This window comes from Sphaerodactylus townsendi, linkage group LG05, assembly GCF_021028975.2.
Source record: "Sphaerodactylus townsendi isolate TG3544 linkage group LG05, MPM_Stown_v2.3, whole genome shotgun sequence".
NCBI lineage: Eukaryota > Metazoa > Chordata > Lepidosauria > Squamata > Sphaerodactylidae > Sphaerodactylus > Sphaerodactylus townsendi.
The window spans coordinates 130,225,405-130,368,719 of NC_059429.1; the positions used below are offsets into that span (position 1 = coordinate 130,225,405).

General features: G+C 48.8%; 2 protein-coding genes across 3 annotated transcripts; one reads left to right on the plus strand and one right to left on the minus strand.

The window, feature by feature from the left end:
• Window positions 1-29,540: 29,540 nt before the first annotated feature.
• Window positions 29,541-77,608, minus strand: EEF1A2 (eukaryotic translation elongation factor 1 alpha 2). 2 transcript variants are annotated; one of them, XM_048497249.1, is made up of 8 exons: window positions 77,482-77,608; window positions 74,821-75,030; window positions 56,327-56,506; window positions 50,785-51,081; window positions 36,495-36,645; window positions 34,203-34,459; window positions 33,167-33,401; window positions 29,541-29,900 (listed from the first exon to the last, which is right to left on the minus strand). In XM_048497249.1, the coding sequence occupies exons 2-8, from the start codon at window positions 74,962-74,964 to the stop codon at window positions 29,773-29,775; spliced, it is 1,392 nt and encodes a 463-aa protein (XP_048353206.1). In that variant the 5' UTR covers window positions 74,965-75,030; window positions 77,482-77,608; the 3' UTR covers window positions 29,541-29,772. The 2 variants fall into 2 exon arrangements, with proteins under 2 accessions (XP_048353206.1, XP_048353208.1); XM_048497251.1 differs by having other exon boundaries at window positions 74,821-75,027; window positions 77,482-77,605.
• Window positions 77,609-118,530: 40,922 nt separating this feature from the next.
• Window positions 118,531-137,306, plus strand: PPDPF (pancreatic progenitor cell differentiation and proliferation factor). Its single transcript, XM_048498030.1, has 5 exons — window positions 118,531-118,706; window positions 130,392-130,480; window positions 133,468-133,542; window positions 134,436-134,532; window positions 136,891-137,306. Exons 2-5 carry the CDS (start codon window positions 130,426-130,428, stop codon window positions 137,003-137,005), a joined length of 342 nt encoding a protein of 113 aa, XP_048353987.1. The 5' UTR covers window positions 118,531-118,706; window positions 130,392-130,425; the 3' UTR covers window positions 137,006-137,306.
• The last annotated feature ends 6,009 nt before the right edge of the window (window positions 137,307-143,315 follow it).

Here is a 143,315-nt window from a genome sequence, read left to right on the forward strand (position 1 = left end):
CAAGTGCCAACCCGGCAATTTAACCTGAATACTGAGGTTTCAGTTTAGGAAAAGCGGTTGGCTCTGAGGTGCGCGTTACTTGGGAGTAAGCTTGGTGAAGCAACCATGCAACACTTTGCACAGGTTGTGCCCAGTGCCCCAGGCCAGCCTATATGTGTGTGTGTGGGGGGGTGGTGGTAATTTTCTGGCCCCCCACATGACGAACTCTGTGCGCGCGTGCCCACAGAGAGGGCTCTGAGTGCCACCTCTGGCACCGGTGCCATAGGTTCGCCACCACTGTCCTAGGGAAAAGCCCAGTGGTGGGATCCAAAAATTTTAGTAACAGGTTCCCTTGCCAGCCCCCCCACCCTCAGCAAAGGGGGCAGAGGCATACCTAGGCAAACCTGAGCCCTGGGCAAAACCTGAGTTGGATGCCCCCCCCCCATGGGCAGCCACCCCACCACGACCCCCAAAAAATTTTTTGCACCAGGTCATTTCTAAATCATCATCACGTTATAGAAAATGCCCCAACTCACCAATCTGAACACAGCAATGGTGAAACACACAGGTTCTTTGATAGAGACTGGTGAGATAAAAGGTACGAAAGGCTGAGAATCCATGAATTGCAGTACCTGGAAGGGATTCACCCAGTTCAGGGAGTGACATTATTAGTCGCAATTGCTATATGGAACCTTCACGTTCAAAGGCAGGATGCCTCTCGGGGAGGCGAGGGCGTGGAGGTGGAAAAGCGGACCCAATTAGGAACCCCCTCTCGGCACACACAAATAATTAGTAACCCCCTCTCGGGAACTGGTGAGAACCTGCTGGACCCCACCTTTGGAAAAGCCCCCCTTGAGCCTTCCTTTGCAGTCAGCCCCGTTTGAGCTGACCCTCTTGGGAGGGCTCTCTGAAGAGGCCCTCGGGAGCATGGTAAAAGTGCTTTCCAAGTCCGACTCATGGCGACCCTACAGATCCATGTGTGAGGTCTCGTCCTTGAATCAATAAATGGATTCCAGATTGCTGATCAGCAGCGTTTATTGGAAAGGTAACGAAGCACCCAGCTTGCAAGAAGCCAGGTTTGGGACACCCTTTATGCAGATATAATCCCCCCCTCCCATTTTCCCAAGGAATGTGAGAAAGAGTTACTTGGGAGCCTCAGCAACAGAGAGAGATAAAGCCACCTAGTCTCCTATCCTGTAGTAATGCACTGCTGACCCAGCAGCGCCGTGGTAGAACGTTGGGACGCCAACGGACCTACGGCCTTCTGGTCGCACCGCACCCCCACTCCTCATCCCCCTATGAGTCACGGGTCATGAACTGTCTGGCTCAGTCACCGGGCGCAGGGACAATGGTCTTGCCCCCAGGTGAGGATTAGGCTCAGACGCTTACGCTCTCCTCCGTACGTAGCCAGGTGAGATTATGCATGACATGATGTTCTACACGTCTTCAGGTCTCCCGCTCATCTCCCTCCCCCCCTCCCTTACACGCCCACAATGAAACCCTAATACAAGGGGCCAGAGACCAGCATTGAGGGAGAGTTGTCAGGATCACCAAATCCCAAGCTGGCTTCCTGTTAAGCTGGACGCTCTCCACCAGATGAAAACCTCCTGCCTTCCTCTCGCTTCTATTCCTTAGCTTAATTTACCCTGCGGGGATGACTACACTATCCCCGCGGAACAGCGGAAACATCCCGTTTCCCGCAGGAGTAGAAAGTGTCAGGGATAAGCCTAGTTATCTACCAAGCATGTGAAACCATAAAAGAAAGATCGAGGAAAGAATGTTCCATTACAGCGGTGGTAACATATAGCAGGCTAAGTACATATATCTAGAAGCAGTTACATTGGCAAGGGTGCATCTCAATCACCCAGATACAATCACTGCCCATATATTATGTAGCCATTACATGGAGTTAGGAATGCATTTCATCCCTGACACCATGCCCTCTACAATCGTTCCCAGCCTTTCTCGTGGTTTGCGATCCATGTTGAGGCTTCCTCCTTTCCAGCTGCCTTCCACTTTTCCTAGTATTATTGGCCTTTCCATTGAGTCCTCGCTTGTCCTATTGTGGCCCAAGTCCAAGAGTCTCCATTCAGTCATTTTTACATTCTAGGGCAGGGGTCTGCAACCTGTGGCTCTCCAGATGTTCGTGGACTACAATTCCCATCAGCCCCTGCCAGCATGGCCAATTTACAGCACCCCTGTAAATAATACAATCACATATTTGGGGAGACGTCATTGTTTCGAGAGAGAGGAACGAGGATTGTCTCCTAATTCTAAAGCTTTGATTTTTGCCACCTTTATTCAATACGGATTAAAGTCCAGTGACATCTTAAAGCCCAACAAAATTTCCAGGGTATCAACCCTGATTCTATAAAGCTTCTATCCTGGCAACCGTGTTGCTATTTAAGGTGTGACATCTTGAATTTGGATTGGAATCTTGTTCTGCTGCAGACCGGCAAGGCTACCCCCCTGAAAGTATCCAAGATAGTTCTTCAGATAGCTCCTCCGAAAGAATGGCTGGGGAATTAACACATATCCAATTCTTTCCACAGTGAATGGAAAGGGGGGGGGGGAATCACATAATGTTATCTAGATCATAGAATCACAGAGTTGGAGGAGACCCCAAGGGCCATCCAGTCCAACCCCCTGCAATGCAGGAACACACAATCAAAGCACTCCCCACATATGCTGATCCAGCCTTTGTTAAAAAACCTCCAAAGAAGGAGACTCCACCACTCTCCGAGGCTGTGTGTCTTGCATCTATTAGGAGCAGCAGTGGCGTAAGAGGTTAAGAGCTCATGTATCTAATCTGGAGGAACCGGGTTTGATTCCCAGCTCTGCCGCCTGAGCTGTGGAGGCTTATCTGGGGAATTCAGATTAGCCTGTGCACTCCAACACACGCCAGCTGGGTGACCTTGGGCGAGTCACAGCTTCTCGGAGCTCTCTCAGGCCCACCTACCTCACAGGGTGTTTGTTGTGAGAGGGGATGGACAAGGAGATTGTGATCCCCTTTGAGTCTCCTGCAGGAGAGAAAGGGGGAATATAAATCCAAACTGCTACTCCTACTCCTACTCCTCCTCCTCCTCCTCCTCCTCCTCCTCTTCTTCTTCTTCTTCTTCTTCTTCTTCTTCTTCTTCTTCTTCTTCTTCTTGTTCTTCTAGAGTGTTCATAACTGAAGAAAGAGTGGTGCTCAGATTTGAAATTCCACACCTCTCAGAATATCTTCATGCAATCCTTTACCTGTCAGATTTGGCTATCAGCGCCTCACAAGCATCCATCCTTTATTTTATTTTTGTAACATCAAAGTGTTATAAATCTGCTCCTGTCATGAAATGAGAACATTTCTCAATTACTGGAATAAGCTTCCAACTTTATTGCTGCGGGGGAAAATGTATGGTTACTCTCTCAGTTTTATGTTTCTTGGCTGAAGGAATCCAGTTTACTTCAAACCAACATTTGTTTACAAAAAAAGAACAAAAGACAAGCCAGCATTACCCATGGCAACGCTCTGTCCTGTGCCGTAACAGCTAGCGTAGCATCGTGAATCGGGTCATCAAATTGCAGTTCAGCGAAAATGATCCTGAAATCACACATTGATTGTGATGCATGCGTGGGTTGGGATACAACTGGAAATTAACCTTCCTACGTGGCACGTAGAGTTGGAAGAGACCCCAAGGGCCATTAAGTCCAACTCCCATGTAGGAACACACAATCAAAGCACTCCTGACCAGAGGTGGGATCCAGCAGGTTCTCACCAGTTCCCGAGAGTGGGTTACTAATTATTTGTGTGTGCCGAGAGGGGGTTACTAATTGGGTCCGCTTTTCCGTTAGAAATTCCATTAGGTCCAAAAATCATGACGTCCTGTTGTTTCCTATGTGGCTGGTTAGCGAAGGTAGAAAACGGGATCATTCTCCCTGTTGGGCTGTTTTAAAAACATGTTTTAGAAACATGGTAAAGTTCCTCGTTTCAGGAAAGTCTCCTTCTTTTGATTTCTAGAAACAGAATTAAGTATTTGAAAGTATTAAGTATTTGACAGGCAGTCAATTAGAGGAGAAGTGGTTGTTTCTGTTGGCAGTAGACGATAGGACTTGCTATCATGAGTTTAAATTACAGACAGAAAGATACCAGCTGGAAATTAGGAACTTTTTTTTTACAGTAAGAGTTTTTTACAGTAAGAGAGAAATTATTAATGCCCCGCCCCCGGAATGCCCGGCCACGCCCCCATCGTGCCCCACCCAGCCCCATTGGCGCTACGCCACTGTTTGAATCCCACCACCATGGGAACCTGTTACTAAAATTTTTGGATCCCACCACTGCTCCTGACAGATGTTCATCCAGCCTCTCTTTAAAAACCTCCAAAGGAGACTCCACCACTCTCTGAGGCAGTGAATTCCACGGTCAAACAGGCCTGACGGTCAGGAAGTTCTTCCTAATGTTAAGGTGGAATCTCTTTTCCTGCACCTTGAACCCATGACTCCTGGTCCTAGTCTCTGAAGCAGAAAACAAGCTTGCTTCCTCACTGACATGACATCCCTTCAAAAACTAAACATGGCTATCATGTCACAACCTTCTCCTCCCAAACTGAATATCCCCAGCTCCCTACGTCTCTCCTCGCAGAAAGGGCTTTTGTGTTTTTCACACACGAAAACCAGGGAGTCGAGTGTTGAGAACTAACTTTCATAGGCAAGTGTTTTTAGAAAGTGGGTGAGGCCACATGGGGCTTTGGCCCAGCGAAGAACTGACTGAATAGTACAGATTGTTTTTTAAAAACAACAACATTGTTTGGGCAGCAGCTACCACCACACCTCAAGGATGCAGGACTTGATGCAAATCTACAGGTCTTGTAAGATGGAGCTGTTCCATCTGGCCTATGGTCGAGGCAGCAGCAGTTTACCGTCCAGTGGTCTTCCTTTCCCTCCTTTATTTTTCTATTTATGATGCTTGGAAACTTACTGTTATTTTAACTTAGGAGAGTCGTTAACCACCATCTGGATGTATTTTATTGATAAAGGTAGATTGCTGGATATATTATGTTTAGTTTTATTGTACTTATCACATCAGACACCGCCTGAGCCCATAAGGAGAAGGGCGATAGATAGATAGATAGATAGATAGATAGATAGATAGATAGATAGATAGATAGATAGATAGATAGATAGATAGATAGATAGAGAGAGAGAGAGAGAGAGAGAGAGAGAGAGAGAGAGAGAGAGAGAGAGAGAGAGAGAGAGATGTTCACTGTGTGATAAAAGTTAAGGTGTGGCAGCCATTTTGTGGTTGGCTCTGCATTTTATAACAGCCATTTTGTGACTACCCACCAGAATTCCAAAGAGAAAGGTTGGAGACACCTACTGTAGGGTTTCCAAGATGAGAGACAAACAGAGGTGGTTTTGGCTTTGCCCACCTCTGTGTAGCAACCCTCAGAAACTGAGGGGGGATAAAACGACTGAGGGGGGATATGATTGAAGTCTATAAAATTATGCATGGGGTAGAAAATGTTGACAGAGAGAAATTTTTCTCTTTCTCACAATACTAGAACCATTGAAAATGCTGGGGGGAAGAATTAGGACTAATAAAAGGAAACACTTCTTCACGCAAGGTGTGATTGGTGTTTGGAATATGCTGCCACGGGAGGTGGTGATGGCCACTAACCTGGATAGCTTTAAAAAGGGCTTGGACAGATTTATGGAGGAGAAGTCGATCTATGGCTACCAATCTTGATCCTCTTGGATCTGAGATTGCAAATGCCTTAGCAGACCAGGTGCTCAGGAGCAGCAGCAGCAGAAGGCCATTGCCTTCACATCCTGCAGGTGAGCTCCCAAAGGCACCTGGTGGGCCACTGTGAGTAGCAGAGTGCTGGACTAGATGGACTCTGGTCTGATCCAGCAGGCTCGTTCTTATGTTCTTATGGAATTCCTTGGTGGTCTCCCATCCAAGGACTAACCACAGCCAACCTGAGATCTCACAAAATCTGGCTAGATTGTACCTTTCAAGTTAGGGTGAATTCCACCATAGGCATACTTAAGGACAACTCATATCTGGCAGGCAAACTCTCGGCCCTGTTGACTCCAATAGGATACAAACCCTCTGAGTTGCACCCATACTTTGGAAAACAATACATTTTCTTGAGACCGATTTGGGGTATACAAAATCTGTTTATTAAATAAAACCCAAATGCATGCCTGGGACACCTCTAGCTGTCATTCCAAGACCTCACCATATTATCCCTTCGGTAATATCCACCTCCACACAAGATGAATCAGCCCTCCTGAAAAAAATAATCTCTGGGGTTTTGCAGAGAAAGTCTTTCCCCCCTTCAAATGTCAAACATCAACTTCTCCTTCTAGCAGCTTCTTCTCAGCCTCCCTTCCTCTGGGACCTCGCAGAGCTTCCAAACTTCGTTTACATTGTTACCTTGAAGGTATTTTTAGACTGATCATGTTCATCCCTGAGTTTTCCTTTCTCCGGGCCACATATAAATTTAGATCCTTTAGTCACTCTTGACTGACGAACATCTAAGCAGACCTTTGGGTGACCTCCGTCTTCTCACTTCTGTTGACAAAGAAAGCTGTCCCTTCCGTGAAGCACCGGTGACTTTGCAGTTTTCACAGCACACTCCTTCACACAAACCCAACTTTTCCCGGGACCAAGGGGCCACGGGCCAGTGGCACTGTGGCAGGGCATTTGTTTTGCACGCAAAAGGTCTCATGTTCAATCTTTGTGTCAGCAGCAGTGGCGTAGGAGGTTAAGAGCTCGTGTATCTAATCTGGAGGAACCGGGTTTGATTCCCAGCTCTGCCGCCTGAGCTGTGGAGGCTTCTCTGGGGAATTCAGGTTAGCCTGTGCACTCCCACACACGCCAGTTGGGTGACCTTGGGCTAGTCACAGCTTCTCGGAGCTCTCTCAGCCCCACCTACCTCACAGGGTGTTTGTTGTGAGGGAGGGGAAGGGCAAGGAGATTGTAAGCCCCTTTGAGTCTCCTGCAGGAGAGAAAGGGGGGATATAAATCCAAGCTCTTCTTCTTCTTCTTCTTTACATGAGGCTGCGAAGCATAGAAGCACCGATTTGGGGGGAAAACTGGGAAAAACAGAAAAAATGGCAGCCAAGAATTGTTTCCAGGGGTGAGTGTGAACAATGTTACATGCTGCAACTAGAACTTAAGCGTACTGAATAGCAATTAACAATAAACAAAAAAAAAACACCACCAGTCCTGCTGCTTAAGAATACAAACACAAAAACTTTGATACTTACTACTAATTTACTAAGTGAATTGGAAAAATGAAAATAAGTGCACAACTGCCTAAAACAGCTACGAACTTACATAAATACAAAAGTTACAAAAATACAAACCATTAACAGAAGCTAACAGTATACAGAAAATACAGTTGTATACATAGAAACAATTATGATATGTGAATTCTTTTTGTTTTGCTGTGAATTGAAACACAGTTTGAATGTAAAGATACAGTCCTTTACGGTCAGCATACATGAAGGACTTAGTGGTTACAAGAGCTGTCCACCTTCTTTAGGAGTGCAAAAATATCCAGAATAAGGCATTCTAAAATGCCATTTGCGATGAGACGTTTTTGTGAGCTCTTCTTCAGTAGAATGCTGTGACCATTAGGTACAGTAGTAGTTCATTAGTACAGTAGTAGTGAGTGTAAACAATCCCAGGCAGTGGCGTAGCACCCACGGGACCGGAGGGGGCATTCCGGGACAGGGGCGCGTGCGTGCCCCAGGCACAGTTCTCCCTTGCTCCACTCTGATCCTGGGCATCTCTAGTTTAAAGGATCAGGCGTTGACATGCAAGGCCTCGGCCTCAGACTCTGGACAGCGATTGCCAGTCTGAGTAGGCAATACTGCCCTTGATACACAACAAATACTGCCCTTTCTGCACATACCCTTTGAACGTTTTGAGGCAGGAAATAAAAGATTTCCTGCCAGGAGTTCCACACTGTTTCTATCTCAAAACGTTTTGTTTATTTGAAGCCACAAAACGTTGTAAATAAATGCCCTTTTAAAACAATTTTCTGGCTGAAATGTTTTTAAAATGGCTTCCCTTGCCTGTGCTGCCCCTTCAAGACGTTTCCCACGCCTCTCTGCCTTCCCTGCTCTTCCTCATGGGTGAAATTTTGCGAGTTCACTCTTTGCCCTGGGAGCCCTTGTTTGGCGAGCATTTCAGAGCATTTTTGTGATTTAAGGAGGGCTTAATCTTCACTGCATCATCTACAGGAAATTTAGGGAATTGCAGCAGGAGGGTGCAAAGTATAAAAGAAATGATTTGTGGGGGAAAACAGGGGAAGAGAAAATGGCAGCCAGGAATAGTTTCAAGGGTTGAGTGCAGAGGTGGGATCCAGCAGGTTCCCACAGGTTCCTGAGAGTAGGTTACTAATCATTTGTGTGTGCCGAGAGGGGGTTACTAATGGGTGATTTTGCCACGTGATTTTTGCCTTAGTGACGCCCCTCCTCTCAGCAGTAGCGCGCAGAACTTGAAGCAGTCTAGCAGGAGGTGCACCGGTGTGCGTGGCAGCCTGCGCCTGCGTGCATTCGTTTCCCGCCCAAGAACCGGCGCAATGGCTGCGTCCTTGCCACAGTCCCACCCAGGAATGCCCCGCCCCCAGAATGCCTGGCCACGCCCCTGTCGTGCCCCGTCACGCCCCATTGGCGCTACGCCACAGTTTGAATCCCACCACCATGGGAACCTGTTACTAAAAATTTTGGATCCCACCACTGGCTGAGTGTGAACAAAAATTGTGTTATTTGGCAGGATCTAAAACATTTTAAAGATGTTTGCAGGTGACTTGAGCAGAAGTCCCAAGTTCAGTCTTTAACATCTCAGGTTAAAAGGACCAGGTAACAGGTGATGCAAAAGACCCTGAGCAGCAGATGCCAGTTTGAGTAGACAGTACTGACCTTGATGGACCGGTGGTCTGATTCCTTTAGCAAAAAACATGGATCACTGATGCTGAGGTCAGCACTTTTGTATAAGACGGAAGTTGCATGTAGGGGACAGTAGGAGCCGCACTGGGAGGGGAGGCAGCGTGGTATAGTCCCATCTTGTCAGATTTCAGAAGCTAACATGGTCAGTACTTCTATGGAAGACCACCAAGGAAGACTCTGCTTCTCACTTGCTGTGAAAGCCCCTTGCGGGCGTGGCCATAAGTCAGTTGTGACTTAATGGAACTTCTGTACGTACAAGAGACTTTGCTATGCTGCTAAGTTCACCCCTAACAGCTAAAGTGCTGGAAGGGCAAATAGCCCTGTGTTTTGGGTTTGTTTTTTTGTTTGTTTGTTTTTGCCATATTTAGAGCATGTGCAGTGCTCCCAATTGGGCAGATAGCCCCCTCGGTGTATTACGAGCTCAGGGAAATTCTCTAAAGGAAATATTTGTGATTGTGTGTGAATGTGTGTAGTTCTTCCTCTTTTTTTTTCTTTGCAAAATATTGTCTTTCCGGTTATGAGACCCTGAAAGTTTTGAGACTGTGCCTTCAGAAATGTGCCTCCTCTTCAGGTGCTTCTGTAATCCCTCATTGATTATGTAGAATCTTCAATGCAGAACAAATGATAAGGGCAAATTTCTAGGATGTTCCAGCAGGGGTGCATTTTGGATGTATCGGCACCAAAAATGTCAGGGTATCGTCTGGAAACTGTTCTTAGTACTCTCTACAAAGTTTGGTGTCAGTTTAGTTCAGTCTAACCAGTTATGGACTCCTCAGCAAGGCCCCATCCCACATCTCCTTGCTAAGGAGATGGGGCACCCCCTTCTTGAGGGCTGGTCCATAACTTTGGGACCCCTGAACCAAACTGCACCAAATCCTTGGGGTGCCATCATCCTCCAGGATGATACCCCTGAAATTGTGGTGCCGATACATCCAAAATGCACTCCCCTTGCAGGAACATCCTAGAAATTTGGCCCAAGTATCTTTGTTCTGCATTGAGTTTTCTTGCATTGCTGTCAATGGGGTTGTGGTGGCTGGGGCACATTTCTGAAGCTGGCACAGTCTCAAAACTTTCAGGGAGTTCATCAGGAGACTGCCCTAATGATACTTCTTCAGCGTTTATGCAGTTTGGTTCAGGGGGGCCAAAAGTTATGGACCCTTTCAAAAACTGTAGCCCCCTAGACCTCCTATTAGCTCCCATTGGAAACAATGGGGGGATAGGGGCACCCCCTTTGGGAATCCATAACTTTGGACTCCTTGAACCAAACCTCACCAAACCTGGGTAGTAGCATAAGGACAGTCTCCTGATGATACGCTGAAATTTTGGTGCCGCTAGCCTAAAAACTGCGCCCCCTGCAGGCCAAAAATGGAAAACCACTAAAATACCCAAAAACGAACCCTGCATTTTGAAGCCCCCCCACAAGGTGATGCCCTGGGCAGCTGCCCACCTTGCCCTATGGGCATTACGCCAGTGCCTTTTCCTCTCCAATCCCCCTGCCTCATCCCAACTGCCGTCTGTTCTGATTCCCCTGCTCAGCTTCAGCTGGGACTAGGCGAGCCCGGCCAGGCTCAGAGCCCCGCCCCTTCACTCCTTCGTCCTGGCACGTTCATGCCGGCGGGCCGGTGAATTGATCCGTCGACGGATCAGGAGATCGGCTTCCCGGTAGGTCTCCGGGTCGGTGCATCGACGCGGCAGGGAGGTGGCGTCCTGCCCGCAAGGAGCGGTGGCGGATCGCCAAGTGCCATCTCCTCCAGGAGAGCGTCCTCCGGTGGCTTTACAAGTCCGGGCGCCGCACAGGGGCTCGCGCCCGGACATCTGGTGAGCCAGATTGGTTTCCTCGCACCTCCACATGAGCAATGGACTCTAATAAGGAGATCAAGTTTGATTCCCCGCTCCTCTACTTGCAACCTGCTGGGTGACCTTGGGCCAATCACAGTCCTGTTAGAACTCTTTCAGTCCCACCTACCTCACCGTCCCACCTACCTGTCTTTTGTGGGTAAGGAAAGGTGATTATAAGCCACTTTGAGACTTCCTATAGGGGAGAAAGCAGGGTATAAAAACCAACTCTTCTTCTAAATGAAAATGTCTGCATCCCCTTGTCTTCCTGCAGTCTAACGTGATCTAGTTCCCTGTATCACCTCAAATTTTTGCTACCTAATTTATTTATATTTTTATTTTTATTTATTTATTAAACTTTTATACCGCCCCATCCTCCAGGGGCTCTTAATTAAATGAAGACCTATCCTGGAAGGTGACTTTCAAACCTTGGCTTAAATCTGTACATGCACATGTTTACTTTGCCTCCTTCAGTCAAGGTGCCCAAATTAGCTCACCTGAGCACATCATTTGAATTTGATCTTGCACATAGTGCGTAGATGGCTCCCTGGAAATGTCAAAGGCAGTTATCCCCGGTGAATTTCCCAGGGACATCATACCTGCCAATGTGATTCCCACTGGTCTTCTAGAGTCAAAAGGATAAAATTAAATGTGAAGAGGAAAAAGGGAAACAAGCATTGGCCTATTATGCATGAAACACTTACCTCAGGACTTGCTTCGGCACAGTGGGCTTGCAGAGGGTTCTCCTCCTTTTTCTCTGTTTACATGTGAGGAAGCACTCCCTCCTTTCCCTGTAGTTTTCTGCAGAGAGTTCTCCAGGCCTGATTCTCTTAACTCTGCCAGCCAAGTGATTCTTAAAGGCACAGATCTCATCATACTCAGTAGTCAAGACTGCCAGTTTAGCCCTTTAAGCTGCATTTATGTTGATGTTACCATTCCAAAAGTAATCCTCCCCCCGCCTCAAAATGAAAGAGGAAAAGCAGTTCCCTGAACCACAGGCTGCAAAAGAAGGGGACTGTCCTAGAGGAGATATTATCTCTCCTTCCCTCCCTTCCCCTTCCCTTCACACAACACTTCATGCTGCTGCTGCTGCTGCTACCAGAGGAAAGAGGCTTGTTATTTCCAAGCTCTCTTTATGTTGATATCTCAATATATCAAGAGAATTAGAGGTCAGTGTTGTGGGAGTGAACTTCTTTTCTGGTACTTGAAACAGCTGGCAACGTGGAAGGGGGGCTGAGAGGCAAGTGGTGAAAGGCAGTGCAGGGGAGTGGGGAGGCTGGTCATTGGCAAAAAGAAGATCTCTGGGGCAAAGCTGTGCTTACTGGCAAATTTCCTCACTCTGGTGGCTAAGCAATTTAAAAGTCATGCTAAAAGTGGTCTCTCTTGCTGTGGAGAGAACAAAAAGTGAAAGTGGGCCTCCAAGAAATAGGTCTGTGCAAGAATTCTTGCTGCGACTGACATTTTCGCCCCCATCATGCAGCAAGGACATTGTGCGTCATTGGCCGGTGAGTCACTCTACCAGATTACAGATGGTTGAAGCTGGGAGCTTATTCCAGACAGCCAAGTAGAACGTATGTGAGTTAGGATAAGGGAAGGAAAGACATAGTGTATTGTGGTTGGAGTCTGCTGCAGACCTCCTGACCAGGGTGAGGAGGTGGATGCTGCTGCTGAGAGCCAGCATAAGTGGGGAGGGTAGGGAGACCTATACTCCAGATGTCTATGGATCTCTCTGTCAGCTCCTTCCAGCATAGCCAATTGGCCATGCTGGAAGGGGCTGATGGGAATTGTGGTCCATAACATCTGGAGTGCCAAAGGTTCGCCAACACTGGTGTAGTATAACAGCAGGTGGACTCTAATCTGGAGAACCTGGTTTGATTCCCCACTCTTCCAGCTGAGTGGCAGAGGCTTATCTGGTGAACTAGATGTGTTTCTGCACTCCTACACTCCTGCTGGGTGACCTTGGATTAGTTGCAGTTCTCTCTCAGCCCCACCTACTTCACAAGGTGTCTGTTGTGATGAGAGGAAGGGGAAGGAGCTTGTAAGCCACCTTGAGTCTCCTTGTAGGAGAGAAAGGTGGGCTATAAATCCAAATTCTTCTTCTTCTCCCCCTCCTTGAACAATTTGACAGGTTATCCAAACAACAGTGGTGTAGTGGCTAAGAGCAGTGGCTAAGAGCAGGTGCACTCTGATCTGGAGGAACCGTGTTTGATTCCCAACTCTGCCGCTTGAGTTGTGGAGGCTTATCTGGGGAATTCAGATTAGCCTGTACACTCCCACACACGCCAGCTGGGTGACCTTGGGCTAGCCACAGCTTCTCGGAGCTCTCTCAGCCCCACCCACCTCACAGGGTGTTGGTTGTGAGGGGGGAAGGGCAAGGAGATGGCCAGCCCCTTTGAGTCTCCTACAGGAGAGAAAGCGGGGATATAAATCCAAACTCCTCCTCCTCCACCTGGTTGTTGAGGGTGACTTCAACTTCCCCGATGTGTGTTATGAGGAGCAAACACAAGATAAAGGAGGGGGAAAGCCACTGTTGGTGAAAATGGAGAAAATCTGACAGAGGACAGGGAGAAAGCAGAAAGTCTCGATGCCTATTTTGCCTCAGTTTTTTTCCTCTTAAGAAGAGAACAGGCTCATGTCAAGATGGCAGTAGGAGAAGAAGAGTTTGGATTTATACTCCCCCTTTCTCTCCTGTTAGGAAACTCGAGGTAGCTTACAAGCTCCTTTCCCTTCCTCTCCCCACAACAGACACCTTGTCGGTGGGGCTGAGAGCGTTCTGAGAGAACTGTGACTAGCCCAAGGTCACCCAGGAGGAATGGAGGAGTGCGGGAAACACATCTGGTTCACCAGAGAAGCCTCTGCCACTCAGGTGGAGGCGTGGGGAATCAAACCCTGTTCTCCAGATTAGAATCCACCTGGCCAGGCAAGGCACCCAGACTGCTGGCTAACATGAACAAAGGGATAGTTGAGAAGCACTTGGCTGTACTGGATGAGTATCAATCCCTCAGGCTAGATGGCATGCACCCAAGAGTGCTGAAAGAATTATCTCGAGAACTATTTGCGCCTTTGTCCATCATCTTCCAGACTTCTTGGCAGATGGGAAATGCAGACACGTATCCAGGGGGGTGGAAGAAGAAGAAGAAGAAGAAGAAGAAGAAGAAGAAGAAGAAGAAGAAGAAGAAGAAGAAGAAGAAGAAGAAGAAGAAGAAGAAGAAGAAGAACAAGAAGAAGAAGAAGAAGAAGAAGAAGAAGAGGAGGAGGAGGAGGAGGAGTTTGATTTATATCCCCCCTCTCCTGCAGACTCAAAGGCTAACAATCTCCTTACCCCTCACAACAAACACCCTGTGAGGTGGGTGGGGCTGAGAGAGCTCAGAAGAGCTGTGACTAGCCCAAGGTCACCCAGCTGGTGTGTGTGGGAGTGCACAGGCTAATCTGAATTCCCCAGATAAGCCTCCACAGCTCAGGTGGCAGAGCTGGGAATCAAACCCGGTTCCTCCAGTTTAGATACACGAGCTCTTAACCTCCTACGCCACTGCTGCTCCTACACCGGAGAATCAAACCCGGTTCCCGGGAGGGGGCAGAAGCCCCAGGTGCAACTTAAGTGGTTCACGTGGAGGCACTTTTGGCTGCCTTCCTACAGCCTCGGCCTTTAAGGCCGCTCTGCTGAGCAGAAGCATAGCTGGGCCAGAGAGCACCCGGTGCACAATCTGTGTTTTCCGCACCCCCGCTCCGCCCCCTCCCTCCATGGTGCCTTGCCCCCCTTACCTTACCTTAGTTGAGCCTGGAAAAGTGGCCTGTTCCCTTCAGGCTGAAAACGGCCTGGTGGGAACTATGCTTCCCATAAGACTCTGGGGCTTGCAAGGTCTCCTGGGAAGTGTAGTTCCCATCTGGCCATTTTTAGCCTGAAGGGAACAGGCCACTTCTCCATCCTGCACTGTTTCACTAAGGTAAGTGTGTGAAGGGGGCGCCGTGGGAAGGGGGCAATTTTCTGCCCCCCAGGCACGCACCAGGTGCAATGCGCACACCCCGGGCCCCTGGTAGCTCCGCCTCTGCTCCTGAGAACTGGGTTATTACATCTCAACCAGGCAGCACCTCTTTTTGGTGAGGCATGTGCCGGGCACTGCAGAGGGAGGCAATCCAATTCTTTGGATTAAGGTATCCTGACAGGCCCTGCTCAGGTCAGGGCAGATGCACAGAGGTGGCCATTGCCATTGCCTGCCTCTGCATAGCAACTGTGGACTTCCTTGGTGGTCTGCCATCCAAATATGAACCAGGGATGACCCTATTTAGCATCTGAGATCTGATCAGAGTTAGAACATACTTAAATAAATAATTTTTAGGGCGAGTTTCCACAAAATAGTTAACTTGCGGAGCACCAGTGGCGTAGGAGGTTAAGAGCTCATGTATCTAATCTGGAGGAACCGGGTTTGATTCCCAGCTCTGCCGCCTGAGCTGTGGAGGCTTATCTGGGGAATTCAGATTAGCCTGTGCACTCCAACACACGCCAGCTGGGTGACCTTGGGCTAGTCACAGCTTCTCGGAGCTCTCTCAGCCCCACCTACCTCACAGGGTGTTTGTTGTGAGGGGGGAAGGGCAAGGAGATTGTCAGCCCCTTTGAGTCTCCTACAGGAGAGAAAGGGGGGATATAAATCCAAACTCCTCCTCCTCCTCCTCTTCTTTCTTCTTTCTCTCTTTCTCTTTCTTCTTTCTCCTCCTCCTCCTCCTCCTCCTCCTCCTCCTCCTTCTCCTCCTCCTCCTCCTCCTCCTCCTCCTCCTCCTTGGTTGTATGTAGCCAAAGGGGTCAGAAATGGATTTAGGTTGAAGCCACCTGAAGATGGAAAACGCCCCCCAAATGTGATTTAAAGGGAATTTTGTACACAAATACGAATAAGAGAACATTAGCTGGGAGGAATAAAATAATAAAACTATACCAAAGAGGACTATCTAAACAGTATTAACACAAACCATCTCTGCCCAGAGTCCACTCCACCCAGAACAAAGTTTCAAGGTGTCGGCCATAGATTCCAGCACCAAAACTACATTTGTTAAGATCCACAACAGTGAATCTGGGAACCAGCTGTAAGGTACCCAAGGAAGCACAATATGCGAGGTCAGATAGTCACAGGGTCATTCCGCACATGCAGAATAATGCACTTTCAAACTGCTTTCAGTGCTCTTTGCAAACAGTTGTGAAAGTGGTTTGAAAACGCATTATTTTGCGTGTGCGGTAGGGGCCCCACTTTCCGGCAAAGGATTGGGAATGGTCAGGTTCCCTCGTCCAATCAAATGCAGGCCTGATGATGGCAGGCATCATGCAAGCCTCTTGCTGACCAAGGAAGGCGGAAGTTGCTTCACGGTCATAAACCTTTCCCGGTCATGATGACATTGCAAATAATTCTTCCAACTCAATTACTCGGGAGCGGTGCCAGAATTCTGTAGCTAACCTGGGGAGCTGAGCGTGAGAATGTGTTTTAATCTTGAGCATCTGGTTTTCTAATCTGAATGGAAAACTCCTGGTGTCCTTTTACCGCTGTGCTATAGAGAGTGTCTTAACCTACTGCATCTGTGTATGGTTCTCCAGTTGCACAGTGGCAGATAGGAAGGCGCTCCAAAGGGTGATCACTACTGCACAGAGGATTATCGGCTGCCCTCTCCCCTCCTTGGAAGACCTCTATAATTCCCGAAGCCTAAAGAAAGCCCAAAATATTCTGAGAGACCCGTCTCATCCAGCACACTCTCTTTTTGAACTGTTACCATCCGCAGACGAGTACAGGGTGGACAGGTCTATCAAAACTAGGACAAAGAGGCTTAGAGACAGCTTCTACTCTAGAGCTGTGGCTATGCTGAACTCCGTGGCTTCGTGTTGATGTGTTTGGGGCTGTGTAGGGATGGATGGAGGAAGGGGAAAGTGAGGATGGGGTATGAGTATGAAATTGTGTGCATTGAGGAACGCTGCTGTAAATTTCTTTGTGCGTGCACAATGACAATAAAATGCTTGTGCTTATAAAGCTCAGAGCTCTACTGAAGTACTAGCCCACAGCAGCGTATGCTGTTTTCCCCTACTCCATTTTATCCTCACAACAATGCTGCGAGGGAAGTTAGGCTGAGAGAAAATGACCGGACGAAGGTCAACCAATTTTATAGCTGAGGTGGGATTCGAACCTGTGGCCTCCAAGGTCCTCATACAACCTTCTGACCACTTCACCACACAGAGAACTGTGATTTGGAATCCCTGATTCCATTGCGAGCTTGCCAATACCCTACATTTGGCGTTTGCTCCTTGTGGCAGCCATTTTGTGACGTTGGCCACTCCCCATTGGAGACTTGCCAATTACTCACCACCTGCAGGGGATCTCCTCTCTGTCCTCTGCTTCCTCTCAGTGATTGATGAGAAGAAAAGACATCTATGGTTTTACTATCAGGATTTATACAGTGGTGGGATCCAAAATTTTTAGTAACAGGTTCCCATGGTGGTGGGATTCAAACTGTGGCGTAGCGCCAATGGGGCTGGGCGGGGCACGACGGGGGCATGGCTGGGCATTCTGGGGGTGGGGCATTCCTGGGCGGGGCTGTAGGTGAAACGAATGCACGCAGGCGCAGGCTGCCACGCACGCCGGTGCACCTCCTGCTAGACTGCTTCAAGTTCTGTGCGCTACTGCTGAGAGGAGGGGCGTAACTTAGGCAAAAATCACGTGGCAAAATCACCAATTAGTAACCCCCTCTCGGAACACACAAATAATTAGTAACCTACTCTCGGGAACCTGTGAGAACCTGCTGGATCCCACCTCTGGATTTATACCATTCCTAGAGTGTCGCCTTGACGCAGTGATGTCCTGAGTCTTTGCCCAGAAGAGATGTTGACACGATGCGGGCTTGCCCACCCCCAAAATTCCTGAGGGATGCCAGCAGAGGCCAGCTTGGTGTGGTGGTTAAGAGCAGGTGGGCTCTAATCTGGAGAACTGGGTTCGATTCCCCGCTCCTCCACATGAGTGGCGGCCTCTTATCTGGTGAACTGGATTTGTTTCCCCGCTCCTGCGCATAAAGCCTGCTGGATGACCTTGGACTCCCAAAACTCTCTTAGCCACACCTACCCCACAAGGTATCTGTCGTGGAAAGGAAAGAGGAAAGAAAAGGAGTTCATCAGACCCTTTGGGTCTCCTTACAAGAGAGAAAGGGGGGTATGAATCCAAACTTTTCTTCCTCTTCTATCCCATTCTCAAAATACCCAAATTAGCCACAAAGTCAGCAAGACTAAGGATTGATAGTCAAACTGGGGTGCTGTGTGGTTTCCGGGCTGTATGGCCGTGTTCTAGCAGCATTCTCTCCTGACGTTTCGCCTGCATCTGAGGCTGGCATCTTCAAAGGATCTGATAGGAGGAATGGAAAGCAAGTGGAGTGTATATACTGTGAGGTCAAAAGGTGAGGACCTCTGAATAGAGTAGCCTGGTACGTGAGTCACAAAGAAGTCTGTAGCCTGGGAGTAACAATGAAGATAGCAAAGTCAATAGGTGAATGCCTCTGATAGTCAAACTCTTTGCAGCTTCTAGACTAAGGATTGATAGTCAAACTCTTTGCAGCTTCTAGATCATGCTGGCAGGGGATGATGGGAATTGTAGTCCATAACATCTGGAGGGCCACAAGTTTGACACCTATGGTCTAGAAGCTGCAAAGACGGGTGTAGAAACTGAATATTGTGGTGCCGTAGTATCAGCATTCATGTACAGCGTCAAATAAGTTTGGTGTATCCATCTGAATTTCCAAACATAAACAAGTTCACATCATGCATGCCCAGGGAAAAAAATGTATTTCTCTCTGCAGCTCAACAGTTTTGATCTGAAATTTAAAACCGGCAGCACAAAAAGAACGAATCCCATCCTTTTGGGTGTGATGTGAGTAGGGCAGGTTCTCATCTTGCAGACACAACATCACGGTTTCCTTCATTTCTGGCAATTCAATATTCTCCGTGTTCGTTTCCCAGGGAACCACCCTTCTGAGTAATGCATGAAGGGGCCTTCCCGAGGAATTACTGCAGGCGTTTGCTGCAGGAGGGTATGGGCCCAGACCGCGCAGTCTGCCTTCACCAATGGAAGGGCAGAATGTGGATCAGATTGCCCCGACTCAGCACTGGCAACAAATAGATTCCCCCTTTCAGAGGCCTCATGAATTTTTTAGCGGAAGCTCCGAGTGCCTTGCCGAGTCAGCCAATCGAGAGCAGCGAGAGACGTGTCGTCAATTATTCAGGAAGCCCAGACAGACGTGAGGTTGAGCCAGAGAGATGGAGAAGCCGGTTGCTCTTCCTCGCTCCGATCTGAAAGGGAGCTGGGCTGATGGGGACACTGGATTTGCCCTGGTTGGCTTGGAAAGAGCGGAGGAAGAAGTTCTAGATCGCAGATCAAGCCATGGGTGACTGAGATCGTCTCCCTACCTGCACAGTTGGATTCAAGTCCAGTAGCACCTTAGAGGTTCATGAGTTTCAGCTTTTGAGAGTCACAGCTCCTCTCCTCAGATATGAAGAAGAGTTGGATTTAAATCCCCCCTTTCTCTCCTGTAAGGAGACTCAAAGGGGCTGACGAACTCCTTTTCCTCCCCCCCCACAACAAACACCCTGTGAGGTAGGTGGGGCTGAGAGAGCTCCGAAGAACTGTGACTAGCCTAAGGTCACTCAGCTGGCATGTGTGGGAGTGCACAGGCTAATCTGAATTCCCCAGATCAGCCTCCACAGCTCAGGCGGCAGAGCTGGGAATCAAACCCGGTTCCTCCAGATTAGATACACGAGCTCTTAACCTCCTACGCCACTGCGTAGAAGGTTAAGGAGAAGGAGAAGAAGGAGAAGAAGGAGAAGAAGAAGGAGAAGAAGGAGGAGAAGAAGAGGAGGAGGAAGAAGAAGAAGGAGAAGGAGAAGGAGAAGGAGAAGAAGAAGGAGAAGGAGAAGAAGAAGGAGAAGAAGAAGAGGAGGAAGAAGAAGAAGCAGAAGAAGAAGAAGAAGAAGAAGAAGAAGAAGAAGAAGAAGAAGGAGGAGGAGGAGGAGGAGGAGGAGGAGGAGGAGGGGGGGGATCTATACCAGCCAACGGCACCATGTGATCAGACATCCAGGAGAAAGCAAATGTCTACAAGGTTATGCAGTCACTGGAAGGTTCATTACTCCATGGCAACCTGCTCTACTCAGTTACATGATGCAAAGTGAAACACAGATGGCCCCCTGACATCTTGAAGCACTCTTGTTATTGAAACGTCCCCGTTGATGCGTGCACAACTCCATTACAGCAAGGGCCGTGGAGGAATGAGCTGCAGCGGGTGCCATGGGCGTCCAGTGAAGAGAAAAGAAGCAACCTGGCTCAGCTGGTATTTTGCCCAGCTTGTCTGGCCTCTTTTGTGTAAAGAGCAGCCTTTGGGAGCTGGCTTGCCAGATCCAGGTACTTTGGGTCAAATAGAGATTTCCGCTTGTTGTGCGCATGGTTATATCCGACCCATGCACGTTGACAGTGAAAGATACACTTTTTTGAAATCTCCGTCTTCACAGCAATTAGAGATGTCATCAGTTTCAGACCGCTGGAGCCAGCATGAGATCCCAGCGCTCGGAAGCCAACGAGATTTGAAGAGATCCAACTGAGGGCTGTCGCCGTCACTTTGAGCCTTCAAATATTTTTGTCACGTGGCCCATGAAGCTGCCTAGTCCTGGATCAGACTGTTGGGCCACCAGTCATAGGAAACGCATGCAAAAGTCCCTTTTGCAGAATCAGACCTTTGGCCCTTCAAAGTTCGTATTTCCTACTCGGATTGGCAGCAGCTCTACAGGGTCCCATGAGAGCCAGCGTGGGGTAGTGATGAAGAGCAGCTGAACTCGAATCTGGAGAATCAGGTTTGATTCCCCACTTCTACAGTCCTGCTGGCTGTCCTTGGCCTAGTCACAGTTCTCTCAGGACTCTCTCAGCCCCTCCGACCTCACAAGGCGTCCGTTGTGGGGAGAGGAAGGGAAAGGAGTTTGTAAGCCTCCTTGAGTCCATATACATGAGAGAAAGGGGTGTCTAAATCCATACTCCTCCTCCTCCTCCTTCTCCTCCTACGTCTTTAGCGGAATGGAACAGCCTGGGAAGGGCACCTTTTATCAAGCAACAGGATTGCAAACTGCTGCAATGGTTACTACAAACATCACCTAGAGTGGCGTAGGAGGTTAAGAGCTCGTGTATCTAATCCGGAGGAACCGGGTTTGATTCCCAGCTCTGCCGCCTGAGCTGTGGAGGCTTATCTGGGGAATTCAGATTAGCCTGGGCACTCCCACACATGCCAGCTGGGTGACCTTGGGCTAGTCACAGCTCTTCGGAGCTCTCTCAGCCCCACCTACCTCACCGGGTGTTTGTTGTGAGGGGGGAAGGGCAAGGAGATTGTCAGCCCCTTTGAGTTTCCTACAGGAGAGAAGGGGGGGATATAAATCCAAACTCTTCTTCTTCTTTTTAGTGCATCGTCTTATACCTTGGAAATACACTTTTGAAAATTTTAAAATACTACATCTTTGCCTTGTTTTGTGGTTTACAGGCTTGTTTGTTTGTTTGTTTGTTTGTTTGTTTGTTTGTTTGTTTGTTTGTCCACCCCCATAATGGTAGTCCAACAGCATTGTTTATTGGTCATTTATATGCTGTGGAACCTGAGCGAAAAAGGTGGAATAGAAATAAAACAAAACCAAAAAATAGGTAAACATCCAGCAGTTTTGGACACTGTCAGTCCATGCTCAACTGGTGATCAAGCAGAAGCAGGACAACCAAATGGGGGCTGGGGGGGTACAGTAATCACTACCACTGAACTATGACATTACTTCTGGTAAAACCCGGAAGTGCCAGCATTGTACTGGGGTGACGCTCTAGCACTTGCCCCAAAACTCTATGGTTTCCATTAAATTTTGGGGTGAGTGCTAGAGCCTCACCATGGAGTGATACGGACACCTGACAGCTTGTACTGGAAGTGACATCGTTGAGTGACATTATAGAAGAAGGAGGAGGAGGAGGAGGAGGAGTTTGGATTTATATCCCCCATTCTTCTTCTTCTTCTTCCTTATATCCCCCATTTATATCTCCCACAGGTGGCATGTGTTGGAGTGCACAAGCTAATCTGGTTCACCAGATAAGCCTCCACAGCTCAGCTCAAGTGGCAGAGCGGGTAACCAAACTCGGTTCTCCAGATTAGAGTGCATCTGCTCTTAATCACTATGCCACTGCTGCTCTGGAGGTGACATCATTGGTGATGACTACCAACATGATAAGTATTCACCACCTCCCAACTCCTGCCAATTGCTAAGGGAAAATTGCACCTTCTTGCTTCCTTTAAAGCATCGAGGGGCCCTTTTTGGGTATAGCAGAGTGTGCTATTCTGTGCCATTTTTTCCATAGAAAACAAGACCATCACTTGAAGACTCCTGTTACACACACACCCCCCCCGATTATTATAACCCCCCCCCAATGGAATCGTGGGAGTTGTCGTCTGATCAGATTACTGAGCATTGTTAGAGATTTTCACAGACATATGGATATATTCCCAATCCCCAAACTGCTGCTCCTGAACTTTCCTTGGGGAGGATGCCGTGGCTATTGAATCAGTTTACAAGAGGTAATGAAAACATAATTTTCAAGGGAAATTATGAGAGGAGGCCTCCCTCCTACACACACGCAGAAAACCACATGGGGAATTGTTAATTTCTGTTCACTACTGCGGCTCCAGCAGCACAGCCCTGTAAACAACATATAAACGCTGATTCTTCATCCCAGCGTCCCCTATGAAAAATGTTAAAAAACAGTCAGCCAACTGCAGCGGCGGGGAAAGGGATTTACTTGCTTTGTTTTGCAGATTTGTTAACTGCCGAAATAGACCGCAAAAGCCATAATGGCTTTTAATTCTGCTCTCTGTGGCAGGAGGCCCAAAGCACATCAGATGACGCGCATGACGGTTTTGTGCTAGCTGATGTTGTTGTGTTCGGGCAGGAATTGTGTCGTGAAAGGGGTAAGTTTGGAAACGAATAAGGGCCACCCATGTGGCCAAATCCGCACACTGCTCAGCCACTGCAACAAGACCTGTGGAAATGGTTACAGAAGACACACGTGCGTAAAAGATGGTGTTAAGAACATAAGAACATAAGAACTAGCCTGCTGGATCAGACCAGAGTCCATCTAGTCCAGCACTCTGCTACTCGCAGTGGCCCACCAGGTGCCTTTGGGAGCTCACAGGCAGGAGGTGAAAGCAATGGCCTTCTGCTGCTGCTGCTGCTGCTCCCGAGCACCTGGTCTGCTAAGGCATTTGCAATCTGAGATCAAGGAGGATCAAGATTGGTAGCCAGAGATCGACTTCTCCTCCATCAATCTGTCCAAGCCCTTTTTAAAGCTATCCAGGTTAGTGGCCATCACCACCTCCTGTGGCAGCATATTCCAAACACCAATCACACGTTGTGTGAAGAAGTGTTTCCTTTTATTAGTCCTAATTCTTCCCCCCAGCATTTTCAATGAATGCCCCCTGGTTCTAGTATTGTGAGAAAGAGAGAAAAATGTCTCTCTGGCTCCTTCCACACATGCAGAATAATGCACTTTCAAACTGCTTTCAGTGCTCTTTGAAGCTTTGCGGAATAGCAAAATCCACTTGCAAACAGTTGTGAAAGTGGTTTGAAAACGCATTATTCTGCTTGTGCGGAAGGGGCTTCTGTCAACATTTTCTACCCCATGCATAATTTTATAGACTTCAATCATATCCCCCCTCAGACGTCTCCTCTCCAAACTAAAGAGCCCCAAACTCTGCAGCCTCTCCTCATAAGGAGGGAGCTCCAGTCCCTCAATCATCCTCGTTGCCCTTCTCTGCACTTTTTCTATCTCTTTGACATCCTTTTTGAGATGTGGTGACCAGAACTGGACACAGTACTCCAAGTGCGGTCGCACCACTGCTTTATATAAGGGCATGACAATCCTTGCAGTTTTATTATCAACTCCTTTCCTAATTATCCCCAGCACAGAGTTTGCCTTTTTCACAGCTGCCGTGCATTGAGTTGACATTCCCATGGAACTATCAATTGAGTTGGCATTCCCATGGAACTATGTTCCTCGCATTGCACAGTTTAAGCACATATCCTTTCTGAGAAAACCATGATGCTAAAAGCATTCCAGTTCTTCTTTTCTCAAAAGAAATCTGGCTACCAGACCTCACATTCCTGCTTTTGCACACACACACACAGATTGGCAACTCTGTGTGTGTTACCAGCTTCAAAGTCACTTCTGACTTATGTTGGTCCTATAACTTAATGTTGGTCCTGTACCATTGTTGGCATTGGCTTCCTGTCGAGTACCAGGTTGTTGTCAAGGTGCTGGTTTTGACCTTTAAGGCTGTGAGCGGTCTGGGACACACATACCTCAGGGACCGCCTTTCCCCAAATTGCCCAATCAGGTCCCTTTCTGCTTCTCGGAGATAGGGCCTCATAGGGAGGATTCTGAGACTTCCATACAGGGATTGATACTCTATCAGCTGCCCCTGCCAGCAAGGCCAATTGGCCATGCTGGCTGGGACTGATGGGAATTGTAGTCCATAACATCTGGAGTGCCAAAGGTTCACCACCACAAGTTGTTCCTGGCCTGAAAAATATCCAGCTGGCCTCGACAAGGACCAGGGCTTATTCTGTCCTGGCTCCTACTTGGTGGAATATCCTTCCGATTGAAATCAGGGCCCTGCGGGACCCGAACTGTTTCCGCAGGGCCTGTAAGATGGAGCTATTCCGCTGGGCTTTTTCTCGAGGCCAGCCGGGCTGACTTTTATTTTACTGCCCTCCCGGGATCTAATTAGAGCTTTTAAGTTGCCATCTTGGTTGTTTTAAGCTGTTTAATTGTGTTAACTGTTTTATAGTGTTTCAAGATATTTATTGCTGTTTTAATGTAAGTGTGTTTTATGGTGTTGTATTGCTGCCCTGGGCCCTTTTAAGATGGGTGGGGTAAAAATCCGACAGACAGACAGACAGACAGACAGACAGACACACACACACACACACACACAGAGAGAGAGAGAGAGAGAGAGAGAGAGAGAGAGAGAGATGATACCTCCAAAATATCCTATAAGTGACAACCTTATCCAGGCCTTGCAAACCAAGAACTGTGACTTCCTTTATTGAGACAATCTGTGTTGTTTCCTTTGTTTGTACTCGCACTTTTCCTAGCATTATTGTCTTTTCCAGCAAGTCTTGCCTTCTCATAATACTGCCAGCCCATTGGGCTACATTTTTGCTGATCAGTTGGATTTCTAGAGAACTTCAGTCAAATCAGAGAATCACGCAGTACAATCTGAGGAATATCTGATGGAAAAAAGTTGGATTAGATGCAGCTTTTTCACACAACATTGCAGAGTTCTTTTTCTTTACATCCTGCATGGCTTCTGTTTGTGGAGTGATCGCCAGCATGTCCTTTTGGGGTGGGTCTAGCAGACCCCGACTCCCTTTTTCACCAGTGCATCCAACCCGTTCAGCAAAGCTTAGCCCCAATGAAGTGTGTGTAGGATTGCAACTAAGGGCCAGGGTGGTGTAGTGGTTAAGAGTAGATGCACTTTAATCTGGAGAACCGGGTTTGATTCCCAGCTCTGCCACTTGAGTCGTGGAGGCTGATCTGGGGAATTCAGATTAGCCTGTGCACTCCCACACATGCCAGCTGGGTGACCTTGGGCTAGTCACAGTTCTTCCGAGCTTTCTCATTCCCACCCACCTCACAGGGTGTTTGTTGTGGGGGGGGGGAGGGAAAGGAGATTGTAAAGCCCCTTTGAGTCTCCTTACAGGAGAGAAAGGGGGGGATATAAATCCAAACTCTTTTCTTCTTCTTCTTCTTCTTCCACCGTTTCAAATTTCAAGGTGACTATTTCTGGGCACTGCTGGCATGATGGTGGCTGGACAGTCATGGTGTCTACCGCTGCCTAAGATTATTTATTTTTTATTTTTTATTTATTTATTTATTTATTTATTGTGTCTGCCGCTGCCGAAGATTATTTATTTATTTATTTATTTATTTATTTATTTACTTACTTACTTACTTACTTACTTATTTATTAGACTTTTATACCGCCCTATCCCCGAAAGGCTCCGGGCGGTGTACAACATATAATAAATACAATCATAAAACCATCATTATTTAATTAAAATCTATAAAAGCAGCGAAAGACTAAGTGTAATACTGATAATTATAAATGTAGGTGGCGCCCAGCTAGCAATCATTAAATCCTTTCCCAAAGGGAGGATCGGCAAGTTCCATCAGATGGTATCAGGCCCAGATGTAAGAACCAGGAGGGGGGGAGGGGCACCATCAGCGGCCGGTCCCTCCAAAGGCCCGGCGGAACAGCTCCGTCTTACAGGCCCTGCGGAATTCACCGAGATCCCGCAGGGCCCAGAGAACTGATTAATGGGAGAAAGAACAACAAATGGTGGTTCTCGGACTGCAAGGGGTGTTATTTTGGCTCAGGGGTCTTCTATAGTTCCACACTAGGTTGGGAGGGGACAGGGGGCTCAGACGCCATTGCCGCATGGCGCTGATCATGGCTCCCGCCAGCCAAGTTATGTATTCACACATTATTTTTAAGGATATGCTCCAAAACATAATATGTAAACAAGATCCTTTGGAAAAAAATACAGATTCTCTTGGTCAAAGAACCGGGTGTTTTTCAGAGCATTCGAGGCTATTTGAAAGAAGGATTTGCTCCTGGTAAGATGGACACATCTGTTTGGAATGCTCTGATGAAAATTCCTTGCAAACAGAAATCTAGTACAGAAGGCAACATGGCAGAACCTTTCTTCCAGTCGTTACCTTTCTACGTGCGGGGATTTTTTTTTCAAAATGCAAGGGGACCTTTGGCGCTAGAATTCTAACATCTCGTGAACCAGGACTCATTTGTCACGGGAGCAAAGCCACCAGAGGGCACATCCTCACTCAAAATGTGAGGAAAGGCTAAGCAAAACAAGAGCTTTGGCTGCTGTTCAACAAGACAGATGACTTGACTGGCACCATGTGAAGGGACAAAGAAGAGGAGTTTGGATTTATACCTCACTTTTCTCTCAAAAGTGGCTTACAAACTCCTTCTCTTCCTCTCCTTGCAACAGACACCTTGTGAGGTAGGTGGGGCTGAGAGAGTTAGGAGACAACTGTGACTAGCCCAAGGCTACCCAGCAGGCTTCATGTGCAGGAACAGGGAAACAAACCCAGTTCACCAGCTGGGAGTCCGCTGCTCATGTGAAGTACCGTGTTTTCCCGAAAATAAGACAGTGTCTTATATTAATTTTTGCTCCCAAAGATGCGCTATGTCTTATTTTCAGAGGATGTCTTAATTTTCCGCTCCACAGCTGCCTGCTCTGGTGTTCTGTTCGACGGGCATGCTTCCAAACAAAAACTTTACTACGTCTTACTTTCGGGGGATGCTTTCTATTTCGCACTTCAGCAAAACCTCCACTACGTCTTATTTTCAGGGGATGTCTTCTTTTCAGGGAAACAGGGTAGTGGGAAATCAAACCAATCACCCTTAAATCCTTCCCTGCAAACTTACATTGCCGCCTTCAGTCAAAGTGCCCAATTTAGCTTACCTGAGCATGCCACTCGAATTTGATCTTGCACGTAACTTATAAAAAGTTACCTGGAAATGTCAAAGGTAGTTCTCCCCGGTGGGGTGCCCAGGGGCATAGTGCCTGCCTACGTGATTCTTAAGGCTCACTGGCCTTCTAGAGGCAAAAGGATAAAATTCAACGGGATCAGGAAAAAGAAAGAAGCATGGAGCCACTCTACCAGATTACAGATCCAAGCACCCTTTTAAGTCCCCCCCCCCCCCCCCCGAAAGGAAAAGTAGTGTGCCTTTTACCATCTGGAAAATAGCAGGGGACGAAAGTTTCCCTCATTCTCCCCGTGGCCAAACAATACCCAAAGCTACAACCTGATGTTTCTGGGGGAACACGGAAGAAACCGTAATGGGTAGTTGAACCACGAAAATTTACCATCGTCTAAAGATCAGACTAATATGACCAGGAATACCAATCTCTCTTGAGTGCTGCACAAAGCTCCTGTTCCCCTCTATGGGATCACACCCCCGAAATCTAGCCCTGCTGTATATTTAGAACAGCTTGTTCATTATAAGTGCAGATGGGTCATGGCAAAAGCAAGGTGCAACTCATTCCCCTCTGTCTACCTTCAAGGCCGTTTCCTTAACATCCCACAAAGTGAGCGTTGCTGTCGGTACTGTCCCAACGCTATGGACTCAATCCCTCATATCCTGCTTTACTGTTCGAGGTATAATGATATTAGAACCGATCTGGGAGCTTTTACTACCTCTAGAATTTATGTTTCTCTCAGACAAACTAAAAATGTCTAAGCCCGTGGTGGCGAACCTTTGGCACTCCAGATGTTATGGACTACAATTCCCATCAGCCCCTACCAGCATGGCCAATCTAAGCTATTGAACAACCCTAATGTAGAAATTTCTGAAGCAGTTGCTACATTTTTAATCCATGTTCTACATCAGGGGTCTGCAACCTGCAGCTCTCCAGATGTTAATGAACTACAATTCCCATCAGCCCCCAATTGGTCATGCTGGCAGGGGCTGATGGGATTTGTAGTCCATGAACATCTGGAGGGCCGCAGGTTGCAGAACCCTGTTCTACATGATATATAACAATGATCCTGTTTTTGTACTTGGAATGTGTGGTACTTCTGGTTTATGCCTAATAAAGGTTTTTGGATTGGATTGGGTAGTTGAAACCCCCCTCTCCTCACACCACGTTTTACCACTTGATTCTGCTAATGAGTAACAGTGAGTCCTGAGTATAGCTTACTGGCTTTCAAATTTTAAATGGTCAAGGGACTTTTTTATTTTATTTATTTTATTTATTTATTTTTTAAATTTATAAACCGCCCAATCCCCAAGGGGCTTTTTCCCATATTGATTCCGATGCTTTACACAGGGATCTCGCCAGGTCCGCTGGATTTTGGTGCTGTCCTAAAGAACCTGGGCATCCATATGCCAGAATATGTCCTGAACACTATAGGACAGGGTTCTGCAACCTGCGGCTTTCCAGATGTTCATGGACTACAAATCCCAATTGGCCATGCTGGCAGGGGCTGATGGGATTTGTAGTCCATGAACATCTGGAGAGCCGCAGGTTGCAGACCCTGCTATAGGAGATGGTCAAGTTGGAGCATGTGCAGAGGAGGGCAACCAAAATGGATAAAGGTCTAGATTCCATGCCTTATGATGAACGGCTTAGGGAGCTGGGTATGTTTAGTCTGGAGAAGAGAAGGTCAAGGGACGACGTGGCCGCCATGTTGACATATTTGAATGGATGTCATGTTGAAGAGGGAACAAACTTGTTTTCTGCTGCCTTAGAGATTAGGACACGGAGTAATGGATTCAAGGTGCAGGAAAAGGGATTCCACCTAAACATTAGGAAGAACTTCCTGTCGAGTCTGTTTGACTGTGGAATGCACTGCCTCGGAGAGTGGTGGAGTCTCCTTTTTTTGGAGGTTTTTAAACAGAGGTTGGATGAACATATGTCAGGAGTGGTTTGATTGCGTGTTCCTGCGTGGCTAGGGTTGGACTTGATGGCCCTTGGGGTCTCTTCCAACTGTATGGTTCTATGATCTACTTTCTAAAAGCATTTGGTGGGAACCAGGTTGGGGATTCCTGTTCTGCTGGCTCTATTGCCCCCCCCACCCCAAACACAAAATCGCTGTTTGAAAAATGGCTAGAATCTCAGCCAATCCAAATCTCCATTGACACTCGGACAACAAAGAAAAAGAGAGACTCCCAGGCCGTTTTCACTGTGGATGGTGTACCGGTTTAATTGGTAAAATTTTACACAAAGCCTCACAAACGCCGGGACATGCTTTTCCTTTTAAAGAATTTCCACTGGACCTTAATGGTGAGCATCCAGTCGTTGACGTACAAACTCTTACAAGCGGAGGTGCACTCGTGTGCCTCGGGGAGAAGGTGGCGGCATCCTGGTCGTGGGGATGTTCTCTGAGCGAGGCACGGACCGCCTACGATTCATTTCCCAGCCTTCTGGGCCTTCTGCGCCGACTTGGTAACCTTGCCCGCGCCGCCGCTCTTCTTCTCCACGTTCTTGATGACGCCGACCGCCACTGTCTGCCGCATGTCACGCACAGCAAAACGCCCTGTACGGGGAACACAGCGGAGGTTTCGACACACCGATGCTGGCAGAGTTGCAGCCGTGGCGTAGGAGGTTAAGAGCTCGTGTATCTAATCTGGAGGAACCGGGTTTGATTCCCAGCTCTGCCGCCTGAGCTGTGGAGGCTTATCTGGGGGATTCAGATTAGCCTGTGCACTCCCACACACGCCAACTGGGTGACCTTGGGCTAGTAACAGTTCTTCTGAGCTCTCTGAGCCCCACCTACCCCACAGGGTGTTTGTTGTGAGGGGGGAAGGGCAAGGAGATTGTCAGCCCCTTTGAGTCTCCTGCAGGAGAGAAAGGGGGGATATAAATCCAAACTCTTCTTCTTCTCTTCTAAATTGGATTCTTAATTTCTTACTATTTGGGGCTTAAGAATCTGCCTTATACTGAATCAGACCCGCCGGTCCACCAAAGTCAGTATTGCTTACTCTGACCGGCAGCTGCTCTCCAGGGTCTCTGGCAGCGCTCTCAACACATCACTTACTGTCTGGTTCTTTTAACTGGAGCTGCTGGGAACTGAACCGGCGTGCCAATTTCCTGAGTGGGAAATGGAGATGATATAATTATATCACCTATATCCGTGGTGACAAACCTTTGGCACTCCAGATGTTATGGACGACAATTCCCATCAGCCCCTGCTAGCATGGCCAATTGGCCATGCTGGCAGGGGCTGATGGGAATTGTAGTCCATAACATCTGGAGTGCCAAAGGTTCGCCACCCCTGACCAATATATTTTGTACTGTATACCAGTGAGTGAAAGGAAGAAGAAGTTTGTGGCCCTCCAGATGTTATGGACTGCAGTTTCTATCATCCTTTGCCAGCATGGTGCTGGCAGGGGATGATGGGAACTGTAGTCCATAACATCTGGAGGGCCGCGAGGTTGACACCTGTGCTGTAGGGTGTTTTCACCCTTTCGCTTTCAGGTGCAGAGGAGGGGGGGATTATTTCCCCTCCTTCCCAAATGGGCATCTTGCTTTACTTCTAGCTTGTTCCACACTCCTCACACACACGTGCGCACGCACGCACACACACACACACACACACACACCTCCAGTGTAAGCTGGGTTATCATGTGGGTCTCTGTGCAGGAGATGGGGAAAGGAACAGAGGCTACACAAGCAGCATTTGAAGAAGAAGAAGAAGAAGAAGAAGAAGAGGAGGAGGAGGAGGAGGAGGAGGAGGTTTGGATTCCTGCTGGGTGACCTTAGGGTAGTCACAGTTCTCTCAGAACTCTCTCAGCCCCACCTGCTTCATAAGAAGAGAAGAAGAAGAAGAGTTTGGATTTATATCCCCCCTTTCTCTCCTGCAGGAGACTCAAAGGGGCTGACAATCTCCTTGCCCTTCCCCCCTCACAACAAACACCCTGTGAGGTGGGTGGGGCTGAGAGAGCTCCGAGAAGCTGTGACTCGCCCAAGGTCACCCAGCTGGCGTGTGTGGGAGTGCACAGGCTAATCTGAATTCCCCAGATAAGCCTCCACAGCTCAGGCGGCAGAGCTGGGAATCAAACCCGGTTCCTCCAGATTAGATACACGAGCTCTTAGCCTCCCACGCCGCTGCTGCTTGAGAAAGCAAATTAGAATCTGAGCCGTTGTCTTCAAGAGATACCCCAGTTGCATCAACTGAAGGCAAACGTAGTCCCCTGTGCAACCAAAGTGCCATTACTGACCCACGGGGTGACATCTCGTGATGTTTACTAGGAAGACTGTGTTGATGGCATCAGTTGAAACTGCCTCCCTCGGGTGTCTCGATTTTACCCCCAGCCAGGTTTTACCAACCTCAGAAGGATGGGAGGCTGAGCCGACCTTAAGCCGGTTGCCTGGAACCGACTTCTGTCAGGATGGAACTCAAGTCGCAAGAAGAGCTTTTGACTGCAGTACTGCAGCTAGCCATTCTGCATCCCAGGGCTGGTGTTTCATCAACTAACCCTGGTTAAAAGGAACCGTGGTTTTCACAGTATGCCTGAACTGAGCCAGACTGGGAAGAAGGGCGCTGTTGAACCAAAATGTCTGCACTTCCTGAGAAGGATCTGGCTGGTCTGACGCTTTTCTGTCGTAATCCAGTGGCCCCTCTTGACACACAGTGAAGATATTATGAGTGGAAAAAACCCTTAACCAATGCAAGCCACCTTTAAGGCCCTTTACGGCCTGGGGCCCTCATACCACCTTACCCCATATGTCCCGAGTCGACCTCTCCGTTCGGCAGAGGCGAATTTACTGGTGGTTCCTTGTCCCTCCATGATGCGGCTGGCCTCTACCCGGGCCAGGGCTTTTACGGCCCTGGTCCCTGCCTGGTGGAACGCTCTTCCTCCATCTGTTAGGGCCCTGCGGGACCTCGGGGAGTTCCGCAGGGCCTGTAAAACCGAGCTGTTCCACTGGGCCTTTGGTGAGGCTGGCCGCTGAGTCTGCCCTTCTTCGTTGCTCCTTACAGCTTTGTCATCTGCTGATTGAATATCGGCCTGTCCCCTCCCGGGAGGTTAATGCTGGACAACATCTACTTATTTTAATTGCGGAAGTTCACTGCTGCTAGTGTTTTAATGTTTAATTTATTTATTGTTCTAATTAAAACTATTTGTTGTACTCAAATGTTGATTGTTTTGTAAACCGCCCTGAGCCCTTCGGGGGTAGGGTGGTCTATTAAATAATAATAATAATAATAATAATAATAATAATAATAATAATAATAATAATAATAATAATAATAATAATAATAATAATAATAATAATAATAATAATAATAATAATATGGGATCCTCCTGTACAGGGGAGGAAAAGGGTGGATATTTAGCTGGGCTTGGAGACTTGCTCGTGCCCTCTCAGTGGCAGACAATTGCAGCATGCTCCCTTCACTTCCCTACCGAAGAGCAGGAAAGCAAAGGTGACCATGAGCAGAATATTAAAATTAGTGCCCATTTCAGGGTTTTCAAGGCAAGAGAAGTTCAGAGGTGGTTTGGTATTGCCTGCCACTGCATAACAACCCTGGACTTCCTGTGGTATTGCCTGCCACTGCATAACAACCCTGGACTTCCTATGGTATTGCCTGCCACTGCATAACAACCCTGGACTTCCTGTGGTATTGCCTGCCACTGCACAACAAACCCAGACTTCCTGCATAACAACCCTGGACTTCCAAGTACTAACCAGGGCCAACCCTGCTTAGCTTCTGAAATCAGATGTGATCACAGTAGCTCCAGGCCAGCCAGGTCAAATTACAAGCCTGTTGGGCACGAGATATAAAGCAGAAATTCTCACCCAGGGGTGGATACTGAGAGAAGCTCTCCACACACATGGGCTTGCCCGGGATCATCTCCACGATCGCAGCATCCCCCGACTTCAAGGATTTGGGGTTGTCCTCCAGCTTCTTGCCGGAACGTCGGTCGATCTTCTCCTTCAGCTCGGCAAATTTGCAAGCGATGTGGGCAGTGTGGCAGTCGATGACGGGCGAATATCCGGCACTGATCTGGCCAGGGTGGTTCAAGATGATCACCTGTCGAGCACAGAGCAAAACAGAAGTCTGACAGGACGCAAGGATGCTGGGAAGCTGACAAGGGGAGTTCAACACAGGTAAGCAATACTGCCGTCTTGTGGACATCTACTGAAAACCAGCTGCTTCTAACACGTCTTTTATCAAAAAAACATGAAGATCTGGATTACTATATCATATTAACCCAAAAGGAGTTGTGCAGAGGGTGGAGTGGATTACCCCAGACGTCCCTCCCAGTTCTATGACTGTAAAGTGACTTGAAGGCATGTGCTAAGAACTGGTATAAAAAACCTTTTGAGAAACGCAGCAAATCAGCCTGTCTCCAAAGAACAGCGTTAACGGCATCTCCCCTCCCGGAGAGCCCAGACACGGCTCAGTGACCCAAACAGGCCACTTTTCAAAATGGCTTCCAATGTTCCCTGGTCACACTGGTGCCACGCAGTTCAGGTGGCCACCAATAGGGGGAGCTCTCAGAGGCGGCTCGATTCCACCTACTGTGTTTCCACGAATATAAGACAGTGTCTTATATTAATTTTTGCTCCCAAAGATGCGCTATGTCTTATTTTCAGGGGATGTCTTATATTTCTGTATTCTGTCGCCAGGCATGCTTCCAAACAAAAACTTTGCTACATCTTACTTTTGGGGGATGCCTTATATTTCGCACTTCAGCAAAACCTCTACTACGTCTTATTTTCCGGGGATGTCTTATATTCGGGGAAACATGGTAGATGTAGGGAACTTCCGAGGAGTTCCCGACCACGGTTAGACGGACTATGGGCTGCTGCTGCTAGCTCCCCTGCAGACCTGAGAAGTGAACTGGGCGGCCTCTTGAGGCGGGTCGGACTTGCTGTCCCCGCAGACGTTCCCACGGCGGATATCCTTCACGGAGACATTCTTCACATTGAAGCCCACATTGTCCCCGGGCAGGGCCTCGCTCAGGGCCTCGTGGTGCATCTCGACCGACTTGACCTCTGTGGTGATGTTGACGGGGGCAAAGGTCACCACCATGCCGGGTCTCAGGATCCCCGTCTCCACGCGGCCTACGGGGACAGTCCCGATACCTGCGAAGGAGGGCAAGAGGTGACGAGATCGAAGCCACAAGACATGCTTGGAGCCTTGAGAGATTTTTGCGGCTGAGGCAGAATTTCTGTTTAGTGCCAAAGATCTCATCAGATTCTCAGAATTACAGGGATCCCTTCCAAATTGTAACTTTCCCCATTGCGATCTCGATATATCGCAGGTTGGTATAAGAAATTAATAGGATTGGGGGGGAGTTTTACAGAAGCCACAAATAATAATAATAATAATAATAATAATAATAATAATAATAATAATAATAATAATAATAAACAACAATAATAATAAATTATTATTATTATTATTATTAAAATGATGATGATGATGATGATGATGATGATGATGATGATTATATATACCACCTTGTCCCCGGACATGTGACATATGAAAGCCGGATCATGACAAAGACTTATTCTCTGGTATGAAGGAAGGGCCAAAATTTTTTCCACAGATTTCCAGATCACAAGCTGCCGCATTTCTAACCCCCATGAGGTGGAAGGGTTAACTATACATTCTAAACTGCAGGCCTGTTGTTAATTCTGTACATTTTAATTTCTGTACCACCGACAGATCAAGCCTACCACTCAGCATGCCATAGGGTGGCATCTCTTCTCCACCTTGGGAGAGACTTTGGATGATGCTCTCACCCTAAAGCATACCTTCTAACATGAATCATTTGAATTAATTGTTGCAAGATCTGTAAATTTGTAAATGTAGACATTTTAAGAGCTGGAATGCAGAAAGGAGGGGGCATTTCCCTTCACGTGCCTTCTAATCACCCATCTTCTTTCTCATTACAGTTTCAAAAGTGTTTCTACAAGCATCAAAGGCTAGGAACCTTCTTTGAATAATGACTGCTCGGGACTAATGTAGGCCACATACGTTAATCTTAGGTCATGCCCCAGCCTTCCTCCAAGGAATCTGGGACAACATCCATCAGAGGCGTATCTGGGGAAAATGGAGCCTGGGGCAAAATCTGAGTTTTCTGGGTGGCCCCCTGGGCTCTCCCCGCCCCCCTGCCCGATCTCACAGAGGAGCACCTAGGTCTACCACCTGAAGGCAGCAAGGTGCCCAGGTCTACTGCCCGAAGCCGGTGACAGCACCCAGGTCTAGCACCCAGAGCCAGCGAGCATGGCCCAGGTCCGGTGCTCCCCTCCCCCCATGTGATTAGATGGTGTGCGCCAAGGGATACGTGACACCCCATGTCCCTCTGGCAGTTCCACCCCATCCATCCATCCATCCATCCATCCATCCATCCATCCATCCATCCATCCATCCATCCATCCATCCATCCATCCATCCATCCATCCATCCATCCATCCATCCATCCATCCATCCATCCATCCATCCATCCATCCATCCATCCATCCATTCTTCTCCTAACCTGCATTTTATCTTAACAACAACCCTGCGAGGAACAATATTCTTTGACAGGATGACCATCCCAGGTTCAAACAAGGAGTTTCCTGGTAGCATTTCAATTTGAACCCAGATTTCCGCAGTCCTATCCCACCCCACTAAACTCTATGACACGCTGGCTCTACACAATGCCGGTTAACAGCTTTTCTGGTGCCTGCCAAGAATTTTTAGAAAGTGGGTGGAACCAGGTAGCGTTTTTGCCCACAGCTTCTAATTAGCTGTGCAGATTAAAAGATACCCAATTAACAGAGTCGCTACTAGAGATATGTATAACCTTACTCCCTGATATGTTGTGGTCGGCAGAGCCTCCTGTGACAGCCACTTTGTGCTTGGCTCCTCCTCCTGTGGCAGCCATTTTATGCTTGGCTCCACCTCTTCTGGCAGCCATTTTGTTCTTGTGCCTACAACCCTGATTCCAGAAGTGCCACAGGCTCACAACTGTTGGACCCCTGCTCTATAGCCATGCATTGCCTGCTCATGTGATCTGATGGAGCAGACACATGCTTCAACGTTTGTAGCCAGAGATAAACTCCCTGGTGGGGAAACAGAAGATCCCCCCCCCCAGAAACTGCTGGAATGCAGGCCAGGTTTTGGGCTCACCTCCAATCTTGTAGACATCCTGAAGGGGCAGGCGCAGAGGCTTATCTGTGGGGCGGGTGGGGGGCAAAATAGTATCCAGAGCTTCCAACAGGGACACTCCACTGGCATTCCCTTCCTTGCGTTCCACTTTCCAGCCTTTGAACCAAGGCATCTGCAAGACAAAATGGCGGACGTGATATTCAGAAAGGTGTCACTGAGGGATTAATGTTCACTATGTTGGTATGTTTTTACACAACTCTGTGTACCATACACAGTTCTGCCTTCCCCATTATATCCTCACCACAACCCTGTGAAGTTGGAGGGTGGACTCTACCGTGTTTCCCCGAAAATAAGCACTACCCCGAAAAGAAGCCCTATCATGATTTTTGGAGGATGCTTAATATAAGCCCTACTCCAAAATTAAGCCCTACCGGTAGTTACGGATCAGGATGGTGTGATCCAGCAGGGGGCTCCCTGCCAATGGGGATGCGGGCTTGCATCACACGTGACAGGGAAGCAAGGGGGCTGCCGAGAGCCCACCTTAATGAATTGTGCGGGTACCGTATTTCCCCCAAAATAAGCCCTACCCCAAAAACAAGCCCAAATGCATCTTTTGGTGCAAAAAATTAATATAAGACCCTGTCTTATTTTCAGGGAAACACGGTATGGCATTATTTATTTATTTATTTATTATTTAAACTTTTATACCGCCCCATCCCCGAGGGGCTCTGGGCGGTGTACAACACAAATCTCGATACAAATAAATATAGTTAAAACCTTTAAAACAGCAGTAAGATAATAAAAGGCGTCCAAGAAACCCTAATTTTAAATCCTCCCCAAGAGGGAGGGAACGGCGAGTCCCATTAGATGGAAAGGGTCCAGATGAAAAGAGCTAAAAGGGGGGGCACCTTCAGCGGCTGGTCCCTCCAAAGGCCCGGCGGAACAACTCCGTCTTACAGGCCCTGCAGAACTTGCTAAGGTCCCGCAGGGCCCAGACGGCTGGTGGGAGAGCGTTCCACCAGGCCGGGGCCAGAGCCGTAAAGGCCCTGGCCCGCGTGGAGGCCAGCCGCATCGTTGAGGGGCCAGGGACCACCAATAGATTGGCCTCAGCCGAACGGAGAGGACATGTAGGGACATATGGGGTGATGAGGTCTCGAAGATACGAGGGTCCCAGGCCATGTAAGGCCTTAAAGGTCAACACCAACACCTTGAAGATGACTCAGAACTCTACCGGGAGCCAATTATACCCTCCTGAGGTCCCTCCCCTAACCCTGCCTCCCCCTGGCTCCATCCCTCAAATCTGTAGGTATTTCCCAGCCCACAGCTAGCAACCCAGGTGTTAAAGGGGCGGGGGGGCGTCCCAGAAAGGGAGCACAAGACAATTGCATGCAGGGTGGAGGTTGAACTCGTGTCTGAAGCAAGCTGGTCAATCGCGAGAGTCTGGCAAGGTCAGTAAAAGGTAATTAGATTTTGCAGTCAGGAAGACTTGCATTTGCTGGTGAGCCTAACACTGGTGCCTGATTCTGAAAATCCCTGTGGCATTGTGTAGCCAAGTGAACGACTCTTCGGTGAATCAGATTTTGGCCCCATGGTGGAATAGCCTAAGGACACCATTGTTTTCACCTTCCCCAAAAAGGCCATCAGCGGCACTGGGCCTACATATCTGAGGGATCGCATCTCCCCGTACTGCCCTACTAGGGCCCTCCACTCTACGGAGGAGCGGTTGCTGGAAATCCCTGGCCCAAAAAAGATCCGGATGGCCTCAACAAAGGCCAGGGCTATTACTGCCCTGGCCCCTACCTGGTGGAACAGGCTCCCTAAGGAGACCAGGGCCCTGCGGGACCTTCAGAGTTTCCGCAGGGCCTGCAAAACGGACCTGTTCCGCCAGCCTTTTGGCCAGCCGGGGTGACCATCTGACCCTCATACCATCTTGGTCTCCCGTGGGCGGGAATGGGGTTGGGATAAGTCGCCATCTGCAAATTTCAAACTGTTTAAATTCTATGCATTTAATATTGTTATAGATTGTTTTTATATTTGTATTTATATGATGTTGATGTACACCGCCCTGAGCCCTCCGGGGGAGGGCGGTTTAAAAATGGAATGAAATAAATAAATAAATAAAAAGCACCTATATAGCTAGTGGTATTAATGTACCCATATCTCCAATGTTCAATATGCATACACTTAAACAATTACAAATGAGCTTTTACACTGTATAATATTAACAATCTCTACACAGTCTTATTGCAAAGAAACATAAACCAAATAGTCCCTTTACAAAGGGCTCACAAGAAAATTAACACTGAACAATGCCCACATGGGCTGTCGTTCCCCGGTTGTTGAATGACTTCGTGAGACCTGCACAATGGCCCATTATCTTGTAATTTTCCAAAAGAAATTCCTTTTCCAAAAAAGCTACCAAAAATCCTTTTTTTTTGCTTAGCTATGTAACAACAGGCTCTCCAGGATAGAGACTCCACTCTGGTCTCAGAGGATTTTTGGATACCCATTTCCCTAAAATTGTACCCCCTATTAATTTTTTTTCACGCACTCCCAAATGCTCCGGTGTGTACCCCGGGTGTACATGTAACTCAGGTAGGTAACCGCTGCTCTAGGACATTGTGTCCCCTTTGATTTTTTAAGCAATGGCACCACCTAGTGGCCAGTTCCCTCCATAGCTGCCTTGTCAATATTTTTGATTGATACAGTTTTCATCTATGGACGCACTTGAGAAATTTCATCATTGCTGGAGTTGCCAGAGCCCTAGAGTGGTCAGAAAACTTTCAACACAGCACGGAAACTGGCAGTCCAATCCAGGAGGGGAGCAAATCCCCCTCTGGAGCCAATATGGGCTTATGCAGTGGTGGGATCCAAAAATTTTAGTAACAGGTTCCCATGGTGGTGGGATTCAAACAGTGGCCTAGCGCCAATGGGGCTGGGCGGGGCACGACAGGGGCGTGGCCAGGCAATCCGTGGGCGGGGCATTAATAATTTCTCTGTTACTGTAAAAAACTCTTACTGTAAAAAAAAAAGTTCCTAATTTCCAGTTGGTATCTTTCTGTCCATAATTTAAACTCATTATAGCAAGTCCTATCGTCTACTGCCAACAGAAACAACTACTTCTCCTCTAATTGACTGCCTGTCAAATACTTAATACTTTCAAATACTTAGTTTTGTTTCTAGAAATCAAAAGAAGGAGACTTTCCTTAAACAAGGAACTTTACCATATTACTAAAACATGTTTTTAAAACAGCCCAACAGGGAGAATGATCCCGTTTTCTACCTTCTCTAACCAGCCACATATGAAACAACAGGACTTTATGATTTTTGGACCTAATAGAATTTCTAACGGAAAATCAGACCCAATTAGTCACCCCCTCTCGGCACACACAAATAATTAGTAACCCACTCTCGGGACCTGGTGAGAACCTGCTGGATCCCACCTCTGGGCTTATGCCAGCAGAAATGAAACTTACACCAGCAGAGGAGCAAATCCACTGGTACCTGACTGCTGCAGCACCCTACAATGACCAGCCACTGCCCCTGGTCTCGTGTCAGCGCTCCCATGCAGCCCACAGCTGCGCCAGCATGGTGGGGGCATTCTGGGGGGTCAGGGCCAACCTTAGCCTCCACAGCCCGGTCGACCGACCCCCATGCATTGGCGAAGTTGCCGGCAAAGACACGCCACAATGTTCATGGTGTCTCTCTATTCTCCACTGTGAGGAAGTTTTAGGTGAGTTTTGAAAACTTTTTCAGGGTTCCCACGCCGCACTGCGGCACAGAAGCAGTGCCATCCCCGCCCATCTGACAGCTCAAACCCCCCCCCACCTCTGGGTTGGGAAAAGCTTAGAGACTTGGGGGCGGAGCCCGGGAAAGGAAGGATGCTCAGGGGAGAAGTGAAACCACACCGTCTTATCCTCCAAAACTGCCATTTTCTTCAAGGGAATGGATCTTTGTAGTCTGGGAAAGCCCTCCTTCCCCTTAACGTTAGGATTGCCAGTTGCTGGTTCGGAAATACCTGGAGGCTTTGGGGTGGAGCCAGGGGAGGGGGCGGAGTTTGCGGAGAGTTCCAAAGAGAGGAAAATGTGTGTGAAGAAGAAGAAGAGTTTGGATTTATATCCCCCCTTTCTCTCCTGCAGGGGCTTACAATCTCCTTGCCCTTCCCCCCTCACAACAAACACCCTGTGAGGTGGGTGGGGCTGAGAGAGCTCCGAGAAGCTGTGACTAGCCCAAGGTCACCCAGCTGGCGTGTGTGGGAGTGCACAGGCTAATCTGAATTCCCCAGATCAGCCTCCACAGCTCAGGCGGCAGAGATGGGAATCAAACCCGGTTCCTCCAGATTAGATACACGCGCTCTTAACCTCCTACGCCACTGCTGCTCCCGTGTGCAGTCAAGAATCAAACTCGAAAAGAATGTACACTCAATGCGAAGGAGACCGTAAGAGCATAAATGGCCTATGACAATCGTGCACATATCGTTTTTCACAAAGCTTACAGACCCGAATCAACCAGCATTTGTACATGGGTTGCTTCCCCTGCCCTGGGTGTTACTGGGAAGCATTATCTTTCTCTGTATCCCCCCATTAACCCCCAACCCCCCTGCCCATTTCCCCAAAGCATATCTGTGCACTGGGGGCGTGGGGGCCCATTAGGGGGTAGAAAACTCGGAGTCTGCCCCGGGCTCCATTTTCGCTAGCTGCACCCTAGCCAGGCTCTAATGGGATTCTGCAGACCCTTCCCTCCTACCACCTGAGCTGGGCAGGCAGGCAGTGGCAGAAGAGGGGGGAACTACAGATATGGTCACATGAGCCAGGCAGCCAGGAGAAGCAGGGGTCGCCACCTCTCCTACTCGCCTCTGCTTGAGCCAGGTAACCCACGGTGGCATTACTACAGGTAGACAGACTGGCTGGTGAGTGGGTAGCCCAGCATGGGGGCCAGCATTTGAAGCGGTTTGTCATGGCCTGCTCCTGCATGTGCTGTGAGTTGGGAGTGAACTGTGACTGACCCGATGTCACCCAGCAGGCTTCATGTGGAGGAGAGGGGAATCAAACCCAGTTCTCCAGGTGAGAGTGTGCCGCTCTTAACCACTACACCACACTGGCCGTGGCTCTTTACGAGAGGTCCGACGTGTGGAAATGAGCAGCTGAAGCTTTTTCACAGCATGCAGATACATAACATCAAGCAGTCACAAACCTATGAAGCATTTATTAAGCAGCAGTGGTGTAGGAGGTTAAGAGCTCGTGTATCTAATCTGGAAGAACCGGGTTTGATTCCCAGCTCTGCCACCTGAGCTGTGGAGGCTTATCTGGGGAATTCAGATTAGCCTGTACACTCCCACACACGCCAGCTGGGTGACCTTGGGCTAGTCACAGCTCTTCGGAGCTCTCTCAGCCCCACCTACCTCACAGGGTGTTTGTTGTGAGGGGGGAAGGGAAAGGAGATTGTCAGCCCCTTTGAGTCGCCTGCAGGAGAGAAAGGGGGGATATAAATCCAAACTACTACTCCTCTTCTTCGTCCTCTTCTTCATCTTCTTCATCTTCTTCTTCTTCGTACTATTATTATTATTATTATTATTATTATTATTATTATTATTATTATTATTATTATTATTATTATTATTATTAAATGGGCAAATTTTTCTCCAGGCCAGATGGCAACTTGGAAAAGCCCTGCCTGTAGCCTGAGAGAAGGAGGAGAAGGAGGAGGAAGAAGAAAAAGAGCTTGGATTTATATCCCCCCTTTCTCTCCTGTAAGGAGACTCAAAGGGGCTTATAATCTACCGTGAGGTGGGTGGGGTTGAGAGAGCTCCGAAGAATTGTGACTAGCCCAAGGTCACCCAGCTGGCGTGTGTGGGAGTGTACAGGCTAATCTAGTCCCCCCAGATAAGCCTCCACAGCTCAAGCGGCAGAGCGGGGAATCAAACCCGGTTCTCCAGATTAGAGTGCTCCTGCTCTTAACCACTATGCCACTGCTGCTCCTATAAGAAGGCGCTGGTTGAGAGCAGTGTGGTGTAGCGATTAACAATAGACTGTAATTTGGAGAACCGGGTTCAAACCTCTACTCCGCCACAGGAGCGCTGGCGGACTTTTATCTAGTGAACTGGATTTGTTTCCTCACTCCTCCACATAAAGCCTGCTGGGTGACTTTAGGCCAGTCTTAGGCCAGTCTTTGGAACTCTCTCAGCCCCACCTACCTCACCAGGTGTCTGTTGTGGGAGGAAGTGAAGGAGTTTATAAGCGACCTTGAATCTTCTTACAGGACAGAAAGGTGGGGTATAAACAGAGGTGGGATCCAGCAGGTTCTCACCAGTTCCCGAGAGGGGGTTACTAATTATTTGTGTGTGATGAGAGGGGGTTACTAATTGGGTCCGCTTTTCCATCTCCACGCCCTCGCCTCCCCGAGAGGCATCCTGCCTTTGAATGTGAAGGTTCCATATAGCAATTGCGACTAATAATGTAACTCCCTGAACTGGGTTAATCCCTTCCAGGTACTGCAATTCATGGATTCTCAGCCTTTAGTACCTTTTATCTCACCAGTCACTATCAAAGAACCTGTGTGTTTCACCATTGCTGTGTTCAGATTGGTGAGTTGGGGCATTTTCTATAATGTGATGATGATTTAGAAATGACCTGGTGCAAAAAAAATGTTTGGGGTCGTGGTGGGGTGGCTGCCCATGGGGGGGGGGGGGCATCCAACTCAGGTTTTGCCCAGGGCTCAGGTTTGCCTAGGTACGCCTCTGCCCCCTTTGCTGAGGGGGGGCTGGCGAGGGAACCTGTTACTAAAATTTTTGGATCCCACCACTGGGTATAAATCCACTCTTCGTCTTCTTCCCCTAGGAATTTGTAAAAGCTTCTATTCAAAATAAGGTGTTTTTACTTGTTTTTTTTAAAAAAAAAGATCTGCTGCCAACTACTCAGAGCCACGTTTTTCACCAAGCAAAAGATTCCGAGTCAACAGATCGATGGACTGGACATCGCAACCCTAAATGCAGAAACTCTTCTAATAAATCCTAGCATGCACAACTGTGCAGCTTTCCCTGTCGCAGAGAGACGCGGCAGCTGCACATTTCCTAAGGTGACAGATATTGCTTCCTTCTGAACCCACCGACCCGATCTCCTGGCTTCCCTTTCGCATTCAAACCATGTCCTATTTTCCCCCTGAAGGAGGTCACACACAATGCAGGCTGAGGGAGCGGGGGGCTCGGAGACAGCTGCCCACGCCCGTCAAGAGCATTCGCAGATGCTAATCTCTGCAGAGACACCAGCGCTGACCCGCTCGCTCTGCTTTTTTGGGGTGGTCACATGACACACCTAAGCGAGGTCACCTGTTGGACGTGTGGCTTCGAGAAGAGTCGGCTGGAAAATGGGAGCAGAAGAGGAAAGATGGGGGGGGGGTGTAAGAAGAACCCAGCTGTGTCCTCCGATACTTATTCCTGAAGAAACAAAAAGCCATTCAGCAAACAGACCGGTTCTGGCAGGACGCCCCAGAACGAGGAAACGGATACCCCGGGGCCTGGTCAGACTTTACACTAAAGAAAAAGAACATGGAAATTCTGCACCAAAGCCCAAATTCTGCTCCAACACGGCCCACCGCAAATTCTTCAATGTGCATAATTTGTTCAAATAAAGCTAAGTTGCATATAGGACCTCGCTCATATTAATTTCTTCTCCTTCCTAATAGCTTCCTTCTCATCCCTTTCTCCCACCTGAGAGTCTGAGGTATCACCTGGTATCGCCCGAGCAATTTGAAGATTTAATCCTGCAGTCGGACTAGAAACCTGCTTTCTAAAAGAAGTGAGAGTGAGATACTGAATTTTGCATCTTACGCTACGTTCTGCGCTTGTGCGTGGTGCCTGCACGCGATATAAACAACCTGGCAAAAGTCTTTGTTCTGATCTTATATGGGACAATGTCTTTAGACAACATTTTTGGTGAATTCTTTGGGATTTGGGGAACAAACCTGAGGGATAGGGTGAGGTAAGTCCCAAAGACCCCTTCCCCTGTAATATAAACAGGAAACCAGAATGTCCGGAGTGCAAATGTCATCTTGGCTACTGACTCATGGGGCAAGTTACTGGCCCATTCCGTACAAAGTCCTGATGAAGAAGAAGAGTTGGATTTATATCCCCCCTTTCTCTCCTGTAAGGAGACTCAAAGGAGCTTACAAACTCCTTTCTCTTCCCCCCTCACAGCAAACACTCTGTGAGGTAGGTGGGGCTGAGAGAGCTACGAAGAACTGTGACTAGCCCAAGGTCACCCAGCTGGCGTGTGTGGGAGTGCACAGGCTACTCTGAATTCCCCAGATAAGCCTCCACAGCTCAAACGGCACAGCGGGGAATCAAACCCGGTTCCTCCAGATCAGAGTGCACCTGCTCTCAACCACTACGCCACTGCTGCTCTGAAATAGTTTTGCAAAAGTTTTCAAAAAATTTCTAACCCCTCCTCCCCACTTACTCTCTTAAAAGCGCTTCCTGGTTGCCATTTTGTGGTTGTTAACTTTTGAAAATGTTCTTCTTAAAATTCATAGCTACTAAGCTTCAAAGCCTCATGCTGAGAGATTCTCTAGGAGTCTGAAGACACACAACCCCTTGAAATTAAAAAAAACCCCACCTGATAGAAATACAGAATGAGATGGCCGGTGCAAGCCCAGAAAATGGTGCCAATGAGGAAGTCTGGGGATTGTGGAGAGGCATCGGAAACATTATAAAGCAGTGGTGGTGAACCTTTGGCACTCCAGATGTTATGAACTACAATTCCCATCAGCCCCTGCCAGCATGGCAAATTGGCGTCCATAACATCTGGAGTGCCAAAGGTTCGCCACCACGGTTATAAAGAGACTGCACAGCAGGTGAAAACATTTTCACCTAAAGAATCTCTAGGGAACAGCATGCAAATAAAACATTTTCAAGCTACAGATAAAACGTTCTGGGCTAAAAACCATGCGCAACTCCATGGAGGAAACGTGTTTTTTTCCCTGCCTGGAAATGTTTTATTTGTGTTGTGTGGAAAGGACCACTGTGTACCCCTTCCCAGAGGTGGGATCCAGCAGGTTCTCACAGGTTCCCAAGAGTAGGTTTCTAATGATTTGTGTGTGCCGAGAGGGGGTTACTAATGGGTGATTTTGCCACGTGGTTTTTGCCTTAGTTACGCCCCTCCTCTCAGCAGTAGCGTGCAGAACTTGAAGCAGTCTAGCAGGAGGGGCACCGGCCTGTGCCTGCGTGCATTCGTTTCCCGCCCAAGGACCGGCGCAGCGGCTACGTCCTTGCCACAGCCCCGCCCAGGAATGTCCCGCCCCCGGAATGCCCGGCCACGCCCCCGCCGTGCCCCGCCCAGCCCCATTGGCGCTACGCCACAGTTTGAATCCCACCACCATGGGAACCTGTTACTAAAAATTTTGGATCCCACCACTGCCCCTTCCCTGCCTGCAACAGGATTATTAAGACCTCACAACGTTTCAAGGAACTCAGCAACTGCTGTGGAATTAGATCGGCTGGCCTATGGATATCAAGGCCTGCCAAGCACCGCTTCAGGCAGTGGTGGGATTCAGCCGGTTCGCACCACTTCGGCAGAATCGGCTGTTAAAACGGTGCTTGTAAACAACCAGTTGTTAAATTATTTGAATCCCCATCGCTGATCACAGGGTAGGGCGATCCACTCCACACCCTGGGTTGAGGCATCTGACCGAAGGCACGAGGCAAACTTGGAAGTCAGAAGGAAAAATCAAGCAAATCGAGGCTGTGGGAACCGCCAGGGGCTGAACGAGGAACTGAGTCCGTGACCCGCACACAAGGGCGCTTTGTTGCATGGACAGAGCTCTTGTTCATACGTTTAAAAAGCCTGTCACTCACGGTCTTTGGAGAGAAGAAACAGGACAATCCACAGGATCAATGTGCCTCCAGAAGCACCACTCAGGTCGATTCTGCACTCAGGTCGATTCTGCATTGTCGACCTAAGTTCGAGCTGCGTTCGACCTAAGTGCTCCGCACAACCACTGGGATTGACGTGGTTTTGTACCAGCTTCGCCCCGTGTAACGGTCAAATTTCCGACTCCAGTTGGGAACGACTACTTTTTCAGGGAACCACGCTCGAACTCAGCTCGATTCCAGTAAAGTGCGGAATCTCTGGTGCCAGGAATCCCTCATTCAGCCAATCACAGCTGAGTGTTTTGGGCATGCGTACGGCTGGCCAATCAAAAAACTCCACCTTCGTCCCTGCATTCCTGTGGCAGTTTTTTTAATAACGTGTGTGGGGATAGACGGAACATGGCCGTAGAACAGTAGCCAATCGGAACGGAGCGGCGAAGAGGCACAGGATGATTCTGCCCTCCGAGCTGGGATCAAGCTGGTTGCAGTGGGGAACAACAGTGGGTTCGACCTAGGTCAATACCTTTCTCAGGGAACTGGGTCGAACCTATTTTACTCATGTGCGGAATCGCCCTCAGACACTTTTCCTTCCTCTGCTGGCAAACCAGTCAGAGTCGGCGAGGTGCAGCACTTAGGACGCGGGTTCAAATCCCCGCTCAGACATGAAGCTGACTGAATTATCTGAAACCACTTCTAAGGCATTCAGGTTCCTGTGAGGAGGAGGGCGGCAAAACTGCACCCTGTGAAAGGAAATGTGTGTGCCTGCAACAATGCTAGTTTGGATCGTGCTCTCTCAGCCCAACTGACCTCGCAGGGTTGTTGTTGTGAAGATAAAATGACAGAAGAGAACTACCTATGGAGAAACGGCGGGGCAAAGGTATAACTGGTCAATAGATAAACTGCTTGTGATGCTGGGGATCTGAACTCTGATTCACTAATGCAGGGGTGGCAAACTCACGGCCCTCCAGATGTTCATGAACGACAATTCCCATCAGTCCCTCCCAACATGAGCATTGGCTATACTGACAAGGGCTGATGGGAATTGTAGTTCATTAACATCTGGAGGGCTGCGAGTTTGGCACCTGTGCCCTAATGTATATCTGAGTGACAGAAAGCAACCAAGAAAAGACCAGATGTGAACAGGAATCATCAACCAGGAAGGGAGAAAGTTAATTCTTCTCCAATCAGAAGCACCATTTCTCCAATTGGGGAAAGCTTTCCCAGATGACCTTGAACTTAAAGAAAAGAAAAAGCCCTTGTGCCTGTCTTTTTCCCCATAAAAAGAAAAGCCTTCTGTCTGTCTTTTTCCCCGTAAAAGGCCTTGTGTCTTTTTCCCCCATAAAAAGAAAAAGGCCTTCTGCCTGTCTTTTTCCCCTTAAAGAAAGACATCGTGCTTTTCCTTTTTCCCTTAAAAAGGAAAAGACGCTGTGCCTGTCTTTTTCCCCTTAAAAAAGAAAAGACACTGCCTTCTTTCCCTTAGATTTTAGCTGCCTGGAGAAGAGATTTACAGTGGGAGAGATAGTATGGGGGAGTTAACTCCCTCCTTCCAGTGGCCCTCATCAATGTGCTCCCTTGCCCCCAGCAACTGTTCTCCGGAGCTCGATAAGACATTTAGGGATCCACTCAAGGCTTCCTGGAAGCCAGTGAGGTTTGGCCCTCAAAATGGAGAGAGGCAAGAAATCATGCAAACAGAGTCTATCTAGGACTAGGCCTGGGTGGAAATGCTTAATACCCGAATCTCCCAATAAGGGGTGGCAACAGAGCAAAGCCTAATACCAATACAAAGACTGAGAGGTGGAAGGCAATACTCATATTGGGGGAGGAGAAGACAGGCTACACGTAACTAGAGGGGGCAAGAAGAAGAAGAGTTTGGATTTATACCCCCCCCTTTCTCTCCTGTAAGGAGACCCAAAGGGGCTTACGAACTCCTTTCCCTCCCCCACCCCCACAACAAATGGCCTGTGAGGTGAATGGGGCTGAGAGATTAGTAACCGAATAACTGTGACTAGTCCAAGGTCACCCAGCTGGCACGTGCTGGAGTGCACAAGCTAATCTGGTTCATCAGATAAGCCTCCACAGCTCAAGTGGCAGAGCGAGGAATCAAACTCAGATTAGAGTGCACCTGCTAATCTGGTTCACCAGATAAGCCTCCACAGCTCAAGTGGCAGAGCAAGGAATCAAACTCAGATTAGAGTGCACCTGCTCTTAACTACTACGCCACTGCTGCTTTAGAAGGGATCTGTGCTGTGTTTCTGAAGCATTCATTCCTGCCATGACCATTTTATTGCTGGCCTTCCACACTGTGTCAGAATTCCAAATATACCTGCAAACTCAGGAAGGTTGCGGGCTCTTGCATGAAATGTTTTGCCAGGTATGTTTTGCCAAGGTCACCCAGCTGGCGTGTGTTGGAGCGCACAGGCTAATCTGGTTCCCCAGATAAGCCTCCACCACTCAAGTGGCAGAACGGGGAATCAAACTGGTTCTCCAGATTACAATGCATCTGCTCTTAACCACTACACCGCTGCTGAGAGGGGAGGGGCCGTGGCCTATTCAATAGGGAAGCATGACAAGGGAGAGGAATTGCTGCTGACCGGAATTAACCCACCCCAATCAACTAGAAAGAATGTTCCGCCAGAATGGCCGGAACATGCAGTCAGTGGCAGGCGTTAAAATCAGCTTTAGTATCAAACCCGTTTGATGTCTGAGGGGTGCGGTGACTGAGAGGTCAGCAGAAGATCCAGATGTTTCCCCAAATAACCACTGTGACCCAGTTGGTTTGTTTCAGCACTCCTCACCGAAAGTGGACCCACGCACCCCGCGCCCCCAAGACAAATCATTGGGCCACAGATATTGGGATGGGGGCATGCTAAACCAGCTGTATCTGGGAAGTTGTTTCTCATATGCTCAGTTCCCTAAGCATCTATTCTGGCAATACATCACTGCACCCAGAAAACCGCCTCAGATGCATCTTGGCTAGTTTTCAGTGGGCGAGAATATTTCAGTATAGAAGAAAAAGAGTTTGGATTTATATCCCTCCTTTCTCCCCTGTAACGAGACTCAAAGGGGCTGACAATCTCCTTTCCCTCCACCCCCCAAAACAACAAACACCCTGTGAGGTAGGTGGGGCTGAGAGAGCTCTGAAGAACTGTGACTAGCCCAAGGTTATCGAAGGATATCGAAGTGATAGAAAAAGTGCAGAGAAGGGCAATGAGGATGATTGAGGGATTGGAGCACCTTCCTTATGAGAAGAGGCTGCAGCGTTTGGGACTCTTTGGAGAGGAGACGTCTGAGGGGGGATAGGATTGAAGTCTATAAAATTATGCATGGGGTAGAAAATGTGGACAGAGAGAAGTTTTTCTCTCTTTCTCACAATACTAGAACCAGGGGGCATTCATTGAAAATGCTGGGGGGAAGAATTAGGACTAATAAAAAGAAACACTTCTTCATGCAACGTGTGATTGGTGTTTGGAATATGCTGCCACAGAAGGTGGTGATGGCCACTAATCTGGATAGCTTTAAAAAGGGCTTGGACAGATTTATGGAGAAGTCAATCTATGGCTACCAATCTTGATCCTCCTTGATCTCAGATTGCAAATGCCTTAGCAGACCAGGTGCTCAGGAGCAGCAGCAGCAGCAGAAGGCCATTGCTTTCACATCCTGCAGGTGAGCTCCCCTGGTGGGCCACTGCGAGTAGCAGAGTGCTGGACTAAATGGACTCTGGTCTGATCCAGCAGTCTAGTTCTTATGTTCTTATGTTCTTAAGGTCACCCAGCTGGCATGTGTTGGAGTGCACAAGCTAATCAGGTTTATCAGATAAGCCTCCACAGCTCAAGTGGCAGAGTGGGGAATCAAAACCGGTTCTACAGATTAGAGTGCACCTGCTCTTAACCACTATACAGCGCTGGACACGTCCTGTGCAGGACAGAGTGATACAGCCCAGATACAAACGCAACTTCTCACAAAGGATTATGATTGCCCCACAAGAAAATTATGCTAGAATCTTGACGGTAAAAGATGAGCAGCAGAGCTGATTTCAAGCCCTGCCGCCAGAGAACCCTTCCTGCATTGATTGGTTTCCCAAATAACTCCCTGTTCGTGGTCATGAAATCAAGCACACAGCAAAGGATTCTGGGCCACAGTCTAGAACTTGTACTCAGATCACACGTCAAAATATGTCAAACTCTCCCTCTCGGGGATGCTGTCTTTCAGGTATGTTTATAAGGCGCTTTGTGTCCGGAATGGTCAGAAAAACAGGGTAATAAATAAATTGCCTAAATAAAATATATTTGACCTTCAGCTCCATCTGACTTGGGAGTTGAATTATGTAATATCCTGAGCCCCCATAAATTCTCAACGTGACTTAATAAACTTGGACTGGACAGTGACAGAGGATTCTGACAAGATCTGGGATCTGCAAACCCCCAATCGAACGGGTACGGATGCACTTACATTGGGAGAGGGTTCTAGCATGTTGTCCCCGTGCCAGCCGGAAATGGGTACAAAGGGGACGGTAGACGGGTTGTAGCCGATCTTCTTGATGTAAGCGCTGACTTCCTTGACGATCTCGTCGTAGCGTTTCTCGCTGTAAGGGGGCTCGGTGGAGTCCATCTTGTTGATGCCCACGATCAGCTGCTTGACGCCCAGGGTGTAGGCCAGAAGTGCGTGCTCGCGGGTCTGCCCGTTCTTGGAGATGCCGGCTTCGAATTCACCCACGCCGGCAGCTACGATCAAGACGGCGCAGTCAGCCTGCAGGTGAGGAAGCGGACGAAGAAGAAAGACTTGGTTAATGAGTCCCTGCATTGTGCCAGAACCCTAAACACAAGGGTGAGTTTGGATGCATCGTTCTGCATACCATTCGAGATCTTTATAGGAAGGTTATCTATATAGATAGAAACCTGCTCACAAAAAGCCATCGAAACAATCGAGCACATCCTCCTAGATTGCGAACTATATGCTTCATCTAGAAGACAATATATAGACCCATATACTGAGAACTATGCCTACTCATCAGACAAGGTCAAATCTTTCTATCTGCTTTGTGATCAGTCTCCTCAGAGATCCCTAGACGTTGCCAAATTCCTGGCGCTGGCACAACAGATTCACCACAGATTTTAGTTTATTTATTTATTGTTTTAACTGCTGGAAATGTCTGAATCTACTTATTTTAACTTGATTCTCCTCAACCTCTCTGTTGTATTTTAAACTCATGCCAATAAAAGGTTGATGATGATGATAGATAGAAACATGTGGCACTCAAGAGGAAATCTGTTGTGACTTATGCTTGAGTTTCAAACCTTACTCAGGTTCAAACTAGTGATCAACATGATCACTGCTGTTATAAATATGTACAGTACACACACTTGGGATTTTATTTTTTCCACTATTGGTTTAGATTTGAATAAGGCCCCGGGACGTCTCAGTCTGGGTTGCCTCCAATAAAGCCCTTGAAGAAGAAGAAGAAGAAGAAGAAGAAGAAGAAGAAGAAGAAGAAGAATGTGGAGGAGGAGGAGGAGGAATTTGGATTTAAATCCCACCTTTCTCTACTGTAACGAGACTCAAGATGGCTTACAAGTTCCTTTCCCTTTCTCTCCCCACAACAAACACCTTGTGAGGTAGGTGGGGCTGAGGGAGTCCAGAGAGAACTGTGACTAGCCCAAGGTCACCCAGCCGGAATGTAGGAGTGCAGAAACACATCTGGTTCACCAGATAAGCCTCTGCCATTCAGGTAGAGGAGTGGGGAATCAAACCCGGTTCTCCAGATTAGAATCCACCTGGTCTTAACCACTACACCACGCTGGCTTTACTGTGTAGACCAGTGATGGCGAACCTATGGCACGGGTGCCAGAGGTGGCACTCAGAGCCCTCTCTGTGGGCACGCGCACACAGAGTTTGTCATGTGGGGGGCTGAAAATCACCCCTCACATACACACATATCTAGGCTGGCCTGGGCCACTGAGCATGATGTGCAAGCACTGCGGTGAGCAGGGAGGACTTGGCTGTCTGGCCTGGTGCCTGTGCTCCGGGTGGCTGCTGCCTGAGGGGGGGGGGCACAGAGGAGGCAGAGATGCTAGAGAGGCACAGAGCGGTGCGCGCAGAACTTGATGGTTAGAGCAGGCTGGCCCCTGCTCAATCGGGTGGGGCGGAGGAAGAGGGAGCCAACCAGTTTTTTCTAAACTAAAACCTCAGTATTCAGGTTAAATTGTCGGGTTGGCACTTTGCGATAAATAAGTGGGGTTTGGGTTGCAATTTGGGCACTCGGTCTCAAAAAGGTTCGCCATCAATGGTGGAGACGGTTTTTTCCACTCATAACCTCTGGCTTGCATAGTTTCTGCAGTAGAAGAACAAGATTTGAATCCAGTATCTAATGAAGAAAGCTTTGACTCTTGAAAACTTAAATCCTGGGAAAACTCCGACAGTCGTAAAGTTGTCACAGGACTTGAATCTTACTCTCTTAGTTATGTATCTCCCTAGCAAAGCCCCATCACATGGATCTGACTCTGCGAGTCCACAAAAAGCTCAGTCTGCAAGGAAATAAATCCATTTATTTTTGTGGCAGATGATTAGCAGTTCCCCCTCTGGCGTGGAAATGTCAAAAAGGAACAGACATCACGTCAAAAATAAGTTCTCTGTAACAAGCGTCATCTGCAATTTCCCCACAACGAAACAGTCTTTTCCTGGGCTCCTATTAGTTAACGCTCTCTCGACACTGTAATCGAGTCAGTTCTCTTGAAGCTCGGCTTGACACTCGAAACCCGACAGAGCCATCTGTGCCTAAAAATAGCAGATGAGCCGTGGAGGATTTCTTCCTTGTCTGCGGCAAGGCACAGGAAAAGGTCAGCCCGAAGGCTGCCTTCATTTCCAGAGCTCTTTCAAGAAATACATTTCCCAGGTTCCATCACTCCTCGAGCAAGGCCAAGGGTGGGACTATGCAGACGGAGAGGCAGAGCTATGCACATAGTCTCAGCTCTGGTCATCTGAGACGGGGAACAGGGGAAAACCTCACGGGTCCTCTCAAAATGCCCCCTTTTCCTTGGTTCTGCAAAAGTGAGGCCCTTTCAATCCACTTTCAGTGCACTTTGAAGCTGGTTTTTTAAAGTGAAGAATAGCAAGATCCACTTTCAAACAATTGCAGGAGTGGATTGAATGTGCATTTTTCTGAATGTGTGGAAGGTGCCTGACCGTTGCCATTCCCTCCTAGGGCAGTGATGGCGAACCTTTTCGAGACCGAGTGCCCAAATTGCAACCCAAAACCCACTTATTTATCGCAAAGTGCCGACACAGCAACTTAACCTGAATGCTGAGGTTTTAGTTTAGAAAAAATGGTTGGCTCCAAGGCGTGCGTTACTCGGGAGTAAGCTTGGTGGTAGTCGGTGGCTTGGCTTTGAAGCAACCGTGCAACTCTCCCAACGGATGAATCAAGACCCTAGGAGGGTTTGCTCAGAAGCAAGCCCCGTTGCCAGCAACCGAGCTTACTCCCAGGTAAAGGATTGAGCTTTAGTTCTTCGCATGAAAATCAGTGGGGTTTAGCAGCGCTTAACAGGGTTGCCTACACTGCTTCCCCAAAATGAGGTCTTAGGTTTAATGCTAATAATTGAGCCCAGCGGCCAGCCTAGATGGGGGGGGGGGGGGGAGACTCTGTTTTCGCGTGCCCACAGGGAGGGCTCTGAGTGCCCCCTCTGTCCTAGGGGGACCCTGTAAAGGTGGAAGCAATATGTTACCTACACACCAGACACTAAGAAGTCCAATTCTCCCAGTTGTTGATTCCAGCAGTGGCTACACCATTTCGGCACAGAAATACCCCAAAACCTGGCAATGCGATTCCTGTGTGACTCTCCCAATGGCACTCGGGGCTCTAGCCCCTCCCCTCACTATGCCACTGTGTGGAAGCTTGAAGTTCAAGACCATCTCTTTGTCTAACCCTCACTACCCACCATAGCCTAATTACATGGATTATGGGTACCCCATGTGTTCCCCCTAGATCCTATCAACCAGTAGTAGAGGCGTATCAGGGGAAATGGTGCCCGGAGACAGCAACTTCCCCGGGCGCTCCCCACACTGTGCTCAGGGGCGTGGCTCGGGAGCATGGCTCGGTGCTGTTGAGCCCCGCCCACCCAGCCTCTGGGCAGGCTGGCTTTTGCCCCCGCCAGCCTGCGGAGAGGCAGGGGGCGGGGCTTGCTGGTGTGCGGCTGGGGCACCCACAGCCCCCCCATGTGACCAAAAGGCATGTGCCCGAGGACATGGGTGACCCCATGTCCCTGTAGGCCATGTGCCTCTGACCGGTAGAATTGCCAGGTGCTGGTTAGGAATAACTTGGAGATTTGAGGAATGGATCCTAAGGAGGAGAAGAAGGGTTGTTTTTTTATACCTCTTTTTTTCTCTAACTTTAAGGAGCCTCCAAGAGGCTTACGATCACCATCTCTTCCTCTCCCTACAACAGGCACCTTGTGGGGTAGGCAGGAGATTGATTGATTGATTGATTGATTGATTGATTGATTGATTGATTGATTGATTGATTGATTGGTTTGTTTGTTTGTTTATTTGCTTATTAGACTTGATAGACCGCCCAACCCCCGGAGGGCTCTGGGCGGTGTACAATAAACGTAGAAAGCATTTACAATGTAAAATCATAAAATAATATACCAATAAAAACACTAAAATACATTATAGCAGCAGTTCATCTATCAATCCAAATACCGATGGTGCTCTGACCGAAGGCCAGGAGGGTCAGCGTTGCCCAAAAATAGATGGAATCAGTCACCAGGCGATGCTGGAGATGGCAAGCTATTCCGGGGGCTTCGGAGGGGGCAGGCAAACTGCGGCTGGCATTCCCAAAGGCCCGGTGGAATAACTCGGTCTTGCAGGCCCTGCGGAACTTACCAAGGTCCCGCAGGGCCCGGACAGCAGATGGTAGAGCATTCCACCAGGACGGGGCCAGGGCTGTAAAGGCCCTGGCCCGGGTAGAGGCCAGCCGCATCAATGAGGGGCGTGGGACTACCAGCAAATTGGCCTCCGCTGAGCGCAGAGGCCTAGTTGATAGTTCCATGGGAATGTCAACTCAATGCATGGCAGCTGTGAAAAAGGCAAACTCTGTGCTGGGGATAATTAGGAAAGGAATTGATCATAAAACTGCAAAGATTGTCATGCCCTTATATAAAGCCGTGGTGCGACCGCACTTGGAGTACTGTGTTCAGTTCTGGTTGCCACATCTCAAAAAGGATATCGAAGAGATAAAAAAGTGCAGAGAAGGGCAACGAGGATGATGGAGGGACTGGAGCACCTTCCTTATGAGGAGAGGCTGCAGCGTTTGGGACTCTTTAGTTTGGAGAGGAGACGTCTGAGGGGGGATATGATTGAAGTCTATAAAATTATGCATGGGGTAGAAAATGTTGACACAGAGAAATTTTTCTCTCTTTCTCACAATACTAGAACCAGGGGGCATCCATTGAAAATGCTGGGGGGAAGAATTAGGACTAATAAAAGGAAACACTTCTTCACACAACGTGTGATTGGTGTTTGGAATATGGCTATTTATGGCTACCAATCTTGATCCTCCTTGATCTGAGGTTGCAAATGCCTTAGCAGACCAGGTGCTCGGGAGCAGCAGCAGCAGCAGAAGGCCATTGCTTTCACCTCCTGCCTATGAGCTCCCAAAAGCACCTGGTGGGCCACTGCGAGTAGCAGAGAGCTGGACTAGATGGACTCTGGTCTGATCCAGCTGGCTTGTTCTTATGTTCTTATGTTCTTATTCGGGACATATGGGGTAAGAACTGTGACTATTTTGTCTGGGCAAACGATGCAGGAAGATGGTTTCTGAAAACCCTTCCCTAGAACACCATTTCGATCCAAATTCCTCTCCCTTCTGCTTTCCACAGCCAAATTATAAATCCAGCATCCCACAACCACGTGCGGCAACATGAATATACCTGGACCCGCCCCAGGTGTGCAAACTACCCTCTGCAGAGACCTGGAAGGTCGGCTTCCCCTTTCTCACCTGTGAGGTCCCCGTGATCATGTTCTTGATGAAGTCCCTGTGGCCGGGGGCGTCGATGATGGTAATGTAGTATTTGGTGGTCTCAAACTTCCACAGGGAGATGTCAATGGTGATCCCTCGCTCCCGCTCGGCTTTGAGCTTGTCCAGCACCCAGGCGTACTTGAAGGAGCCCTTCCCCATCTGCCAAGAAAGAGGGAGGAAAAAGAAAAGAGAAACTAGACTTGGATGTGGCACAGAGGCAGAGACTCAGTTCTTACTGAGTTATTCCATTCTTAGATGGTTCGTAATGCGGTTAGAAAAAAGCCCCGCACATGGAAAACTAGGGTGTCAAGGAGAGAGGCTTTTCCCTGACGTGCTAGTTTTCCGTACTCAGAAAACATAGAATCATAGAGTTGGGAGTGATCACGAGGCCCATCCAGTCAAACCCCCTGCCTTGCAGGAATACACAATCAGAGCACCCTTGACAGATGGGCATCCAGCCTCCATTTAAAAACCTCCGAAGATGAAGACTCCACCACCCTCTGAGGAAGTGTCAAACAGTCCTTACTGTCAGGAAGTTCTTCCTAATGTTTAGGTGGAATCTCTATCTTGAAACCATTAGTCCTTGTCCCTGGAGCAGCAGAAAATTGACAATCTTGCTCCCTCTTCAACATGACATCCCTTCGAATATCTAAACGTGGCTATCATGTCACCCCTTTAACCTTCTCTTCTTCAGAGTAAACATACCCAGCTCCCTAAGTCTCTCTTCGTAGGGCATGGATTCCAAACCTTTTACCATTTTGGTTGCCCTCCTCTGGATCCGTTCCAGACTGTCAATATCCTTCTTGAATTGTGGTGCCCAGAACGGACACCGTATTCCAGATGAGGTCTGACTAATGCAGAATAGAGAGTTACTACTACGACCCTCAATCTGGACACTATACTCCTACTGACGGAGCCCAGAATCGCATTGGCTTGCTTGGCCGCCCCATAACTCTGCTGACTCATGTTCAGTTTGTGATTTACTAAGACACCAAGATCCCTTTCTCATATACTGTTGTCAAGCCAGGTGTTAAGCAAGAAAGCCAGGTGTTACCCATCTTTTGTTGTGGGTTGTTTATGTTGTGGGTGAAGAGGAAGTGGTACACGATGAAGACAGGCTAACACCTCAGCCACTGTTGGGGACAGCCATTAGGCAGGAGATCCTCAGTTCGAACATTAGAACCATCAAATCCATGCTAACCCATATTTTTAATGAACACCAGAATACATATATACCATAGGCTGACCAGACGCCCCGCTTTTGGCGGGACAGTCCTGCCTTCAAACAATTTGTCCCGCGTCCCGCGGGTTATTTCAATTGTCCCGATTTTTGGAAGGCTGCCGCACTGCCTTCTGGGGCGCAAGGCAGTGCGGCAACCTCCCGCGCGCGCGGCCGCAGGAGCACGGCCTTCTGGGGCATTCCCATGACAGGGCGGGAAATGGCAGCGCCCCATAAGGCAGTGCGCTCCTGCGGCCGCGCCTACCCGCCCATCCCGGTTCACAAAGGTGACCATCTGGTCACCTTAATATACCAGCATGGTGAAATAAGTATCGTGTGAGACCAGGATCTGGGAAATCCAGGTTCAAATCTATGGCGACTCACTGCGTGACCTTGAGGTCACTCAACCTAATCTATCTCACAGAGTTGTAGAAAGGATCAAGTGGAGTAGAGGGGAATGATGTAAACTGGTTTAGGTCCCCGCTGGGAAAAAAAAGGGAGGTTTAAATGAAGTAAATAAATGGCCCAAGTTTCTATTCATTCGTTTATTTACTTCAATTATATTCCACCTCTCTCCCCAATGGGGACAGCAAAGTATTCTCCTCCTCCATTTTATCCTCGCAACAATTCTGGGCGGTAGGTTAGTAGACTGAGAGGGTATGAGTGGCCCACAGCCGCCTAGTGACCTTCCACGGCAGAGTCAGGATTCGAACTCGGGTCCCAAATCACTACACCCCATTAACAATAGAACCAGGAATCTTCTGCATTTCAACACTTTCTCACTGGCTCCTCCTGTTGAGTGTCGTAGTGCTGCATTAGAACGTAGGCCCTCCTTGTTGGAAAGGATACAGTGCTATCAAATGGCCAACCAGCTGGGGTAGATTGAATAGCAGCCGAGTCGTTTTCAAACTATCTGCAGGGACTTTTCCCATATTTCTGTTTCTGCAGGTAAACTCATGCACCCTTTACCATCTGTAGAGAAATGGCTTCCCCCCTTCCTTTTCTCCCCCCGGCCCCTCCAACCAGGCACCAGAGATCTGGAGGACCTGACTGGAGGGCAGAAAATGCAGCGTGCCTAAAAGGGGTGGTAATATATAAGCAGGCAGAAACCTGTGTGTGGGGTCTTCTTTTGGTCTTTGCTCCTTTGTTCTGAGGAGAGAAGGGCTCTTGCCTGGACTGAGAAGGCAGCGGTCATTTTCCTAGGCCAGTGGTGGCGAACCTATGGCACAGGTGCCAGAGGCGGCACTCAGAGCCCTCTCTGAGGGCACGTGCAAACAAAGTAAACCCCCCCCCCCCACACACACACACACATCTAGGCTAGCCTGGGCCACTGGGCTCAATTATTAGCATTAAACCTACAACCTAGTTTTGGGGAAGCAGTGTACGTCACCCTGTTAAGCGCTCTTAAACCCCACTGATTTTCATGTGAAGAATTAAAGCGCAATCCTTTACCTGGGAGTAAGCTGGCAATGGGGCTTGCTTCTGAGTAAACCCTCCTAGGGTCGTGACTGACCCGCTCGAAGAGTTGCACGGTTGCTTCAAAGCAAAGCCAATGACTACCACCAAGCTTACTCTCGAGTAATGCATGCCTCGGAGCCAACCGGTTTTTCTAAACGAAAACCTCAGTATTCAGGTTAAATTGCCGTGTTGGCACTTGGTGATAAATAAGTGGGTTTTGGGTTACAGTTTGGGCACTCGGTCTCGAAAAGGTTCGCCATCACTGTCCTAGGCCGTGTGCTCAGCCAGGTGATGTGAGCTCTTCCTAAATGGCGACTGTTTAAGCTCCGAGGACCTACCCTGCTTTCCACCATCGACTAGGCAGGGTATGTAATAGTGGTAGGGAAAGGGGATTCGTGTTTTGTCTCCTTTTACTTGGTATTCCTCGCTTTCTCCGGTGCGGTGCCAAAAGGTTCTTATGACTGTTCTACTGTTAACAAATACTTTTTAAAAAAACCTTACAGTTGGTGGACGGTTCTCTGTGCCACGCATGCCCCGCTGTCTTGGACACGCTATTTGAATTGGAAACTGAGGCAGAGGCCTTGCAACAGGTAGAGGAAGCTGGGAAATCCTGGTCTTTCCCCGTGGGCAGTCCTCAAAGGATCAGGGGGTGGCAGCATACCCTGAGAGAAAGATAGCCCTCTCCGGGGAAAAGTTGGTAACCCCTGGGAGAGTGCAGAGTGCGAAATAGGGCCTGCCAGCCATAAGCAAGCCTGTTTCGCCACACCGTCCGAGAAGCCTCTCGGATCTGTTCTTGGTCCCGCAAAAATGCCGAACAATGGCTAGCTTACTAGGCCTCACTGGGTCAAACTCAGAGGAAATTTTGGAATATGCCTTCCAGTTGCAATAACAGTTAGATAACTTTTGTCCCCCATTGCAAACAGCTAATAAGCTATGTGGGCACCCCAGACAGACGATGTGAAGTTGTCGAAGTGTCAGTCTCAGACTGGCAAGGCCTGGGTTCGAATTTCTACCTCGCCATGAAGCTTACTGAACGATCCTGGGCCAGTCACTCTCTCTCTGTCAGCCTCACCTACCCTGTGGGATTGTTGGAAGCACAAAAGAGGGGATTGGGGAAGAATTTTGTACGCTGAACTCCTTGCAGGAAGGATTGGATGAAATGTAGTTGGCGGGACAGGCAAAGCGCCGTTTGACAAACCTGCTCAAGTCAGGACTAAATCCCCTGTACGCTTGGCCAAGCCCTCTCCCAGCTGACCACCTTTGACTTGACCTTTCTAGGTACAAAACAACAGAGAATAATTTTGCTGTTGTAATGGAGGAATGAGAGAAGGGGGGGGGGGGCGGAGATTGGGCTACTGGACAAAAAACGACACCGCAAGGCTCCTGGAAATGTGTGCCATCATATTTGTATGGGTTCATGAAGAAGAAGAAGAAGAAGAAGAAGAAGAAGAAGAAGAAGAAGAAGAAGAAGAAGAAGAAGAAGAAGAAGAAGAAGAAGAAGAAGAAGAAGAAGGAGAAGAAGAAGGAGAAGGAGAAGGAGAAGAAGAAGGAGAAGGAGAAGAAGAAGGAGGAGGAGGAGGAGGAGGAGGAGGAGGAGGAGGAGGAGAAGGAGAAGGAGAAGGAGAAGAAGAAGAAGAAGAAGGAGAAGAAGAAGAAGAAGAAGAAGAAGAAGAAGAAGAAGAAGGAGAAGAAGGAGAAGAAGAAGAAGAAGAAGGAGGAGGAGGAGAAAGAGAAGAAGGAGAAGGAGGAGAAGGAGAAAAAGGAGAAGAAGGAGAAGGAGGAGGGGGAGGAGGAGGAGGAGTTGTTATTTGGATTTATACCACCCTTCTCTCCTGTAAGGAGACTCAAGGTGGCTTAAAAACTCCTTTCCCTTCCTCTCCCCACACCAGAAACCTTGTGAGGTCGGTGGGGCTGAGAGAGTTCAGAGAACTGTGACTCACCCCCGCAGGCTTCATGTGCAGGAGTGGGGACTCAAACCCGGTTCTCCAGATGAGAGTCCACATGCCCTTAACCACTACGCCACACTGACTCCTATTTTACTGAACTATTCAATAAGAGTTATTGAATTACTGAATAATTATTGAGCTGTTCAATAATTCAAGAGTTACTGAACAATAATACGAACGTATTATTAGCAAGGAAATCCATCCATCTCTCTCTGTTGTCAGCGAGAGAAGACTCTCTTTTTTGGCATTTGCTCAGTGATCCCGCCTTCCGGGCCAATGCTTTTATTGTTACTTTTATGTCTTTTTATTTTTAGTTGTTTTTATTGTTTTAATGATGTGGGGGTTTTGTGTGGGGGTGTTTTAAAAGGTGATTTTATTAGGTATGTTTTAATTGGTTAGTCCCATTGGTGACCCTTGTGAGGCAGAAAAGTGGGCTATAACTTTTGTAAATACGTGTGTTTGTATCACAGAATGTAGCTATCTAGGGCCAGATTATTGTCTCCCATTTTCAACTGTCACAAGCAGCACAGGTTTCTGGGTCCCCAACCCTTTTGAGCCTTTTTTGAACAGAGTACAGTCACAAAATGGCTGCCTTTTTGACACAGGGTGGTTGGCGCATGCCCAAAATGGCTGCCTTTTTGACACAGGGTGGTGGACACAGGCCCAAAATGGCTGCCTTTTTGACACAGGGTGGTGGACACAGGCCCAAAACGGCTGCCTTTTTGACACAGGGTGGTGGAGGCAGGCCCAAAATGGCTGCCTTTTTGACACAGGGTGGTGGACACAGGCCCAAAACGGCTGCCTTTTTGACACAAGGTAATTGGCGAGGGCCAAAATGGCTGCCTTTTTGACACAGGGTGGTGGACACAGGCCCAAAATGGCTGCCTTTTTGACACAGGGTGGTGGACACAGGCCCAAAATGGCTGCCTTTTTGCCACAGGGTGGTAGATGCAGGCCCAAAACGGCTGCCTTTTTTACACAGGGTGGTTGGCGCAGGCCCAAAATGGCTACCTTTTTGACACAGGGTGGTGGACACAGGCCCAAAATGGCTGCCTTTTTGACACAGGGTGGTAGATGCAGGCCCCAAACGGCTGCCTTTTTGACACAGGGTGGTGGACGCAGGCCCAAAACGGCTGCCTTTTTGACACAGGGTGGTGAGCCCAGTCACAAAATGGCCATTGCAGCTTATGTTCAGTCACAGGGTGAAGATCTTTGTGCTGAGGTGGCAGCTGCTGCCAAAGCATTTTTAAACACCTGCACAGCCAATCAAATCTCCAATAGCCAATCAGAAGCTCTGCTAGGCAAAACCCTCACCTGACCTAGTCAACTTTCTAAGAAAACCTGGCAGGTACCAGGACAGGTGTCAGTGGGTGCAATATTGGGGACTCCTTCTTAAAAGAAACCCCTGGGGACAGCTGAAGACCCAGAGATTTCAATCAGCTACCCTGAAATTTCAACCTTACCACCCAAAGCCACCCAGAAAACCTCATGCCCTGCTAGGGAGATTGCTCCAGAGACTCTAAAGCCGTGAAGCCTATAGCCGCAAGCACCCAAAATATCTCTTTTAAGATTAGCTCCCAATGGTTCCGAGTGGTACTCTGCACGTGCTCAAGTTCCCCTCGCTGTGATGCGCAGCAACCAAGACCTTGGGATAATCTGTCTACTCATAGCTGACATGGGGCTCACTGAAAGTCAAATGGGAACCCCAACTGCGCAAAACCATAATGTGTCGTTTGGTCCTTTTATCCCTCACATCTTTCAGAATGAAGTCTTAAAAGCAGGATCGCTGGAGATCTCCCGCTATTGGCACTGGATCTCTAGGTGACCAAGATCAGTGCCCCTGGAGATAATGGCTGCTTTGGAGGGTAGATTCTATGGCATTATAACCTGGTGGGGAGCCACCCCTCCCCAACCCACACTATCCTAGACGCCACCTCCCAAATCTCCAGGTATTAATAACATAAGAACGAGCCTGCGGGATCAGACCAGAGTCCATCTAGTCCAGCACTCTGCTACTCGCAGTGGCCCACCAGATGCCTTTAGGGGCTCACATGCAGACTGTGAAAGCAATGGCCTTCTGCTGTTGCTGCTACTCGCGAGCACCTGGTCTGGTCTGCTAAGGCACCTGGTCTGCTAAGTCTCCCAAGCACCTGGTCTGCTAAGGCAATCTCACATCAAGGAGGATCAAGATTGGGAGCCGTAGATCAACTTCTCCTCCATCAATCTGCCCAAGCCCCTTTTAAAGCTATCCAGGTTAGCGGCCATCACCCCCTCCTGTGGCAGCATATTCCAAACACCAATCACACGTTGTGTGTGATTTCCTAACCCAGAGTTGGCAATCCTAGCTGGGATAATGTTAGGGTTGCCAAGTTTCCCCAGCCATCAGCAGCGGATTGGGGGGGGGGGGGTGGTGGTGGTCAGATCCACATTGGAAAAGTCCTGGAGATTTCAGAATAGAGCCTGGGGAGGGGAGGGACCTTTTAAAACACCCCCCCCCCAAAAAACACACACCATTAAAACAATTAAAACAATTAAAAATAAAAAGGCAAAAAAGCAAAGCCATAGAATTCCCCCCCTCCAAAGCGTCCATTTTCTCCAGGGGAACTGAACTTTGTATTCTGGAGATGACATATAATTAGGGGGAGGGGTCCTCAGATCCCGGCTGGATAGACTAGATGACTTGGGCTTCAAGAGTCAACTCTGATAACGTCCTTGATCCAAATTCAGCACAAAGTCGGATTTCTGTGCCAGGGAAACACAACCGATACCTTCCCACACACACACACAAAAACAGGCAAACCATAATGCCAATTAATTACCAAGTTTATCCCCCCTTCAGATCGCACCCTTGAGTCCTCCCCCTGCAACCCCCCCCACCCCCCACCCCTGCTCTTTTCCAACCAAGCAAGCTGAATTTTGCTGGCTCACGCATCCACCGCTTTGAAGCAAAGAGAGGGCTCTCTATTTAGTCCCTTGTTCCCTTTTTCAATCGGCTATATTCAATTGCTCAGGAACTGTAAAAGGCTGGGGGTGGGGGTGGGGGGGGAGACAGCTTGTCTTTTCTGGCTCAGCACAGACACCGCTCTGTTGCAGGGCCCGATTCGGCTGGACAGAAGGCGCAATCGTCTCGAGGCGGTCACAAAGGATGGATTTCAACTGGGCTCGCCTTGGGGACCCGTTGCTCCCTCTGTTTCTCTAGGCAACCTCTTCCCCGAGGCCAGCCCCGAATCCCTCGGAGGAGTTGCATCATTCCAGATCTGCCTGCAACCGGCCTCCATTTCCTACCGAGGCCATCGAGTGAAAACGAATACCTCGTCCACAGCCCAGCATCAGAAAATGGAGTCGGGAAGCCCAGCCGATCGGCTATTAATAGCAAGATCGCATCCTCGGCTGTGCCAGAGAAAGTGGCGAAGGGACCGACCGAAATGGAAGGTTGCTCCACAAGAGATCGGGGGGGGGGGGGGGGGTCTCTCTGCATCCCTCTTGTTTGTGCTAACCTAATGCAGGCAAACCAGACAGAGAGAAAGAAAGATAGTAGACACATGACAGACAGACAGAAAGGGAAAAGCATGGCGCTAAAGTGCAATACTGTGCAGAGTTACTCCAGTCTAGGGCCATGGAAATGAAGGAGCTTGCACTGGATTAACTATCCTTAGGATTCCACTGATAGATAGCTGGAAAAAGACAGAGAGACAAAGGTATGGCCCAGATAATAAAGCACCCAGGATCACCTATAACCGTGGTGGCGAACCTTTGGCACTCCAGATGTTATGGACTACAATTCCCATCAGCCAGTTGGCCATGCTGGCAGGGGCTGATGGGAGTTGTAGTCCATAACATCTGGAGTGCCAAAGGTTCACCACCACTGACCTATAACATGTCCAAAAATCACAGTTTTTAGTTCTTAATTAGTCCTCATAAGAGGAAGTCTGAATATTTATTTGTTTACTTCATATATGCTCTCCTTTCTCCCTAATGGGGACCCAAAGTGGCTTATATAGTTCTCCCCTCCGCCAGTTTTGTCCTCACGACAACCCTGTGAGGTAGGTTAGGCTGAGAGAATGTGACTGGCCCCCAGGTCACCCAGCCAGCTTCCACAACAGAGCGGGGATTTGAATCTGGGCCTCCCGGATCTCTAGTCTGACAGTACAAAAACACTAGACGCACTTCTCTCACTGAATAAATCTTCCCACCATGAAAATACAGTGGAACCTCGGTTTTCATTGGTAATCCGAAAAGAATCGATGAAAACCGAAACCGATGAAAACCGAGGCAAACTTCTCCATAGGAATCAATGTAAATCCAATCCAATGTAAATCCAATTAATCCGTTCTAGGCACTCCAAAAAACATACCAAAACCACATTTTTTGGGTGAATAAACATAGTGTTTAATGCTGAAAACAGTAACAAACAATAACACTAGGACCAGCTTCAGAGCCAGTGGACCAATGTCGCGCCGGAAAGCTGTCCAAAGAGGGCTGTTTCTGACGCCTCTTTAAGATTTGTCTGAAATGGGGCAAGATCATTGTCATTAAACACGACAACCCTGTGCCTGCAACAGCTTTGTCCGGGTGATTTTTCTCCACAAACCTCTGCACCTTACTGCAGATCGATGAAAACCGAGGCAAATTGATGGAAACAGACAATTTTTTCACAGAAAAAATCGATAAAAAACTAAACCGATAAAAATCGAAGGCAATGAAAACCGAGGTTCCACTGTATGCAGATATTCATTTTATTTATTCAAATGCATAGACTAATCCAAGCATCTTCAAGTGCCCTGCACAGAGACTGGAATAAATGTGACCAGATCTCAAAACTGGGAATTTGTGCGGTCAAGAATTGTGTATAGGTAAGTATCAGGTAGAAATTATTCAGCTCCAGCAGCGTGCTGTGAAGCAGTGTAGATAGCAAGGATGATAAATATATAAAACTGGATGCTTAACATGACCAAATGAGTTAAAGGAAGAGCAGTGGCATAGTGGTTAAGAGCAGGTGCATTATAATCTGGAGGAACCGGGTTTGATTCCCTGCTCTGCCGCCTGAGCTGTGGAGGCTTATCTGGGGAATTCAGATTAGCCTGTGCGCTCCAACACACGCCAGCTGGGTGACCTTGAGCTAGTCACAGGTTTTCAGAGCTCTCTCAGCCCCACCTACCTCACAGGGTGTTTGTTGTGAGGGGGGAAGGTCAAGGAGATTGTCAGCCCCTTTGAGTCTCCTACAGGAGAGAAAGGGGGATATAAATCCAAACTCTTTTTCTTCTTCTTAAAATACCTTCCATAGTCAGATTCTAGTATAATTTTCTTGTGGGGCAATCATAATCTGTCGTGAGAAGGTGCGTTTATGTCTGGACTGCATCACTCTGTCCTGCACAGGACATGTCCAGTGAGGTGTAGTGGTTAAAAGCAGGTGCACTCTAATCTAGAGGAACCGGGTTTGATTCCCCACTCTGCCACTTGAGCTGTGGAGGCTTATCTGGTGAATCCGATTAGCTTGTGCACTCCAACACATGCCAGCTGGGTGACCTTGGGCTGGTTACAGCTCTTCTGAGCTCTCTCAGCCCCACCTACCTCACAGGGTGTTTGTTGTGAGGGGGGGAGGGAAAGGAGTTTGTAAGCCCCTTTGAGTCTCCTACAGGAGAAGGGGGGATATAAATCCAAACTCTTCTTCTTCTTCTTCTTAAAATACCTTCCATAGTCAGTACTGTTGTCATTTGGTTTAGTACCCATGTGAAAATATAATTGCCCTTATGCCAAAGACATGCATGTACAAAATCGATGTTTCGAGAAAAAGATATTTAAAGTTCTAATTGTTCATGGCTCTCAATGGGAAAAAATGGTTGTGCAGAGAAGACAGACTGGAGAAACATGCATATGAACGGCAGGTGGGATCAAAAGGACCCCCGGTGGTGAGCCATTCTGAGAATTCTCACACCCAGAGCAACTAAAAAAACTGCTTAGTCCTTGAGCAAGTACCCGGGGTGTTAAACCAGAGTCTTACTTAAAAATGAAAGATACACGATAAATAGATTAACTGAATAAATGGGCAGAGAAGCATAAGACGAACATGACGACATTTCTCAACAGTCAGAGAAGCACCTTAGTAAAAACAGAATTTACTGAAGAAAGTGAGGCGGGGAGGAAAGAAAAACCATACGAATGGACAAACACCTGAAGTTATTTTTCCAAATGCTCACAAGTGGGGAAAGGAGAAACCCTGTTTCCTTCCAGGATATTCGCTTTTCCAGAAGCTAAGGCACCCATCCAAGGTTTCACATATCAAAGGCAATTTGCAACTTCGATGGGGCCTTTCAGATATAAGGGGCTGTCCTCGCAAATATAATATAGCAATTGTCTGGGGGAAAGAGAAAAGGAAGGGGGGGGCTATAAAAGAAATCTGGCTGATCCTTCTTTGGAGTCAAGATTTTGGGCTGTCGTTCTGAAATGGCATCTCCCTCTGTATGGCTGGAAGAACTATTCAGTCTCCTCTGGTCACGCCCACCAACCACCTATTTTTATGCATTTCTGTATCACTCACATCACAGCCTGATCAGTAATATTCTGCACAGAAGACAAAAATCAAGAATTAAGGTGAATTCTGCGGACCAATTACCCAAAGAATCAAACTTTGCTGTATTCTGGGGACAGATAATACCATGGAAACGTTATCCCTTGAATGGGAAAAGCCTGTGAATTCATTTGTTTATATTTCAGATTTATATCCTGCCCCTACAACACTCCCACACACGCCAGCTGGGTCGGCCTTGGGCTAGTCACAGTTCTTCGGAGCCCTCTCAGCTCCACCCACCTCACAGGGTGTTTGTTATTTATTTATCTTATTTATTTCATTAGGCTTTTATACCGCCCCATCCCCGAAGGGCTCTGTTGTTGTGGGGGGTGGGGGGAGAAAGGAGATTGTACATCCTTTGAGTCTCCTGGCAGGAGAGAAAGGGGGATAGAAACCCAACACAACTGTTCACAATTGTTTCACAATTGTTTGAAAGTGGATTTTGCTATTCTGCACAGAAAAAATCCAGTTTCAAAGTGGATTGAAAGTGCATTATTCTTCAAGTGCAGAAGGGGCCCCAGACTTTGTGAACACCTTGCTGGGGGAAGGAGGTTGGAGTGGGACAGCCAAAATCCCCCTTCCCTCTTCTCTGCAAATTCTTTCTGTTCCTCCACCTGTCAGTTATATAAACAATATCATCTACTGGCAGTACCATTCAAAGCAGTTAGTCCTGTCGAAGTCCAATGAAGTCAGTGGGGCTTAGAAAGGTATAACTTCTCTTAAGACTGTGAACAACCTCGTGATAGCTGCTCTTTCAGACTGGTCTACCTCACAGGGTAGTTGTGAGGTTAGGAATAGGGAAAGGAAAGGAGAGCACAGTAAAGGGCTTTAAAAGAAGGACAGGATAAATAATGTGCCAGCTTGTTGGCCAGGGCTCCAACAGCGGACAGTGATTTATTCCTTGTGCCCCCCCCCTCCAAGGAGGATTGTTGTCTATATCCTACTGCTGAATATAGGGTAAGGGTGATTCCTAGGCCACACATGCCAATCACAGAGCTGTTGGGTAGGTGGCCTTATCCTGAACACAGTCCAAGCCCATAAGACAGGCATATCCCTCAAACGCATAACCACTGCATTCATATTTCCTAATAGGCAGTGAGAAAGAGGACGGAAGACCAGCAGGTGCGTCTTCCTTTAGTGAGGGGCCAGGAGGACGGAGGGGAGGAAGAAGAAGAAGAAGAAGAAGAAGAAGAAGAAGAAGAAGAAGAAGAAGAAGAAGAAGAAGAAGAAGAAGAAGAAGAAGAAGAAGAAGAAGAAGAAGAAGAAGAAGAAGAAGAAGAAGAAGAAGAAGAAGAAGAAGAAGAAGAAGAAGAAGAAGAAGAAATGTGGATTTATATTCCACCTTTCTCTCCTGTAAGGAGACTCAAGGTGGATTACAAGCTCCTTTCCCTTCCTCTCCCCATAACAGACACCTTGTGAGGTAGGTGGGGCTGAGAGAGGTCCAAAGAACTGTGACTAGCCCAAGGTCACCCAGCAGGAATGTAGGAGTGGAGAAACACATCTGGTTCACCAGATAAGCCTCTGCCACTCAGGTGAAGGAGTGGGGAATCAAACTCAGTACTCCAAATTAGGAAAGGTCATAGAAAGAGAATAGAAAGAGTGCTCCCAGAGTACATGGAACTGTTAGGGGAATTCGAATTCTCCCTAGAAGCAAAAATGACTTGGCTGTGGCTATCATCCTTTGGCCATGACGTCAGAAAAGAGTCACTGGAAAAGACAATAATGTTGACAAAAGTTAAAAGTAGAAGAAAAAGAGGAGATCCAAAATGAGACAAATTCCTTCTCAGTTTGCAAGATCTCAGGATGGCTAATGACAACAGGATGTTTCGGAGGACATTAAACCTAATGTAGGTTGTCCTAAATCGGAAGTGACTTGGTTGCGTGGAAGTCACACAGAGGAATTAGGGCTGGGGAGACTTGGGTTCAAATCTCCACTCTCTCGTGAACCTCACTGGCTGACCCCAAACCAGCCGTGCTCTCTCCGACTAACCAACGTCCCTGGGTTGTGAAACCCGTCGCCCTTTCACCCTGCTCTTCTTCTCAAGAGCCAAGAGCGGATGCCCCTTTCTCCAGTTTCATCCAAAAACAATCCTGTGGAGTAGGTTAATCTGAGAGAGTGTGACTGGCCCAAAGTCAGTCTGCAAGTTTCCGTTGCAATTCGAACCTGGGTCTCCCAGCTCATAGTCCAACAATTTAACCCCTACATCCACAGGTGGGATCCAGCAGGTTCTCACAGGTTCCCAAGAGTAGGCTACTAATTATTTGTGTGTGCCGAGAGGGGGTTACTAATGGGTGATTTTGCCACGTGATTTTTGCCTTAGTTATGCCCCTCCTCTCAGCAGTAGCGCGCAGAACTGGAAGCAGTCTAGCAGGAGGTGCACCGGCGTGCGTGGCAGCCTGCGCCTGCGTGCATTCGTTTCCCGCCCAAGGACCGGCGCAGCGGCTGCGTCCTTGCCACAGCCCCGCCCAGGAATGCCCGGCCACGCCCCCGGAATGCCCCGCCCAGCCCCATTGGCGCTACGCCACAGTTTGAATCCCACCACCATGGGAACCTGTCACTAAAATGTTTGGATCCCACCACTGCCTACATCATACAAGTTCTCCAATGCCACACAACGGCAAAAACTAGACTCGAACACAAGTCTCCGTTGATATACCAACCTGTCCACGACACAACTCTGATCCCACGGCAAACGTTATCAGCCTATTACTCATGATTCCAAATAACGTCGCCATTCTTAAAGAGACTGTCCCTGTGATAACTCCTGAATAAAATGGGATTTACTTCCAAGGAGGCCTGCAAATGTTTGTGTAACCCCCATATTCAGAATGGGTTGACCCAGAAAGGAATGGAGACTCAAAGCAGCAGAAGGCTGCAAAAACTGGTGAAGTTGGAGAAAGCAAGGCTACCAGGCTGGGACCTGGATTTTAATCCTTTATAAGCTCTTAACGCCTTGTTTAAGGTAACTGCAAAGTTGTTGGGAACTAGTGGGAAGGGAGTTGTTTATTTTTGCTATACTGTAAATGTTAGAATTTATTGTTTCAGGGCTTGCTATGTATGTAGTTGATGGGAGTTCTTTTGGGGACCTTCATCATCTTGGATCCCATTCACCAAGCCTCTGAAGTCTTCATAAGCCAACCACCAGCAGGAAGAATTGGACTTGGCATTATCAGTAGATTGTAAATATAAGGACTTGAAATGCAACCAAAAAGGACTGTAAATTGTTAATGTTAAATGTTAATGTTAAAAGTGTTATTTGTTAAGGAAGTAAACCATTTTGTTTTACATTTAGTTCTTTGCAACTCCTTCCAAGTTCTGCCCCACAGAACCCACAGATAGAGGTTACATTTGCTCCTATAATGGCAGCTCCTTTGCCCCCGATACAAAAGGAATTGTTGGACTCACGTGGCCTCCAAAGCCATGTTTTGAGAGATCGGGGCCTGCATTCCACACACATACACTATCAACAAATCAAGCGATATTCTGATTGAGTCATGCCATCTACCAATCTTCTGTGGCTACAGTGACCCAGCAAAGAGACAACGCAGTATAGTGGTGACAAGGTTTGAATCCCTTTTCTGCCATGGATGTTTGCTGGGAGACCTTGGTGCACTCAGGCTAACCCACCTCACAGGGTTGTTGTAAGGAACAAATGCAGGAGAGATCGCTGTAAACTGATTTGGGTCCCCACTGGGAAAAAAAAGACAACGTATGCACGAGGTAAATGAATCATATAAGTCTCACAGAGGTGAAGGTGTATCCTGGTACCCACTGACCCCTTAAATGTAAAATCGAACTTGGGATCTTCTGAATTCAAGGCACGGGTGATGAAGCGGTTAAAAGCAGTGGATGCTAATCTGGTGGACTGGGTTTGTTTCCCTGCTCCTCCACATCAGGAGAGGTCTCTAATCTGGTGGACTGGGTTTGTTTCCCTGCTCCTCCACATCAGCAGAGGTCTCTAATCTGGTGGACTGGGTTTGTTTCCCTGCTCCGACACATGAAGCCTGCTGAGTGACCTTAGGCTAGTCACAGTTCTCTCAGAATTCTCTCAGCCTCACCTGCCTCACAAGGTGTCGGTTGTGGGGAGAGGAAGGAGTCTGTAAGCCGTTTTGAGACTGCTTGAGGTTGACAAAAGCAGGGTATAAATCCAATTCTTCATCCTCTTCTGCCACTCAACCAAAGCCCCCCACACAACTGTTATCTTCATACACCTGTCCTAACTTCACCTGACACCTCAACTGCTCCCTAGGTGTTCACTCCTGTTTCTCAGTCCACTGCTGCTCTCTTCCCCATTTCTTCTCTTGTCCACAATAAACCTTTTTTTTTTTTTTGCAATGTGTGAAAGATACCGAACAAGCCAGTAAGATGATATATTCCAGTGGTGGGATCCAAAAATTTAAGTAACAGGTTCCCATGGTGGTGGGATTCAAACTGTGGCGTAGTGCCAATGGGGATGGGCGGGGCACGACGGGGGTGTGGCTGGGCATTCCGGGGGCGGGACATTCCTGGGCGGGGCTGTGGCAAGGACGCAGCCGTGGCTCTGGTCCTTGGGCGGGAAACGAATGCACGCAGGCGCAGGCTGCCACACACGCCGGTGCACCTCCTGCTAGACTGCTTCCAGTTCTGCGCGCTACTGCTGAGAGGAGGGGCGTAACTAAGGCAAAAATCACGTGGCAAAATCACCAATTAGTAACCCCCTCTCGGCACACACGAATAATTAGTAACCTACTCTTGGGAACCTGTGAGAACCTACTGGATCCCACCTCTGATATTAGCCAGTAATACATAGTCAATTCTTTATATGTTGAACCAAACCGTGTTTCTGGTATCAGAAGAGACCCCACGGGACAAAGCGAAGTGTTGTCCTATCGTCCTATCATGGCAAGGCTTACAAATAATTCATGTGGCTACACCATCACAAGGTTTGGCTAGCCACCGGATATGGCATCTCTAGCAAGGACACAGAGCCAGTCTGGGGAGGAAGGGAAGTGAAATTCTGCCCTGTCGCCCATCGTGGTACGGCCTACAAATACGGTAATCCGCACAGTCACACCATTGTGAGGTTTGGCTAGCCACCAGATATGGCGTCTCAGGCAAGGACATGGAGTCAGTCTGTGGAGGAAAAGAAGGGCTGATAAGAAGGTTGAGGTGGGACCACTCTGGTCTGGAGAGGAAGAGGGTTTTTCTGATCCCACCAGGCCTTGGTAGCCCTAGGATCAGCTTTGGGCACCAGGAACGGAGGAGGAGGAGGAGGAGTTTGGATTTATACCTCCCTTTTCTCTCCTGTAAGGAGACTAAAAGGGCCTTACAATCTCCTTGCCCTCCACCCCACCCCCCACAACAACAAACACCCTGTGAGGTAGGTGGGGCTGAGAGAGCTCTGAAGAACTTGGACTAGCCCAAGGTCACCCAGCTGACATGTGCTGGGAGTGCACAGGCTAATCTAGTTCCCCAGATAAGCCTCCACAGCTCAAGTGGCAGTGGGGGTATCAAACCTGGTTCTCCAGATTAGAGTGCAACTGCTCTTAACCACTACGCTACTGACCCATCCTGAAATGCTATTCTAATGAAGTAAGGATTCTGGGACAGATAGGGAGTGTCACCCAAATAATTGTCCTTTCAGGAGGGTGGGAGTTTAAAACTTGGTGTGTCAATCATCAAATCTGTCACACTTTCACATTTTTACCCCGCTTGTCCTTTGAGAAGCTTAGGCCTCTATGGTTCTCAATTTTGTATTTACAACAACCCTATAAGGTAGGTTAAGAAGAGCAGAAGTGACGAGCCTAAGATCGCTCAGGTTTTCCAAAGCGTAGTACTATGTTATGATACCTGATTAGCCTCCCAAAACCTTCTAATATCAAGTTAATTCTCTAAATCACAGGTTTCAAACTCGCGGCCCTACAGATGTTATGGACTACAGTTCCGATCATCCCCTGCCAGCATCATGCTGGCAGGGGATGATGGGAACTGTAGTCCATAATATCTGGAGGGCCGCGAGTTTGACACCTGTGCAAATGATAAAATATTTCCGACAAATCTATACTAATGCTATTGGGGGGGGTGGGGGGTGGAGTGATTGCAAAAACTTCAAATTGATGTAATTCTTAAGGAGTTTTGTTATGCCACCAGACAACGAATCCATCAGGGCACGCTGTTTACTCTGCCAGTAATGCCTCAAGCACAGAAAGATTTTCTAACACCTGATAAGATTCCACGGATCAAATCTAGGATCTTTTCGGGATGACCGACCCACGGCCCCAACCGGACTCTACAACTCTTCCTGGATAAAGATTACATCAGCAGACTCCATCAGGGGAACAAAATACCCAAACCTCTTGATTTCAGCTACTGGGGGGGCGGGGGGGGGGAAATGTCCACTTTCTAAACCTGTGGCCATCTAACGGGGGACATTCGAACCCAATGCCTTTGCAGCAGATGTTCTCACAGCGAGTAGAAGATGGGACGACTTGCCCTTAGAAGAAGAAGAAGAAGAAGAAGAAGAAGAAGAAGAAGAAGAAGAAGAAGAAGAAGAAGAAGAAGAAGAAGAAGAAGAGTTTGGATTTATATCCCCCCTTTCTCTCCTGCAGGAGACTCAAAGGGGCTTACAACCTCCTTGCCCTTCCCCCCTCACAACAAACACCCTGTGAGGTAGGTGGGGCTGAGAGAGCTCCGAGAAGCTGTGACTAGCCCAAGGTCACCCAGCTGGCGTGTGTGGGAGTGTACAGGCTAATCTGAATTCCCCAGAGAAGCCAACACAGCTCAGGCGGCAGAGCTGGGAATCAAACCCAGTTCCTCCAGATTAGATACACGAGCTCTTAACCTCCTACGCCACTGCAAGGATCCGGTTCTCATGCCCCACCTGTCTCCCGGAACCGGCACTGACTCAACCTATACAACACCATCACAAAACCCCAAGGTCAAAACACACATGCACACGTTCGCTAATCACGCCAGGGGGAGAGGGAAGGCAACTTGCGTCGGGGTACCTTTCCTCCGTTCTCCCCGCCACATTTGAGCACCCGCTTCTCTGTGCTCTCTTTATTTTGCAAGGCCAAGAAATCAAAACAGAGAAGCAGCTGAACGAAGAACGGTAGAGAACAAAGAAAAAGAGAGAAAAACGCAGCCGAGAAGATTCCAGGCGGGCAGGAAAGGATGCTTCCCGACCAGTGCATGAGCGCTCGACTGCTTCCCTCCAGGGCTCGCGTGCCCGGCAGCAAGAGAAGGGCAAACGTAAAGGTCAAACTGCAGCACGGCCTGCGTCCGTCCGGGAGCCAACCTTACCTCGGCCGCCTCCTTCTCGAATTTCTCAATGGTCCTCTTGTCGATGCCCCCGCATTTATAGATGAGGTGGCCGGTGGTCGTGGATTTGCCCGAGTCCACATGCCCGATGACCACGATGTTGATGTGGGTCTTTTCCTTCCCCATCTTTCTGCTCTCGGGTGACGCTTAGCTAAGACCGGGAGGAGCAGTGGGTCCGGGGATCAGAGGCTGCTGCAACAGAGAAGGGAAGCAGTTGTCACCCGGAGCAACAGCAACACAACACGGCACTGCCCGCCGTGCCCTGCTGCTTTCCGCGTCTGGCCTCTCTTTAATACAGTTAAGCCTGCGCTTTCGATATTAGCTCTTTCGCCAGCTCACAGCCGGGCCAGACAGAGGGAGGATTTTTCTGTCTGCCGGGACAAATCTGCCCTAGTTTTAGCCCAGAAAAGGAACCTGGTATTTCTCTGCCCCTCTGCTGCCTGCATTACACCTTGCTCCTGTTCCTGCCGTCCACGTGAGCCACGGTTTGGCCACCAGACAGAGATGTGCGTCACCTCCTTCTTACCCAGAGAAGGCATTTTTAGAATGAGCAACCCGGGATGACTCATGGGCGCCCTAAACCCCGTTCCCCAACCATAACAGGAGGGTCGGGGGTGGGATATTTTTCATGGTGTGTTTATTAAATATATGATGCCCTTATGATATACAAAATGGCTTCCCCCTACCGGGCAAAATATCCACAAATAGGAAGCCTGCTCCACGGCCTGTGCTCTTTCACAGGCGGAGAGATCTTTCCATCAAATATCGGGATCCTCCGTAGGAGGGTGGCAACTCATGCTCGGAAAGGGACAATACGGAGTCTGCAAAAGGAAGGTGCCAGAAATAGCTTTCCATGTGCTTCCCTGAAACTGAACTCAGTGGTGTGTGTGTGTGTGTGTGTGTGTGTGTGTGTTCAGCTTCCCCCCCACCCCCCCAGACATAACATAGGCAAAAAATATACATTGCAGGCGGCCATGTTGCCATCTTTTGCAAGACAGCTCTGAGTCACGCCAAACAACGGCTTAAGGAAACCTCTCCAATCGAAACCCGATTGTATCAATCTGCCCTTAAAGGTATTCGGTTCATCTCGGCTTATGTTGTTTTTTCAAGCCATTTCAGAGAATTTGTCAGTTCATATTGATTTCTCCAGTCAACCACCGGAGCAAAATCGATCCAGTCTGCTTAAGGGGCGGAAGAGCACATGAGCCAGGATAATGTCTCATCGGATGTGCTCATCTCTTCCCCCCCCCACCACCAAGAAAGCCCAGAAAAGGACAGAAATGCAGCTGTTTGCAAATCATGCACCCCCCCCCTCCCCTCCACATACTTATTGCAAACACATCTCGGATAAATAAGCCACCCTCTCTGCTTCTAGAAGCCTCTCCGCGATTGCATGCAAATGACTTCATCTTCCTTCAGGATTGCAAAGGCCGACATTCGTTTTTGCAGCCTGGCAAAGGTGGGGGAGGGGATTTTGATATATTCCTGGGGGTGGGGGAAATCTCATGACCCACTGCCGCCACCAGCCTTCAACTGCCACTGCTTGTGGGCTTGGGCTCGGCTGCTCATCTCTAAAAACAGGCTCTCCGCCCCACCCCCCACCCCCTAAATCATAGGGCTATTTTTAAAACCCCAGGCAGATTCAACTGGCTAAATTTTGCAAAAAAAACACCCATATATATATATATATATGATTAGAGAGAGAGAGAGAGGATGAGGATAGATAGATAGATAGATAGATAGATAGATAGATAGATAGATAGATAGATAGATAGATAGATAGATAGATAGATAGATAGATAGATAGATAGATAGATAGATAGATAGATAGATAGATAGATAGATAGATAGATAGAAATTGCAAAGGTGATTTGATAGATCTAACCGCTTTTGTGCTCTAAAGGACCCTATTTGCAACAAGGTCACACGGAGCCCTGCCGTGCACGAAAGATTTCGTGCGTTGCTCGCCCCCCCCCCCCGCCCCCAAGATCAGGTTGCGAGGAGGCCCTAGATTTGAAGGGGGGGGGGGGGAGGGCATGACTTTGCAATATGCAAGAAGACGCTCAGACGCAGCCCAAATTGACAGTCCACGTTATTTAAAAAAAAAAACACCTTTCTTCTTTTTTTTTTAAACAAGCCCCCTCCACAACGCGGGTCGGGGGAAGAGCCCGGACAGCTCCCGGCTGAACCGCCTTCGGGACCGCGCGCGGAATGCTCCCCTCGGGTTCCCACCTGCCGCCCCAACCTCACCTGCCCCGCTCGCAGGGGAGCAGGGAGCGTGGGGGAGGATTGCACCTGCCCCTCCAGAGCGGGGGGGGGGGACGGGGGCGCCGGGAATCGCCGCCGAGAAGCCCTTGGACCATTGCAAACCGAGCCCCCCGCCGCCGCCGCCGCCGCCCCCCCCCCCCCGGCAAACGCCTTTTGCACAAACGCCGTTTAAATGTTTTGTTCTGCAAAAAAAGAAACCCCGCTATTTTTTAAAAAAATATCCCATTTAAAGAAAGAGATCGGCCCCGCCCCATATCTGCACTGCATCCATTCCAACGTCACCCTCACCTCCCCCCCCCCCCCAAGCGGTCGTGGTTCCCCCCCACCAGGAGGCAAACTAGCGATGGGGAGGGGGGCGATCCGGAGACCTCTTACCGGCAGCCGAGGTCTCAGACAGCAGAGGCTGCCAGCTTCGGCTCGGGCGGCTTTATTTCCCCGGGAGGGGGGTCCACCTATTGACGGCGACGGCGCAAGTGTAGTCCCCCCGCCTTCCGCACTACAGCATTGCGGTACAGCGCCGGGGAGGGGAGGGAGGGGGAGGGCGTGGGGGAGGGGAGAGCCCGCAGGTGGGAGACGGGAGGGGGAGGGGTCGCCTGGCCGCTCGCCAGGGTGGGGTCGCTGCCTTAAAATAATCTGCCATCATGCGGATGGGTCGCGGGGCAAATCGGAAAGGGAGTGACTCCGGTCTAAGCCTGTTCGGTTGCAATGGGTTCACCCCCGGAGTCACTCTTCATGGGTTCTTCGGATGGCCCACCATACAATCCTAACAAATGCAGTGGGCTTAGACCGGAGTTATTCCGATGGCTAATGATGCAACCCTAAAAGGAGTGACTCCGGTCTTCGGTTATGATGGGCTGAGAACTGGAGCAACTCTAGATAGGTTTTCAGATGACTAACAATACAATTCTAAAGGGAGTGACTCCCGTCTAAGCTGGTTCATTTTCAGTGGTCTTAGACTGGAGTCACTGTAGATAGTTATTTTGACGACTAAAGATGCTATCCTAAAAGGACTCCGGTCTAAGCGCGTTCGTTTTCAGTGGGCCTAAACTGGAGCCACTCTGGATAGGTTATTTGGATGACTAACAATCAGGGGGGTGGGATGCAGCCTATTCGCACCTATTCGGTAGAACCGGTTACTAAAATTTTCTCAGTTCAGAGAACTGGTTATTAATGATTAACTCCACTAGGGACAAGGAGGTAATCTCTGTCCCTGGGTACAACAGCTACAAGTGGGGATGCAAAATCGCTTCAGGGTCCCCTTCTGCGCTCCCCTGCCCCCCCCATGGCACCCCTCACATGTATGAACGGTATGAAATAATACAGTATATAGTAATGCTATTTTTTTTTTGTTCATTGGTATAAAGGTTGGGAAAGTATTATCGGTAAAGATTTTCATTTTCTTTTTTTTCCTGGAAATTTATATATTGGAAAGAGAGGAGTTTAAACTACTCATTTAGATTAAGGATTTTGGATCTCTCCCTCTGTTGGGCTTCTTCAAGGATAGATAAAGTAGTTATAGCAATCTGAAGGGGAAGTAGAAAGTAGGGAGGGGGAAAATATGGGAAGGAGGGAGGCAATATAGGCTGTTTTGGGGTTGAGAGAGATAGACAATTAGATATGTTTGTTATATGTTAACAATTGTAAACAGTTTTTGATTTCTCCTTATGTTATTATTTAAAATCAATCAATATAATTATATAAAAAAGAAATAATACACTACCTTTAGGTATATTGCATTTTAAATACTTTAGTCATTATTTGAATCTAGAGGCGGGGCGAAGGGGAACTGCACCTAGGGCACGACATCGCCACTTCTGCGCCCTGCCACAGCCCCGCCCATGAATGCCTCGCTTCGAATGCCCGCCCACGCCCCCATCATGCCCCACCCAGTCCCATTGGTGCTACGCCACTGTTTGAATCCCACAACCATCAGAACCTGTTACTAAAATTTTTGAATCCCACCACTGCTAACAATACAATTCTAAAGGGAGTGACTTCGGTCTAAGCTCGTTCATTTTCAACGGTCTTAAACTGAAGCCACTCTGGATAGGTTATTTGGATGACTAACGATACAGTACTAAAGAGAGTGATTCTGGTCTAGACTGGAGTCACTCCAGATAGGTTTTTCTGATGACTAACGATACAATCCTAAAGAGAGTGACTTCGGTCCAAACCAGTTTCAATGGGCTCAGACCAGAGTCACTCTGCATAAATTAATCAGATGACTAATGAAACAATCCTAAAGGAAGTGACTCCGGTCTAAGCTTGTTCATTTTCAATGGGCTTAGACTGGAGTCACTCTAGATAGGTTGTTTGGATGACTAACGATACAAACTTAAAGGGAGTGACTCTCATCTAAACCACTTTCAATAGGCTTAGACCTGGAATCACTCTAACTAGGTCAGTGATGGCGAACCTTTTCGAGACTGAGTGCCCAAATTGCAACACAAAACCTACTTATTTAGTGCAAAGTGCCAACACGGCAATTTAACCCGAATACTGAGGTTTTAGTTTAGAAAAAATGGTTGGCTTAGAGGCGTGCGTTACTCAGGAGTAAGTTTGGTGGTAGTTGGTGGCTTTGCTTTGAAGCAACCGTGCAATTCTTCCAACGGGTCAGTCACGACCCTAGGAGGGTTTACTCAGAAGCAAGCCCCATTCCCAGCAACTGAGCTTACTCCCAGGGAAAGGATTGCACTTTAGTTCTTCACATGAAAATCAGTGGGGTTTAACAGTGTTTAACAGGGTTACCTACACTGCGTCCCCAAAACTAGGTCTTAGGGTTAATGCTAATAATCGAGCCCAGCGGCCCAGGCCAGCCTAGATGTAAGGGGGGGCAACTCTGTTTGCGCGTGCCCACAGAGAGGGCACTGAGTGCCACCTCTGGCACCTGTGCCATAGGTTCGCCACCACTGAACTAGGTTATTCTGATGACTAACGGGGCAGTCTTAGAAGAGAGTGACTCCAGTCTAAACTGGTTCATTTTCAATGGGTTTCAACTGGAGTCACTCTAGATGGGATTGTGCTGTAAGGCAAGGACTGGTTCTGGCTTAAGAAAACTGATCCCACAAGCGGGACACCTTCCGGTGGCCACAGAATGCTTCTTTGGCTCCTAAGCTACCCCTTTCTCCACCTGCTGACCTTTTTATGTCCTTTTCTGTTGGAGGGTTGCAAGCCACCAGATGGGGGCTGGAAATCTCCAGGAATTGCGACCTATCTACAAACTATATCCATTGCTTTTTTAAAAGTATTTGTCAGATACCGCCAAGATAAGTTAAAGTTTTTTCAGTCCATTTTGCCGGGCTGAAAATGCCCCACCGCTTATACGCTGAAGTCAATGGATGGTTGCCCAGCTGGCTGGAGAAGAGGGGAGATCTTCCCCTCTTCCCCAGCCAGCCGAGAGACCTCCGCGCAAGAGAGGTGCCCAAGCCATGCCTTGAGCCTTTGGGGCGGGGGGGCAGTATCCAAATCCAATAAACTAAACTAAGATGCTGCATTTTCCACCCTCGGTTTATACGCGAGTCAATAAGTTTCCCCAGGTTTTGGTGGTAAATATAGGTGCCTCGGCTTATACATGGGTTGGCTTATACACGAGTATATACGGTACTTTAAACATTGATTTCCCCTTCCCCTGGGGGAAAAATGGCTGTTTTGGAAGGTGGTCTGCATGGCTTTGTACCCTACAGAGGTTCCCCTCCCTCCCCCAAAACCCTCTGCCCTCCTGGATTTCACCTTCAAATAGCCAGGTATTTCTGAACCTGGAGTTGGCACCCCCCCTTGTTCTCCCTTCTCCATCCCTTCATCTTCCTGTGGGTACTTTCAATCACTCCTCTCTCCGCCCTCATACTACAATTTATAATCATCACAATCAAATTAGGTTTTCAATCATAAACGTTTCTGCTGCGATACATTTGGTAGTCTTCCAGTTGCCACAAGATTCTTCATCAATTTGGCTGCAGTGAATTAAAACAGCTGTGCATTTGGGATTTATCATCACCTTCATCTCCATCGTGATAATTGATAATAATAGTAATGATCTACTGGAATTTATGCAAGAATTACAATATTAGGACAGATAAAAACTGGTGGGGACATTGTCCAGAGAAAATCACGGAAAATGAGAAGATCAAGATCCTGTGGGACTTTTGAATCCAAATGGACAAAGTATTGGCACATAATACACCGGACATCACAGTAACCGAGGACAAGAAAGTGACCATCATCAAAATAGCGATACCTGGTTACATCAGGATCATTGAAAAAGAACATGAGAAGGTCACGAAACACCACAATTTTAAAATCGAGCTTCAGCGTCTATGGCACAAACCAGCTGAGGTTGTCCCAGTGGTAATCCGCACCCTGGGCGCCATCCCAAAAACACTAGGGCAGCACTTGAAACATCTTCAAATTGACAAAGTCAACATCTGTCAGATTCAGAAGGCAGCCCTGCTGGGATCCGCATGAATACTACATTGATACATTACAACTTCCTAGGCCTCTGGGTGAGGCTCAAATTGTAGTGAAAGGCCAAAAACCAGCTAAAGAACGGGCGGCTGTCAGAACTGGCGGATATCAAACATAATAATCACACAGATTCTCTGAAAATGTCAGCCACAAATGCAGGCAAAACGTCAGGAGAAAGTGCTACTGGAACACGGCCATACAACCCGGAAAAACCACAACACCCTAATAATAACACAATTTGAAAATCGAGTTATGGCGACTATGGCACAAACCAGCTGAGGTCGTCCCAGTGGTAATCCGCACCCTGGGCGCCATCCCGAAAACACTGCGGCAGCAATTGAAACATCTTCGAATTGACAAAATTAACATCTGTCAGATTCAGAAGGCAGCCCTGCTGGGATCCGCACGAATACTATGCCAATACATTACAACTTCCTAGGCCTCTTGGTGAGGCTCAAATTGTATTGAAAGGCCAACAACCCAGCTAAAGAACTGGCAGCTGTGATATCAAACGTAATAATAGTAATAATAATGACAAAGTGGGCTCTGGATGAGAAACACATCTGCCATAATAAATGTGTTACTTTGAAAGGTGCGCAATATGCATACAATAGATCTAACAAAGGAATCCCTCCAAAATTATTGTTATTGTTGTTTTATTGTTATTAGGTAACTGAATGTCCAGGCATTTTCCCAGCTGTTTGCCTATTTTTTTCTGCCCTCTGTTGTCTACATTTTTCTGCTGGAAATTACCACTGTAATCTTTCAGGGGTGAGGACCATTTTTTGTGTGCCTATAATGAACTAGATACGTTGATAACGCACCAAAAGAATAAATCATAGAATCTCGCTCCAGACCCACCCCTCACTAGCAATACTATACCAGACTAGTCTGATTTACTTTAATCATGCCTGACCTACATTTTGTTTGTTTGTTTCCTTTCATGTAAGTGCATGAGTCACTGTAGCAATAAAAGAAATTCTCAAAGCAGCACATGACACCAAAGGAAGCAGATCGTATACACGAATGTAAGTGCGTTTCAGCAACATCTCTTAAAAAAATCTTATCCAAATATTTTGTTTATTTTGAAAACACACATGTCATTTTTAATGGATAAAATTCCTAAAGTGGCATGCTGGAATTGCAACTTTGTCTCTGATGTTTGGACAGGTTAAATCGGGTTTGCCAGCACTGGTTTGGGATATTCGTGGAGCGTCTGGGGATATAGCTTGGAGAGGTATAATGCCATAGAGTATAACGTCCAAAGCATCCATTTCTTCCCATGGACTGGAGATGAGTTGTAATCAGGGGCGTACCGCCCATAGCAACATGGGGACCCCCATGTCCCCGGGCACATGCCTTTGGATCACGTGGGGAGGCACCAAGGCTGGGCCCAGCCATGCAGCCAGGAGGCCTGACCTCTCCCCTGCTGGGGGATCACATGGCCGGGAGCCCCCCGTTTGAGCGTCCCTCCCCAGAGCCCCACCCCGGCCTCCTTGCTGGCTGCCAAGGTAAGTAGGGCACTCGGGGGGTGAACGGTCAGGCCTTGGGTTCCGTTTAGGCCCTATATGCTCTGGTTGTAATTCCAGGAAATTTCCAGGCCTCAACCCAGGCTAAATGGAAAACCAGTCTAATTCTACAACCCAATGATGTGTGAATTTTTGTTCAAGAAATGAATAACTGGAGACACGCCAGTCCACTGGTCCATAAAGAGACTGGAAGAGGCCTAAATTAAATGGGCAATCTTCAACGGTTTTAAATCTTTTGAATTTACTAAGGAAGAAATGGTATGAAAAAATATATCATAAATGAAATTAATTGTGCAATCTTGTTTGAAACGTGGCGATCCTTCCGCCTGCCCTCATTCCCCCCAAATAAATCTAAGTTTCATCCATCAGCTCAGTCGGCATATCCCTAATTAAAATATTTGTAGGCTCCAGTTCAGATTTTAGAAGTACAAAACCAACATTGAATATCAATAGAGAAATGCAAGGAAATTAAACACAAATTAGCAAGAAATCAATAGTGTATATTATTCTGATCGGTATAACAGGGATCAAATTAATCTCTTGCTCTTAAACGCCTCTACTTTTCTCTTGACTTTCCCTCGACGTGCTTTTCAAAAATAAATTGATTGACGGATTTCTGTGGGGTGAAGTGTCAGTTTCTATCAAACTTGCAGAGGAGTTTTGCTTGATCTGTTGCAACAGCATCTGACTTTTGAACGAACGGAAGGAAATTTAGGGGATTTTGGATTACCATATCGTTCTTACTTTGAAAACATGTAGCTCTTCTTACCAAAAATAATTGAGATATTTTTATCTAAAGCCATAGGACTTCATGGAGTAAGAGAGAGAGAGAGAGAGAGAGAGAGAGAGAGAGAGAGAGAGAGAACAAATCTAAAAAGAACATATTTTATTTGTGTGTGTGTGTGTTTGCCTGAAACCCAGAGTAGACTTGACAAAACCTTTTCTGAGGCCTAAGTGTTTTCAGAAAGTGGTTGGGGCCACGTGAGGAAAAAGATTGATTGATGAATGACAGATAAGCACATTTTTATAGGCATTCTGGGAAAAGTTGCCAACCTCCAGGTACGACCAGATCTCCAGGCATTATAACTGACCTCCTGATGATCAGTTCCCTTGGAGAAAATGGTTGCTTTGGCCGGTGGTGTCTGTGGCATTATTCCCTGCTGAGTTCCCCTCTCTCCCCAAACCTCACCTGCCCAGGCTACTCACCCATTTTATCTTCACAGCAACCTGACTAGGTAAGCTAAAACAAAAGAGAGCCACTTGGTCAAGACTGACTGTCACACTTAATGGTAGTGGTGGGGTTTAATATAAATATTGAATAGAAATCTCTCAGCCCCACCTACCTCACAAAGGTGTTTGTTGCAGGGAGAGGAAAGGAAAGCAGTTTGTAAGCCACTGAATCTCCTTATAGGGGAGAGAGGTGGAGTATAAATCCAAAGTCCTCCTTCCCCTCTTCCTCTTCCTCTTCTTCTTCCCCCCTCCTCCTCCTCCCAGTCAAACTGTAACACATTTACAACACTGGCTATCATTTTATCTTCCAGTCAGTGCAGTGGCGTAGCGCCAAGGGGACAAGGGGTGTGTGACACACCGGGTGTACGCCACTGCGGGGGTGTGGCAGGGGTGTTCTGGAGTGTTCCGGGACATTCTGGGGTGGGGGTGGATGGGGGCGTGGCAGGGGTACAGGGCGCACTCATGCCCCGGGCGCAGTCCCCCTTGTTCTGCCCCAAATCAGTGTTTTTCATAGGGTGTTTTCTGGAGTTTTAGAGCTGTTTATTATGGACTTTCCTAGTATCCGTAATGACAGACAAGCTCCTCCCCCAAGTCCACATTCCCACAAGTATATATCTCCCAAACACAGCATGCAGCGCAGCAGTGGGTATATTTGGGGATTTTGTCAGCCCCCACGAGGCAATAGCAATGCTCCAGCAGTGGCGTAGGAGGTTAAGAGCTCGTGTATCTAATCTGGAGGAACCGGGTTTGATTCCCAGGTCTGCCGTCTGAGCTATGGAGGCTTATCTGGGGAATTCAGATCAGCCTGTACACTCCCACACACGCCAGCTGGGTGACCTTGGGCTAGTCACAGCTCTTCGGAGTTCTCTCAGCCCCACCTACCTCACAGGGTGTTTGTTGTGAGGGGGGAAGGGCAAGGAGATTGTAAGCCCCTTTGAGTCTCCTACAGGAGAGAAAGGGGGATATAAATTCAAACTCTTCTTCTTCCACCCAACACATAAATCGCTATATCTATTTGTCAATTGCCGGCTGCTGAGTGGACAGTGAAACCAGCACAAAAAGGTCAGCCACTGCCAACACTGTGAATTCTGCCAAGCTGTCCTTAAAATCCTTTGCGGTCATAACAACAAGTCAGCAAGGTAGGCCGGCATTATTTCCCCTTATTGCATATAAGCCGAAAGAAGTCATGCTAAGGTTGAATGACAGCGTGAACATATGAATCTGCCTTCCACTGAGTCAGGCCTTGGGTCTATCTAGCTCAGTATTGCCTACTCGCCAGTGTCTCGAGCAAAAGCTTTTTATTTCCCCTACTATCTGGTCCCTTTAACGGGAGATGCCTGGGATTGAACCTGGGACTTTCTTGCATGCCAAGCAGATGCTCTTCCACTGAGCCACAGCACTTTTAAAATGCCTTTCCCATGAAATGTATTCATTTGAAAATTATACTCCGTCTTACTGGACTTTTTTTAGAGGAGAGCCATGGCTACTGCAAGATGTAATGTGCTGCCATCAGCTCTGCTGGAGGGAAGATTTAAGAATATGGAACGTTCTGAAAGAGTTTGTTCATGTGCTAGGACTACGGTTGAAACACTTGACCATTCTTTGTTTCTATGCCCTAAATACAATAAGATACGCATGAAATACATGAATTCCATTTTCTTGCAATGTTCTCAGCGGCATGAGTGTTATAAGATACCCAATCTCAGGGGTGTACCTAGGCAAACTGGCGCCCGGGGACAAAACCTGAGTTTGGCGGTGTATGGGCGGCCACCCTCCCCCACCATGACCAAACAATGATTTTTTGTTCCAGCTCACAAAACACCTCCCACTCCCAGCAAAACATACATGGCTCTCTCCCCACCAACTCTTTTCCTAATTTCCTAACCACAACAACCCTATGAGGTAGGTTGTTAGCCTGAGAAACAACTCCAAGCCAGTTCATGTAAATCTCTCACAAATCACCCCCAGCAAAAAGTTTACCAAACAAATGTCAGCATCATCTCTCACAAAATGCCACCCAAGTTTGGTGAAGTTATGTCCAGGGGGACCAAAGTTATGGTCCCTCAAATGGGTAGCCTCCATCTCATGTTAGCGCCCATTGAAAACAATGGGGATGGGGGCACCCCCTTTGGGGGTCCATAACTTTGCCACCCCTGAACCAAACATCACCAGATTTGGGTGGTATCATCAGGACAGTCTCTGGATGGTACCCTGAAATTGTGGTGCTGATAACCTTAAAAATGTGCCCCCTGCAGGCCGAAACATAAAAAAACACTTAAAAATTTAAAAACACACTAAACGAATTCCTGAAAATGTTGGCTCTGCGACCAAATGGGGCGCCTGGAATATTAGGTCCCCTGTCCCTAGGCAGGTACGCCACTGCCCAATCTCCTGAACAGCTCTGATGTGCTCTTTTGTGAAACTGTTGCAAATTTTTATACTGGAATTCTTAACCTTGTTTTGTTTTAAAATTTTGACCTGTTTTATATGCCAATAAAGGCTTGTGTTGTTAATGTTACTGGACTTTTTAATTTCTTTGAACCCGGGCTTCACCTTAGAACACGTTATTTTAATAAGTATGGTTGCTGCCTGCCGATTGAAAGTGTCCGGAACTACGCGTGTTCACGCCTGATAAAGATCCACAAATGCACAGTGGCCATGTGATGACACTCCGGAAAGGCAACTGGTCCGAATGCATCCAGGACCTTTCGACATGGGCATTCTCCAAGCGGGGGCCGAACCACAGCCACAGAGAGAGTCATGCCTCTGATTTTAACAAGGAAACCCTATCCCAGAGCAGGAACGTTGCCGTAAATAGTCTCAATGACACAGAGTCAGGATACAATCCTCAGACCGGATTAATCCCGGACTCGTTTCAGCTTCGCAGTGTGCCTTTTCTCAGTAGGCCTGCCCCACTAAACTGACTGCTTTTGCACATGTGTGTCTCTCCACTGAAGAAGAAGAGTTTGGTTTTATGCCCCACCCCCTTCCCTCCTATAAGGATTCTCAAAGTGGCTTACAAATTCCTTTCGGTCCTCTCCCCACATTGAACACCTTGTGGGATTCAAACTGTATGAGCGCCAATGGGGCTGGGTGGGGCACCCACGGGCGGGCATTCCTGGGCGGGGCTGTGGCAAAGGACACAGCCGCTGGGCGCCGTCCTGGGCGGAAACTAATGCACGAGGGCGCAGGCTGCCACACGCCGCGCACCTCCTGCTAGACTGCTTCCAGTTCTGCTGCTTACTGCTGAGAGGAGGGCTGCACCAAGGCAAAAATCACGTGGCAAAATCACCAATTAGTAACCCGCTCTCGGCACACACAAATAATTAGTAACCTACTCTTGGGAACCTGTGAGAACCTGCTGGATCCCACCTCTGGGTGGGACTGAGAGAATTCAGAGAGAACTGTGACTAGTCCAAGGTGACCCAGCAGGCTTCATGTGTAGGAGCAAGGAAACAAACCTGATAAGAGTCCAACACTCATGTAGTGTGGAATCAAACCCAGTTCTCCAGATTAGAGTCAAAATTCAAACTTGGATCTCTTTCACTGATCACATTATAAATCCACTAATTCTTTTCTTGGTCCCAGCAGTGTGTGAAGTGCATCATTGCTTGTAGCTCCCAACTGTTAATTAGGGTCTGGATTTACACTGGTGGCTAAGGACCGCTTGCCAGTAAAGAGACACAGCCTCCAAAATGTAACTGATACGAATGAAGCAGCTTAGTGAAGCGCTGTGAATAATAGGCCACAAAAGCCTGATCAACTAAATACATAAATAAATGATGGATAGCAAAGAAATAGGACAAAGAAAAAACACACATATGGATACCATGAACATCATGGGATGCCTGAATAGAAAATAAATAATAGAGAATGTCCCAGTTTTCACTTGGGCCCTCGTTTCTCTCCTTAACCTGAATCAAAATCTCCGTCTAAAATATGGGCTCAAACCCTGACTTCCCCGATTTATACGACCCTGTCAGTTTCCTGTTTTCTGTGGCTCTTTCCCACTGTTGCAGGAAAAGCATAACCATCAAAGCATAATTTACAAATTAGAATTTGCTTATGAAAGTGGATTGAAAGGCCATTATTCTGCATGGGCGGAAGGGGCCTTATAGCCTGCAGTATAAGGTAGCTGTGCGTGTGTGTACATGATCCCAAATTTCCTTCTCCGGGATTCTTTAAGCATTCAAGGACACAGGATGACTTCCTCCTCTTTATCCCTGCCTGCCATTTTCCCTCTTTAGGAGCAGCAGTGGCGTAGGAGGTTAAGAGCTCATGTATCTAATCTGGAGGGACCGGGTTTGATTCCCCGCTCTGCCGCCTGAGCTGTGGAGGCTTATCTGGGGAATTCAGATTAGCCTGTACACTCCCACACACGCCAGCTGGGTGACCTTGGGCTAGTCACAGCTTCTCGGAGCTCTCTCAGCCCCACCTACCTCACAGGGTATTTGTTGTGAGTGGGGAAGGGCAAGGAGATTGTCAGCCCCTTTGAGTCTCCTGAAGGAGAGAAAGGGGGGTTATAAATCCAAACTCTTCTTCTTCTTCTCTTCTTTAATTGACCCACAGTAGCTCTCAGCAGTCTATTGGGAATGATGCGCAGTGGACAAGTGAACTGTTTCTTGTCCTCTTGTTTACATCATGAACTATGACACCATGATTGTATCTATGTATGTGTTGATATAGATTGTTTTAGTATTGTGCACTATTTATTTCACGCATTGAGACTGGTATGAGTGTTCACGTGTATAATATATAATATACTGATATATCTAATATACATTCCTTGTCCTACATTGCTGGCAAGGGTTGGGTGGGTCTTGGCCGGACTGCCGTTTTCCTATAGGGGATGAAGAGCGCCATCTTTGTAAATGAGTCCCCTGCAACAAAAACACTGGTATAAGGTCCAGATCAGTCACAAAGTTCATGGATGCTGTTTGCCATGGGCAGGGGCGTAATGCCCATTGGGCAAGGTGGGCAGCTGCCCAGGGCACCATCTTGCGGGGGGCATCAAAATGCAGGGTTCATTTTTGGGTATGTTAGTGGTTTTCAATTTTTGGCCTGCAGGGGGCGCAGTTTTTAGGCTAGTGGCACCACAATTTCAGTGTATCATCAGGAGACTGTCCTTATGCTACCCCCCAAGTTTGGTGAGGTTTGGTTCAGGGAGTCCAAAGTTATGGACTCCCAAAGGGGGTGTCCCATCCCCCATTGTTTCCAATGGGAGCTAATAGGAGATGGGGGCTACAGTTTTGAGGGTCCATAACTTTGGCCCCCCTGAACCAAACTGCACCAAACTTGGGGGTATCATTAAGGCAGTCTCCTGATGAGACCATGAAAGTTTTCAGAATGTGCCTTCAGAAATGTCCCCCCCCCCCCGCCCCCAGCCTGCAACCCCCATTGACAGCAATGCAGAAAACTCAATGCAGAACAAAGATTCTTGGGCAAATTTCTGGGATGTTCCTGAAGGGGGTACATTTTTTGACCTATCAGCACCAAAATGTCAGGGTATCATCTGGAGACTGTCCTGATGGGACCCACCAAGTGTGGTGCAGTTTGGTTCAGGGAGGCCAAAGTTATGGACCCTCAAAACGGTAGCCTCCATCTCCTATTAGCTCCCATTGAAAACAATGGGGAATGGAGCACCCACTTTGGGAGTCCATAACTTTGGACTCCTTGAACCAAACCTCACCAAACCTGGAAGGTAGCATAAGGACAGTCTCCTGATGATACACTGAAATTTCGGTGCTGATGTGTCTAAAAATGCACCCCCTGCAGGCACCAATGTCCTGGTGCAAAAAGAATTTGGTCGTGGTGGAGTGGTCACCCATGGGGGGGGGGGGGCATCCAACTCAGGTTTTGCCCAGGGCTACAGTTTGCCTCGTTACGCCCCTGGCCATGGGTCAGGGGGTGTTGTCAGTGGGTGAAGCAGGTTGGTCTTTGGCTCAGCAGCAGGTGTGGAGAAAGGCCTAATTTAGCCTAATGGCAGACATGTTTAAAAAGTTTGGTTCTTATATTAAAACGTTGTTTGTGGTTTTCTTTAGCCTTCCCGGGCAGTAGCTGAATCAGTTCATTAGCCGAAGGCCAATGCAACTCAGCTGTGACTACTGATCAATGATGTCACATTCTAACCATCCGTTGAAGTCATGGGCACCTGAGTGTTGCATGCTGGGAGAAATTTTTGAAAGAATGAAGATTCCATCAGCGGCAGTTAAGGCAGTTAAGCTCAGCCCTCAGACTGAGGGGGTTGAAAAAGAAAAGTCTCTCCACATACTATATACTATTTAGTTCATTGGTGTATTTAGTTCAGTGGAGATTGTTTACTGTTGAGCTAGAACTTGAAACGTGAAACAAATGAACTAAAACTAAAAGAACTATAACTATAACTAAAAGAATTACTTAGTTTAAGGTATAGGGTAACAAACTCAAGCTTCGGATACATTATTTTGCTTTTGCTTGTTTCTCGAGGAGAATTTTACCTCTCAATAAATGAAATATTTTTTTTTATTGCCTCTGAGTGCTTTGTGTCAACCAAATCACAATCCACGCAGTAGCAGAGAGTTCCTCTTGCTCTACAGCAGGTGTCACAGGTGCTGACATAGTGGACCTCTTGTATTTGGGGCCACAAGACCTCTTGGGCTAATACAGTGGTTCTCAACCTTCCTAATGCCGCGACCCTTTAATACAGTTCCTCATGTTGTGGTGACCCCCAACCCTAACATTTATCCATTTTACAGATGGAGAACACTGATGCAGAGAGTCTTAGGCGACCCCTGTGAAAGGGTCGTTCGACCCCCAAAGGGGTCCCGACCCCCAGGTCGAGAACCACTGGGCTAAGAGGTGCAGCATCTGGTAACGCCCAACATGCCCAGCAGGAGGAGGAGGAGGAGTTTGGATTTATATCCCCCTTTCTCTCCTGCAGGAGACTCAAAGGGGCTTACAATCTCCTTGCCCTTCCCCCCTCACAACAAACACCCTGTTAGGTGGGTGGGGCTGAGAGAGCTCCGAGAAGCTGTGACTAGCCCAAGGTCACCCAGCTGGCATGTGTGGGAGTGCACAGGCTAATCTGAATTCCCCAGATAAGCCTCCACAGCTCAGGCGGCAGAGCGGAGAATCAAACCCGGTTCCTCCAGATTAGATACACGAGCTCTTAACCTCCTACGCCACTGCTGCCACAGCAGGGCGCAGGTCATGCGATAATTGCAGCACCTCCCCACACAGAGGACCAGTGGGGACATATAGTCATGTGTGCTGAGAGAGCACTCCTTTGCAATGGGGCCAAGTCTGTCTTAGCTGTGGACGTGCCTTCCTGCAAGTCCCGGAGTTTCTCTTGGACCCAAGGGTCATGGGGTTGTTGTTCCTGTCTTGGGGGCAGGAGCGAGGGTCACGTGGCAGCAGGATCAGCTGCTTTGGAAAAAAATACAGAACAGACAGGAAGTAAAAATCGGTGTCCCTAAGGGGGCGAGCCACGGGTCTTAAGCACTTGCAATAAAAAGGCTGCGATGCTTCCACTGTCCTCGTGATGGCCGTAGTCTGGCAGTTGATATCACCTTTACATTCTAAAGGTTCTCTGGGTTAGAGTCAGATTCAAGGGCAGGAACGGTGCCCCTTAACGTTGAGTCTCAGGGGCAGATAAAAAGGATACATACCAGAGTTTCAGGCATTTTCGGACAATAGGGACAGCCTCTGTCATGTTGGAGTATTCTGTAATCGGCCGTGGAACACACAGTGGGGGGTGCATTACATCTTGGCCTTATTATCCACCTATGTTTGTTATTATCTACCTATCCACCTTGTTATTATCCACCAAAACAGAGATTCTGCCATTTCTGCTCTAACTTGGGCTGAATGCCAAGACAGAGAGGAGAATGGCAAATGCAGTTCAATGTAGCAAAATGCAAAGTGATGCACATAGGGGCAAAAAATCCAAACTTCACATACAAGCTACAAGGGTCAGTGCTATCAGTCACAGACCAGGAAAGGGATTTGGGCATCTTGGTTGATAGTTCCATGGGAATGTCAACACAATGCATGGCAGCTGTGAAAAAGGCAAACTATGCTGGGGATAATTAGGAAAGGAATTGATAATAAAACTGCAAAGATTGTCATGCCCTTATATAAAGCCGTGGTGCGACCGCACTTGGAGTACTGTGTCCAGTTCTGGTCGCCACATCTCAAAAAGGATGTCGAAGAGATAGAAAAAGTGCAGAGAAGGGCAACGAGGATGATGGAGGGACTGGAGCACCTTCCTTATGAGGAGAGGCTGCAGCGTTTGGGACTCTTTAGTTTGGAGAGGAGACGTCTGAGGGAGGATATGATTGAAGTCTATAAAATTATGCATGGGGTAGAAAATGTTGACAGAGACATTTTTCTCTCTTTCTCACAATACTAGAACCAGGGGGCATCCATTGAAAATGCTGGGGGGAAGAATTAGGACTAATAAAAGGAAACACTTCTTCACACAACGTGTGATTGGTGTTTGGAATATGCTGCCACAGGAGGTGGTGATGGCCACTAACCTGGATAGCTTTAAAAAGGGCTTGGACAGATTTATGGAGGAGAAGTCGATCTATGGCTAACAATCTTGATCTGCCTTGATCTCAGATTGCAAATGCCTTAGCAGACCAGATGCTCAGGAGCAGCAGCAGCAGCAAGCCATTGCTTTCACCTCCTGCATGTGAGCTCCCAAAGGCACCTGGTGGGCCACTGCGAGTAGCAGAGTGCTGGACTAGATGGACTCTGGTCTGATCCAGCAGGCTAGTTCTTATGTTCTTATGTTCTAACAGGTCTTCCTACCTTGGCTTATAAGAAACTGCTGTTGTTGATCCAAAAGACGCCTTTTGATAACACTCAGGATCTCATTTGGGGGGACGCCTCAGGCTGTCCTCGGAAGATAGGCCAAGTAAGGACAATCTGGTTACTCCAAAGACTGTGGATCTGGCAACGCTATAGAAGTTAGACTGTTGGATGTCGTGTTAAAACACAGTCTCAGCCAGAAAGGAAAGGGAAGCATCCAGGCCCCGGTTCTAGGAGACACTGTCCAGATTCCAGCCACAGGACCGCATGTAGTACGCAGTGGGGCGCTTGAACACAGCCGTCATGCAGGACTGTACCGCTTCTGGCAAAGCGAAGCACCTGCATTTGCCTCTTCCCCCCACCTTTCAGAGTCTGAGGCAAGGACTCGCAAAACTGTCCAAACTGACTACTGTGGCTCAGGGAATCTTTCTGGGCCTGTCCTGTCCCTCCCCTCCGGTTATCCGCACTGGAGGGTCAACGTCATCCTATGCAGAAGCAGAGCTGCCCAAAATGGAGGGAGTGGGGGTTGAAGGAACCCCCCAGGCCAGACTCCAAAGGACCAGAACCCCGGCTCTCTCGGAGCATTTCTCCAGGGGCCAAGAAGAAGGATGGTCGAGTGATTGCTTGCTCAACACCCGTCTTTTCTCTCCTGGGGTTTCCATCGGATCTAACCTTGAACATGACCCTGTGAGGTTTACAGCCCCTCGATGCTTCTCTGGATGCTTCCCTGTTCTGCGCTTCTGTCTTTCCAAACACTCTGCAGTTCTGAAGGACACTTAGATGCGTCTGCTTGGATGGATTTGTTCTGGCTTGATCCTGGGCCGTTTCAATGAGTCGCCTCTTGAACGGCCAAACAGAGGCCGTGCCTCTCCCCGTGACGCCGGGCCTGGTGTCCACCCCGTGTTATGGCGCTCCTTGAAATTAAACCCTGCATCCTGCTTCAAAGGGTGCCTGGCAAACTGGCCTTTCAGAGATGGGTCAACTCCTCCGGCACCCCCCGGCCTTCCCAGATGTCACACAATATGGTGGCAACGTGGGCCTTAAAGGCTTCTTCCTGTAGAAGAAAAGACCACAAATCATCCCGATTCCTTTTTTTCCTTTCCAGGAAAGAGTCGAGCAGTTTCCTTCCCCCATTATCCACCCCACCCCCCACCACCCCCAGGGTCAGGTCAACCAGGTTCCTCACCTCCTCCTCTGCCTCCATGATGCCGTATGCCTGGCCCAGGAGTGAGTAAGTGAGGAAGAGCCCCCCCACCCTCACCCACTCCTGGTCCAGGCGCCCGACCATCGCCCAGGAGGCCTTCAGATATTCGGCCTCCTGGGAAGGGGGGAGGTGGGGCCCCAACCCCTGAAACCAAAAAGGGACCCTATTAGAACCCTTCCATTAGTAATCCCAAAAAAGCCCTCTCCTGGGGTCTGCCCCACTGGAGACTCTGACTTTTTCCCGGGCCCCTTCCAGGGCCTCCACCCCTTTCCCGCTGGAGATTGTAAGCTCCTTGGGGGCAGAGACTCACCTTCCCAGCTCTTCCTATTTGGTTGCAGCTGACCTTGGAAAGGGGGCCCCCTCCTCCTTACCTCACCCACTCGGGTCAGGTTGAGACACCTGTGCCTCCAGGGCTGCCCCTTGCCCAGGTGCCACACGAGGGGGGCAGCCCTGCCGCTGAGCCCTGGAGGAAGGCAGCAGACGGTCAAGCTCGGGGGTCCACCCCAGCACAGCTCCCCCCCTTGTTCCCACTTTCGGCTCCTTTCTGACCAGCGCACCCCTCAGATGAGACGGGGACAGGATGTGGGGGCCTCGGACACCCCCGTCCCCCACCCCTCCCCTCTCTCTTTCTTCCCGGCCCCCTCCTGAGTCGCTGTGGCCAGGAACAAGAGCCACGCTTGGGGTTTGGCTCAGGAAAGAAAAGGGGGGTGCTCGAAGGCCCCCCTTCCTTCCACCTGGGCTCGTGGGTGAGGCCTGTGCCGAACAGCCTCTGGAGAGGCAGCTGACTCAGCTGCAGGGGGCTGAGTCGGAGGGTTGGGAGACGCGGTGGGAGAAACCCCCAAAGCCTGGCTGGTGCCAGAGGTCCCCCTGGAGGGTCTGGGGCCCCTGGGGGGGGGTTCCATTCAGAGGAGTTCTTCCAGTCCCCATGAGACCATCATGCTTAGACCATCCAGTTTGAGACAGTCCCAGTTTGGGACAGTTCAGAGCCATCACGGAGGGGGGGGGGGTATTTCCTCTGGCTCCAGTGGGTCGTGTGCAGCGTGAACTGCCAGCACCACAAGGGGGTCTGACACGAAACCGCTCGCGGCACAACAGGAAACTGCCCCCCCTCCATCCCTGTCAGAATCCCAAAAACGCACAAAACTCTTGTTGAAGAACAGTAGCTTTATTGGTTCAGGATCTTCCCTGGCCAAAGCCAAGACTGGGGGAAAAGCCCACGCAAACACCAATAATGAAAGAACTGGCAGCCCCCCCGCCCCCCCCCCCCCAGCCTGGGAAAGTGCGCCTAAAAGTGAGTGTAAGGAGATAACAGAAGATGGGCAAGTAACGGCCTTGACACCACCTGGTATTGCTTCACATTCTACAGCAACAGAGAAAAGACAGTTAGAAATGCAGTTAGCCCCTACCAACCTCCCCCCAGTGCAATGAAACAGCAGCATAAGCAAAGTCCCAAAACAGGCCTCTTGACAATCCCCTTGGACTTACCCCCCTGGCAGAGCAGCAGCATGTAGAGGCAGCGGACGGCCTCCCGGACCCTTCGCCGGATCTCCGGTTCTGGGTCGGCCAGGGAGACTGCCAGATGGGCCACCCAGCTTCCGACGAGGGGCTCGGCGACGTTCTGGCGAGGAGAGAAAGAGGAGCCCCTTGTTGTAGGACCCTGTGGAGCCCGACCACTCTCCGCCCCCTCCTGCTCTGGGGTGGGGGGGTGGGGGTCTAGGGGCACTCACCTTTGAGAGCAGGTGCAGCGCGAAATGCAGCAGGGCACTGCCGAGGGAGACGGCCTTCTTTGCGGTGGACCCCGGCCTGCCTGCTCTGCATCCAGTGGGACAGATGCTGGGGAGAGAAAGAAGTAGTTGCTCAGCACCAGCCGCCAGTTGAGGACTCTGCTCCTGTGGAATAGCTGCCTGTATCCATGTGCCCTCGGGTGGGGGCCTCGGGGGTGGGGGAGAGAAGTCGTCCAGGGGCTGAGGGGTGGGGAGAGAAAGCCAGGAACCGACTCCTTCCCCAAACCCGTCCCGGGGCACACTCAGGAAGGCTGGAGGGGGTGTCCACTCTCCCCACTGCACCCCACAGAGGTCCAGGCCACCAATCCACTTGGCCAGGCCAGAAACCAGACCAGAGATTTCAGGACCGAACAGGACCTGCTCCAGGACCTTCCCAGCTACCCCGGGCAAAACAAGTCATGTGGCGGGGAGTTCCAGAGGGGCCCGTGGGGCGGAGGAGAACCGCAGGGGCCCAGGCCTTCCCCAGCCGCCCCACCCCCTCTCCTCCCTCACACTTCCGTCCAGAAGCCCCACCAGATGCAGAGCAGTGGGGTCCTCCCTCAGCAGGCCCTGCGGCATTTCCCCGAGGGCCCTCTCCGCTTTGTCCTGCAGCGGCTGAAAGGAAAGAGGGAAGCCGGCTGTGGGGGGCTGGGTTGCCCCCAGGAAGGCCCGGTCTGCGCCCCCAGACCAGCTCTCCTCGGCCCCTCCCTGCCCGGTCCTGCCTGGTGCTGAGTCTGCCCAGGCCAGAGCAAACGTGGTCCCAGGCCCCGGGGGACCGGCAGGCCTCTGTGCTGGGCTGCTGCAAAGGTGAAATGATGGGAGCGTACCTGGCCCTCAGGGCGGTTCTGGCTGGGGACCCAGGTGACCACTTCCTCTGTGGCCCACGATGGAGTCCTCCAAGGACGGGCTGAGGTGGGGCTGGAAGCGGCTGGCAAGAGGGAGGGGAAAGGATTGGTCTCTGTCCTGTGTTGGGTGCAGGACAGACGGAGCACCAGGGACCGGAGCCACCCCAGACACGCCACCGAGTGCCCCCGCCTCCTCCCGTGGGCTCCCACAGCCTCTCCCTCCGGCCGCTGGAAGGAAGACCTACCTGAGGCTGGCAATGGTCCTCATGCCTAATACTAAGGCAGTGGTGGGGCGGAAGAAATCCCCCACCACGATGTCCTGTGGGAGGCAAAGGGGGAAAGGGTGGGAGTCAGTGCCCCCGAGACGCTAGCAGGGCTGCTCCAGCCTGTGCCCCTCATTTGCCCCGCTCTCTCCTCCCCGCTGGTGGGGGCTCTGGCTCTTTGCCCCCCCCCCTTGGCACTGCACACGGACCCTCCGCCCAGGAACGTCTCTCTTGGGAGGGAAATAATTCCCCCCTTTCTCCAGGAATTGCCAAGGCAACCTGGAAAGGAGGGAAGTCAGCCCCCCTCCACCCAAAGCACCCCCCCCAAGACCCCCCCCCAGGAGGACACAGACTGCCAGAAATTCAAGCAAGGGGTGAGATCCCATCAGGAGGCTGAGAAATCCAAGCACTTCCAGCCCAGACAATGCACCAGTTTGAGACCCCGGGGAGGGGGGTCCATCCCCCAGATGCTGCCAAGGGCTTCCTGGCCCCCACCTTTCACCCGATCTCCGACCTCGCAGGAGGGTCTCCTTGGCCTCACTCACCCTGACTTGGGCAGCCAGCTCTTCCTTGGTGCAGGGCAGCTGGAGGGTGGTACGGGCCCTCCGCTGCTGCGCCTCGCAGTGACGGATGATGGCCCTCAGGAAGGTGAGCGGCTTTTGCTGGAATTGGGAAGAACCCGGCTGTCAGTGGGGCCAGTGGGGGGGGGGGGTCAGAGCAGCAGAGTATCGACACTCCCCCCCAAACCCACGGGAAGGGGGAAGGGATCAGAACAAGGGCAGGACTCAAGCCCCTCCCGGCCCCCAGCCACTCTGGGCCCCCAACTCAACTCCCCTCCTGGCCCCCTCCCTCGTGGTCTGTGCTCTGCTCAGAAGGCTGGTAGGAGACAACATCCCTCAGAGGGAGGCCGAGTGGCCAAAGCCCAGGGAGGAGGGAGGGACCAGGACTTGGCAGAGAGGCCCTGCCTGGCGCTGGAGCGCCCCTTTCTGGCTGGGTGGAGCCTTCTGCCCCCTTGAAGTGGCACAACCCCCACCCCAAGGGGAAGGGAGCCCTCCGCCAGGGGAACGACCCTGGCCTTGGGCCTCTTCTGGGAGGTGCCGGGGATGCGGGGGGCTCACCTGCTGGCTGCCCCTCAGGTGTTTTATGATCACAGAAGCAGGATCCTGCCTGATATCCGCAGGGCCTGCTGAGGCTGGAACTGGGGAGGAAGAAGAAGGGGAGATGTGGAAAGGGAAGGAGAGCCAGAAGGGGCTCAAGATGGCTGGGTCTGGACAGCAGCGGAGGGCCCAGCGGGCGAGTCCGAGCTCTGCAGAGCGAGCGGAGGGCCTCGGGGGGCCGACACCTCCCCTCATCCCTCCGCCTGGTCCCCGGAGCCTTCCTGCTCAACTGCTCATCCTGCTCTCAACTGCTCATCTGCTCAACTGCCACCACCTTCCGCACAGCCTCCTCAAAATTGAGAGGGAGGACTGGCGCTCTCCCTCTTCCTAGTATGGACCGTAGGCTTCGGAGGCTAGGAGAGAGGGGGGAGGAGGCGAGGAAGGGGTCTGGCAGCAGCCTCCAGCTCCTGGGACCCTTGCCGTCAGCTGGAGCCCCTGAAAGGGCCGGGGTTTGCAGTAGGGGTCGGACGAGCCTCTGAGGGGCCCCTCAAGGGTTGTCTTTGGGATTTCCCTCGGCCCAGGGGGGCCAGTTCCCCTCTCTCCTGGGCTGGAAAAGAGGCAGCCCGCTTTCTGGTCCGGCTGGTCTGACCTCTCCCCAGCCCCTGTCTATCTCGCAGCAGCTCTGGCGGACTCCGGCTTGGGCCCTTTCCCCCCTTGGGGCTCTTCCTATGGGAGTTCAATGTTTCCTTCATCGAAGGGACACCCCCCCACCATTCTCCCCCCTTGGGACCTGAATTGGCTGACATCCTTCTAACTGCCTCCATTTTATCCTCACAACAACCCTTTGAGGTAGGTTAGGCTGAGAAGGTGTGCCTGGCCCAAGGTCACCCCATGAGCTTGCGGGGCAGTGGAGGATTGGAGGCTGGGTCTCCGAGGTCCTCAAGGGCTCCCTCCTCCCAGTCAGCCTAACAACAGCCCTGCCAGGACGGCCCTGCTCCTCTGGGTGAGAATGGCACGCCAAAGGGGACTCTGTGCCTGAGAAGGGCTTTGGACCCTCAGCCTCTCACATTGTGCCAGGCTTTCTGCGGCAGCAGCTGAGCCTCTCCCGTTTCTCAGGCGCTGAAAATGGCCCCAAAGCCATTCAGGTTTCCAGCCCCCAATGTCAGGCATGAAGGGGAGCTTTGGAAGGAAGCAGCCAGCCTGAGCCACCTTCCATGGCCGGCCTGAGGGCAACGCAGCGGCCTCCTTGAGGACCCGCATCTCAGTGGCTTCTTCCCTTCCCTGCCTGGAAGAGCTAGGAGTCGCTTGGCCCGTCCTGCTTGGGGCTGAGGGGCTGATTGCTGAGCTCCCTCCCTGACTGGGGAGAGGGAAGAAGGAACACTCCCCCCACCCCAAATCCGCCACCACCCCAGAGAGCAGGGAGGAGAAAATGGGGGGAAGCCCCACTTACAGCATCAGGCGACGCCTGGTCCATGACATGGTGGCTCCCTACTCACTCCCTACTTGCTACTATACTGCTATACCTACACTGTACTATACTAACTAGACTACTGTAACAACAAATGAACCAAAACTAAACAAAACAATCTACACTAAAAAACAACTTCTAAAAACTGATCAAAAGAACAACAAATCAACGAATCTATCTAAACTAAAAAACAACAAACTTGTAAAAACTGATTAAAAGAACAACAAATCAACGAATCTATCTAAACTAAAAAACAACAAGTAAAAACTGATCGAAACAACAAACTACTAAACTATGAAAAAACACAACAAACACAACAAAGAATAAACAAATGAACAAATGAACAAACAAACAACTCAACAAACGAAGAATAAACGAATAAATAAACGACTCTCTAACACGCCTCCAAACGCCCCCCCTCTCTCCACCTACAGCCCCTCGACTGACCAACTGCCAGTGAACCCCAGGGCCTGATGTCAGAAAGGGGGGCGGGTCTCCATCCCTTGGCAACCATCACAACAATGCGCAGGGGCCTCTGTGCGCGGCTGGCCCTGTTCAAGGGCTTGGCATTCCATCCCACCTTTGGCCTCCTTGTGCTTGTACCCTCTGGTCCTCGGGCTGCCCCTGACCCCTGAAGCCCAATGGGGGAGGAGGGACTCAAGAGAGGGGGTTTCTCAGTTGTGGCCCCAACACTTGGAAACTCCCTTCCGGGAGAGTCGCACGTCTCCCTCTATCAAATCTCTGGCAGGCTGCTCCTGAGAAAGGAGACTGGCCCTCCCTCCCTCGGGAGTCTGTGGAGGTGTCTAGAATGGGATTGAACATTTCTCCATGTAGCTGTGGGTGAACTGCAGCAAGAGGAGGCGACTCCGTTGGTTGCAGAAGTTCATCTGTCTGCCCTCAGCCCCTCAAACCCCTTTGGTTACTATCGGCAGGGCCTTCTTTTCAACCGGAAGGGGTCCTCCGAGCTCCTGGACAAACTTAGGGGGAGCTATTTCTTTGTGTCCTCCTCTGCCACCACTGGGAATACCCATCTGTAAGACAAAAGAGATTCCATTTTTCTGCATGCATAGCTGAGTCTGGAGATAGCATGGGAAAGTGACGAAGAAGAGAAGAAGAATTTGGATATCTATGCTGCTTTTCTCAACTGTGAGGAGTCTCAATGAGGCTTGCAAACTCCTTCCCTTCCACTCCCCACAACAGACACCTTGTGAGGCAGGTGGGGCTGACAGAGTTGGAGAGAACTGTCACTCACCCAGCAGGCTTCATGTGTAGGAGCAGGGAAACAAATCCCGTTCACCAGATTAGAGTCCACCTGCTCTTAGCTCCTACACCATGCTGACTGCGCTCATAACCCCAGACTTGGGTTCCAATGAAAAGTGACAGAGACGATAGTTTCTGCATTAACCTAGACCAGGGATTGCAGACGTAGGGCACGCAAGTCAAAGGTGGCACGCCCCGACGGTTGGGCAACATGCCGGAATTCGCCAGCACCTGGCAACAACCGTTTGAGTCATTTCTGTAAATTATGTGATGTTTCTTTATACAATAAATAGCACCACACATGATTGGATTGGTATTTTTTATTAAATGAATATGTAAAGAATTGTTCCTGTTTTGATGGGGGGGGGGGGAGGTAGACACACCAGCAGAGTCCAGTTCAGAGGTGGGATCCAGCAGGTTCTCACTAGTTCCCGAGAGGGGGTTACTAATTATTTGTGTGTGCCGAGAGGGGGTTACTAATTGGGTCCGCTTTCCCATCTCCACGCCCTCGCCTCCCCGAGAGGCCTACTGCCTTTGAACGTGAAGGTTCCATATAGCAATTGCGACTAATAATGTAACTCCCTGAACTGGGTGAATCCTTCCAGGTACTGCAATTCATTGATTCTCAGCCTTTCATACCTTTTATCTCACCAGTCTCTATCAAAGAACCTGTGTGTTTCACCATTGCTGTGTTCAGATTTGTGAGTTGGGGCATTTTTTATAATGTGATAATGATTTAGAAATGACCTGGTGCAAAAAAAATTGGGGGGGTCGTGGTGGGGTGGCTGCCCATGGGGGTGGGGGCATCCAACTCAGGTTTTGCCCAGGGCTCAGGTTTGCCTAGGTACGCCTCTGCCCCCTTTGCTGAGGGGGGAGGGCTGGCGAGGGAACCTGTTACTAAAATTTTTGGATCCCACCACTGGTCCAGTTAGTAATTTTTTAAAGTTTTGGACACGCCAAGCCTAAAAGGTTGGCCATCGCTGACCTAAACAAACAACGTGAGGCTTTGTGGCATGCTTAGAACACAGGGAAGAGTAAGTAGGATTGTATTGAAAACAACAGAGCCCAAAGGACAAGCCTGATCTTTCCGAACCGTGCTAGCACACCAGCCAGAGCGCCCCCCCCCCCCCGAGAGGGAAAAATCCCAGCTGCCTTTTATTGTCAGCCTGTAAAAACTGAAGCTCAGCGTCCCCCTGCTGCATCAGTTTTCCCTCCATCTTGCCACTCTGACTCCCCTGCCTCCCTGCAGGCTGGCTTCTGGGGAGCCTGGGGAGGGCAGGAGGCGGCCTGCAGGGAGGCCGGGGGTGTGTGGCTCGGACAAGAGGCTCGGACGGGCACCGCGGCAGCAGGCCAGCCCAGGAGCCAACCTGCCTCTGTGGTGCCTGTCCAAGCTGGTTCCGCCCCGACCTTTGCCCCCAAGTGTGGGATGCGGGGGGGCACCCGGAGATTGTGTTGTCCCCATGCACCATTTCCCCCGCCCGATACGCCACTGCAGTATGGTGTCGTGGTTGGAATGTCAGACTAGGAACAGGGAAAATCAGGTTCGAATCTCCACTGTGCCAAAGAAGTTGGCTGGGTGAGCTTGGGCCAGTCACAGACCCTCAGACTATTCCAGTGATGGCGAACCTTTTCGAGACCGAGTGCCCAAATTGCAACCCAAAACTCACTTATTTATTGCAAAGTGCCAACCTGGCAATTTAACCTGGATACTGAGGTTTTAGTTTAGAAAAAAAACGGTTGGCTCCGCACACGTTACTCGGGGGTAAGCTTGGTGAATCAACCCTGCAATGCTTCGAATCGGTGAATCACGACCCTAGGAGGGTTTACTTAGAAGCAAGCCCCATTGCCAGCAATCGAGCTTACTCCCAGGTAAAGGATCGTGCCCAGGCCAGCCTAGATGTGTGTGTGTGTGTGTGGGGGGGTGATTTTCCAAAAAAAAACCCACAATGAACTCTGTGCGTGCATGCCCACAGAGAGGGCTCTGAGTACCACCTCTGGCACCCGTGCCATAGGTTCGCCACCACTGGACTATTCTATCTCCTAACGGAGAAGGGGAGAGCGTTGTAAGCTACTTTGGGTCCTCACTGGGGAGAAAGCGGGGTACAAATGAGCTATCTGAATAAACGGGGCTGCAGAGAGCCAGGACCTGCTATGGCAAAGGAGGAGAAATGGGGCGTGTGTTGATAACAGAAAGAAAGTGCCGTGCTGACGTGAGTGGAGAAAGTGTGTTGTGTTTTGCAAATTGGGGGGGGGGGGGTCCGATAATGGTTTAAGGAGAAAACACTGAGCTAAAAGGGAAATGAATTCTCTGTTGTTAATGCAGCCATGCAGCCCTCTTAGCAGAGATGGATCCGTCAAGGGCTGGCAATCATCCACTAGAGACCTTCCAGAGACTGTTTAGATGGATTGTTAGACGGTTAAATGGATTTTCGCCCTGGCTTGCTGAAGGACAGTAGCCTGGGGCCCTGGTAAAGAAAGAGCTTCGAGTTAAAACCTTTAGGGACTCTGGCTGGAACGACCCCCCTGCCGTCAGAGTATCTGAGGAGCAGTTAGGAATCACAGTTAATCCATCTACACACTGACTGCTTCATTTATACCCTGTCTTTCTCCCCAAACAGAACCTAAGCCGACTTTCCTCCTTCCCCCCTTCTCCGTTTTATCCTCATTATAACCCTGTGAGGTAGTGTCACCCCCATGCTCAGAATGGGTTGACCCAGAAAGGGGTGGAGACTCAAAGCAGCAGGAGGCTGCAGAGCTCATGTAGTTTGGAGGAGACAAGGCTACCAGACTCGGACCTTGGTTTGTATAAGCCCTCTTAACACCTTGTTAAGGGTTTTTATTTATTTATTTAATTTATTTTATTATTGAGTTTTGTATACCGCCCTAACCCCGAAGGGCTCTGGGCAGCGAACAACATAAATATATAACATATACCGTGTTTCCCCGAAAATGAGATAGGTTGGGCCCAGGGTCACATAATGGGTTTGAGATAGGTTGGGCCCAGGGTCCTATGAGATAGGTTGGGCCCAGGGTCACATAATGGGTTTCAGGGCAGAGGTGGGATCCAGCAGGTTCTCACAGGTTCCCGAGAGTAGGTTACCAATTATTTGTGTGTGCCGAGAGGGGGTTACTAATGGGTGATTTTGCCACGCGATTTTTGCCTTAGTCACGCCCCTCCTCTCAGCAGCAGCGCGCAGAACTTGAAGCAGTCTAGCAGGAGGTGCACCGGCGTGCGTGGCAGCCTGCACCTGCGTGCATTCGTTTCCCGCCCAAGGACCGGCGCAGCGGCTGCGTCCTTGCCACAGCCCCGCCCAGGAATGCCCCACCCCCGGAATGCCCGGCCACGCCCCCGTCGTGACCCGCCCAGCCCCACTGGTGATACGGCACAGTTTGAATTCCACCACCATGGGAACCTGTTACTAAAATTTTTGGATCCCACCACCGTTTCAGGGGGATTTGCGTACCCAGGACTCTCTGGTCCTTGTTTAACACACTAACCAGACAGGTGTTCTACAGCATAGGACAGTGGTGGCAAACCTTTGGCACTCCAGATGTTATGGACTACAATTCCCATCAGCCCCTGCCAGCATGGCCAATTGGCCATGCTGGCAGGAGCTGATGGGAATTGTAGTCCATAACATCTGGAGTGCCAAAGGTTCACCGCCACGGGCATAGGATATATCAATATAATTACACATTTGGAGCAAATTTCACATAAGAAAAAGAAACGACATCTCAATTGCAGCACATGGAATAAAGCCTCACGTTCGATTCCCCGCATGCATGATTCCCAACCTGGTGCCCCTGAAGGAGAAGAATTTATACCCCACCTTTCTCTCCTGTAAGGAGACTCAAGGTGGCTTACAAGCTCCTTTCCCTTCCCCTCCACGCTGGGCAGCTGGGCACCACTGGCACGTTCCCTGGTTCCTGCCATGAGTTTCAGGGAAGTGGGTGGGGCCATTGTGAATACAGGATCTGTGATTGGCCGCCCTCTAGAACATAAGAACGAGCCTGCTGGATCAGACCAGAGTCCATCTAGTCCAGCTCTCTGCTACTCACAGTGGCCCACCAGGTGCCTTTCAGAGCTCACAGGCAGGATGTGAAAGCAATGGCCTTCTGAGGCTGTTGCTCCCGAGCACCTGGACTGTTAAGGCATTTGCAATCTCAGATCGAAGAGGATCAAGATTGGTAGCCATAGATCGACTTCTCCTCCATAAATCTATCCAAGCCCCTTTTAAAGCTATCCAGGTTAGTGGCCATCACCACCTCCTGTGGCAGCATATTCCAAACACCAATCACACGTTGCGTGAAGAAGTGTTTCCTTTTATTGATCCTAATTCTTCCCCCCAGCATTTTCAATGGATGCCCCCTGGTTCTAGTATTGTGAGAAAAAGAGAAACATTTCTCTCTGTCAACATTTTCTACCCCATGCATAATTGTATAGACTTCAATCATATCCCTGCTCAGACGTCTCCTCTCCAAACTAAAGAGTCCCAAACGCTGCAGCCTCTCCTCATAAGGAAGGTGCTGCAGTCCCTCAATCATCCTCGTTGCCCTTCTCTGCACTTTTTCTATCTCTTCAATATCCTTTTTGAGATTTGGTGACCAGAACTGAACACAGTACTCCAAATGCGGTCGCACCACAGCTTTATATAAGGGCATGACAATCTTTGCAGTTTTATTCTCAATTCCTTTCCTAATGATCCCCAGCATAGAGTTTGCCTTTTTCACAGCTGCCATGCATTGAGTTGACATTCCCATGGAACTATCAACTAAGATGCCCAAATCCCTTTCCTGGTCTGTGACTGATAGCACTGACCCCTGTAGCGTGTATGTGAAGTTTGGATTTTTTGCCCCTATGTGCATCACTTTGCATTTTGCTACATTGAACTGCATTTGCCATTTCTGAGCCCACTCACCTAATTTATCAAGGTCCGCTTAAAGCTCTTCGCAATCCTTTGCAGTTCTCACCACACTACATAATTTGGTATCATCTGCAAACTTGGCCACCACGCTACCCACCCCTACTTCCAGGTCATTTATGAATAGGTTAAAGAGCACTGAACTTTGTTATCAATTGCAAGAACTTGGATTTATATGAATTTGGATTTATATGAATGTGGATACACCTTTGAAAGGACTATTGAATGAAAAAAGAGAAAAGGTTTAGTTTAGATTATTGAATGAAAAAAGAGAAAAATAATTCATGTGATGATACAACAGTGAATTATATTATTGTATGTTATGAGCATTGTTCCTTATTATACAAATAAGAAATACCACACTTAAATTGGCTGCCAGTGGGTTACGTGGTTTGTATGTTAATGCTTATTTAGACGTTACCTACATCTTTGTTACCTTTATTATTAAAGAGCACTGGTCCCAAAACGGATCCTTGGGGGACACCACTCCTTATATCTCTCCATTGTGAGAATTTCCCATTTACACCCACCCTTTGCTTCCTGTTTCTCAACCAGTTTTTAATCCATAGGAGGACTTCCCCTCTTATTCCTTCATTGCTGAGTTTTCTCAATTGTCTCCCCTTTATGGTCTTCTAGGTGCATGTTATTCTTTGTGTTATCATCCTGCTCCCTGCTTCCATGTGACCATGCACGTGTTTGACTCCGCCTCCTGTGACAACCATCGTGTGGCAGCCCCCACCTCTGCTTTGCAATGTACCAAAGGTGCCCGCAAGCTCGAAAAGGCTCAGGACTCCCCTGTGTAGATTGTTAGCCCAGCCCTTCTCTCTCATCCATTCAGGTCCACGTTGGCCTTCAGAAATCCAGACAGAGGAATCAAATGCACCGAGAAGGGGAGGAAAGCAGAGCAGGGGATTCTGGAATATTTGGAGCGGTTGACATCTCTATGGTCTGCTGACACCCTCGAACTAGAGTCAGGGGTTTAAAAATAAACTCCACCCAGCAACCGACAGCCAGGAGAACTCAGGCCAGCTGAGGGCTAAATTTAACACCCGTCTTTCTCCTCTGTCACATTTACCAGGTCGTTGCTGAAGAGCATTTTTAAAATGGTTGTGCCGGGCGACTTTCATTCAGAGCTGGGCCTCAAAGTGACACGGTGTGGGTGTAGAGGACTGCGACGAGGAGGGTCGAGAGCCCGGAGACCGAGCCCTACGAGGAAAGGATCTGGCGATGTTCCATCTGAAGACGAGAAGGTCAAGAGGGGACACGGTTGCTCTCTTGAAATATTTGAAGGGCTGTCACTTAGAGGAGGGCAGGGAGCTGTTCCTGTTGGCAGCGGAGGATAGAACTCTCGACAGAAGGTTTGAATTACAGGGCGGAAACGTACCGACTGGGTATTAAAAAGACATTTCAGCTGTGGCTCAGCAGTGGAATCAGCTACCTGGGGAGGCGGAGAGCTCCCCCACCCTGGCAGTCTTCAAGCAGCAGCTGGACAAACCTTTGTTAGGGATACTTTCGGCTGATCTTGCATTGAACGGAGGGGTTGGACTAGATAGCCTGTATGGTCCCTTCCAACACGGTGGCCGATTACGCACAAGACATCTGCTGCACTATCGGGGCAAATATGCACTGTAACATTTCTTGTACAGATTAATTTCCTCAAGCCCCGCTTTCACTTTCTGTTGTCCCCGCAGCTATCAAGACCACTTCTAACACCAATTTAATTTTGCTTGCCAGCCAGAGCAGGCAGATTTGCCAGTGGGCACAGCTTTGCCCAGGACCTCTTCTGTCTTCCCTCTGCCCACAGCCAGCCTGCCTAGTCTCAACCCCCCACTCCCTTGCGCTGCTTTGCACACCTCTCCGTCGCCCTCCTCCCTATTGCTGACTCCTTCCCACTTCTCTAAATGCTTCTCTTGATACATCTATGCAGTAATAAGAGAGTTGACTTTTGCAAAGGGGTAGGACAAGGAAGGTCTCTTTCTAGCTCCACCCCACCTCCCCTGCTCTGCTTCTGACCATCAGGGAGGACATTTTTAAAACTTTATTTCAGACAAGCTTCTATTTTAAAAACAAGCCTCTGTGTCTTGCAGCAGCACCAACAGCAATAACAGAGAGAGACAGAGACAGAGTGTATGGGAAGGGAGGGGGAGAGAATATCAGCAAGAACATAGTACTTTGATACAAGAGCATTTATGCCAAAACATATTTTTATTTTCAAATGGATGGGGGGAGCAGGGCTGGTTAGGCACTAGGACCCAGGCAGAGCATTCTACAATAAAGAAGGTTCAGCATGCTTTGTTCTGTGGCAGAGGAATATACAATCTACTAACATCACTATGTGGAACAGCATATTATCAAATACAGTGGAACCTCGGTTTTCATTGCCTTCGGTTTTCATTGCCTTTGGCTTTCATTGATTTTTTTCAATGAAAAATTTGTCTCGGTTTTCATCAATTTGCAGTAAAGCTCAGGGGTTTGTGGGGAAAAATCACCCGGACAAAGCTGTTGCAGGCCGTGTCGGCAACTTGTTGAATGACAATGTCTTGCCCCATTTCAGACAAATCTTAAAGAGGTGTCAGAAACAGACCTCTTTGGACAGCTTTCTGGTGCGACATTGGTCCACTGGCTCTGAAGCTGGTCCTAGTGTTATTATTTGTTCCTGTTTTTAGCATTAAACACTATGTTTATTTACCAAAAAATGTGGTTTTGGTATGTTTTTTGGAGTGCCTAGAACGGATTAATTGGATTTACATTGATTCCTATGGAAAAGTGTGCCTCGGTTTTCATCGGTTTCGGTTTTCATTGATTCTTTTCAGATTACCAACGAAAACCGAGGTTCCACTGTAGTGTCATGGAATCAAAGAGTTGGAAGAGATACACCAGGTCTATTGAATAGCACTGGACCCAGGACAGATCCCTGGGGCACCCCACTAGTCACTTCCCTCCAGGATGAAGATGAGCCGTCGGCGAGCACCCTTTACACATTAACTCATGTGAAACTGAATTTCCCCAAGTGGATTATTCTTTGAGTGAAAAAGCCCTTCCTTCTTTGTGCTAAGCTGCCCATCAACTTCAGAAACGGGAAGTGCCATTTGAATGGGTTTCGCAGCACTTGCCGTGAAAACCCTATGTCACAAGTCAGCTGTAACTGGTCAGCAATAACAAACCCACCCACCAAACCCATGAGACCACCTTGAAGAACGTCAGAGCTGCGATCCACCTGGGACTTGGAGTGGGGGAGCAAAGGGCAGGGCCTTCAGAACGGCTTGTTTTCATGCTTGCGTTTAAAAACCTTTCAAACACAGCAGCTGAGGCCAAGCGGAGAAAAAGGATCCTTTTTTTAGTAGCTCCCCTCCCTCCTGACTCCAAGCACTCTCCTGCAATCAGATGAAATTCAAAATTCTATTTCCTGACATGATGCAATCTTCCGCTCCCCAGACGGGCGCCGCAAGAGCACCATTGGTTGGCTTCGGCAAATAGGGGATGCAGCAGAGCATCGCCACGGTAACGGGCAGCTGCCCTGCGCGGCTCTCCCCGGAGCTGTCGAGCTGTTTCTTGCAGCTGTGTAGGGTGAGCTCTTACAAAGACACGAAGCCGCCTGATACTGAATCACAGCCTTGGCCCAAACTCAGTTATCCTTAGACAAGCAGCAATTCTCCAAGGTGTTCGATACACACTTTCCACATCGCCAGCAATCTGACCCTTAACTGGAGATGCCAAGGATCGAACCTGCCATCTTCTTCATGCCAAGGAGATACTCCACCACTGAGACCCAGTCCTTCCCCAAAGGGAACTTGTCACAGAAGAAAGATTCATCAGAGGGGAGGCAATTTTTCTTCAGTATTGGAAGATGTATTATATATTATTTATTATATATTATTATTATATATTCAATTTTTAGACCACTTGAGAGCCAGCATGGGGTAGTGGTTAAGAGCAGGCGGATTCTAATCTGGAGAACCGGGTTTGATTCCCCACTCCTCCATCACCTGAGTGGCAGAGGCTTCTCTGGTGAACCAGATGTGTTTCCGCACTCCTACGTTCCTGCTGGGTGACCTTGGGCCAGTCACAGTTCTCTCTGAACTCTCTCAGCCCCACTTACCTCACAAAGTGTCTGTTGTGGGGAGAGGACGGGAAAGGAGCTTGCACGCCACCTTGAGTCTCCTTACAGGAGAGAAAGGTGGGGGTATAAATCCAAACTCCTCTTCTTCTTTCTCCAACACAGCAAGGCTAGAGTGGTTCACATTCACTCCAATAAAAGCAATAAAATAAAACGGTGCCTCAAAATAAACCCAGAGACAGATGCGATAACTGATTTAATGAGTTAATGCTTATTTGACCTTTGATACCGGGCCTTTGGTTGAGGCAATTGTGGGTCTATGGATCTGTTTCGTCTTGCTGTCCCCCCCAAATGTTGGACCCCTTCTCCCCGCCTGCACAGTGGGTAGATTTATGATGGGACAGGGATGGATTGATTTCTAGGCTACACCAGTGTCCATCACAGACACCTGAATGGTCACCAATGAAATGAAGTTGCATATTGTGTTTTAATGTTTGAATTGCTTGGAATACGCAGCAGTGGCGTAGGAGGTTAAGAGCTCGTGTATCTAATCTGGAGGAACCGGGTTTGATTCCCAGCTCTGCCGCCTGAGCTGTGGAGGCTTATCTGGGGAATTCAGATTAGCCTGTACACTCCCACACACGCCAGCTGGGTGACCTTGGGCTAGTCACAGGTTCTTGGAGCTCTCTCAGCCCCACCTACCTCACAGGGTGTTTGTTGCGAGGGGGGAAAGGCAAGGAGATTGTAAGCCCCTTTGAGTCTCCTGCAGGAGTGAAAGGGGGGATATAAATCCAAACTCTTCTTATTATTATTATTTAAACTGTTTATTATTATTTAAAACTGTACACGGCTTTATGACATTTCAGTGCGATTAAGTAGTGTACGGAAGTCGCCCTGAACCTGGCTTTTTCTGGGAATGGGCGGCGTATCAAGTTTAAAAGTGCAGAGAAGGGCAACGAGGATGATTGAGGGACTGGAGCACCTTCCTTATGAGGAGAGGCTGCAGTGTTTGGGACTCTTTAGTTTGGAGAGGAGACGTCTGAGGGGGGATATGATTGAAGTCTATAAAATTATGCATGGGGTAGAAAATGTTGACAGAGAGAAATTTTTCTCTCTTTCTCACTATCACTAAGAGCAGAAGGACTAATAAAAGGAAACACTTCTTCCATAGCAACGTGTGTTTGGGGTTTTGAACATGCTGCAACAGTAGGTGGTGATGGCCACTAACCTGGATAGCTTTAAAGGGAGATGGGACAGATTTATGGAGGAGAAGTCGATTTATGGCTACCAATGCTTGATCTATCTTTGATCTGAATTTACCCATCACATAACAGACCGGATGCTCAGAGAACTGTAGCAACGAAGAAGCTGAGTTGCTTTCACATCCTGTACGTGAGCTCCCAAAGGCACCTGGTGGGCCACTGCGAGTAGCAGAGAGCTGGACTAGATGGACTCTGGTCTGATCCAGCAGGCTAGTTCTTATGTTCTTATGATACCACAGAGGAGGCTGTGGCTGTCTTGGAGAATAAACGAACCTCTGGAAAGGAAGGCACCTTCCGTAATAGGCTGAATCATGTCTAACAGTGGAGTTACTCCAACGGATCCTTTGCATCCTTGTTGAGAAAGGAGACCTCCTTGAAAGATGTGTGGACAGGTCATTCAGTTTACAAAACCAAATCATCCCTTTTCTGACCAACTCAACCTGTTATCCAACTGGGACTCAGCCTATTTATGATGTGCGTCTGTACGTGTAACGTGCCACTGAGTTGCAACTAACTTAACGGTGAACCCCGTGGGGGTTTCAAGTGAGAAGCAGAGGTAATTCACCATTGCCTTCCTCTGCAAAATCTTCCTCGGTGGTTTCCCGTCCAAGCCTGCTTAACTTCCAAGATAGGACAGATTAGGATATACTAACTATGGTTGAATCCTCACTACCGTCTTAGCCAGGTTTCAGAACACAAACTAACCAGGTTTGAGGGACGACCTCCCCGGTCGAATCCCCACTACCGTCTTAGCCAGGTTTCAGAACACAAACCAACCAGGTTTGAGGTCGTTTGTGTTCTGAAATCTGGCTAAGACGGTAGTGGGGATTCGACCTGTACCATCTCTCTCCCTCTCTCCCTCTCCCTCTCCCTCCCCCCCCCCCTCTCACACACACACACAAGATAAGACTTCGCTTTTTAAAATGTTTTCTCTGGTAATTCCCCAAGTGTCCCACCAGGGGACGATGTCTCCCTGAAAGAAAACACACACACACATGCAGAAACAGATAAGTTCTTAGCTCTTCCATCATGCCTTGTTGAATAACAGCAGCTTTCAAGAACCAAGACTGGGGTTAACCAAGGTCTTTGTTTTGCTGTAGTGCTGTGCATGGACACACCCTTAGAGACTTATGCCCCAGTTTCTGGAAGAATGCTTACTAAGCAGTGAACGCCATGATTTCAATTTCAGGTAAACATGCTTGAAGATTTCCAGATTCGAGTCCAGTAGCGCTTTGCAGCTCAATATGATTGCCAATTCTGGGCCAGGAGATTTCTGGATGTTGGGGGTGGGGATTTGTGGAGGGATTTCACCTAGAATACACGGTATTTGCTAGAGCTTGCCCTCTGAAGTTGTCCGTTTCTTCAGAGGAATTTACCTCTGAGTTGTAATTTCAGGAGAATTCCAGATTTGAATGTAAAGAATGAGCCAGACACAGTATGGAAAGAAGAAGAAGAAGAAGAAGAAGAAGAAGAAGAAGAAGAAGAAGAAGAAGAAGAAGAAGAAGAAGAAGAAGAAGAAGAAGAGATAACAACAACAATAACAACAACAACAACTCTGCCTGGCTCAAAAAACCAGCAGTAAAACCATAGCATTTTTTGCTTTCCTGTTTGCAGTTTATCAGGGTGCTGCTCCCACAGACTTACAACAGTTTTACCAGACATAATAATCTCACAATAATCCTTTGTATGGGTCAGTATGACTATGAAAAGGGGGGTGGGGTAGTGGCATAGTGCCACAAAGACAGTGAAAAAGAAGAAGAGCTGGATTTATATCCCCCCTTTCTCTCCTATAGGAGACTCAAGGGGGCTGACAATCTCCTTTCTCTTCCCCCCTCACAACAAACACCCTGTGAGGTAGGTAGGGCTGAGAGAGCTCCAAAGAGCTGTGACTAGCCTAAGGTCACCCAGTCGGCATGTGTGGGAGTGCACAGGCTAGTAATCTGAATTCCCCAGATAAATCTCCGCAGCTCAGGTGGCAGAGCAGGGAATCAAACCCAGCAGATGAGAGGAACCAAACCCGGTTCCTCCAGTGCATGTGGATGCCATGCCCACCTTGTTCCATGCTGCTCCTACAAAGAGGTGGGCATGGCATCCACATTTGCTTGTGTTCATGTAGAAAAGCGTCCCAATGGGATGCCCAATGGTACTTGCTCAGAGATCTTAGAAAACAGGCCAGACGGAGTTTTTGCCCAGCTCGTGTATACGGGATAGTCAGCTTAGAATATTTCGAATCAACTGGAGGGCAACCCAAATGGCTAAAGGTCTGGAATCCATACTCTATGACAGTGGTGGCGAACCTTTGGCACTCCAGATGTTCATGGACTACAATTCCCATCAGCCCCTGCCAGCACGGCCAATTTGCCACATGGCCAATTGGCCATGCTGGCAGGGGCTGAGGGGAATTGTAGTCCATAACATCTGGAGTGCCAAAGGTTCGCCACCACGGCTCTATGAGGAGCGGCTTAAACGGCTGGGTATGTTTAGCCTGGAGAAGAGAAAGTTAAGGGGTGACATGATAGCCATGTTCAAATACTTGAAAGGGTGTCATGTTGAAGAGGGAGCAAGCTTGTTTTCTGGGCCGTTTCCCCATTCACCTTTAGAGACTAGGGCCGTTTCCCCACTCACCTTTAGTTGCGGGGCACTTACGGGAAATAATCCAGGGGCCTGCTGTGTTCCCCACTACCTCAGCGGCAGCAACGCAGCGACCCCGATTCTGCTGCTCCCCTTCCTCCTTTGCGCGCGTTATTTCAGTTCCTGGACGTTCAAGCACAATTTTAAAAACCCCGCACTGAGCGCGGGGGCGTGCGGGGGAGTGGGGAAGCCCGGGGGGTGACTTTGGGTTTAAGTTTCCCCCCATCCGTCCAATAAGGCAATGGTGTGGTGTTTTTTTTAAATGTGTAACGCTGAAAACCCATGTCTCCACGTCGTTTTGAGCGCACATGGGCAGATGCATGTTGTCGATTCCTTGGCAGAATGTGGAGACGTGGATTTGTCTGTTTGAAAAATAAAAAAAAGTTCCCACCCCAGAACAGCACAGTAGCCAATCAGGACAGCCCCTGAGCGGAGTGGGGAGTCCTGTGTAGCTGCTGCGCGGCTGCAGCATTCATTCGACCAAGGGGCAGAAGCTGCGGTGGGGACCGTGAGCCAGCGCTGAAATGGTCCCACAGCAAAGGAAACCGCAGCTATCGTCCACCATTTCGTAAGTGGGGAAACAACCTAGGACAAGGAGTTCTGGATTCAAAGTACAGGAAAAGAGATTCCTCCTAAACATTAAAAAGAACTCCCTGAGGGGGGAAGAAGAGTTGGATTTATATCCTGCGTAGATCCTTGATCTCTGGTGGCAGCTGCCACCAACGCAACCTTAAAAAAAAATCAGCCCAGCCAAGTCTTACCTGGCCCCACCCATTCCCTAAAAACACTTCGGTGGGGGCCAGAAAAGATGTCAGCAGACATTGGGGTCTCCTGCTTTAAGGTTTGTGGGGACTCCTGTTTTATTCTGATGTTAGACACAAAGGAACATTCCCAATGGTGGGATCCCAAAATTTTAGTAACAGGTTCCCATGGTGGTGGGATTCAAATTCAATGGGGCTGGGCGGGGCACGACAGGTGCGTGGCCAGGCATTCCAGGGACGGGGGATTGCTGGGCAGGGCTGTGGCAAGGACGCAGCCACTGCTCCGGTCCTTGGGCGGGAAACGAATGCACGCAGGCGCAGGCTGCCACGCACCCCGGTGTACCTCCTGCTAGACTGCTCCAAGTTCTGCGCGCTACTGCTGAGGAGTGTAACTAAGGCAAACATCACGTGGCAAAATCACCAATTAGTAACCCCCTCTCGGCACACACAAATAATTAGTAACCTACTCTCGGGAACCTGTGAGAACCTGCTGGGTCCCACCTCTGAACATTCCTGACAAATTGAACACCATGCCTGTTAGTGAATAATAGGAAATGATTGAATGTCAATACGTAGTGAGGTCAAGAAGTGAACAAACGGTGTTTACATACTATTCAAAGTGACTCACGCAGTTTGCCTTGTCATGATCCTCAGTATAACCCTGCAAGGTAGGCCTTACTTGTCCTACTTGCAAATCAGGCCAAAGACAAAAGGTCAACCAAGTTCACAGGTGCCTTTGAAAGCACTTTTCAGTCCTTCTCCTGCAACGGGTGCACACTTGCAGAAAACAGGTGGGTCTCTTCAGCTGCCTGGCTTCTGGCATCTGAACGTCAGTTTTAAATGGCACTGGCCGTGCCAGACTTTGGAACAGCTCGATGATCAGGCCTGAAAGTGGGCTCATGAAAGTGTCAATTGTCCTGAGATTTGCAATGCGCTTTAGTCTTTAGTATAAGGTGACCAAATGGTCACCTTTGTGAACCGGGACGGGGGTAGGCAGCCTCCCAAAAATCGGGACAATGGAAATAACCTGCGGGACGCGGGACAAATTGTGTGAAGGCGGGACTGTCCTGCCCAAAGCGGGACGTCTGGTCAGCCTACTTTAGTAAAGCCTTCCTAATAGGGTGCCGTTGGAAAAAATCAAGTCAATACATGCAAAAATAATTGCTGTGGGTAGATAATAAATGGATTTGCTTTTCATTGTTTGATTTAACACTCAATTCTGAACCAAATCTCACTGTTCCTGCAAACCTGTAATATGTTTATGTTGTTTCGGGGGCACGGTGTGGAAAGGCCCTGCGCCTCAGCCCGCCCCTGCCACGCCTCCACCATGCCCCTGCTACATGTCTGGTGCATCACGCCTCCCTGTCCCCTTGGCGCTACGCCACTGGGGCAAACCCTCAGCATGCCAAAAATTCAGAAAACGCAACAATCAAACAATGAGTTTGATGAGACGCGGGAACTGTATTTTATATGTGTCTGAATCCATTGCAACATCAGCATCTCCATCATCTAGTACACGATCTTCAATTTCATCAGCAGATTACGCAAGGAAGCTGACGAAACTGTCGAGCACGTACTCAGCTGCTGCAAAAAGATCGCCCAGACTGAGTACAAACAGAGGCACAACTCAGTGACCAAGATGATCCACTGGAATTTATGCAAGAATTACACCATTAGGACAGATAAAAACTGGTGGGAGCATTGCCCAGAGAAAGTCACGGAAAATGAGAAGGTCAAGATTTTGTGGGACTTCTGAATCCAAACGGACAAAGTGTTGGCACACATACGCCGGACATCACTGTGATCAATGACAAGAAAGTGACCATCGTTGACATAGCAGTGCCCGGTGACAGCAGGGTCATTGAAAAAGAACATGAGAAGGTCACTACATATCGTGATTTGAAAATCGAGCTTCAGCGTCTATGGCACAAACCAGCTGAGGTCGTCCCAGTGGTAATTGGCACACTGGGCGCCATCCCGAAAGCACTAGGGCAGCACTTGAAACATCTTCAAATCGACAAAATCAACATCTATCAGATTCAGAAAGCAGCTCTGCTGGGATCTACACAAATACTAGGCTAATACATTGCACGATCCTAGGCCTTTGGATGAAGCTCGAAGTGTAATGAAAGGCCAACAACCAACTAAAGAACTGGCAACTATGAAATCAACCATAATGATACCAAGGGAGATTAAAATTAGAATCGGGAAATGAATGAATAGGTTAATACGTTACTAAAAACCAGCAGGTGTTAATTAAATAATTAAATAGCAGAATGTATAGGTGCGATGAAAATAGGTACGACGAAAAGATCTCTCTCATATTCGTATCCTGTCTATATTTTAACGAACATTAGGATTCACTTGTTGTTATTCTATTTCTTATATGCTTCGATGCTCTTTTTATCATTTTTTTAAAATTTCAGTGCATGTTTATACATGGGTAAAAATTAATAAAAATATTATTTAAAAATTCGGGAAACACTTGACTCCGCTGACATTGTATAAAGGAGGAGGAGGAGGAGGAGGAGGAGTTTGGATTTATATCCCCCCTTTCTCCCCTGTAGGAGACTCAAAGGGGCTTACAATCTCCTTGCCCTTCCCCCCTCACAACAAACACCCTGTGAGGTAGGTGGGGCTGAGAGAGCTCAGAAGAGCTGTGACTAGCCCAAGGTCACCCAGCTGGCGTTTGTGGGAGTGTACAGGCTAATCTGGTTCCCCAGACAAGCCTCCACAGCTCAGGTGGTAGAGCGGGGAATCAAGGTAGGCTCTCCAGGTTAGAGTGCGCTACATCACTGCTGCTCCTCAAATAATTGCAAATAATTACAAAAACGATTCCAACTCAAATGAGGGCACCAACTTTGGTCTAAATTGGATTGTCCTCCAACAAAGGAAGACTGGATGCAGAAGGTCACAGAATATTCAGCAATAGCAACATTAACAACTTTACCAACGGACAGTAAGTAATACAGAGAAGTTTGTAGAAAACCAGAAGCCTTTTACGGACCACTGAATGAAAAAAAAATACAGCAGAAGATAAATAATGGCAGGATTAGATCTCTAAAAGAAAGCAGCAAATTGAAACAGAATATTAGAAATGATAAAAAGGAATGACTGATAAATTGCTCAATTTTAAGTAGAGACACAAACCCTGGCCCCTTCCGCACACGCAGAATAATGCGTTTTCAAACCACTTTCACAACTGTTTTGCTATTCAGCACAGCTTCAAAGAGCACTGAAAGCAAGTTTGAAAGTGCGTTATTTTGCATGCGCAGAATGAGCCCCTGAACCAGGGGTAGGAACCTCTTGACTCTCAAGTGTTTAGGGGCACAATTCCCATCAGCCCCTGACAGAGGCTGATGGGAATGGTACATCTGGAGAGCCGCAGGTTCCCTACCCCTGAAGGGATCTCAGCAATGAGACATAGCAGGAAGGAAATCCCTATTTGGGTTATTTTTCTTTTCTTTTTTCGCATTTCCTGTTCTTGTTTTGCATTGACAGGGTGGTGGTGTTTATTTTTTGGTTGCGGTTGTTCTTTTGTTATGTTGAGAAACTTTAAAAAAATGAGCAAAAAAAAAATGTTCTCCGTACGCACTTCCTATATTTTTTCCTTCTTACATTTTTTCCCCTTGCTGACAAATGGACAAACATTCCCAAAATGGGCCACCACTAGCTGAGCTCGTCATTTTGGCGAGTTCACTTAAATTCCAGCAACCAGCTGGCAAAATAAGAAGAAGAAAAAAGGCAATTCAGCAAAAGCGCCCCCCCCCCCTCCGCCTCCTCGGCTCCCCGCCCCTCTCCCCACCCCCTTTGGGGGCGGGAGGCCTCAGCCGAGGTGACGTCGCGCCGGAGCCGCCCTATATAAAGGGAGCCGCGGCCGCCGCGCTCCCAAAACCGGTTGCGCTTCGGGGTCTTTTTCGTGGACGTGGAGTGTACTCCCAGTATCTCCTTTGCAAATGGGCTCTATAGCCTAGCGTTTTCCTGCCTGAGCCAGGTCACCTGTGGTCTCGAGCCGTCGGGGGTTTGCTGGGCGCAGCCTTAAGGAAAAGTCCAGGTAAGGCCCGGTGCGGCGATCCTGGCGCGCGTTGCGCCTTGGCAGCCTTGGAGGACCTTTGCAGCGTTGCAAAGAGAGAGCGCTCCGTTAGTTTGCACTGCACCTCTCTGGGGCAGCGGGGGATGGGGGAATACTCGCCAGACTTTTCTAGACTTCCTGCCCACCCCCCACCCCCCACCCCCCATCCCGCTGCTTCTAGCTGTTTCCAAAACTCCCCACCCAGCGCAAGCAACGCGCCCCTCTTTACCAAAGCGCGCTTGGCTGGCGCTGAATAGGGTTTTACTCCCGAGGAGGCGAATAGCTGGTAGGGGTGGAGGGAGCGAAGCTGGACAATATTGAGTTGCGGATCTCTCGTTTGGAGTTTGTAGGGAGGTTTAAATGAGAGGCGGGCGGGGGTTTTTCCCTTTCCTTTGTTCTGGTTAGGGCAGCACGAGACTGTAACGCGCCCGGCAGGCCTCTCTGGATATGGGTGGTGGTGGGGCGATCGGAAGGGATGTTGTAGTTTAATTCTTCCACCCTGGTTGGGGTTTGAAACCGCCATTTTCCTACACGACAAAAGTTTTTTTATTGATATTATTAAATTATTGCTGGGAGATGTTTTGGATATTGTTCCTGGGAGTCGCTCTGAGCCTGCTTTTGGCAGGGAATCCAATAAAAAATAAATAACCAGGCCTTCTCGCCCCCTTCTCTTCCCTTCCCCCATGTTGTGGACTCTTTCCGACCCCCCCCCCACTTCAAATACGGAGGCTAAAATAGCATTCCCCCCCCCCCGCGAAACTGTTTCCGCTGAATTCGAAGCGGTGTCTGAACATTCCACCCGAACGTTCCAATCGGGTTTCCGCTTTTCTCGCGGCGCCTTTCATCTCGCAACGGGGGCGGCGGTGCAGAATCTGGGTGGAGGGGTCGTATGCGATGGTCGCTTTTGTGGTGCCGGGGTCGCCGTCAATTTTTTAACCCTCGTTCCGCGGTGGGGGGGGGGGGCGCGCGGGGAGACGCGTCTCTTGTCGAATCCGAACCTTTGGGTCCGGTCCGCACGAGGGGCGGATTCGAACCCTCGGCCGCGTGGCTGGCTGCCATCCCGTCCGCGGAACCGTGGCTCTGGCCGGCCAAGCTCCGAAAACGGCTTCGCCCGTAGAGAGGCCTCTTCTTACTCCCGAGGGGGGCCCACGCTCGGCCAGCCACGGTCGGTTGCGGCAGCCACCAGCCAGTTCAGTCCGGATTGGTGCAGTCTGGCTGCTCTTTCCCGGCAGCCCCCACCCCTCAAATGAGAATCCTGTGTAGCCAGTAGGGGAAAAGGGAGACAAAAGAGAGGAGAGGGCGTCCCGCTCCGGAGTCGAACTGGTTCAGGGGGTTGTTTTTAAAGCGTGGAAAGAAACAAGCACTTTTAAGGAATGTAGTTGGAGGCATGTTCTGTTCCTTCTTCATCTGTCCTAATGCCAGGTTGGTGGGGATTTTGCAATCGGAGATGTTTTCAGCACAAGAGGAAAACCCCAAAACAACAGGGATTTTGGGAGGTGGATGCTGAGGGTGGTGCTCCCCAGGTGGACTTCCGAAATGCACCGGTTGGGTGCATTTCGGAGAGAACTTTGCAAGATTGGACCATTGGGTGAACTCCTACAGCACCTTTTAGTGGTTCTGGCAGGATCCACAGTAGAGCTCTGGGTTGGGAAATACCTGGAGATTTGGTGGGTGGAGCCTGAGGAGGGAGGGGCTTGGAGATAGGAGAAACTTCCATGGGGTATAATGTCCTAGACCAGTCATGGCGAATCTTTGGCGAAAATTCGGAAAATGCCTAACTTGACTGTGTGGTGCCGAATCTTTGGCGAAAATTCGGAAAATGCCTTTGACTCTGCTGGCGTCCCTCCAACGAACAGGAACCAATCATTCACATATTTATTTCTTTAACCTACAGTCCAATTATGGGTGGCGCTATGTATTATATTAAAAATGTCAAATAATTACAGAAATGACTCAAACAGGGAGCATGGGTGGTGTTTGGTGTTAGTGAACGCTGGTGTGTCACCCATACTGTCGTAGCATGTCACTTTTGACAAGTGGGACCAAGGATCACCATCACTGCCATAGAGTGTGCCTTCCAGAGTGGCCATTTCGTTCGGGGGGGGGATTGATCTCTGCCATCAGGAGGGCGGTTGCAATGGTACAGTGGTTTTCAACCTGGGGGTCCGGACCCCTTTGGAGGTTAAACGACCCTTTCACAGGGGTCGCCTAAGACTCTCTGCATCAGTGTTCTCCATCTGTAAAATGGATAAATGTTAGGGTTGGGGGTCACCACAACAGGAGGAACTGTATTAAAGGGTTGCGGCATTAGGAAGGTTGAGAACCACTGTAATAGTAGAACTCCAGCTACCACCTGAAGGTTGACAAGTCTAGTCCACAGTCTTGAAGTGGTTCCTGCTACTGTCATTCATGGGGGGGGGTGGTGCCTCTGGGTGTAGAAGTCTGGCCGTCTTGGGGGGAAGCCATAGGTAGACCTCTGCTCTACAAATTTGCTTAACCTTCTTTCAAGGGTGCAGGGAGAGGAGTTTGTAAGCCGCTTTGAGACCGAACAGGAGAGAAAAGTGGAGTATAAATCCAAACTCTTCTTCTTCTAAAGCCATTCTTGCTCTTGACCCCAGACAATGAATTCTGCAATTGAATTTTTCCTTCCATCAGGAGAGGTCAACAGACATGTCCATCTTTTCAGTAGAACATGAGCAAATAATATTACATTTGTTGTGGTTGTTGATGCCTGTGCCTCATTTGAGCCACAAAATGTCAAACTGTGTAAACGCTCTCATTTATTTATTTTGCATTTTTTTAAAAAAGTTCTTACTCCCTTCTGGATTGGTTGATCTGTGCAGATCTCATGACTAAAATAAACATGGTGCTATTACAATTCTGGTTTCGTGTTTACATTTTTCACCTGGACATTGACTGTCCACATTTTTTTTAACCAACTTCAGGGCAAAATGTTCAGTTCTCCTTAGAGAACTCTGACCCTCCACGTGTTTGTTTTGTTGCTCGGTTTTTAGAGGCTGCGGAAAAGAGGTTAGAGGTTGATCTTGTTGGAGTTTTATGGTGTTGTTGTTCAAGACCCTGGTCTAATAATGGGGGGGGGGTTTGAAAAGAAAGAAGACATCCTCTGTGAGCTATGGGAGGGGCATAATTTTCTGTTCTTGCCTGCAAAATTAGCCAGTTTTGACTCTGCTGGGATTGCCTCTTGGTTGTACGTAGTGGGCCCCTTCCGCACAGGCAGAATAATGCACTTTCAATCCATTTTCACAACTGCTTGCAAGTGGATTTTGCTATTCCGCACAGTAAAATCCAGCTGCAGAGCGGATTGAAAGTGCATTGTTTTGCATGTGCGGAAGGGGCTGTGGTTTCGCCATCTTTGTTTACGGTTTACCTCTACTTCCTGACTCTGGGGCTTGGAGTGGATGAAGCGGCTGCCTAACCTTGCTGTAGAACAGTGTTTAGGGGGGTGCCTGGTCTGGCAAGTCAGCAGCACGATAGATAGGGTAGCTGCTTTGGGGAGGGGTTGCCTCAGTAGACCTAATAATAAGAAGAGTTGGATTTATAACCCCCCTTTCTCTCCTGCTGGAGACTCAAAGGGGCTTACAATCTCCTTGCCCTTCCCCCCTCACAACAAACACCCTGTGAGGTAGGTGGGGCTGAGAGAGCTCCGAAGAACTGTGACTAGCCCAAGGTCACCCAACTGGCGTGTGTGGGAGTGTACAGGCTAATCTGAATTCCCCAGATAAGCCTCCACAGCTCAGGCGGCAGAGCGGAGAATCAAACCCGGTTCCTCCAGATTAGATACACAAACTCTTAACCTCCTACGTCACTGCTGCTCCTAAGCCTCCTCTAGAAGCCAAATCTGGCCCCTGGGCCCATATCTGACCCCCTTGGTATTTGGCCCTCCTTTAAAACCACCCTTGCTCTTGACCACAGATGGTAATTCTGCTATTGAATTATTTGTTCAGTGTTTCCTTTTGCCTGTCCTGAACCTCTTAACCCATGGACTTGTAAAGGTGATCAGCTAGAACAATGGTGGTGAACCTATGGCATGGGTGCCAGAGGTGGCACTCAGAGCCCTCTCTGTGGGCACACGCAAACAGAGTTCCCCCCCCCACACACACACACACATCTAGGCTGGGCTGGGCCGCTGGGCTCGATTATTAGCATTAAACCTAAGACCTAGTTTTGAGGAACCAGTGTAGGTTACCTTGTAAAGTGCTGTTAAGCCCCACTGATTTTCATGGGAAGAACTAAAGCGCGATCCTTTACCTGGGAGTAAGCTCAGTTGCTGGCAATGGGGCTTGCTTCTGAGTAAACCTTCCTAGGGTCGTGATTCACCTGTTGCAAGAGTTGCACGGTTGCTTCAAAGCAAAGTCACCAACTACCACCAAGCTTACTCCGGAGTAACGCACGCCTCGGAGCCAACCGTTTTTTCTAAACTAAAACCTCAGTATTCAGGTTAAATTGCCAGCCTAGATTGGGGGAGGGGGGGCTCTGTTTGTGTGTGCCTACAGACAGGGCTCTGAGTGCCGCCTCTGGCACCCGTGCCACAGGTTTTTTATTGTATGTATTTATTTAGATTTGTAGAGCGCCCCATCCCCTAGGGGCGGTGGGCAGTTTGCCACCACTGCTATAAACGATACAAGAAAGGAACGAACAAGACCCTTCTTGCTCGGTCTGTTCAGGTGAACATATATTTGTGCAGCTCAAACCAAGTTCAGCCAGTTTGTAGACACAGCCGCCTCACAAAAGTCATGGGAAGATTGTTGTGGGTTTTCTGGGCTGTGTGACTGTGGTCTGGTAGATCTTGTTCCTAACATATCTCCTGCATCTGTGGCTGGCATCTTCAGAGGTGTATCACACAGTGTGTAACAGACTTCCCTCTGTGATACACTTCTGAAGATGCCAGCCACAGATGCATGCAAAACTTTAGGAACAAGATCCACCAGACCTCGGCCACACAGCCCGGAAAACACACAACAACCGGTTGAATCCGGCTGTGAAAAGCCTTTGACAATATAACGGGAAGGTCCGTCTCTTGGGGCATCAGTGGCCCATCTGACACCAGTCCTCCTGAGAAATATTCTTGCATGCCTATTTCTGTCCAGGTAGTTTGGAAGAGATTGGGTGTTGTAGCTAGTTAGTAGTCCAGTCCTCACTTTGGTATTTATTTATTTTATTTATTTCTTAGGCTTTTATACCGCCCTATCCCCAAGAGGCTCCAGGCGGTGTACAGCATATAAATATAATACAATATAGGATAGCTAAAACATTTAAAAGCAGCGATAAAAACCAATGAAAACTAACTCGAATAAGTATGCAATAAATACTAATAAAAATATGAGTGGCGTCCAGCATTCTATTTTCAAAATCCTCTCCCCAAAAGGGAGGGATGGCGAGTCCCGTTGGATGACAGACGGCCCAGGTGTCGGGGGCCGAAGGAAAGGGCCTGTTCCTCCAAAGGCCCGGCGGAACAGCTCCATCTTACAGGCCCTGCGGAACTCACCATGATTTGGAGTTGTCTGGTCTGGGGTGAAGTAGAAGAAGAAGAGTTTGCATTTATATCCCCCCTTTCTCTCCTGTAGGAGACTCAAAGGGGTTTACAATCTCCTTGCCCTTCCCCTCCCTCACAACAAACACCCTGTGAGGTAGGTGGGGCTGAGAGAGCTCCGAAAAGCTGTGACTAGCCTAAAGTCACCCAGCTGGCATGTGTGGGAGTGCACAGGCTAATCTGAATTCCCCAGATAAGCCTCCACAACTCAAATGGCAGAGCGGGGAATCAAACCCGGTTCCTCCAGATTAGAATGCACCTGCTCTTAACCACTCCGCCACTGCTGCTCCTATGTTTGTCTTGATTGAGATCGCCCAGGATAAATTAATCTTGGGAGCTATGCAGGACCAGCCGTAGTTAGTATTTGAACGAAAGGCCAGCATGGGATTCCAGGGTTGCTTTGCAGAGGCAGGCAGTGGCAAACTACTCAGTGGCTTGGAAAGGCTCCAGGGTCAACAGCAAGCAAGAAAGAGTATACTAATTGGGTTGAAGGCAATGCTTGAAAATGTATTGTTGATATCTTGCACTGTTAGAATCGACTGGTAGTTGTGAGTTTCCCAGGCTGTGTGACCAGGGGCATACTGTCCGGGGGGATATATGGTGCCAAATGTCCCTAGGGTGCAGCCATTTATTTATTTATTTTTATATATATTTATTATTTGATTTAATATACTGCCCTATCCCCGAAGGGCTCAGGGCGGTGAACAACATAATATCATATCTAAAAACATACATATAAGTTAAAAACAATTACATTCTAAAACAATATCCCACGAAACCCATATGCAACCCTCCCAGAAGAGAGTAATGGGTCCCGATGATGTTAGGGACCCCTGTAGAGCGGGGGGGGGGAGGGCACCCTCAGCGGCTGGTCTCTCCAAAGGCCCGAAGGAACAACTCGGTCTTACAGGCCCTGCGGAACTCTCCAAGTCATGTGGGGGGCAGAAAACTCCACACCCCTACTCCTTCCCCCCAGGTCCGTACACTGACTGACTTTTTGCACTGACCTGGTGCAAAAAAAGTTGTTTGGTCATGGTGGGGGAGGGCAGCCGCCCATACCGGGAGGGGTGTGTGTGTGTGCAGAAAACTCAGATTTTGCACCGGGCTACATTTTCCCTGGAAACGCCTTTGTGTGTGACACAGCCTGGAAAACTCACAACAGCCAATGACACTTGGAAGTATGAGAGCAGTGCTTGCTAAAATCTCACAAAGCTGGAGAGAGGTGGATTGGGCCCTCCATGATCACAGAGCGTGGCTTCGGGGTGTGCTATGCCCCCTGAATAGCAAGCCCTGCGAAGTAGTTTTCCATGTTAATTGAGTACATTTCCACAACTTATATGGCGTTGCTTTTTTTAGTGTCCCGTACATACAATCCTGAGCATAACTGTGATTGCTGCTGCAAACTGAGCATTGCTAGGATGTAGGTCAAGCATGGAGAGGTGATCTGGGGTCAGACGAAAGGCCGTGAATGGAAAGTTTGTGGGTTGGGAACTCTCTGCCTTCCCTGTAACTCGTATCTGGCTCTGAATGAGTGGTCTAGATCAGGGGTCAGCCAAAGAGCCATTTGGATCCGTTTTCCACGGCCCCAAAGATCTACTGAGCCGCAGAGGCAGCTCCGCACAGAGCCACCTCTGGTTTGGCCCCTCCATTCACCTTTCCTTCAAGCGCTGCTCTGGAGGGACATGCCCACGCTACCCTCCAACCTCCAGGCCACGTGGAGCCGCAGTATAAGGCTGAAAGGGCGCGTATGGGCTCAACAGCAGAACCACGGGTTGCAGGGGCCCCTATGGTCCTACAGATCGGTTGGGAAGAACATGGATTCGTCATGTGCCCCCAGCCGTGTGGCTTGCTAGGAATGGGACAATATCAAAACCCCAGTTCACACACAACTGGAAATACTGATGTCCAGACCTCCCTTATGGGGCAGTTTTAACACTAGGTCCTGCTTCACATTTAAACACCATTTAAATAGAGCAAAAGATATCCTTCCAGACATGCCTTTAAAAAAGCAGGAATAATAATACCAATTGGCGGTGCGTGTTTCTAATACTCAGCTACAGGAAGTCTTTGCTGTGCGCCTTGGGACATGAAGAAGAGTTTGGATTTATATCCCCCCTTTCTCTCCTGTAGGAGACTCAAAGGGGTTTACAATCTCTTTGCCCTTCCCCCCTCACAACAAACACCCTGTGAGGTGGGTGGGGCTGAGAGAGCCCCGAGAAGCTGTGACTAGCCCAAGGTCACCCAGCTGGCGTGTGTGGGAGTGCACAGGCTAATCTGAATTCCCCAGATAAGCCTCCACAGCTCAGGCGGCAGAGCTGGGAATCAAACCCGGTTCCTCCAGATCAGAGTGCACCTGCTCTTAGCCACTGTTGCTCTTCTGGGCCTTCTTCTGGCAGTAAACAGGGCCTTCTTCTGGCAGTAAAGAAGAGTTTGGATTTATACCCCACTTTCTCTCCTGTAAGGAGACTCAAGGTGGCTTACAAGCTCCTTTCCCTTCCTCTCCCCACAACAGACAACTTGTGAGAGGTAGGTGGGACTGAGAGAGCTCTGAAGAACCGTGACTAGCCCAAGGTTACCCAGTAGGAATGTAGAAGTGCGGAAACATATCTGGTTCACCAGATAAGCCTCCGCCACTCAGGTGGAAGAGTGGGGAATCAAACCTGGTTCTCCGGATTGGAACCCACATGGTCTTAACCACTATACCACACTTGCTCTCAAAGGTACACTAGAAAGCTGCATTGCCGAAGAAGTTTTCCTTGAGGCTTTCACAACCAGACTCACTAGGGTGTTGTGGGTTTTCCGGGGTTGTATGGCCATGTTCCAGTAGCATCTTCTCCTGACTTTTCGCCTGCATCTTCTGAAGATGCTTCTGGAACACCTCCATACAACCTCAGAAAACCCATAACAACCTAGTCCTGGACATGCTTCTTGAACTGCAAAGGGAAACCAAGGAGACCTGTTGAGACGCTGAGCTTTTGAGCTGCTAAAAACTCCTTATAGTGCTGTTCACTGATTATTTCTTCCCCGTTCCTGCTTTTGGACAGAGTCGGTAACTCAGAGGTTAAGCCTTTCTCCCTAGCATTCATCAATTAACAGAAAATCAAATAAAACTTTATTAAACCAGGCAGTTTAACAAACTGTGCTAGTTCAGTCATTGCTGTCTCGGGTGTTTTCTGGTCACCTCTTTATGACCATATGGTGTCGGAAAGTGTCATTAGGTCGAGGTCAACGGGTGACGACCCCGTAAGGTTTTCAAGGCAACAGAAAAACGGGTGGTTTGCCTTTGCCTACCTCTGTTAGCAACTCTGGGTTTTTTGGGTGATCTCCCACCTGAATACTAACCAGGGCTGACCGTGCTCAGCTGCCAAGATCTGGAAAGAACTGGCTAGCCTGAGCCGTCCTGGCCAAGACAACGAACGTATAACTGCTTCATATTGTCAGACAATTTGTCTCTCTTCCTTACTATTGTGTGCGCTAACTGGCAGTAACTCTCCGGTGTCCTGGACAGAGTGGTGTCTTTTCTCAGTACTTTCCACCTGAGTCCTCTGAACTTGAGATGCTGGAGACTGAAGTTTGGACCACCTGGGCCCATAACCCGCATTTTTATTAGCCCTCCTATCCTCTGGCCTCTCTGCCTTCTTTTTAACTTCTGTCTCTTCCATTGAGGCTCCCTGACTGGTTTCCTGCCTCCTAGCTTTTCTTCCTAACCCTCAGCCGTCCCACATTTGAGATTTCAGTCCCAGCCAAACTGGTGATGAGTTCTTCCCTCGCAGAAGCTGAGTTGCAAATGGCTTTCTCCTGTGAGCAGCCGAACATTCCGACCCCTTCTGTGTTGGAAGGTTTGCCAGGATAAGCCGAACGCAGTGCAGATTAACCTTTCTATCCTCTTGGACGCTATCACACATCTGGGGGTCTAAGTTGGGAGAATGAACTGTTTCGATATTGCAGGATGCCGTTAAAATAACTCACTAGAGGAAATCCTGAAAACCTTCGGCCCCTCCACATGGGCCAAGAAACACAGGTGTAGGACACTAAAAAAAAATACTATTTGGTTTTCACAGATCCCGCCCCCTAGACGAGCCTGTTTCGTATTATTTTCCCCAAACGAAGTCTTTTTGAAAATCGCTAAACAAGCAATCCTCTTCAAAATCCCAGGTTGCAGGCACTCTCGATAAAACTTCCAGATTTAGCTTCCTTTTCACATTTTTGTGGCTTGCATTTGCACAGCTATGCAGGTACAGCTGGTTGTGTTGTGGGACATCGAGATAGCTGTAGTGGTTCATTTGTGAATGCCTACGTAGCTATGCGTGGGCGGGAGGTAATTAAAAAAAATAGACGCACATCTGTACGAAGGCGCGACAACAACCCAGATTATTTCCGTGGGCTCCAATCTCTGCCTGGACAGAACGCATGCGAACGTGAAAACAGGAAAACGGGTTGTATTGTCGAAGGCTTTCACGGCTGGAATCACTGGGGTGCTGTGTGGTTTCCGGGCTGTGTGGCCGTGTTCTAGCAGCATTCTCTCCTGACGTTTCGCCTGCATCTGTGGCTGGCATCTTCAGAGGATCTTAGGCAGTTGTAGATAAGGGATCCTCTGAAGATGCCAGCCACAGATGGTAACGTCGGCAGATAAAGGGGATCCTACTGAAGATTACTCAATACCGAGCTCTAATAGCATCAGAAATCTACCAAATGCAACCACCTTCAGCTCCACAACACACTTCAACGGGTTACTTTATCCCAACTGCATTATGCATTTGCTGTGCGGAAGCAGCCTTAGTTTGCTACCCTTTTTCTTGACTAAAGGTTTAGGGACTGCTGTGCATATGTTACACAGCCTGTTGCTCTTATTCACCTGTGGCTATTCAATTTTTGCATTGTTTTGACGAGCCGTGTTAACGGCCGCTTTTTGCTTCAGTTCCGTTCGCAGACTTCTGGCTGGTTCCGGACTGCGACAATCCCGATCGTATTGCGTTCTTTCTGGATATCCCACACAATTGGTTCTGATTCCTGCGCGATCTGTCTCGAGCCCTGTGGAGAAAGGCAGACTGTAATAACATAAATAAATTAAATACTAGATGAAGCTGTCTCAGAAAAAGACGTTAGCGAAGTCAGTTGGAGGTGCCACGGTTGAGAAAATTGTATGCTTCCACATTAGAATCTAGTCCCAAACAAATGTGAGAATGACTGTTTGTTTTTATGCCCTGTCTTTCTCAAAAGCATTGTTTTGTACATCACTGAACACGGTACTTTGATACAAGAGGATTTATAATTCATTGTATTTTCGCTTTCAAACCGATGGGGAGGAAGCAGGGATAGATAGGCGCTAGGGCCCAAGCGGGATAGATAGGCACTAGGGCCCAAGAAGAAGAAGAAGAAGAGTTTGGATTTATATCCCCCCTTTCTCTCCTGCAGGAGACTCAAAGGGGCTGACAATCTCCTTGCCCTTCCCCCCTCACAACAAACACCCTGTGAGGTAGGTGGGGCTGAGAGAGCTCCGAGAAGCTGTGACTAGCCCAAGGTCACCCAGCTGGCATGTGTGGGAGTGCACAGGAATTCCCCAGATAAGCCTGCATAGCTCTGGTGGCAGAGCTGGGAATCAAACCCGGTTCCTCCAGATTAGATACACGAGCTCTTAACCTCCTACGCCAGCATGTTGAGTTCTGTGGTGGAGGAAAATACAATCCTACTAACATCTTTTTTTGAGCCAGACTAGTATGTTGGCAGAAGGTGGAGGGGCTGGATTAAATATTTCTTTACTGACAGACTTGTTATTTAGTATACATTAGTAGCTAGTAAATTTACTGTAGGATTAAACAGACCATGCAAGAAAACAGGCTGGAATCTGTTGGCTACGGGGAAGGAAAGATTGTAGCGCTCCTGTGCATTCCAGTTTGGACGCGCTTTTACTCCAGCTGGGGACCAAATTGAAAATAAGGAAGATGTGAAAAAGGTTTCTTCACTGTTCAGCTTTTCCTGGGTTCAGGTGACGGGATTCTTGATCTCTCAAAGTCCCTTCTGAAGTACCAGATAGCAGATGTACTTTTTGGGCAATGTTCACTGAACATTAGTGCATGCATGTTCCCTCACAATCGCCTCACGTTTTGTGTCTTCAGGTTTACAACAGCACAAGAACAAAGACCAAGAAACATGGCAGCAATCCCGTCCAGCGGCTCCCTTGTGGCTACCCATGACTACTACCGAAGTAAGAACAGGGTCCTGGGGGGCGGCAGTGGGAGCACCTTGAAGGCACAAGTTCTGGCTTCTTTCTCTGCTTCAGGAGCCTTCAGCCAGGAGAGCTCGACAAATGCTGCCAGCTGGCCCATACCAGGCTAGCTGGACCAGTGGTTATCTCCTTTCTAAGAAGTGGTTTTTTCCAACCTCGGTGACTCAAAACGCTTTCTGGAATGCCGTTTAGGGCAGAGCAATTTGGATTTCAGTTCTAGGAGAGAGGGGAAGAAAATAGGCTGCAAGTGAGCTAGTGGTTCCTAACCGGCATCTGAATTTTGCAAGGAAAGATTCCCAGAGCAAGGGCTGAATTCTTCCCTGCCTTTGTCAGTCCCTGTAATAGGTCAGATCTGACTCTGAACGCTCGAGAGTCTGTATGGAGAGAGAGAGAGCAAAGTTCTTGCTTCCAATCAGACTCCTTAAAAGGCCGGACCCAACAACTTGGCGAAACAAAGGCTGTTTTTAGACGCCCAGCAAATGCCAGCTTGCAGGATTTTGTTTGTCTTTCTCTGGGCTCCGGGCCAGTTTTCATCCACAGGGCGGCAAGCCATTGGCCCGGCCTGCAAAGTGGGGGAGACGCTCGTTCCCACCCCGGTTCTTAGCATCGGCTAAGAATAGCCGTTTTGCGGGAGAACAGCTGTTTGGCTTATAGCGAAAAGTGCATATCTTTTAAGGTTTCCTTAAAACTTTGGATACTAAAATATACTTCCGTACAGGACTCAGCGACTGCCTCTTTTCACTGAGTTAATTTTGGAACAGTCGCCACGGAGATCCGGTTAGGAGCCTCAGAGGCAGCGCGGTGTAGTGGTTAAGAGCAGGTGCGTGCTAATCTGGAGAACCGGGTTTGTTTCCCTGCTCTGCCACTTGAGCTGTAAACACTTACCTGGGGAACCAGATTAGCTAGTGCACTCCAACACATGCCAGCTAGGTAACCTTGGGCTAGTCACAGTTTTTGGGAGCTCTCTCAGCCCCACCTACCTCACAGGGTGTTTGTTGTGCAGGGGGGGGGGAAGGGAAAGGAGTTTGTAAGCCCCTTTGAGTCTCCTTACAGGAGAGAAAGGGGGGATATAAACCCAAACTCTTCTTCTTCTTCACCCCATCCATTGGGAAGCCGTGGGACATTGTCACATTTTAAAAAAAAGTTATTGAAATGTTAAAGAGAAGAAGTGGTTTACACAGATATGTAACAAAAACACAGATATGTAACAAAAACCATATTTGGTTACAATACCATACAGATATCTAACATTATAACTCTCATTTTATACAACAAAATTAAAAGACTTCCTTGCTGTACTTCAGGAGTAATTTTCTTTTGATTATTCACTAATCTTTCCTTAATGGATCAAAGATCAACTTCAATCGTATTGTTACATTCCTAAGTGCTTTCAACGTTTGTATTTAACCCTTTCAGCCTGTCTTTAAACTTAATTCTGAGATTAATTAATCTATTACGTATCTATTTCCTAATTTCAAATTTAAAAAGTGTTGATGTATTTAAAAGAAACATTCAAAATTAATTGTTGTTCTTCTTATTATTTTTAAATTAAGATATTTGTGTACATAAAATATATATATCAAACTATAGCAAAATAGGACATCACGTTCTCAGTCACATTTCAGTGATCCCTTTTCCATACGTGATGGGGTAGTATTGTAAATGGTTCGTTGCAGTATTTGACTCACTGAATTTTTTTTAACCACACAGTGCTGAAACATCATGTTAAAATCGGATCCGGCAGCAAATGCTGCCCAGTTAAAACTGCTCACAAGTGATCCACTTCAGAGAGCCAGTGCAGTGTGGGTGTAGTGGTTAGAGTACCAGACTAGGATCTGGAAGACACAGTTTCGAATCCTCACTCTGAAACAAAAGCTCGCTGGGCAACTTTGGACCTGCCGCACCCTCTTGACCTAACCCACCTTGCAGGGTTGCTGGGAAGATAAAACTGAGGAGAGGAAAAGTTATAAACGAAATAAATATGAAATGATTTTGGAGGTCTACAGAAGGCAGAGGGGGGGCATCTTCAGCAAGGTTGCAGGATGTGTGTGGTTCTTTTGGGTCTGAGCTTGCTCTGCTTAAGAGTGTTGTAAGCCCATCGTTGACTCTTCAGCTATCCAAAGACAATCTTTCAATCTGCGTGGGCTTTGGCATCTTCCTCCCGAGCCGTGCCAAGATTCGCACCAGTGAGTTCAACATTACGTTACAATTTCTCAAAAATGCCAATTATACGCAAGTATATAAATAACTTGCACGTGATTTGTGTTTTCCCGGAGTTGTAATATAATGATGTGCTCCCTGGTGCGAATCTTGACTGTTTATGCTTTATTGATTAAATTGCTTGTTTTGAATGTGCAATACGCTGTTCACACATCTGTAGATTATTAACGTACTGTGTAGTCTCTTATAGTTTTGATTGTATTTGGTTGAGGTAGCAGAGCATTGCTTGGAAATGTTGGAAGGAGCTCTCGTAGGCTGCCCTGGGGTTACTCTTATGCAGAGGTGGGATCCAGCAGGTTCTCACAGGTCCCCGAGAGTAGGTTACTAATTATTTGTGTGTGCCGAGAGGGGGTTACTAATTGGTGATCTTGGCACGTGATTTTGGCCTTAGTTACGCCCCTCCTCTCAGCAGCAGCGCGCAGAACTTGAAGCAGTCTAGCAGGAGGTGCACCGGCGTGCGTGGCAGCCTGCGCCTGCGTGCATTCGTTTCCCGCCCAAGGACTGGCGCAGTGGCTGTGTCCTTGCCGCAGCCCCGCCCAGGAATGCCCCACCCCAGGAATGCCCAGCCACTCCCCCATCGGGCCACACCCAGCCCCATTGGCGCTACGCCACAGTTTGAATCCCACCACCATGGGAACCTGTTACTAACATTTTTGGATCCCACCACTGCTCTTATCTGCCTGTGATCAAGAGTAGGACCAAATAGGGCTTAATGTCTAATGGGGCGGGGCTTATTTGTCTTTCAGGGCGTCTGGGTTCCACTTCTAGCAACAGCTCCTGTGGAAGTGCTGAGTATGGGGAGGTGATCCCTCACCATCCGAGTAAGTATCCTGGCTACCATTTGCAGAAGCTGACGGGCCCCTGGGCCGTCTAATTGGGGCTGTCCCGTTGAGCCATCTCTTGAAAGGTTGTCTGGGTCTTCAAAGGGTGGGACACAGACCACGGCCCTCTCTGTCTGTAAACAACATTTAAGCACATGCGTAGCTTTGACTTGGATGGTTTTGCTAACTGGAGAGCCAGTGTGGTGTAGTGGTTAAGAGCAGTGGACTCTAATCTGGAGAGCCTCTGAAGATGCCAGCCACGGAGGCAGGCGAAACGTCAGGAGAGAATGCTGCTAGAACATGGCCATACAGCCCGGAAACCACACAGCACCCCAGTGATTCTGGCCGTGAAAGCCTTTGACCATACATTTATATGCTTCTTAGGAGCAGCTGTGGTGTAGGAGGTTAAGAGCTCTTATATCTAATCTGGAGGAACTGGGTTTGATTCCCCGCTCTGCCGCCTGAGCTGTGGAGACTTATCTGGGGGATTCAGATTAGCCTGTGCACTCCCACACACGCCAGCTGGGTGACCTTGGGCTAGTCACAGTTCTTCGGAGCTCTCTCAGCCCCACCTACCTCACAGGGTGTTTGTTGTGAGGGGGGAAGGGCAAGGAGATTGTCAGCCCCTTTGAGTCTCCTGCAGGAGAGAAAGGGGGGATATAAATCCAACTCTTCTCCTTCTTTCCCAGATAACTTGAGGCCAGTCCTGTGTTGTCAAAGCCGGCCTTCCAGCAGAGTTCCATGAATTGTGGGCTGCAGTTCTAAATTCTAACTTTATTGTAATCTGCCAGCGAGGGATATTTTCCAAGGGAAGGCATGCATGCCACGCCCTGCTGCGCCATTTGGAGACGTCTTCCTGTTGCGGATTCTGACAAGTGTCTCTCTTCTCCTAGGTCTCCCGAAATCTGACCCGGGCCACTGGTGGGCTAGCTTCTTCTTTGGAAAGCCGACTCATCCGGTCATGACAACTGTGTCGGAATCCCCAGAAAAGTAAGTGGCCGCCTCTCAAAAGCTGGAAAGAGTTTCGGCAGGTCTGTTATTAGCCATATTTTAAATTTAACTTCATTTATACCCTTCCTGTCTACCCAGCAGGGACCCAAAGTAGCTTACATAATTCTCTACATATCATAATAGTTAAGAGTGGTGGATTCTAACCTGGTGAAACGGGTTTGATCCCCCACTCCGCCACGTGAACAGCGGACTCTAAAGTCGTGAACTGTGTTTGATTTCCTGCTGCTCCACGTGAAAGGCGGGCTCTTAATTTGGAGAGCCGGGTTTGATTCCATGGGAGTGGCGGAGTCTAATCTGGTGAACCAGGTTTGATTCTGCACTCCTCCACATGTTGAGTGACCTTGGGCTAGTCACAGTTCTCTCAGCTCTCTCACCCCCACCCAGAGGTGGGATCCAGCAGGTTCTCACCGGTTCCCGAGAGTAGGTTACTAATGATTTGTGTGTGCCGAGAGGGGGTTACTAATTGGTGATTTTGCCACGTGATTTTTGCCTTAGTTACGCCCCTCCTCTCAGCAGTAGCGCGCAGAACTTGAAGCAGTCTAGCAGGAGGTGCACCGGCGTGCGTGGCAGCCTGCGCCTGCGTTCATTCATTTCCTGCCCAAGGACCAGCGCAGTGGCTGCGTCCTTGCCACAGCCCCGCCCAGGAATGCCCTGCCCCCGAAATGCCCGGCCACGCCCCTGTCATGCCCCGCCCAGCCCCATTGGTGCTACGCCACAGTTTGAATCCCACCACCATGGGAACCTGTTACTAAAACGTTTGGATCCCACCACTGCCCCCACCTACCTTATAAAGTGTGTCTCGTGCGGTGGGGAAGAGACAGCGATTGCAAGCCATTTAAAGGTAGTGAAAAGAGTATGAAAATGAATTCTTCTCCCTCTATTTATGGCAGGGTGTAAATGAATGAGTTAAATTAATAAAAATTCCAGTTAAGTGTGGGAATTTCACTGTTAGGTCTTGAACCTTGAATCAATACTGTATTGTTGATCAGATGCGTTTATTGGAAGGCAACAAAGTACCCAGCTTAGAGAGATAAAGCCACCTGGCTTCCTTTCCCCACAGGGCAACGGAAACATCCCGTTTCCCATAGGAGTAGAAATGTCAGGGGTAAGCCTAGTTATCTGTGTAGCGTGTGAAGCCATAAAGAAAAGATCAAGGAAAGAATGCCCCATAAGAGCAGTGGCAACATATAGCAGGCTGGTTGCATATATCTTGTAGTGATTACACTGAAGTAGGAATACATCTCAATCAACTAGATACAGTCACCGGCAATATATTTTGTAATATATTTGTATGCAATATATTTTGTATATATTTGTAACGTTGAGTTAGGAATGCATCTCCCCTCCCCTCTCTGATGGACCTCATAACATCTGAGGGACCTACCGCTCCCCTCTTGGGAGGGTTTTTGCTGCCGGATACGAGGCATTATATGCTGTAACGCTGTGTTTAAATAGAGGTTTTAACTATTTAATCCTTTAGAGCCATATATATATATTTATTTATTATTTATTATTTGGATTTGTAGACCGCCCCATCCCCGAAGGGCTCTGGGCGGTGCACAACAATATCCATATATATACAATTTATCATTACAATCAGTGCAGTTACTAAAACCAATGTTATTTTAGTTGTATTTGTTATGTTTTAAACTGTGCTCTACTTCAATTTATATGTTGTGCACCGCCCAGAGCCCTTCGGGGCAGGGCGGTACAGTGGAACCTCGGTTTTCGTTGGTAATCTGTCCAAAAAGAATCGATGAAAACCGAAACCGATGAAAACCGAGGCAAACTTTTCCATAGGAATCAATGTAAATCCAATCATTCCGTTCTAGGCACTCCAAAAAACATACCAAAAGCATATTTTTTGGTGAATAAACATAGTGGTTAATGCTGAAAACAGGAACAAACAATAACACTAGGACCAGCTTCAGAGCCAGTGGACCAATGTTGCGCCAGAAAGCTGTCCAAAGAGGGCTGTTTCTGACGCCTCTTTAAGATTTGTCTGAAATGGGGCAAGACATTGTCATTAAACAAGTTGCAGACACAGCCCACAACAGCTTTGTCCGGGTGATTTTTCTCCACAAACCCTTGCACCTTACTGCAAATCGATGAAAACTGAGACAAAATTTTCACTGAAAAAATCGATAAGAAACCAATGAAAACTGAAGGCAGTGAAAACCGAGGTTCCGCTGTATATAAAACTAATAAATAAATAAACCAGGGGCAATCCCTGACCTCCCCATGGGATGGATTTGCGATGGGTGATTGGATATTGAATGGTGCTGCTCTCCGCTAACGCCGCTTGTTCTGAAAACCTCTTTTCTGTTGACCCCGCAGCTCAGTCACTTTGCAGATGGCGAACGGCATGATCACATGTGGCCTGGCTCCGGAAGTCATGAGGAAGCGCCACGTCAGCGAACCCAGCAAACCGAACTCCGGGTCCTCGGCGTGAGGTGGCTGAGGCCCCCCCTGGCGGCTGCTTCTGACTTGAACGCTAGGAGACAGAGCCCATTTTCCACTTCCCCCTCCCTGTAGAGTAGGCTGGCTGCTGTGGGTGTCTAGATGTAGGTTTTTATACAAACAAAATACGGCAACTAAGGAAAAAAATAACACCTTCTACGTCATCCTTTTCTACTTTTTTGGTCGGTGCAGGTACATCTTTGTTTTCTTCCCACGCAGACCTTAACTTTTCTTTTGTTTACTTTTTACTTGCCTATTGGAAAACTTAATAAAAACCTGAGCAGCCTTTTAAACAGCTTGTGTCTGGTTCAAATTTGTCTGAAATCTAACACGTGCCAGGAATTAACTTTTGAGTTGGTCACTGCAGAGACTGCAAGGTACCTGTCCGGGAGCGGGGAACCCCCCCTCCCCGGACTTACTACCTCCGTCGCCACGCCCACCGTCGCTGAGTCGGGAAGCCGGGGGCTCCCTGACACGCCGGACGGATGGGACAAGGAGTCCCTCCGTTGACGCTCCGGCAAGGTCCTTCCCTCCTGCGAAGACACGCTTCCCCGGCGCCAGACAGAAGCCGGAGGGGGAGGCGGCGACAGGGGACGGGCAGCCGGGCCCTCCCCAGCGGCGAGGAAATGACACGGCCCGGAGCATCAGGGCAGCCAATGGGGGACTCGACAGCCGGCCGCTCCCCAGGAGGGAGCCCAGGACGCGTCAGCGGCCAGGCCAGCTGTCGGCACTGGGGACACCGCTGACCCGGACCCTCCGGTGCTGCCGGGCCGGGCAAGGCGGTTGGGCGGGAGGCGGGGCTGGAAAAGGGGGGTGTTTTCAAGGCAGGAGCGAGGCGAAGAGGGAATAAAGGGGGAGGAATGGAGGCACCTGGGGGATTTGTTGGGTGGAAGGCAGGGGGTAGCGTGGAAGGGTCGGAGACCAGAGGCCGGAGGAGAGGAACAGAGCGAAAGGAGGAAGCGAGGGGAGGAGGAGGACTAGGGAGGTGTGAACGGGACGAGGGTGTAGAGGGGGAGTCCTGTGGCGTTAACAGGCTCCCAGGTTGGACGGAGGTGGCCGGGCCAGGCAGGCCCTGAGGGAGTTTAGACCCACACATATAGACCACTCCTTCCTAGAATAGGGGTGAGGCCGGGGCACCTGGGTAGGGATTGGAGGGATGGCATCAGCCCCCCCCCTTGATACTCTGGAGGGGGACCCTGACAGTACCCAAGGACCTGCACTTTGCAGTGGCTCCCAGGACATGCTTCTAGACCAGGGATATCCAACTCTGGTGCTTCAGACATTCATGGACTACAATTCCCAACAGCCCCTGCTAGTATGGCCATTCGCCACCACCTTTCCTGGCGACCCAAGAGTACTTTTGGAAAATAGGTCAGGCTTGTCTCCAGCCAGGCGTCTGAAAAGCTGTGCAGATTTTTTTTTCCTAATGTTTGTCAGTAGCTGCCACCGCAGGGAGTTTCACCGTGAGACGACAAGTAAGCTACGGCTGCCATTTTGTGGCAGCCATTTTACAGCTGTGCCCCCCACATTGTCTTCGAATTCTAAATGTGTCCACTGGCTCAAAAAGGTTGGACACCCCTGCTCTAGACAGTGCCCAGGTAATCTGCCACCAAAACCTGAAACTAACCCCCGTCTCCCAAAGATTCCGTCTGGACTATGTTGCCCCTTTCCTCCAATTCCCCCTTTCTGACACAGACTGACCCAGCAGGAAAAACAAATCTGGTTTGCCCAGAGGTGGGATCCAGCAGGTTCTCACAGGTTCCCGAGAGTAGGTTACTAATTATTTGTGTGTGCCGAGAGGGGGTTACTCATTGGTGATTTTGCCACGTGATTTTTGCCTTAGTTACGCCCCTCCTCTCAGCAGTAGCGCGCAGAACTTGAAGCAGTCTAGCAGGAGGTGCACCGGCGTGCGTGGCAGCCTGCGCCTGCGTACATTCGTTTCCCGCCCAAGGACCGGCGCACCGCCCCGGAATGCCCGGCCACGCCCCCATTGTGCCCCGCCCAGCCCCATTGGTGCTACGCCACAGTTTGAATCCCACCACCAGGGGAACCTGTTACTAAAATTTTTGGATCCCACCACTGGGTTCGCCAGATAAGAGTCCGCTGTTCATCTGGAGGAGTGGGGAATCAAACCCGGCTCTTTAGGACTGCTAGCTCTGATGGGAAATTCCTGGAAGCCTGAAAGAGGGGCTGATCTCTATAGCCTTGAGAGCTCCGGGCACCACCTGGAGGTTGGCATTCTTAAGGCAGAACTATTTGCAGAACTCAGAAGGCAACGGGAGTATGCCCTCACTGCTGATCAACAGCTGAAAACACCTTAAAATGGGTACAGTTCTGTCTCACCTGACATCCGCTCTATAAAAAACAACCACCTGAATCTCAGCTTCCTTATCATGTAGGGGTGCGTTAGCGAAGCCAGTAGAGCTTCAGAAAGTGCACAGGAATGCCTGCGCCATCTGTCCCCTCCTGGGCTCACATGTACGCACATCACGAGATCCCCCAGACACCCGGGTCACAAGATGCCTGAATGTGCATTCGACCCAGACAGGAACGTTTCTCACTGCACATACGCAGCCCTCCGCTGAGTCATGAATTGCGCAACTTCCTCCCGCTCTCCCGCCTTCCCAAACCCTTAATAAAGGTGCCAGGGACCCCAGCTCGGCAGACTGGCCAAACTAGCCAGAGCCGCTGGCTTCTCTCCACCAGTTTGTTTGTTTGTTTGTTTGTTTGTTTGTTTGTTTGTTTGTTTGTTTGTTTGTTTGTTTGTTTGTATATTTTAGGCTTTTATACCGCCCCATCCCCGGAGGGCTCTGGGCGGTGTACAGCAGATAAAACAATACATAACAATTAAAACATTAAAAGCAGCAACAGTTGAAATAATTAGCAGAATAAAACATAAGTGGGTCCAACATCCTAATTTTAATTCCCTCCCCGTCCTCCCCCAGAGGGAGGCATGGTAACCTCGTTAGATGTCAAATGACCCAGATGTCAGGGTCAGACGAGGGCCAAACAAGATATCGCTGCGTCTCGTCTCTTCATTGCGTCGTCCGTAACGACTTCATTATCAGGGCGGAGTCTGGCATCCATTGGGACTACACCGAGGAGTGCGGGGAGACGGATAAGGTGATGGAAAGTTTCACTTTTGGCTAGTGTAACGAAGTAGCCGTGCCTGGGGCCAGGTGGCCAAGAGGTAATATGTACCAACCGGGCTGCAACAACTACTTCAAAAGCAAGGACGTTTGTGAGAAGCAGGGAAAAAACTGGCAGAGTGCAGTCTGATTGATTACTGTTGTTATTACACTCAGAGTCTTTATCTCAACTCTACTTAGGGGCCTTGAAGTTTCTTAACGTGGTCGGCCCTCGTCTAGATTGCGACTAGCCTTGCTTTATTGCTAGTTCTGTATATTTAGTTGTACGTTTGTGCATTATTGTTATTGTTGGGGTGCTGTGTGGTTTCCGGGCTGTATGGCCGTGTTCTAGCAGCATTTTCTCCTGACGTTTCGGCTGCATCTGTGGCTGGCATCTTCAGAGGATCCTCTGGAGATGCCAGCCACAGATGCAGGCGAAACGTCAGGAGAGAATGCTGCTAGAACACGGCCATACGGCCGGGAAACCACACAGCACCCCAGTGATTCCGGCCGTGAAAGCCTTTGACAATACATTGTTATTGTTACTTAGAAGTAAAATTACTTCACTCCAATGGGAAGTATTTGCTTTTGAAGCCATCGTTTCAACTTAGTTGGTACATATTATCTCTTGTTCACCCTGTGGCTGTGTACCTTTCCCTTTTGTTCATTGTGGGGCCAGGTGGCGGATTTATCTCTGTGTTCCTGACCTTGAGTCTCTGTGTAGTGAGGGATGGAGGGGTGGAATTGGGAGGCGGAAAGGCAAAGGGGGGAGGGGGTTGATACAGTTGGGTTATTTGAGACCGTTCTCAGAACTACCCTGTTTTCCCCGAATATAAGACACCCCCTGAGAATAAGACGTAGTAGAGGTTTTGCTGAAGTGCGAAATATAAGGCATCCCCCAAAAGTAAGACATAGCCAAGTTTTTGTTTGGAAGCATGCCCGACGAACACAACACAGAAAAATAAGACATCCCCTGAAAATAAGACATAGCGCATCTTTGGGAGCAAAAATTAATATAAGACACTGTCTTATATTTGGGGGAAACGCGGTAGCTTCTCTTTGGCCGACCGATGTCTATCAATAAAGGTTCCTAACCCGGAGTTGCAGAGTCTGAATTGGCCCATAGAGCCGGGGGCACGACATTCCTCTTGGGCAATTCGTTCCGGTTGTAGACAAACTGGCATCTGTACCAACAGCTAGTTTGGGTCAGCTCTGCAACCTATGTGCATAAGTAGCTCCGATCATAGAGAAGGGTAAGATTTAGAAGTTGGGCGTCACATAATTGTTGGGTACTTAAATTTCATTGTGGTACTGCTGGGGCGGTTGCGCGGGCAGATTGCTCGTCGAGAGACACTCTGGGGGAACCGGTAAGCAAGATATAAAAAGGACTGCGAGAAAAGCGCTGATTTGAGACTATAAGGAAACACCCCGGCTGTACCTGCAAAACGTTTGGCAAACAAAGCATTTGGCAAAAACAAGGAGGGTGTTCGAGGCTGCCAATTTAGTGTGGCTCATTCGTCCCGGAGGCTGGATCTTAATGCACTTTGGAACACAACAAACAAAACCGGTTCCACTCTGGTTCCCAGCACACTCTGACTGCAGATAAACACACCTGGGCACAGGTCCTGGAATCCTGGCAGCTCCGGTTCAACATATCTTATTTTGCAGCTTAGGACTCTGCATGTGTGGAAGGGGCCTAATAAGAACATAAGAACAAGCCAGCTGGATCAGGCCAGAGTCCATCTAGTCCAGCTCTCTGCTAATGTTGGGAAGGGTCTTGTGATGACTTTAGACAGTCTAGGTCCAGCCTACCTCGCAGGGTAGATGTGAATCCAAAATAAAATCAGGTAGAATTGTGTACGCCATTCTTCGTTCTTTGGAAGCAAGGAAAGGTAAACAATTCTCTGTGTACGTAGATCTTCGGGAATGGCTTCCTTTGAAGCTCGGACTTTCAAAACAAAATAGGGGTTTCAGGGTTTTTACTGATGTAGATACTTTCAATCTGCTGCACAGTCTGACGCACTAAGCCCACCCACCCTGTTTCTGGAAGCTGGATATGTTTACTCATTGGCAGTCCTGTACAACCACCTTCAAGAATGTGCATTAGTAATCAACTAGCAGCAAAGCCCATTGCGGGGGAGATGCAATAGGCCAGTGGTGGCGAACCTCTGGCATGGGTGCCACAGGTGGCACTCAGAGCCCTCTCTGGGGGCACGTGCAAATAGAGTCCCCCCCACACACACACACACATATCTAGGCTAGCCTGAGTCGCTGGGCTTGATTATTAGGATTAAACCGAAGACCTAGTTTTGGGGAAGCAGTGTAGGTATCCCTGTTAAGTGCTGTTAAACCCCACTGATTTTCATGCAAAGAACTAAAGTGCAATCCTTTACCTGGAAGTAAGCTTGGTTGCTGGCAATGGGGCTTGCTTCAGAGTAAACCCTCCTAGGGTCGTGATTCACTCATTGGAAGAGTTGCACAGTTGCTTCAAAGCAAAGCCACCAACTACCACCAAGCTTACTTCCAAGTAACGCACACCTTGGAGCCAACTGTTTTTTCTAAACTAAAATCTCAGTATTTGGGTTACATTGCTGTATCGGCACTTTGCGATAAATAAGTGGGTTTTGAATTGCAATTTGGGCACTCGGTCTTGAAAAGGTTCGCCATCACTGCAATAGGCCCTAGAAAAGGATGGGAGAGGAAACATATACCCTGCAATAAGCTTTAGTGGGAAGGTTGGAAGTATGATGGTGGGAGGTTGGAAGTTAGTATTGGGGTGAGGGAAGGTTGGTGGTGAGGCTTGCATTATCACATTTACTAAGCAGACTATATTTATGGGGTGGTTTCCCATGGCCTTCCCCAGTCATCTACATTTTACCCACTGCAAGCTGGTTCTCATTCTGCAGACCTCGGAACAGGTGGAAGTCTGAGTCAACCCAGAGCCAACTACCTGTAACTGACTTCTGTCCAGATCGAACTCAGGTGGTGAGCAAACCTTTGACTGCAATATTGCATCTTGTCACTCTGTGCCACAGGGCTGTATTTACAGAAGAAAGAGGAGGAGTTCTGGCTTTACACCCCCTTTAACCAGGAGTTTCACAGTGGCTTGCCAACTCCTTCCCTTCCTCTCCCCACAACAGTCACCTTGCGAGGCAGGTAGGGCTGAAAGAGTTC

Bases quoted from the DNA above. Each gene is read 5' to 3' on its own strand.
- EEF1A2 (XM_048497249.1), bottom strand. From the start codon at position 74,964: ATGGGGAAGGAAAAGACCCACATCAACATCGTGGTCATCGGGCATGTG. The intron at 56,507-74,820 runs GTAAGGTTGGCT...CTTTCTTGGCAG, and splicing joins TCGAGAAGGAGGCGGCCGAG to ATGGGGAAGGGCTCCTTCAA. The intron at 33,402-34,202 runs GTCTGCAGGGGA...TGTGCTCGACAG, and splicing joins CCGCCCAGTTCACTTCTCAG to GTGATCATCTTGAACCACCC.
- PPDPF (XM_048498030.1), top strand. From the start codon at position 130,426: ATGGCAGCAATCCCGTCCAGCGGCTCCCTTGTGGCTACCCATGACTAC. The intron at 133,543-134,435 runs GTAAGTATCCTG...CTCTTCTCCTAG, and splicing joins GGTGATCCCTCACCATCCGA to GTCTCCCGAAATCTGACCCG. The intron at 134,533-136,890 runs GTAAGTGGCCGC...TTGACCCCGCAG, and splicing joins GTGTCGGAATCCCCAGAAAA to CTCAGTCACTTTGCAGATGG.